This window comes from Enoplosus armatus, chromosome 7 (genome assembly GCF_043641665.1).
Source record: "Enoplosus armatus isolate fEnoArm2 chromosome 7, fEnoArm2.hap1, whole genome shotgun sequence".
Taxonomy (NCBI): Eukaryota; Metazoa; Chordata; class Actinopteri; order Centrarchiformes; family Enoplosidae; genus Enoplosus; species Enoplosus armatus.
The window spans coordinates 11,718,636-11,829,449 of NC_092186.1; the positions used below are offsets into that span (position 1 = coordinate 11,718,636).

At 43.0% G+C, this 110,814-nt stretch overlaps 1 protein-coding gene across 1 annotated transcript; it reads left to right on the top strand.

Moving 5' to 3' along the window:
* The first annotated feature begins 42,231 nt into the window (after positions 1 to 42,231).
* sema6bb (sema domain, transmembrane domain (TM), and cytoplasmic domain, (semaphorin) 6Bb) lies at positions 42,232 to 101,557 on the top strand. The gene is made up of 16 exons (XM_070908600.1): positions 42,232 to 42,346; positions 43,928 to 44,042; positions 49,640 to 49,700; positions 49,852 to 49,914; positions 58,804 to 58,902; positions 60,391 to 60,481; positions 61,001 to 61,120; positions 61,835 to 61,923; positions 62,764 to 62,981; positions 70,901 to 71,032; positions 71,680 to 71,829; positions 73,228 to 73,407; positions 75,655 to 75,795; positions 78,297 to 78,374; positions 81,632 to 81,690; positions 100,650 to 101,557. The coding sequence occupies exons 1-16, from the start codon at positions 42,238 to 42,240 to the stop codon at positions 101,555 to 101,557; spliced, it is 2,613 nt and encodes an 870-aa protein (XP_070764701.1). The 5' UTR covers positions 42,232 to 42,237.
* The last annotated feature ends 9,257 nt before the right edge of the window (positions 101,558 to 110,814 follow it).

The following is a 110,814-nucleotide window of genomic DNA, read 5'->3' on the forward strand; positions in this document are numbered from 1 at the left end:
CCAGCTCCACCAGGCAGCGAGCCAACCCAAAAACAGGAGCTAAGAGGTGATGCTCACCACGGGCCACCCTGGGCTGGGCAGAGGGGCAAAGCTGAGCCTCTGGCAAGCTTTAGGTATCACTCATTAGTATCCACGCACAAATTGACAAAGTGCAAGAAAGAAAGAGACAGAGAGAATGAGGAACCAATCAAGCCGAATAAAGTAACCAAAACACACAAACGTGCACACACGCTTCAGCACAGGCACGTGCGTACACACGGCTGGCAGTAAAAGCAGCTCAGCTAACAACCGTTCTCACTGAGGACTTGATATTTAGTTAGACTTAAGGCTTAGTAGTGCCTTTGTAAGTGGATGTAGTGATAAATCTTAAAGCAGAACACTCTCCCCGAGCCGTCGCTGTATTTTGGTGAACTAGTTCTCCTTCGTCTAAATGCCAGGGGACACAGACACACAGGGGAGACGAGTTATAGAAATAGCCTGCATGGGTTTTTGTTCATAAACACAACTCATGCCTTATGGAAACGTACTCTGTGTGTGTGTGTGTGTGTGTGTGTGTGTGTGTGTGTGTGTGTGTGTGTGGACCAGAGCTGTTTTTCAACCCCCCATGACAGCTTGCGTCAGCATGATTAACAGGAGAGCAATATTGATTTCGTCAAAGTGGTTTCAGAGGAAAAATGTTGTTATTTAGTCTGTGTATACATCAGGACATTTTGTTATTGTTGTCAGGCGACTCGGTAGCCTTGCTCAGGAAAGCTTATTCTTAAGGCTCAGCAAGTCTACGGCCAAGGCGCTAGTTTCTCTTCCAAGGCCTCCCGAGACTCAACCCTGAGGACCTGGACTAATTCTTCTGCATCACATTACCATTCTCATTAATGTGACTGATTATACGCTTGGAGAGAGTGGGCCACAGTCGTCAGCCAACCGGCCAAAGTGTTTACTGGCACACAAGTGTGAAAAATCAGAATGCCCACTCCTGTTGAGTCATTTGTGTCTTAGATCATTCTGACAGCTGCGCACAGACCTTTGACATCTCAGTCTCTGTCAGAAATGAATTTCCATCTTATTTAAATGGTGATTTAGTATGTGAGGCTGTGTTTGTGCTTGCACTCGCTGATGTGTCGTATCAATGTGTTTCTGGAACTCTGCAGTGTTGTTTCTATGCTCATGAAAGAGAGATTTTGCCGGAGTTAGAGTTAGCTTCATGTTGCTGATGGTTTTGATCACACCTTTAATTAACCTTGCTTGGCGTACAGTTGAAATGTGAAGAAGAACAGCTTCATGAAACTGAATGTACTGCAGAGACAATTTAAAAGTAAATTAAAATGTTTCAGAAAGGTTTTCATAGCAGGAAACAAGTAAGTAGAGGTTTTTATAAAAGCACTAGTGTTCCTGTGGCAAGTTGTTTTTAAAGTATTTAATGTTTCCTCTTGTGTTTATTGTTTGAGAGAGATCACAGCAACGCACAATTATAATAATAGCTCACTACAAAGTCAGACTAAGGAAAGAAAACTAGAAGATATGTGTAAACTAGAAAATGACTGTCTTGGTCTTCTCAGCGCACTAAGTGGTGTCCCTGAATGGGTGAAAAAAGTAATAACGCTTAATGTATAAGCCATTTTTGTGATAATTAGATGGTGTGCAGAGACTGCTTAAAATGCAGACAGACTTCAGAGCAAAGGAAAACACAAACCCCCAGAGCCATCACACTGTCCCGACTACCGCCATTATTTGTTTCATTACAACATAAATAGGCTGTTATTTCAGAAAAGTGTGCTTTCGTTAGCTCTGCTCAGAATAGCAAAACGGAAATTGTTCTGGGCTTGTATATTGCTGTGTTTTGGTGTATTTATAATCTGTATTCTCCTTAATATAGACCACCGCAACCTCCCACTGTTAGATATGTACTGTAGGCTTAATATAGAACAGAGATCCCATCTGCTTAATTCAGTCAATCTTTATTTAGTGCAGGGACACATTTAGGAGCAAGAGTCAAGTTTACAATTTAAAAACAAAGAGATCCTCCGGGCCCCACAATAAAGGAAAAGCAAAGGAATTAACCGAGTGCATTAAGACATTAGTGATAATAGTAGCAATAGTTTAATCATGCCCTAAATGAGTTCTCTCAAAAATCTGCTATTCCAGGAGAATAAAGCAAATGGCCCAGGATCCCCCTGTAATGTAATGGCGTGTGACAGCGTGGGAAAGGCAGACTGGCGCTTTAACTAGGCAATAATAAAGTCTCTGCTTTGGACGGCGGATGCCTTTTGTGAGAGAGAGACCTAGATACAGTCAGACCAGGCTTGACCCCTATAGTATCTGTAGACCTACACATCAAATACACTGACAAATCTCATGGGGAACCGATGGAAACTCAGAACGTAGAGAGAATATTTACAAGTATTGGGGTGAGTGAGTGAGGTGGTATGTATGGTACACTCCAAGTCACAAAAACAAATTATTGTGAGGTCTGAAATTGACTTGAATTGAAAATAACATATTTTTCTGTTTTCATGATGAAATGTCACTTTGATGAAAAATTGTAATGTTAATCTCTAGCAAGGCATCCCCATACTCTCTTATATTGGCCATGCTTGGGATTTTCTGGCCACGTCCTGATAGGATCAGAGAGTAAAGTTACATACAGTAACTCTATAACAGCAATAGAGAGATGCACAATTAACTTCTCCTCTATAATGAACTTAGCGTTGTGTTTTCTTCCACCTCCTGTCAATGCTGGATGTGCGTTATGGATTTTCATTGCACAAATTTAGCTCAACTTGAAAGAATCAGCCCCAATCCTGCACGCTGGCCGGAGTCATTGTGTTACTGACCCCCCCCCGACCTGACTGAAGCCCCCCGGCTATCAGAAACAATTACCTAGATTGTGTCAATAGAGTAAGTGGAGCAGGTGAAGGCATCAGTATCCCAGTGTAAGTCTCAGGTCAGTGACAGTGAATCAGGGGTAAATGGCCGTCGCTTACTACAGTGTGTGAGTTCAACTGGAAGAAGACCAGCACAGCCAGAGAAGCTGTGTGCCTCTCCACAGGGACCTTTGTACCCAAGCTGAGCAGAGTGGTGCTTTCAGAGGAAACAAAGCACAGTGTTTGTCTGTGTTTGTGTGTGTGTATATGAGTTTGTGTTTCTGTAGGGTTTTTCTATCCGACTGTCCAGCTGATCTGGAGTTGGTCCAAAGGCCATACTACAACAAGTTTCTCCTCTCCTCGTCCACTCTGTTCTCTCTGTGGGCGTCAGCTGGGGCACAAAAAGGAGAAGAGAGTCTGGGTCACTTCCAAAATTATTTCCATTGCCGCATAAGTGCCTTTGGAAGAATGTGATGTGGTACATGCCAGGAAAGGAAAGAAATAAAGGACCCTAGAGTGAGAGCTTGAAGTGGGCCAATCGAAGTTTGGTTGGAGGAAGACTGCGGTTGCCTCTTGCCAAGGCCCAGCAGGGCAAATTGAAGAATTTGGAGCAGCGGAGAGAACAGCATGAGGTGGAGAAGGAGAATAAGCTAGAATAAATGAGAGAGATTGCTGGGGTTTGGAGGAAGGTTGTCGCTACTCTCCCTCGCCAAGCCTGGGATATAGTGGAGCTTTTGAGTGGAGAGGCTGCAAGATCACAGCAGAAGAGAAGGAGATGAAGGCAGACAAGGAGAAAAGCTTGGAAACCTCCATTAAATTAAGATAAACCGCTGAAGAATTGAGAAGACAGCTAAATGAGTGGGCGTGAGGATGGAGAAAACAAGAGCTAAGGGGAAACTATGTTCCCCCTTCGCATGTTTGTAATTGTTTTGGCGTGTACATGTTCTCTCCCCCCTGTTGCTTTTGCAATTATCATCTTGAGACCAGGGGCGGTCTCCATGAAGTTACGGTGCTTGAGACACTTGGGTGGCTTGATGGAGTTTGGCACCTAGCGGCGCACAGACAGGGCCTAGAGACACCACTTAGTTAATTAACCAAAAAGACTAAAACTGATTCTCCAGGCTGATAAACGGGAATGAGGTGATTGTCTTCCCACCTCTCCTCTCCCCTCATGAGAGAGACTCCGGAGAGAAAAATCTTCCAGGTAGTTTCAGGCTGTTTGCTTTTCTTGTATAATAACAAAGGCTGGGAATCTTATCGGCCATGGGAGGACGGAGGGGAGGTACCAATTTCAGTATCATTTTGAAGTTTTTTTTTTGTTGCGGAAGGATGAGAAATCTGCCTTATCATAAGTCACTGCATTTACTTTATGTGCCGAAAGTCTTTGATACATGTTCAGCATATATTCATATTCATTTATGGGCATTTTTCTCCCTGCTGAGCATTTATAGGAGACTCCCTGCGGCCTGGGTCCGTCGTATTTCCACCTAAATAATGTAATTACATTGAGAAATATACCTGTGTGTACGCGTTGTTTCTTTCTACAGTATGTGTGTGTATGTATGTGTGTGTGTGAGGGTATTTTCATGCAGCAGGAGGAGAATGTTGATGAGCACGGGTAAATAAACGGTGTGGGAGCGTTGGCAGACAAAGCATGCTGGGTTCTTGTAAACCAGTGGTGGAAATGATTAACATCCGCACCGTCCCCAAACGAACCCCGACTGCTTCCCCACCGCCTCATTTGTTCTCACTGTCAGTCTGGGGGCCTCATTTTCACTCGGGAAGGAAGGCGGTGTGTAATTGTTTTAAAGGAAACACTTTGTCTCAATCTTTTTAACATTTTTCTATCTTAATTACTATCTTAATTTTTCATAGCAATTTCATCAAATTCATGTCTTCTCCTCTCCCCTTGTGCCAGGGTGCTTGCAAATTAGGAATATGATATGTCAAAAGATGTCTACCAGCTGTGATTTATCTGTCTCACCGTCGGTCTGTCTGACTGTCTTCTGCTCCTGTTCCCAGCAGTATTTTGCTGAGTATTTCCCAGCGTCCTGTGGTTTTGGGAGACAGATTATGCTCTGGCCACTGTGTGTGTGGGGTGACTGCTCTGTCACTGCTGACTCTAGCACACAACCTGCAGAGTGTGCAGACATCCTATGACCCCCCGCCCCTTCACCGCTGTACATGATTTGCCATCCCGGCCCAGCATATCGCCTGCACCCTGCGCCCTGACATTTTAGCTTTGCCCTCCTATTTGCCCTGTCCCTTCTCATTACGAAACCCCATCCATTGCTGTCACAATGGCTCTTTCAGACGGTCTAGCTTGTGCCCTTACTGCCGCTCTCTGGCTTCACTCTGTGTGCTCTCCCCTGTTTCTAATCACAGCCTGTACACTTTATATTGCCCCCCCCCTTTTTTTCTCCCCACTCTGCCCCTTCGCTCCTACACATTCATGCATCTTTGCCACGTTGACCCACAGTGTTCCGCTGTTACAAAAAATTTACTTTGCTCTCACTTCACGCTGAGATGTTCAGCTCCTGCCTGCGTGACTGTGGTCTGTGTTTGCCGATCTAAACATTTCCCTTCATTAGACTGGGTCTTGTTGCGGCTGCTCTGCAAATTGGCCTCATAGAAGAGCGGGCTGTGTTGTTCATTGAGCTGCCATGTCAGTAATAGTTGCCTGGCACCAGCCTTTGTTCCCCTCAGAGGTAATTGCTACCAAGGGGATTAAGTAATGATATGACAAGGGTGAGGGCATGGGCGTGCCATCTGTCATCCATCTCTAAGTGTATCAGCGCACCAAAAGGATCTGCTTTGAAGTGAGAAGCGTTACTCTCTTGACATTTCTTAAGTTAAGACCGTGGGGGCTTCGGTGTTAATCACCTGCAGTGAGACTGGGAATATAAATTGTATTCAGATCTGGTACAGTCAAACTATGCTGTAGTTGTGATGGTTTTGACTGTTGCAGGTGTGACTGTTGCTCCATCTTTTCTTTTCCTTGCATCTGCACTATCTTTCTTTTCTGTCACATCTGTCTTATTCTAAATGTCAGCGATGCAATTGGGCAGTAAATCTGTTTATCCCTGGCTTCAGCCGGCGTAGCAAAAATAAACCTTATTCTTGCTTTCACGACGAGGACGACTTTGAAAAAAAGAAGATGGAGATTACATCGAATGCAAATACAAACGTGCACAGAAACACAGCCACCACCTCCCACGGACAATGAGACCCGGCTTTCTCCTCTCACAAAGTTTTCTTCTTCTCCGGCTTTTCTCTCTCTTTCAGCTGTACATTAAAGTAGCATAAAACAGAGGACAAAGCGGGCCCTCAGTGTCTCGGCACTTGAATGGCTTGATTTCCATTCTCGTAGAGATGTAGTGTCTTGGCCTGCCAAGCGGTGTGTAGACAGATCATGGCCCGGCCCTTCGCTTATAAAGAAACCTACTGTACACAGTGTCGACTGATAATGAGATATACTCGGTATCCAACAGATCCGAGTCTTTTCACTTCTCCTCTGTCACTGTGGGCCGGCTCACTTTAGAGACCAGCTCTAAAAAACACTTTTAAAAGGTGCCATGCCTCTCTCTCTCTCTCTCTCTCTCTCTCTCTCTCTCTCTCTCATACACACCTCCAAAAAGGACATATATCTGCTTACCGCAGAGACCCCTCAGTGAATTATCTCTACACAGTGAGGCGAAAAAGAAAGAGACAAACACAGAAAGACTGTTTGACTATTTGACTCTCCTCCGATCTCATTTAACTCCATATTCCCCTTACAAACACATCCGAGCATCTGCTGATGGCATCTTGCCCTCTCAGTGGGACGCGAGAGAGGCTGGTAGAGGGTTCTTCACTATAGGACTCCTTTCTACTCACCAGGCACATATCACACACACACACACACACACTCCCCGCCACTTAAGTCCCAGTGCAATTTACAGTGGAAATGAAAACACTCCAATGGCAGAGAGTTTGACAGAGTGTGAATGCTTTTAGATATGGCCCCTTTTCTTTATTAAACACTACTCAGGTGAGACGCAGACATAAACACACCCTCATAGTGTTGAGTTTAGGGTGTTTATATTATCTGAATTTCCTCCTCTATTTCAGCATATTCATGGCTCGACAACTCATGCTTATATGTGCCTCGGCTCCATTAGCCACCCAGCTAGTTACTGAAAGCGAGCCATTATCAAGGAAAAACTGCTAACAATAGAAGATCTGTTGCGTGCGGGTTTATAGCCTAACCCAGAACTTTAATTGATTTTCATGTTTGCAGTTATGTAGACTCTTTCTGATTGAGTTATAGTAATTAGATTAGAGATAAGATCAGGCATTTACGGCACGTCTAACGCAGACAATTAGGAAGTCTCGACTCCGAAAACAAATTGACTGAAAGCAGCGAGATTGTAAAAGACATCACGTCTGTGAATCAAAAGCCGCACCGCCTCCCGATATGGTGCTAAATGGGGGCCTTTCCTCCAGGCCTTAGCAGTCCTAATCGACCTATCAAGCAGCACCTTGGGTCCAAATCTGCTCACTTAACTCGGCGACTGCCTTCTGCAGCTGCCTCCCAGCAGTCCATCGCATTTATGCCACTCTTTATGTTGAACTGCTCTGCATGCATATGAGCTGTTTTGATGCTGGGAGTCAAGCAAGCTTTTCTTTTTTTGTTTTTGCTTTGAAGCTTCTAGCTGCTCAAATGTTACCCTGATGCCACAGATAAGCTTTTTATGTAGACACCGTGTATGCTGCAGCATAGAAACAACAACACAGCTAGTGGAGTTGTTTACAACAAACTACTGCTGTTACTATTTGTACATGAAGCCTATGACTGCCTGTGGTAAAGCCACTAGTATAATAAAGTGGGATCACAGAGCTGGCGATGATCGGGTCAGATTCTGCTATGTGGGTTTGAGGATGGGGGATTGTGTTGTTTGGCCATCGTACAAGGATCAGAGGCGTGAGGACTGAAGCCAAAGAAATACCAGAGAACCTTTTAGAGAACTGCCAAAGGACGGGGAAACGGTTGCTTAACAAAGTTCCCTAACACGTGTTTTGTTTGGCCACACAGCCCTCCAATACATATGACTCCCATTTGTCCTGTTAACTTAATCTACCTCCTTCTCTTCCCCTCCTTCCATTTCTCTCCTTCTCTCTTGTACATAGTATCACACCCTAAGGGCAGAGTAGTTTCTGATTAAGGAAACTGAATCAACCTCAAACTGCCAGGGGTACAATAGGGAGCAGACGATATTACCAGGCTACAGGATGGCCCACCTTTTCCTGGCCTTCCTCTACACCACTAGGTTTTTTTGAGTAAGGTCGTGACTGAAATTTTAAGACTAAGGCAAAGCTTTTCCCCATCCTATCCGCTCCAAAAACAAAAACCCTTGAGTGAACATTTGCAAGCGTGTGAGCATCCAGTCATCTCTGAGGAGTTGGCCCCAGCAGATGGCTCTCCGTCTCACAGCCATCAGGAACATTTTATTTAGCTGTTTGTCACGCTGTAAGACATGGGAGACCTCAATCTCTCCTCTCTCCATCTACAGTGACCCGCCACGGCTCCAGCCGGAGAAGGCCTAATGGAAACTCTTTCATTGGTGCTGCAGTTTTTTTTTTTTGGGGGGGGGGGGCTGTCCGACTGTCATTCTGATGGAATATTGGATAAACAGAGATCAAAGGTCATGTTTACACAGCGAATTCTCCATTTCCTTCTTGTCATGTCAAACAGGAGATATATGGCAGCCAGGGAAGGAGAAGAAGGAAGCTTGACTTGACACGGCATCACATCGACTTTCACTCTTTTTCGGGTGCTTTCATTCAGCCCCCCTCCACTCCCTGCCTCCCCCTCTCTGTCTGCGTCTCACTTACATTTCACAAACATGCAGCGACAGGTCGACCTTGCAGTGTGACATTGGCTCAATTTGTCACCTGCTAACTACATGGTCTGTCATAAAATTTAAGCACACATACACCCAAGCTAAACTTAATATTAGCATTTAAATTGAGTAACCATCGGAGGGAGGGGGAGAAATCACAATATTTCTCGCCACACGCTTTTTCACTTTGGCTTCTCAAAGGCTTCTCTTGGCTATGGGAGAAGTACAATAACCAATAATGTCATTCCTCTGATATGATAAAGAGCTGTCATGATTGATTTCCATGCAGCCACGACTCTGTACCCTGAATTAATTTGGATCGGTCTTCGTCCTCCAATTCCGTTGCTCCTTTCCAGCTTTCTCTTTCTCACTTTGGCGCTGCACTGCTCCCAAAGCTCATTTAAAATACCTTAATGCTGTTGGCCATTGTCTGTGGTCTGCTGGTGGTGCTTTGGCACGGGCAGATGTTTGGATTCCGACCGCCTCTGAGATGAATGCTAAAAATGTGCAGGCGGTTTCAGGCAGGCGCTCAGCAGAGGTTTTGAGGAGTCAAAGTCGAGAGGGGAAACTTTTTCGTAGAGAAGTTTCAGCAAAGTATTTTTTCGACGCTGCAATCCTCAACTCGACTGAGCTCAGCACTGAAGATTACGGAGAATATCTATGAATTTTTTTTACCCTTTAATCCCTCTTTCGGGGGTTAAGAAGGGGAAGAGCTTTATCTTTGTGTGTGTGCATGTGAGTAAGTGCCGGAGGAAGAGAGTAAAGGGAAGAGAATAGTGGAGGTGATGGCGGAGATGATTGGCCAAAGTGCTCTGTATGAGTCACACAGATCAAGGTCACATCACTGATTCCCCCCGGCTGTTAGGGTGAGAGCGGGCGACCTCTGCTTCATTAACTCTGTAATTCGCTCGCAGCCCTCCCTCTGTGTGCATGTGCGGAGTGCGTCTGCTTGTGCTTGTGTTTGCGTGCATGTCGGGAGGCTGATGGAGGGTTGTTGTTAATAAGGGAGACAGCACCAGGACAGACATGAGAGAGGAGAGCAAAGTGAGCAAGAAAAAGTAAAAGTTTCTCCAGTCAGCTTCTTGATGCAGACCCCCCTCCTCCCTCCCCACTATCCTATTCCCTTCTTCCAAAGTGAAGAGGAGGGCTGCAGGCAGAACAAGCAGACAGGTCTTTGATCTCCAAGATGATGGTTCCCTCTCTCTCTCTCTCTCTCTCTCTCTCTCTCTCTCTCTCTCTCTCTGTCTATGTCTGCCTCGCTCTCTCTCTCTCTCTCTTTACAACCATACCACGTCCGTCACAGATATGAGCCTAATCACAGTCTAGCCGAGCAACGACACACCCAGCGCCTTTCTTTTCTTTCTTTACGTCTGTCTATCTGTCTGTCTGTCTTGTCACCATTTTTGCTACCGCTGCTCCGTCTCCTCCCGTCACCTCCTCCCTCCGTCTCCTTCATGCAGTGATTATGAGTGGAGTAAACACGAGTTGTCACACACTTCATCCCCGGCTCGTCTCGGCTCAACCGTAGAAATGATGCATCCCGTCGACACGCTCAGAAGCAAGCGTTGAGTGCGAGGGATGTCTGGCAGACAGGAGGAATCTTGGTAATAAATGAAGAGGATTTGGCATCTCTGAAAACAAAAGAGTTTGAAACCAATCAACCTGGACTTGCGTTTCAATGCAACTTTGTTTAATTGGATTAGACAGAATTTGTTTTAGAATTTGAGCCGAATAATCACATTAAAGAGTGGGACCTCGCTAACTGGCACTGAGTTACACGCTTTAATCACCATTCTCTTGGCAATTTAAAAGGCAGTGGCATGATTTAGTGAACTCCTAATTTGCCTATTGATTTGAATTTAATTTATCTCTCCCCAAATTCAGCCGGCCCCAGGAGACCGGTTAGCAGACAATATATTTACTGTAGTAATCGACTGTAAGTAAGCAAGCGTTTGGATGGCTCCACTACCAATGAGCTCCATTTCATGTGTGTGTCTGTGACAGAGAGAGAGAGAGGCTGTAAACAAACCGAGCAGAAAATGTCACTTGTCAAGATTACAGAGGGCTGGAGGCTATTTCGAAAAATAATGACTCCATAATTGTAACGGGTGGCACATTGACAAACTTGATTACAAAGACTCTTCCCCTGAATGAAGATGTCTCACACCACCTGTTACAGACATGAATTTACTTAAATATGTAGAGAGGAGATTAATGTAATGCTGTGCTGTAACTTTTTTCAACATCATGTCTTCAGTGTCCAGTAGTTGCTGTGATTTTGTGCACAGTTTGACAAACTGGTTTTGTACTGACAAAGGAAATTAATTATTGATTCTGAGCCATTTACTCGGAGATAACCAGGCAGAATAATTGAATGATATAAGTGCAACCAAAGGGAGAGCAGCCACCCAGAGCAGAGACTGGCAGCAGTGCTAAGTGCTCTACACATAGGTGCATTTTCATTGGTATTCTTCCCATTCACTGCAATAAAAACAGGTTAGCACTGTCAGGATTCAAGTGGGATAGCAGGGGATTATAGGGTAGGATGGTGTATTTTCCTCTTAGCTTTCTCTCTTTCTCTGTCACTGTGCATACCTCTCTCTACCTCTACCTCTCTCTACCTCTACTTCTCACTGCCCTCTCCTCTCTCTGTTCTTCTATATGCTGTGGGAGTGTTGTTTAGACCTTACAAAGCCCCTGATTAAGGGACTGTACTGTGGAACAGCAGATAGCTCTGTTTTTCTTATTTCTCCCTGGATGGAGAACAGACAGACAGATGGACGAACAGGCCGACAGGTAAAACACTAAGGGAAGGATAAAAATAAGGTATTGGAGATGACACAAGAGTAACTGGATGAGGTGTGCAGGGGAGATTTTTGGCTCACCTGCCAAGCAGTGGTGAGAAAATGCCTGAAAAATATTGCAGCAGCCCAAACGACCCATTCATTCATCCATTTTCTATACCTGCTTATCCTGCTCAGCTTCACATGTAGCCCACACAATTAGTAGAAATACTGTCACCTTATATTTCACGATTTCAAGTAAAGCACAAAGTATGTTGCTTTAATCCAAAGGTCGCATGTTGCAGGAATTAAGATGTCGCTATTTTATGTATATAGTTCATTTGTGATCGCAGATGTGGCTGAAGACTTTGGAATTTCATGTGTTCATGTGATCTAATTTTCTCTTCCATATCAACACAACCTCTTATAACAAATCTGTTATTTCTCATTTTATTCTTATTCGACTTTATTGAAGTTGTTTTTTTGCTTTTTCACCAACACTGTGTTTCATTTTAACTGTATATTATTGAGTTTGCCCCACTTAAAATTCGTTCACCAAACTTATTAAAAGGTGTTTGGGAAAAACAAGTTTTTACAAACGATATATCTTTACAAAAGTGAATCTTGCTCTAAGTCATCAAATGCATTCTTCTTAAATATGGAAAATGAAGCATTTGGAAACAAACTCATAATAACTAAATATTAGGAATAATTCAGGACCTCTAAAGCCTGCTAAACAAGCGGTGGAGCGTGTAATTCATAATTAAAATCACAAGAGCTTCTCAAAGCCTACGCAAACACCCAAACACTGTTAAAGGTTTCACATTTTAATATTAATTCCCAGCTGACTGTGGGCAAGTTAAAGAGGCATTTAACAATGTCTGACTTTTATCAATTAACTTTTTACTATCCAGAAAGTCGAGAAAGAGGAGGAGAAGTTTGCTGAGGGTTAGACTGTAGTCTCTTTAATACACAGCCATTGATTTGCTGAGATGTCATTTGCTCACAGTCAATTGGGAGTGCACGGCGGTCAGCAGGGATGAAGTCTGACAGCAGGAAAAGAAAAGCACATTTAAATGTTATTGCCTCTATCAGAGCCTTATTGATTAACTGTGTCTGCCAAAGAGTGAGTTTACTCGAACTTTGGCACTCTGAATCTGTGACTCTGCCTACATGATGCAGGACAGTAGATGTAGTTAGAGAAGGCGACCTGGTTTCAAGGCTAAGAGCAGGTGAAGTGACAGGTTGGGTAGTTAATATAACAGAGTGCAGTGCAAGGTCGGGGGGGAGGAGTAGTTATGTGGAGCACAGACTAGCTACTAGAGATGGAGGTAATGTATCAGACAGTGACATGCAGATCGGGAGCTAAGAAACAGGTAGATGTTCATTAGTAAGAGCGCACAGCGGTGTAACAGTCTTCATCAAACTTTCTCCACACACAGCTCACACACAACATCTCCAATTTAAAGTTAACGTAATGGAAAGAGGATAGAGAATAAAATCTCCAGAGAGGAGGCTGTGAGGTGGTGAAGGTGCTGATGTACCACAATCTCGTTTCACCTTCTCACAGATTAAGCCTATTCCGCCTCCTCCCTCCCTCTCTCTCTCTCTCTGTCTTTGTTCCTACGTCTCTCCCAGTGTGCAACCTTTTCACATCGACTCCCTCCTCCTTCATTTCTCTCTCTCTGCCTCTCTACATCATTCAGTCAAACTTGTGTTTTTTTTCTCTGAAATTTCCATACTCTGTCAAACTTTGGCAGAGGGCTTTTCCGTTCCCTCACAAACAGAAGATCAGGCCTCGTCCTCAGTCCAGTTAACTGGCAGCACATGAACAAAGCATTGTACAAACAGCTGCAATTGTACTTGAGAGCATGGTTTGGATATGGAGCACTTCTAACTGCATTACAGCTGTGTTCGTTTTCTTAAAATAACGTTTTGTGATTGCTGATAGATGACAGACAAAAGAGAGGATTGCTCTTAAAGAGGAATACATTTAAACAAGCAGTAACACATGTTTAACATCTGTACATGAGCTGGCAGGTACATTTCTTTAAAGAAAAACAATTCCTAAACCCATTGTGAGCCAATTTAAAAATCTTTTTTTATTTTTATTTGAACCTCTATAGTGGACCCCAAACTTTATAAAACCATGACGGACGCCTTCATAGGGAGTTTTAAGTATTTCATGAACCATACATTCAGCAGAAAAAGATTTGGTTGAACATTTGTGTATAAACCTATATATTTAGGGTGTTGTATTTCACCAATGGAAGTGAATGGAATTTAGTTTGTGGTGCTGCATTAAAAAGAAACAGTGGCTTTGTTACTCTGGACAATCCACATCCCCATCGGAACTACTTTCTACTGGAGAAATAGTCCCTGTTAAAATGTCGAGCGTGGACTGTCGAAACCAACCCCACTCACTGCCCTTTACCCACGATGTACCACAGTAATGTGAAAGTATTTCAAATGCAAAACAGGTGCTCTTCCTCTGTTAAAGTAACAAAAACGTATATATATATATATATATATATATATATATATATATATTGAGATATAAGTATAAGCTATAAGCTATATAAAGTAAGTAAGTATGTACAGTGCAGCAAGTAATGTACAAGTACTTAGTAAAGTAGTCAGAATGCACTCTAATCCCTTTGGTAACATTTCTGAGTAGAACTTTGATGCTGTTAAATTTCTTCAGTAACCCAAACAGCACTGTCTGTAATCTGGCAGATAAAAGACAAGTCGGAATCAAATTTCTATGAAAAATACCTTTAAACCACCACATTTCTTAGCAGGTTTTAAGATCCAGACAGGTGGGTGTGTTTAAAGCCTTAGGACTCACTCACTTGTATTTCCATTGTGCAACTTGCAGTTGATCACACAAAAGCACTGAAATGGATTTGGAAGAGTAATTTGACCCCTGTCAGATAGTATAGCCCTGGGCTGCGGTGCTTTACTAGCCAGTGTAGTTTACCTTAGAACAAAGTAAGCCGGGCCTAAGCCAGCTGGCAACATGATCCGCCCTGCAATGATTCCCAGGCATCTGGGGGTCACACACACGAACAAGTCTCTCAAAGGCGATGTCACATCGGAGGGGACCATTCCCTCAACATTGGCTAAAGAACAGAAACCTGATACACGCACGCACGCCAACACACACTCGCACTCTCACACCCTCCCAAGAGTGTGAAAGGGACAAGGCTGAGTTAAGCATACGGCCCCTGTGTGAGAGAGAGTGTGTTCAGTATCGATTAGTATTTGATCCCTGCCAGTCGCTCCTCTCCTGTGTCTCCCTGCAGGCTCCACGCTGACCTTCTCTGACTGTCTGTCTGGCTCCACACACACACACACACACACACACACACACACACACACACGCACACACAGACTGAGCACGAGCATTGCCTCTCGCCACGAGCGTGATAACTTACCCTTGATGGAGATGGTGTGAGACGGTGTGGGGGCGTCAGGGGCAGAAAAAACAAAAAAAAACAAAGGGAAAGAAATAAAAGAAGAATAAAGAAAAGGATTTGGCTTTGGGCATGTGATGGAAGACAAATGGAGTGACTCAATAGGTCCATTATGAGTTGGGGAGGGGTGACGGGTGAGAGATGGATGGCAAAGACGAGGCTTTGAGAGGATGTGAATAGACGTAGGGAAGCATAGTTAGATCAGGCAATCTGCTTAACCAGCTTACTGCTCCCGGCCCTGTTCCCCCACTCTCCATCCTCTCATACTTTCTGTGTGTAATCAGACGTACTTCGATAGCAGTTATTATCAAAACTGTGCCAAGTGTGCATTAGCAGTCTCCTCTAATATTGTTATTAAGCAAATTCTTCAGTCGTCTTACATTTCTATGCACCTCTATCTGTGACTCGGGGTCAGAGGATTGGAAGTAATCTGTAATATTTTCAGCTAGTCTCTATATTTCTGCACGATCCCTCCACTTCTGAACTTGCTTTTATCTCCAGCCCCGCTGTGCCCTTCTCCTTTTAATCTATGTTCATCTCTTGCTCTTCATTCCCCCTGTGTCCCCCTCTCCTCTCCTTCTCTCCTATGCATTTTCTAAGCCCTTTTCATCTTTACTTCCTCCCTTGGTCTCTATAACTGTTAAGTCATGTTTTATAGTTCTATTTGCTGGCTGGCCCAGCCGCTAGAATTGCTCCTTCCTACATGGACAACAGTTTCCAGGGTAACAGCGACGGGGGAGAGAGGGCCATAGAGTGCACTGTGGTGCAGTCAGTTTTATCACCAGAATGTTTTGGCCCATTTCTGATACACACCGCATGCGTTGCTGGCAACCTGAGATTTGGAGATGAAGATGTAGGACAGCAATGTTTCTCTCAGCCAAAACATTATTGCAGTTTTCAATTTATGTGATTTTCAGAATTATATAAGGGTTAGTTGCTGTGGCTTGTTGCGGAGCAGGTGATGCATTGTCCATTGTCAGAAGTAACCCTGGCAGCCATTCACCGGCATTTTCCTAATATCTCCATCTCTTCTTTTATTACCTTGGAAAGTCTTCCTCCTCTTGGGTGCTGGCACTGCAGATGTTTCTACTGCCTGCAGTATTGGACATTTTGTCAGTGGCAGAGTAGTGGAGAGGAGACAGACCATAATATGACTGTCAGTAATATTCTCACTTGTGCACAGAATTGCAACAAACTCTCACAGGCCTGCAAAACAACATTAAGAAAATATTCCTTCATCAAATCTTTACGTCACCTTTGGGATTGAGGAGAGAATCACAGGGCAAAGACGATCTATTCTCCTGTAATCCACGTTATTAGAGTTCTCCGAGCAACCTCGCAGATATACAGGAAAACAAACATCAATCAGCGCAATAAACCATGAAATCCTATGCTTTTCACTGACTTAAAAACAGCTAAATAGCCATAATCATATTTTCAGTCAGTTAGTTGTTGACTGAGTCAAAACTATGTATTTGGGGGGTATGTATTTTACAGTCTATATGTCACTTACTTTGAATAATTCAGAGATCTGAAATTTAAAGGAGCATATCTGTTTAAACTGAAAGTTCATCAAAGAAGCCACTGTTCACTGCAGTTTCATGTAAACAAGGCCCTCTTGCGATGAGCAATGTTTGGAATATACTTCACATAATAGAAAGTGAAAGGGAAAATAGACTGTTGATTGTTCAAAGTAATGAAAAAACACAACTAAAATACAGTGACTGTGCAAAACATTGTATTTTAATAAAATGGTTTTCACTCAGATTGTTGTATTATTGAGTTTTTAATTCAATTTTCTCCCATTTAAACCCCCCCCCCCCCTCCTCCCCCCCCCAATCAATTTCCAGATAAAAAAGAAAATAAACAGAAATAATTAGGCCATGCTTGATATGGAGTTGAAATCGTTGTCAGTTTTACAGTGACCCTCGGCTCCCGGAAGACTGTTTGTCCAAAGATAGACTCATACAAATGGACATCACCACTATAATCAGAGTGGATAATGTTTGATGGCCACCTTTCTGGTGCCAATAGATCCCTGTTTGTTATTCCTGCCCGCTGTAATGTCATCATGTTTCTATAAAAGGGGATGAGATGAGAGAGGGATAGTGTAACTCTTCAAGGCAGGCCTGGCCACTGTACCTAGTTTGCTCCAGAGGAGAGGCAGAAAAGAGGGGTGGGTGTGTGTGTGTGTGTGTGTGTGTGTGTGTGTGTGTGTGTGTGTGTGTGTGTGTGTGTAGGGTGGTTGGGGGATCGGGTGGGGTGGGGTGGGGTGGGGTTGTGCAGAGTGGTGCAGCGTGAGGCAACAGAGAGAGACAAAGAGGGAGCGCGGCTATATTTAGTCTGACCTGAGTGCCCGTGTGTAGAGGAGGCCAGGCAGAGAGACAGGTGCAGCGGCTGGTCATTATGGAGGAACACAAGAGCCTCACAGTCAGAGGCTGATAATGGGGCCTCATCTGACAACTACCTATAGCCCGATCTCATCTCCTAATTTTAGCTCTGATTCGAGACCAGTGGTCGGGACTTAGAGGTGTGCATGTCTGTGTGTGTGTGTGTGTGTGTGTGAAAGTGTGCAAATGTGTGCTGGGACTCCAAGAAAAACAGTGGGTGTGTAGGTGGGGATTGGACACTGGCTGAGCTGTCTCTAGGGAGACTGGCATCTGTTAGAAGACGACATACTGTGTTTGCAATGTTTGCTCAGGCGATGCAGCCAATCCCAGAAGTGATTCTGACCTGCAGGGTAATGTGTCTCAGCATTACACAAACATGAGCCGCCTGGCAGTTTGTCACATCTCTGTAACATCTGCTGGTCTGTGCAAGTATGAGCTACATGTGTCTTCTTTGTGTTTGCAACACCCATAAGCTGCTACTGATGTCACGCTTCAGCGACGCTGCTTTACAGTCAGACCAATATCTGAAAGTTGACATCAAAACAATTTAGCAGAGGTGTTTCAGTTTGGTTTTCTCTGTTTATGTCAGGAGATTGTAGAGGACACAGAACAAATATTGGCTGCCATGTATCAAGTGGAGTCCATCATATCTCTCTACCCTCTGCCTGTCTGTCTGAGAAGACCCAATACCCCGAGGGAGAGACTGAAAAAAAGAGGAACTAGTCAGAGTTTCAGAACCGTTCAACCTTGGACTGCTCTGTGGGACAAAAATGCTGTGTCACCAGACTAAACCTAAAAAAACATGACATTGCTTTAACTTTCTAAAGTTAAAGCAGTGCACCGACAAACTGTGTCTTCACCTAAGGTGGATTTCTTAAAGGAATAGTTTGTCTGTACGGTTAATATGAAGCTTGAGCCAGCAGCTGTTTAGCTTAGCGTAGCATGAAGACTGTAAACAGGGGGAAATGGCTAGCCTGGCTCTGCCCAAAGGTAACAAAATCCGCCTACCAGCACCTCTAAAGCTCACAAATTAACATGTTATATCTTTTTTGTTTAATCTGTACAAAAACCAAAGTGTGCACGTTTTAGTTTTACAGGGGGTGAATGTGTCTTTTTGGCCGTGCGCAGTGACTTCCTGGAGTCTTGTAGTGACCCTGAGGTTGCCAGGCAAGTCACTGAACCCGGTCAAGAAATAGTCCAGCACATGGCTCCTTATGACACCAGGACAGGTTGCTTTTACACTTCAGTTTTTTTACAGATCAAACAAACAAGATATAAGGTGTTAATTAGAGAGCTTTAGAGGTGATTTTATTTTCGTCTACCGGAGCCAGGCTAGCTGTTTGTGCTAACCTGATGCTGGCACTAGCTTAATACTTTCCACACTGAAATAGACAGTCTATTTCAAACTGAAATGGATTGCTATAACCTGACCAGTCATTTTCATTCTACTGTACTTAAAGTGAAATGAAAGATATAGTAAAACCAAGCTGAAAGGTACATTACAACTGTTCGTTTAACGGTCACTACTTCAGTTGTTCCATTAAGACCAACATGAATGGGAGTCAGTCAGGTTACAGGTTGGCATGTGTGGAGTGTGAAAACAGAACGACAGCCCCGCTCACTATGGTAATCCAAGGCAAGGCAGGAGAGCAGATAGCCCCTGATAATTACAACATATTGGCTCTGTCATAATGAAATAATACCACCTGCTCCAATTGCAAACACCCAATGGAGCAGAAGGAGAGGGTAAACTCCAACTTTGGCTCTTTCGACTTCACAGAGAAAGAGCAGTGTTTTTACAGCAGAATTTCTAAAATGAGTTTTTCATGCACTCGCTGGGTTGATTTGTGCATTTTTATGTTTCTATTTTGTTGCCAAACAGCGAATGAGTCAGTTGAAAATGCAGCATGTCATAGGAGATACCATTTTATCTGGCCCTGCCTGTTGGCTACAGATTGCTACAGATGAATAACTTTCCCTGTTTGATGTATGTGGCAGCGCTCCGAAAACTTGTCTTCGCGCTTGTGAGAGAGGAATTTGTTGCAATAGATTTGATTAAACTGCGCAAGTTGTGTTATGTTTGCTGTTGCTAAGTGAAACTTCATAATTGAGGCGCGGGGTTTACAGATGACCTTTAGTTGAGTCATAAATTGTCAGCTGGACCCTTCACCCCGGCCCCAGTCCGCCCTACATCTCATGGGGAACGCACCATTTAAACCATTAGAGTGTAATTTGAGAGGAAGGGGCAGGCTGTATGGGTGGGTGTTGGGGTTGGGAGGCGGTCAGTGATTTTTTTTTATCCGTCTTCTATTTCAGTTCAGAAAGCCAAGGTCACCGCCACTTGAGGGGTTCGAGTGAAAACACTTTGCATTCTGGGTAAAGAGAGCCAGAGAAAATGACGGGGGTCAGTGATGGCCCCTGGTTGATGAGAGAGAGCGAGGGGCGGGGGGGGGGGGGGGGGTGACATGAGGCGGTGAAGGAGACAGAAATAGAGAGAGAGAGGTAGGAGGCTGTGGTGGAGGAGTTTGGGGATGTGAAGGCTAGTAGAGGTCTAACCTGCCTGAGGCAAAGAAAGAGATGGAACAGGGCCAAGATGATAGAGAGGTGTGTCTGTAAGGGTTTGTAATTTAATCTCACTGAATTGGAAGTTGGAGTGCTTGGCAGCCAGGCCTGAGTGAGCAAAAAGGAAAAAAATAAATGAATAAATTCATGGAGTCAATTAAAACTGCTGTTAAAAATGTATAAAAGTGCATCTAGTTTAGGGCAACTCACATTTGTGCTTCTTTCCAACCCCTTTTTTTTGTCTTTTTTAACATATTGTGTGTGTGATTTGAGCTGAGGATGTATGAATATGTATGAGTTGAGCATTTTTTCTGAGTGTGTTTGCTTCCCATCACATTAGCTCAATCCGTTCCTTTTTTTCTGAGAAAGGGAGCTAAAACAAGAGATGCAGTAAAGACTGCAGGCAAGAGCGAGTATGAACGAGGAAGGATATGACAAAAGGCTGGTGTGAATAGCAAAAGGAATGAGGGTTGACGCTGAGAGCTGTGTGGTAAATCTCGAAACATCTCATGATCTAATTTAATAATAATGTATTTTAGCTTGTTAAAATAATCCTGAAGTTGAGCTGTGCATTATAAAACAGTTTTATAGGCAGGAGGAAAACAAGTAAATCCTTTAATTTGTTTGTGGGCAGCCAAAGTACACTATTAGAATTGCCTTAAATTAGATAAATAGATACATCTGTTGGTTCAACAGACATAAGAGACTAATTAATAGAGTGGAGCTCTGGAGTTTATTCAGTCTGTGCGTGCATGTATGTTTCTGTTTACTTTATTGATTTAAAGGCCCTACAGTCAAGGCAATCAAGGTTTTAAGTTTGCCATAGATTTTTTTATGTAAATCTTTCCACACACACAAGCCGAACTCCCTCCCCGCCTCGCACCTCTTTACGGATGCCTCCCCGGCGGCAGTGACTCAGGTTCTGTATCCGAACATGATGTGCCGTCCCAGTTTCTTTGCCTGCAGCCTCTCCTCAGCCACAGCCAGCACACCTCGCCACCCATTTATCAATCGGCATTAGGCTGTGGTAGGTAGGCAGACAGGTCAATCCACCTCCAGATGGGCCCATATTAAAGACAGCCGCTCCATCCATCTGAGCCCAAACTATCCGCCCTCTGTCAGGAGTTCACTCGCTCCACTTTAAGAACTCTCAACGGGGTCTGAAACACTTTCTGAACATTTCAGAAGTTAATACCGAAGAGAAGAAATTTGCAGTTGAGACACACGTGAGGATAAATAAATATATAAGCCTGTGATGCATTATTCCATCTCAAATCAATCACATTTTCTCTCACCATCATCGGCCTGCCTTTGCAGCCACCTCCTCTCTCTCTCTCTCCCTCTCTCTCTCTCTCTCTCTCTCTCTCTCTCTCTCTCTCTCCCTCTCTGTTTTCCCCGAGCCCATAAAAGTTGGAGCACTTTAATAAGAAGATGAAAAGGGGGAGAGGAAGTGTGTGATGTGATGGAGATGAGAAAGATGATGAAATGGAGATAGATTGGATGTGCATGGGAGCCACAGGTGACAGGTCTCATCCTCTCCTCCCTCTTGTCCAAAATCTTTCTGTTTTTTTTTTTTATCCTCTTTTGCAAATCCCACATCTCCACTCTGTCTCTCATTCCAGCCATTTTTCCCTCCTCACTGTCTCTTTTTCTCTCTTTCTCCCCGCCTGCTGCCGTCTCTTTCTCCCCACTCTTCCCTCCCTTCATATATATAGGACGTGCATGGTGTGGAGCAGCGTTTGGATAATTAGCAGTGGTTTATTAATTATGAATGAGAACGGGTTCTGTGGGAGCCAGTGAGTGGGCCTCTCGCAGAGGCTCATCAATTAAACAACAGAGTTTCCCAGCCTTTTGATTAAAGATAAAGAGGAAATAGGAGGATCAATAGAGACCTGTTAGAGACTGGCAGAACAGATGAACAAAATGCAAGGAAGGAAAGACTGAAAAAAGAGAGACAGACAGGAAAAACAGATGAGGGGAGGAAGGAGCCCCGCCGACGCACAACAGCTCCCCTGCTTTGAGGTTCATGTGACAGCCTTCAAAAGTGACTGGATGGGTCGAAAACGTGGGATGTGTGCGCATGAGACACTGGTGCGTGCGTCGGCGTGTGAACATTTCACGTGACATCGGCAGCACGGTGGGAAAGCCTCGCGATCCGTCTGCATCAATCGTTACTCTGCCCACACCGGCCAATGCTTGGACCGGCGCCAAGGTGCCAGCGCGCCGGAGTGCCAAACCCTGCTGTCTGTTCTCGCCCTCCTTTTTTCCTCGGCCTCCCTTCTCCCTCACCGCCCTCGCATGACTCTCCTCTGCCTTCTCTCTTTTGTTCTCTCTCTTTCCACCCCACGCTTTTCTCCTCTTTCCCGTCTGTTCCTCCTCATCTTTTCTCACCTCCCGCCTCCCACCCCTCTGCCACCGCTTCTTCTCTCTGCCGTCAGTTGTTCAACACTCCCCCCCGTCAGCAGGGTCTGGTGTCTCATTTTTGTTCCCCTGAAGAGATTCAGAGGTCTAACCCTCTTGCAAGTGTTTTCCATTAATTTATTTAGTGAAGAAGCTGGACTGGGCTCGAATCCTGTTGTTTTGGACGATGTTGCACATTCACCAGGACACCCCCATAAAACCAAAATATTACACACATACCTACTGTCTCTGTCTCTGAACATATGGGCCTCTCACACGGCCTCCCACATGTTCCCCCTCTCTGCAGCCTTGACGTTCAGGACAAGTGTGCAGTGGAAGGCCTTCTGATGAACGGCCTGTGCTGGTGCTGTTAATTGACGCCATGTCTGATTACACTTTTACACCACACACAGGAGGCGGCTAGGCTCCTGTCCAATTGGCTGTACCAGTGGGTGGAGGGTGCTGTCATGCTCATCACAAACACACACACACACACACACACACACACTCTAATGCGCGCACTCTCAGATTAAAAAACGCGCCGCCCGTCTCTCCGTCCAGGTGAAGCATGAAAGGAAATTAGGTTTCACCCACATTTTCAGTTCAAATACTTTCATTTGCTTTTGAAATTGACTTTCAAGCGCACATCAACCAGGGCTGGTTGTAAAGAAGTGTTGGACTAATTTATCGTGTGAGGCCGGTAGTTTTGCTGTTAGACTACTAGAGTAACGTAAAAAATAATGATTTCTAAATAATTTTCAGCCTGAAAGCTTATCCACCGTTCTGTAACAGCAATCGAGGACACCTGCTGACAAACAGACAAAAGGTACGGGTTAGAATGCATTAGACAAAATTGTTTTTCTGTGCAATCTTCACTCTGTCCTCTCTAAAGTGTCGTTGTAACTGTGATAAGATGTCTGCTGGAATTAAGCAAAAACACCTGAAGTGGTTCTGTGTAGTTTTTTTGGCATTTGGATCTATATTTTGGCCGATGTCTCTGTTCACTATATTCTCACAGGTGTTTTTGCTGTTTCTAATTTGCCAGGCAAGATGCCTATGGAGCCATCACCAATGTGATCAAATGTGCCACCAATGTCAGGTCTATTTGCTTGAATGCTAAACCATTCCACGTCTTGATCTACTCATCAGTGTCACTCACTTCTGTTTTGTGCCTTTGATGTGGATCAAATCAAAAAGAGTTAAAGCTGGAAAACAAAAATTCAAGCCTCCCTATACGCCCAACCTGTCTCCTCATCATGTTGCTTTTTTGCCACCTTTGATCACTATAAACAGCATCTGGTGCTTTTGGACTAACCAGATCCCCTCCCATTCACAGGAAGACCAGCTAATACAAAATGCATCCCAACATCTGGTCAGCTCCACGCTTTCAGCGGCGACTGCATATTAACGCCACAGGAAGCTAAAACCAAACATATTTTGGTATCACGTGAACACATGTTTTGTGCGTTTTGAGGTTCCAAGTGCGTCCTCTGCCCCCAAGGCAGCAGCTCCGTTCTCTTGGCATCCTCTTATGTAGCAACTAGCCAGGTTACATGGCATTACCCTCATTACTCAAACTCTCTTCAAAGCGGTTCAGCCATCATGGCTTGAGGATAAATGAGGCAGCCTCTCAGGCCTCTTTGGGGAGCTGAAGCTAAGCTTGACGAGTCAACCAGCCACCGCAGCAAACAGCAACTTCAGTTGCATCCTAACTTCCTTGTTTACTTGTGATTGGTTATGGATTTAGTGCTTAGTGTTTTGCTGTCTTCACAGGCGCACAGCCTCAGCTCACTAAAAATCAAAATCAAAGTGCTCTGACTCTTGGCTTTTTTTATGCCTTAAGAGAAAGGCTGTGTTTTCACATCCTCTGAGATAAGTTTTAATATATAATGAGAGCTCCCAACTTTTGTGTGGGTTTGCTTTCATTAGCTGCTACGATACTTTATGAGTGGATGCATTCACAGGGATACAAGGCCCGAGGCCGACATCAGCACTGGCCAGACGATGCTTTGTAACACTTAAAAAAAGAAAAAGCTGATGAGAGCTGAATATACAAGGGTTGAACTTATTCTGTTTTGACTTTGTGCTTGTTTTTACTGCTTCATAGAATACGAAGAGACATTTAAATCAGCCTGCTGTATGGAAGATGCAAAAATATCTTTATTAAGTCACTTGTGTGATGTAGCAATAAATGTAAAGGTTGAAAGCCCAAATTCCAAATTGAATCAATAAGGAAAACAAACACCAATAATATGCAAAGATCAAGTCATTTGAATATTAATATAAAATATGTAATATATCATAATGCTGTAGCTGTTCAGGTGGGTAAACTCTGTTCTGTAAAACAAAAATGATGATGAATAGCAAGCCATCTTGACAGTGTTGACATTTGAGGTACAGAGAGCCGGAGAGTCCAATATGAAAGAAGCTATGATAGTTATTAGCTGTGTTGCACGGTCCAGGTTTATTTACACTCCTCCGCCGGAGTATAAATTGCTAAACTATAAAAGAGATGTGTTTTTTCAACAGTCGTTAGACAAGAATCAATGGTAAAAATACATATTTTCATCCAGATTTATTAAGCTAATGAGTTTGCCAACTAGCAAGCTTGCTAACATTCAATAACCCTCAATAAGTCTTTTGTTAATCACATGATGAGATCAAAATGGCCAGGAAGAAGCTCGGAGAGATATTGTCGACTCGCGCTAGCATGTACCCGGACTGCTAGCTCGCCTGTTACAGTCGTTCACCAGGTACCCCTGTGTGTAGTTACTACACCACCAAGCCTCTAGCATCGCATATGTTGTGAAGACGAGCAGATTCATTTTGCTGGGCCACTTTGTGGTGTGACTGGGTCTTTATCCCTGAATATAATCTGGCAGACATTCATGAATATATTCAAAGAGACTCACACACAAACACACACATGTTGATTCTCCCATATTCACGGAGACTCTGCCGGAGTCAGTGTCTTGTTGCCATAGCGCCCGTTGGCATTGAGGGACGCAGCAAGGCTTGACTGTACAAGGAGGGAGAGAAATGAGTGCGAGGGGTGGATGTTGAGGTTAATGAACAACTATATAGCTAAATGTTTGGTTATTCAAACCTCTGTTGCTGCTTCCTTCATCCTTTTGTCCTTCCCTGCCTTCACTTGTTTTTATCTCTCTGACAGATTTCCCACAGCATGACTCATTCTGATTAGCACTCTGCAGCCATTTCCAAGCTCGCAGAGGCTTTGACATATAGCCTTAAACAGAGTCCTCTCTCCTCTCATCTGTGGTCACAAGTCTGTAATAATAGAAACGAGAGAAAAGGAAAGAGAAATGAAACAGCCATTACAGCCTCAAGACTCATAAAGCCAGCGGTTTAATTCAGGAGCACACAAATTGATGAACTGTGTCTGTCCTTTTGCAACGGTCTTTAAATTCCATTTAATGCCACTGTAATGGCTAATCGTTTGTGTCTCTCTGTGTTTGTGTGTGATTTTAAACAATAGCAGCTGCTGATGAGAGATGTGGGGAAAAAAAGAAGAGTTTTGGGAGCGTTATTCAGCCACCACTCGGGATGAGAGGCTCAGGTTGTGATGGCTATCCTTATCTTGTCATGAGCCAAACGGTTTGAGGGAGAGAGCACGGCATTACCACACTGCTGGCAAGGCTGCCTTCCCACTATCTTTCCATTTGTCTCCAGCCGTTCCAATCCAACTCTCTATTTTCATTTTTATCTCCCCGTGTCATCCCACTCTGACTCTAAAATTCATTTATGCGCTCCTCCTCTCTTGTGCTCTCAGCTTACCTCTCTCTGTCTTTCCTCTGACTTTGTTCACTCTCTCTATTTCCTTCTTACCTTCCTTCCCCATCCTCACCTCTCGATAAACATCAGTTCCCTCCCTTTCTTTTTTTCCCCTTTTCAATAAGGGTTTCCAGGCTTGACAGCTGTCCTTCAGCTGTATGTGGTGTTTCTACGGGCCATGCAGATGGAGGATGTTTGGCTAAGTAGGAGTTGGGTCCTGTGTAAACAGAGCTTCTGCATGTCTTCATCATGCAGCTTCATCAGTGCTTACATGCAGTTATAGCTCTAAAATGATTTGGTATCAAACATTCAAAAGATAATTCCTGTTTAATACAACTAAATTTTATAGTTTTGACCATGATTTCTACAAATTATGATGACATCATACCCATCAAGATAACTGCTACAATCTGGGAACATGGTGCCACAGCTAAAGTGTCTGATGGGCGATCACTTTTTCAGTGGAACGACTTAAAATTGACACACAATCCATTAATTTAGATTAACTTGAATGCAATGCAGTCTACCCTTAAACTACGCCGTAGAGCTGAAATGAAATTATGATGAATTATGATGAATTACTGTAAACAGTTTACTTCCAGGTTCAGTTTAGATTATCTGGTTAAACTGTTGTAAACTGTCACCTGACTGCTTGTTGCCCAGTTGGATATAATGCTTGATACGTGTCAATATTTGGTTACAGATACACATTGAATATTGCATTGTGTTTGTGTCAGAAATGCAATTTGCACTTCATATGAATGCAAGAACTTATATTCAGACATGTTATTGAATTTGAAAGGCGAGTCAAATTCTCACCTCCGGAGGCAAGCTAGGTCTTAATATGCCAGTGCTAGAATTAAATAATAAACAGCCTTCATGTTCTGAGGCTAGACTTCTTTGTTGATAGGACAACCAAGCCTGACATTGGCAAGGGAGTATTGAATAGTGTTGTTTCTCACATGGCCACAAAGAACAGTGAGAATGGGAGAGAGACAGAGAGAGAGAGAGAGAGAGAGAGAGAGAGAGAAAGCTGGGGTCCAAACAAAGTGGCCTCGGGGCATCTGTGCAGCCGTGAAACCCCACAGATCTGTCAATAAACAGGCAGGTTGTTGTTGCAGGATCAATCCAGGCCTGGAGCATTGCTTCACTTCTAATTGCCATGTGAACTGGCAGTACAGCACATGCTCTCTACGTTCATGTGTGCCAAAATCTTTATGGTACTTCTCACAGTGTTATCAACAGTGTGCTGCTGTACGTGACTTTATTTTTATTTTTTTGAATTGCATGAGGAATCATTAAGAACCACATACTACAGTACTAATTTTTCTATGATCCATCATAACTGAACAGCTGCCACTTTGGCCACTTTTTCTTCAGTGATTTTCTTTTCTGTCTTGCCACAGGAAGACAGTGTGGCAAAATATCAAGACATTAGCAGCAGAGCGAAATATTTTACAGCAGTTTAACAGCAGATAAATGATCAATGAAAACATAAATGTTAAATGTCACCTTATGGAGCTCCAAGCATATGTTCAGGCGGGAACAAGAACATGTGCAGCACAGATCAGCTGATCATCAGCTGCTGCTACCTGCTGTTCGCTGACCAGCTGAAAATGAATCCATACGTTATTCAATTTAAGCTAATTTGTTCGTTATCTGTTGCCATTATCACTGATATACATGATATATCAGGAATTTGCACCATCATGTAGTGTGCTGTGATGTGTGCAGCTAACACTAAACAACAATGGGATGACTTGGCTTCATTCACTCAGTTCCCACAGGGTGGTTTTGTTTTTGCCCAGTATGAGATGGCTCTCTGAGTGGGCAGGAAAGCTGCTTGAATGTAGCCATTAAAAACCAAATTCAACTTTCTTTTCCTCAATAATAAACTATGACAACACTGTCTCTAACTGAATTTGTGTCAATCACAATGAAACAGCAAGGATTTGAGTTTCTATACAAGTCTAACATGCAGACACACGCTGTGAAACGAGGATACCCGTTTCACCACTGACAAGAGCCACTGTAGTCCATAAAGAGGCGCAGCCCGAGGCCATGTTATGTTTCCGAGTTTGTTACTGTACTACAGCTTTTGGCGTGTCCACCTACACATAGTGAAAACATAATGTTTACCTTCTCTCAGGGCTGTTCAGAGTCACTCTGGAAAATGTAGGAAACTTCAGCAGAAGTAGACCAAGCTGGTTTTAAGGAAAGTGGGTACATGCAAATTGCTTCATCACAAAACAGCCCCTGGAACTCATTGAACATCACAGATTGAGGATATAAAACTCTGTAAGAGTATCCAAAGGAGGAATTTTCCTTTCGTGCAAAATTGAACAACAATTCCCCAAAGCATTCCCCTCTTATCTTTTTGGGGCAAACTTAAACTAGAGTATTTGTTTGTAGTGTTGGAGGAAAAATCTGAGTGAAATCAAGCCGGGCATTTTTCCTCAGCGCCTTGTTGTTTGTCCTCTTCTCAGTTTTTTTTAAATGGCATCCTCTGTCAACAGCCGCAGCAGGGGGTTAGTTTCCTGTCTGTTTGGCTCTGCGGCATTATACCCTGTTGCTCAAAAGCCCGGAGAAAGACCAATCAATGAACGAGCCACTTACCCTGTTATTCAGAGAACAAAATAATGTCTGTAGCTACCAATCTGCCGGACTGGAAGGAGCACAAAGAATCTGTGTACTATACCAGTGCTTTAATGGGGAGATGTGAGAGGGAGCTGATGGAGCTGTGTGTGTTTTTTTGTTATGTGGGATTTAAAAGGCCCAGATGAGCTGCTTCATTCCTCTCCACTGACTTCATGACAGGTAACACAGAGACAACAGCTCCACCTCCACCACAGCCTTTCAACCTTACATATACTTGAGCATGTATCGCACTCCAGCCTTCACGATCAATACTACGAATGTCCTCCATACCTTAGCTGAGCTGTTTTTCTCGTGTTGCGTGTCATGTAAGTAAGAGCTCAGCAACATATTGCTCTGCACTCATTGTTTCTTCGTCTCTGGTTTTATTGAATTAACTTGACAACCAGAGCCGGGGCCATTGACTTCCAAGGGAAATAGCTTTTATTGATTTGATCCGCTCCATGAGATGCCAGGTACTAAATGACATTGTTGAACATCCCCACGATCGTAGTAGACCGGGCGAGGAGGCTCGAGCTTGAGCTAGCTTTATGCATGTAGGAATTGATGTTACTGGGTGACTGAGCAGAGAAAACCCCCATTGAGATGTCATCTCTGAAGTGTGTCATGTGAATGCATTTATTTTTAAGTGCGACGCTGTGGATGGAGGGCCAGCCCCAGAGCCTTGTGGGGTAAAATAAAGAAAAGAAGCTGTTAACCATAACACATCTTCTTTGACCGTGTGCCTGGGTTATTCAGGTCGAGGAAGCAACATCTCTTTTAATTTGCGTCTCAGCCTTGCACCATTGTTTAATAAAGCTGAAAGGCCTCTTTTGTGCCTGCACTCTACACATGTGGAGCTATTGAATGGGCACGCTCTTCTCTCTAAATTGACTGCCCTCACCACTGCCCTCCATGTTCTCCTTCACTTCTAATTTCCCCTTTTCTGTCCCTCCTTCGCTCCACTCCCTCGTCATCTGTCTCACCATTGTTATCGCTGTCTGTGCTGAGATGACCACCTCCCTTCACTCCACCACCTCACGACTTATAACTGAGTGCTTGGGTAGAAATCTCCTTAGGAACCGCCTCTGTAAACACACAACCGCCATATCTCTCTCTCCGCACAACTCTCTCTCCTCTCGCCATCCTCCCTTCCTCTGCCGTCTCTCTGCCCTTCAGCTTTCGAAGCTCGTTCTTTAAAACTGTGAAACTCATCCAGCATCCTACAGCCACCCACCCTGATCCAGTCACCACAACCAAATCCACTTTAACACGGGCACAAACAGATCCCAAAGCCTCGTGGCGGAGGGAGGGGAGGGTGACAGGAGGAGGGGAACGAAGAGGGCAATGAAATGTCAGGCTGGTGGGTAAAAGTGAGAGATCTTCACCGAGCCCTTCTAAATAAACCATCCAGCCTTTAGTGTCTTAAATCCCATCAGTCTAACCCGGGGGGGGGGTGCATTAAAATGTAGGAGCAAAAAGAACGACATGATTTGCTGTGATGGGATGGAAGCTCGTGCAAGAGCAGGAGGAAATGGAGAGGAATGTGAGATAAATGCAATGAGGTAGAGGTGGAGAAATGGGGGGCTTGACAAGAGCGAAGACAGATTGGAGAGAATAGATGCAGATAGAAGCAGAGCGATGGAGACACAAGGAGTGAGAGCAAGAAAGATAGAGACATATATGGCTGAGCTGGCAGCCTCCTTCGCTGATTAACATGCCTCTCAGACACGGTGAGAGGGATCAAACTTGCACACAGCCAGGCCTGGGAGTTATGCCTGCAATGCAATGATAGTGTGTATATATATGCGTGCATGTGTATATGTCTGTTTGTTTGTTTTGAGTTTGGATCTACTGCTCGGCACACATGCAGGCCTGTGTCTTTGTTCACAGCTGCCTTGTGTGCACAGTTGTCAACTGGAGACTTCTGTTGATTGACACCGCAGTGTGTGTGTGTGTGTGTGTGTGTGTGTGGGTGTGTGTGTGTGTTTGTCTGTGTGCCACATGTGATGTGACATTCAAAGCAATGGGGAGAGATAAAGCAGAGACGGGAGACCAGAGTAACTGTAGCGTGTGAACTTGTATTGAAATTGATACATGTGGAATTTATCAGACTTAATTGGATGAGCAGCTGGCTGATTTGTGGCGAGAGAAGATAAAGTGGGAAAGGGGAAAGAAAAAAGGTGAGAGGAGCTGGTGAAAAGAAGAAAGACGGGCAGAGAGATGCACGTATGAGTCCAGGATGCTGACAATATACTGATTTTGAGTGTGAATGCAAGCGTGCATGCACATCTACAGCCAGGGTGCATGTGTTGGTGAGCGTCAGTGTGAAATCAAAGGCTGGCGACTTGGAGGTACACTTTTCTATCTTTGCCAGTGCCGGCCCTGCTCCGTCGGACTTCCGCTGGGAGAAGATACTGTGCCTCCCTGACTCTGTCGGGAAAGAGAAAATTGCTTTTAGATACTGTTTATGATGGGGGCGTTCGCAGTGGAGCGCTTGACAAGATGATTTTCCTGTGAAATTTGGCATTATAAATAAAAGGGAGGTACATATCATTTCTGAATGGTATAGCAATTCTGCACAGTGACTTATTTCACCATCAACTTTGCACTGAATATGTCAGTCTTGTCAGTAGAAACCAAGCGGTGGCTTCATTTGGCAGAGTTTAGTGCACTATGCAGGAAGGGAAGATAGAGGGAGAGAAGGTAAACACCATTAGCATGCAGAGATGTTGTTGTGAAGCCCAAAACGTATACAGACCTCTATGTACCTTCCATCTCTCTGTCCTCCTCTCCAGACGGCTCTTTTCTGCTATATAACAGAATCACTTAGATAGACAATGCCGTGCTGCCCTTTCACACGTTGTATTATCCCAAACTATCTGTGTAATGTACAATCTGACCTTGCAAATGCTTTGTTTAGGAGGGGTTAACTGCCAGCCTATTTCTTGGCTGGGTGAAGTGACTTCCTGAAGCCTCTGCTGGTTGCCTGCCAACCTAACAGTGACAACAAGACTCCTGGGAGGAACTGGTCTCGGCCAAGAAATAGTCCGGTGTAGGGACCAGATATGCATTTAAAGATGACGTGACACATTAGCACATTATGATTGGTTGTACGTTGGAAAGGGTATGGATGCCATGTGTTTGTGCCGCAGACTACCACATTTTGATTGTGGGATTGTTTGTGTGGAGAAAGAGATTAAAATGTATTGACCACCTTAAATGAGAGCATTAGTACACACATCTGCAATAAGGAACCATCTAGAAATGGGTGATACTGACAAAATCAAATGGGTTTTTTTTCTGATGAACACTGGTATCACTATCCTAAGAGCAATGGTTCACTCTGATATAAGTACATCACAGTTTTCCCTATTAGGGCTCATTATTTTCAGGCTTTATTTTCATAAAAAAGGGGAAAAACTGGATTCAAAATTGCTTTGCAGTTGAACCATTTATTGTTGTTTTTGGCTAATTTTCTTGATACCCTCTATTACCAGAATACATCAAACTAGAGGTAGTAGTACTATTGTGCAGAAAAGAGCAGTAAAGTCTGCAGAGTCTGTTTTCACTTTTAAATGCCCTCCACTTTCCCCCAAATGTTCTATTTTTGCCCGCCTCCCGACCTCATGGCCCCACTGACACTCACTTGTTGCCATTACAATAAATCCACCTCTCCTCCTGATTCACTAGCAAGAAGGGCAAACAGTCTCTGGATGGGAACATATTGCCTATCAAGTTACTCCTGAGTATTTATGCAAGATAATACATGTCCTTGGGGGAATTTTAGCCGAATAATCACATCAAGAAGGATTCTGTCATGCTGCAGAACCTTTTATTGCCATTAGCAAGGTTTCTGTATTATTTATAACCATGCTGGAGATTATCGCCTTGTGTGTTTTCCTTTACTGGCTTTATGGAGCCTCCAGCCAGTGATGGATGGAGTTGCTTTTAGCCTCCTGTCAGTCTCAGAGTGTATTTTCTTTTCATTTCTACAGCAGTGTAGCTGGGTTCCTCCTACATGGATGGTTTGAGTGTGATTTATGGCCTTGGCCCCTGATCCCTGCCCTGCTAATGATGGTTGTAAACTGGTGGGAAGCCAAAGGTCAGGCCTATCTCTGCTGTTGTGATGTGACATGATGTTTCTCCTTGGCTCGTGAAGCATGTTGAAGCTTAAAAGATGAAAGAAGCAAGCAGAAGTAACATGGAGGGTAGAGAAATAAAAGATATGCGCGGTACGGAGAATAGAAGATTTATCTGTGCGCTCTTTCTTGGAGAGTCTCTTCCTCCTGAAACACAGTCCTATAATTAACCTGCAGACGTTGTCAGACGGTGCTGCAAAATCTTTGTTCTACTCCTTCTAGATAGCGACTACAGCTCCTCTCTCTCTCTCCTGGCGTCTCAGCAGATGTAATTTTGAGGACTGTGAAGGTTAATGGTAGTGACACAACTCCGGGGAGAGCTCCAGTAATGCTCAAAGATATCCATTCATCAACAATAAGCTATTACAGGTATTACATTACTGCACTGTCATCCAGCGCTCTTTAGTCGGGCTACCTCTTGCACGTTAATGGGAACACATCCACTGCAAAGAGAAAGAGGCAGAGATTTTCTTATTCCAGCACCAACCTTTAAATCCCTTGAAATTATATATCCATTAGACACATGGTGCTGTGTAAAGAAGATACTGTACTAACCGATGTAAAGGGCATCACTGTCAGGTAGCAGAGACAGAAGACATGTTCTCATGGTCTGATTCTGATAAAAGAGGAGTGTTATAGAAATGTTTTGTCCTACTGCACATGCTGCACATATTTCCCACTACATAAATCCATGGCGTTTCTCAGCGCATGGGAAAATCAGTGTTCTGTGCTCAAAGGTCACTCTTCATTTTTCATTTACTGTGCACTCCCCCTCTTTTTCCCCCCGACCTTTTCTCTCTCTCTCTTTAAATATGTGCAATGTTATTGAGGCTCCAGGATTTCATGGTGATGCAAATATCTAGTAAACAGACCCTAGGTCACTCAAGTCCAAAAGTAAAGGGAAGAAATCATGTGCGCATTTCGCTCTGGTGGAGGGAATTCCTACATCGTTTTTACATTAGGCCTGAGAGATATAGTAGGGGAAGACTGTGGTTTAGCTTAAGTGAAGGCACAATGCCCAGAGGAGATGTATGTGTTAGTTGTTTTGTTGTGTGCATGTGTGTGTGTAAAGTGTATTGTGCATGTGCTTATGTATGTGTGCATCTATGTCAGGCAGTCAGGGAATAGGTTAACTGTCTGGGGTCAGCAGAGCAGATTTAAGGTGGTTTTCAGGAAAGCAAAGCAAAGAAATCTTTATTCGTATGGAACATTTTACTGCAGGGGAGATACAAAGCACAAACAAACAACGAGAACAATCAGAGGCAGTTTAAAACACTAACAAAACAAAACTAATCAAATGCACCAGGGAAAACAAATGTTTTCAGTCTGCTTTTTTACATTGGTAATGTTGGAGCACATCTAATCCAATCTGGCTGTAATAGTAGTATCCCAGCTGCCAGGAGCATAAAAACCAAAACCTGCTTTGTCAACTTCTGATTTTACACTTGGAACAACCAGAGGGCCTGTGCCAGATGATGAAGGAGGTCTGATAGGTGTGCATGTGGAGTAAGTAGGTCAGAGAGGTACTGACTGTGGAGCAAGGCCATGTAGGGCTTTATGGACAAGAGGTAAAACGTTGTAATCAACTAACTGGCAGCCAGGTGTGATGTGATCAACGACTGGCAGCTGCATTTTGAAAAGATGCAGTCAGCCCACAGTCTTTTTTGGTGGACCAGCAGGGAGGGTGGTTCACAACAATAACCAACCAGCCCAGTATCCCTTAAAATGTTATCCATATTGGACAATTCTACACCTCAACATTTAGGTCCAATGCCAATTTTCAGTGCCAACGCAGGAAGTAGCATGCACTTTATGTAGCAAGGTTGAAAGTAAGGGTGTAGAGTTCAGGGTGTCGGTTTGGCATGTAGCATGTTTGATCCGGCCACAGACCTGCAATTAAAAGAGTACTCCCCCTGATTTAGCATTACACTCCTATACATATGACAGACTCACGATGGAAAAAAAGGATTAACGTCTTTGCATCAGAACCAGAGATATGGTCTTTTTGTATTACACATATTCTCCCTACTTGTCAAAATCTGGGGCCTACATACCCCACAATGCAATTCGACCACCAACAGTTTGTTTCTGAGATTTGGGTGTGTTATCCTAGTAGCTGTTAATGTAGCCTCAAGCCGCCAGCCTCAAGCAGAGATTAGGAGCAGGCTGCAGAGGTCTGGTAAGCTCACTTCTGTCTAACTCCACACCCCCAGAATTTTTTTATTTTCAAACTTGTAGTCTTCAGCCCCAGCGGACATCACTTGAGGCAATTTAACAGATTTCACACAGCTCCCTCTGGAGCCACAAAAGGCTTTATACAACTTTTTTCACATATGCAGTAGTACTCCCCAAGACCTGTAAAGAGACTTTGATGTGTAAAATCAGTGGTGATCCCCTGTTAGACATTTTTATTAACAATAACCATGTTTTTTCATTAACCTTAACCAAGTGTTTTACTTGCCTCATAGTCCATTTGTCATAACCACTATCTCTCCCTGCAGATATTGAAAGCAAGATTTTTTTCCATTGGACGTCAATAATTAAATAATAATAATAAGATTGGCCTTGAACATAACTCTGGGTTTTGGAGAATTGTTCAATATTAACATTCTTTTTGTCTGGTGATAGGGTTGAACCAACACAAAACCAGTGCATGTACATTTTTCTGCATCTATTGAGAAGCCTTTTACTCTAGATATATTCTGAAGATGATAAAAGACAGGTTTTTTTGTATTGTTGATGTGGCTCTGGAACATAAGGTCATAATCAAGAATAACACCCAGATTTATGACCTTTGTGGTACTGTACTTCCAGGAAGAAAGAGGCTAATGAGAACACATATCCTGCCATAGAGGCTCAGGACTAAGGACAAGAATTTGGTTTTGTCTTTACTGGGTTGCAGGAAATTGTGGGACATCCAGTTCTTTAAGTCTTTAATTCATTCAACCAGTGACTTGAGAGGGTTTAGATCTCCAGGGGACAAGGGTGTGTACTGTATAACAGTGTGTCATCAGCATAATTCAAATGATGTGGCCTGGAGGCAACATGTACTGGCTGAAAAGCAATGGTCCAAGTATTGACCCCTGAGGGACTCAATTTTCCTACAAATAAAGAGATACATAAAAATGTTATCACTTCAGATAAGTTACAAACCAGGCAAGTACAGAGCCAGGAGGTCCTTCCCATTAGTTCATTCTTGGCTCAGTATGGAGATAGATCTGGCATTGCAAGTGTACTATTGGCTCTATGCTCTTCCTCTCTTCTATTTCTTTGTCTTTCTGTCTCTCTCATTCCCGACATTCTTTGGCTTCACTCTCTTGATGTCCGGTGTGACTCCCCCTCTCTGTTTGAATGCCTCACTTGTCTCTCTTTCACCTCTGTTTCTCTTCATCACTCCCTGTAGTGCATTATTTTTGTCATTTTCTTTGTCCTGCCTTGTCCTCTCCCCACTCTCCAACCTCCTTTTTTTATAGCCACTGTCTTCATTTCCATCTTTGCCTTAAATCCTCCCTCCCAGCCTTCTTTCTCGCATCTTATTCTTTATTCCCTTTCCTCCTCACATCCCTGCCGCGCACAGCATCCTATGTTATTGTTGATTGAAGGAGATCCAAGTGGCATCAGGCTATCACCTGTCATTGATTCTACACACTCAATAAAGCAGCCTCTCCTCTCTCACTAATATGACATTAGGCCAGTCTCTGAGAAATCTATGGGGTGTCTTTAAGTCCACATAAAGAAAATGGAACAATCATAAAATCCTCTACTGCTTACTTAATATACTTTCCCATGTACAGGCTCAGTCTCATGTACCCAACTCTGAAGGTCATCCCAGTGATGTGGAACAATAAAAGCTGAGCAAAGCGGAGCTCACCCTTGGGCATGAGGCAAAGGAGTATTTCTTTGAACATTAATTCCTCTTAAAAAGTTATTAAGTGTTTTAAGGATCAAGCTCAAAGTCTGTTGGTAGTTCGAGTGTGTCTCTCTTACAATAACAAAGGTTATTATAGCTTGAAACCCTTCAGGTTGTTGTTGGCTCCCCTCCAGTATTATCTCTTTTTACAGAGCTTTATTGGAAACTGTGAATTGAATTGAACTGAATTGAATCAAGACGAGGTTCTGGCTCTATGACGTCATCTTCTACTTCTTCTGCTACTATAGCTTATATCACTATCATACCACAAGGACAAACAATGCGTTAGAGAATATTTCAAACATCAGGCAGAACTCTTTGAGAATGTCTCTGAATCAAACTCTGCGTGACTATTATCAATCAAGAAAACCATGACAGCAGCTGCACTTCTCCACTGCATGTTTTAACCTGCATTAATTGATTGAATTGGCCACTTGGTGTTAACGCACCATTGACATGAAGTTGATATAGAAAACCTGTTAGCAAACATCTAATATTAACATTTATTTGGACATTTCATTTTCATATTTTTGGGCATCTGGTGAATTTTGGTGGCTTTTGAATATCTGGCTCTTATAGCTGCTAAATGCTAAATACTGTATTGATGAGAGTGGTGAGAGTGCACCACAACAGTAAAGTTGTGGACCAGAGTCAGACAGCTAATGAGCTGACTGAGGCTAAAACACTTACACATAAGTAATCATGCAATTCATTGTTAATATAAAAATAGTAATCAGTCCAGCTTTAATATGTGCAATAACTGCAAATTATATAGAAAACATTAATATTTTTGGTGAACATAAAAATATAATTTGCATTGTAAAATGACGATAAAAGGATTTGAGTGGAAATAGACCATGTTGGAATTCATTCTTCCACTGTGCAGGCTTTTTGAAGATGGCTGACCAGTGTGAAAAGGGATTATATCAGACTATTGCTTGAGTATTGTGTTCCACCAGTACTGATATCTTTGTATAATTCTTGACATCCGCTCTGTTAAATATTTTAATCATAAATACCCCAACCACCACAGTGTCCCCATTAATGCTGCTCCATTTCATTACCATTTTCCCTATATCTAGGACACGCATAATCTTGGTTTTCTTTCAGCCGTCCAATTTTCAGTGCAAGTACCTCACGGCTGTGTAATGAAAACACATTGAGAGCGTACACGTCAACAAGACTGGGGCTAAGGGAGAGCAAGAGAGAAACCAAGATGTAATGAGACGGTGAAAGGGAAAAGGTAGAGAGACTGGAGAGAGGAGAAAGCGAGAGCCATGGCAACCGTAATAAGAGACAAAAGCATATCAGAGCATATTAGCGACTTCATTTGATGATGAGGTGTTCTATTTGCATGCAAAGTATCCAAACTCCTGCAGCAGAGGGTCACTATCTCTGTATAAACAGCATCCAATTCCACATAGCAGGCATTCCTCACATCTCTTCTTCGCCATCAAACCACTTCCTCTTCTCTTTTAAGCCTCTGTTCTTTCGTCTGACTTGACTCTATCAGAACAGTATCAGTCCTCATTAGGGCTTTACTAAAGACACTAGACATCATTGATTGGCTGGTGATTTGTTATCTAAGTTATCTGAGTTGGCCACAGTGGAGATCATTGTGAGGTGGTGTTGATGGGGCCCAGGGAGACATAGCACCCCCCCCCCCCACCACCACCACCACTACCACCACTTTTTCGGCAACTAAATGATCTCTTAATGATTTTGTTTAGGAAATTACCTGCCTAAACACCCATAATCAAATTGATCTGGGGCTGTGGAAACGGACAAATTAACAAGTCTATGTAAATCCTTTTGAAGCGTGTGGAGCATGGTGGTGAGTTCAGGAGTCCTGTTTCATCAATAGTAAACAAAAGCCAGTTGGAGTGGATGGGGTTTTTAAAGCTCAGACTTAAGTTTCACTTGACCGGCTATTGTTTGCATTTTTTCCTCCACCGTTGTCACTTGCCATCTGTATTAATCTGGCACCCAAATAAGACTGTTGGAATGGTGCCTGAAATCAAGCTCAATCCCTGAATATGTTTGTCACAACACTGGAAACAATAGTCCCCACGGTGAAAGAACTGACACAATAATTTGCTACTGACAGTGTAGGTTTTAGCGTTTCTTAAACCCCACAATGTGCTGGCTTCAATATGACTTCAGTGACATCTACTGCCATTTCAATTTCGAACACAGAGTGCTACAGCACCCTGGGGTTGAATATTGTGGATTAGTGTCTTTCCTCCAAATGGCAAAATGTATATGTGACTTGCAGTATGCCTCGTTCAATGATAATGGCTTACTACTGTGCAGCTTGTGCCATGCAACGAGGCTTCTGAATGGACTCGGCTGCAGCCATTTGTCATAATTACATAGATGCGTTGGCTCTGAACCATTTGCACACACACACACACACACACACACACACACACCCACACACACTTGCCTTTATACTTGTGTATCTACTTATTCTGCTGTCCCATGAAATTGTATAGCCCAGGGTGTCTAATTATACTAATCGAATGCGTACCGCCTGACATTTATTCATACATTATTAATAGCAGAAACAATAGAATCTCTGATTGGATATACTGACTTCCTGACTTCTCATTTTCTCTCTCTCTTTCTCTTCATGTTTCTCACTTATCTCTCACCCCATCTCTCTCTCTCTCTCTCTCTCTCTCTCTCTCTCTCTCTCTCTCTCTATCCCATGACCTCCTTTCTTCTCCCGGTGACTCTTTCCCCTTCACCTCCTGTAATTTTGCTTGTGGGTGTTGAGTAATTAGCATGCCTCCCACTTTTATTCTGATGTCAGAGCAGGGAATTTGAGAAATGTCCCATAAAGATTATGTGTCCTGATAAGGTTATGTCTGGGACTCCATTAAAGAGATGGGCTGCACAATGGCAGTTTGTATCCTTCGGGGGAGAGAGAGAGAGAAAATGACTGAAAGAGGGAAACTGTTTTCATATTACTACATAGAGCACAGTATGGCGGCATTCTTCATTGCTGCATTTTATTCTGTTTTTATTTTCTGTTCCACTTTATTCTGTACTTCTTTCATTTTCATTTAAGATTAAGAGAAACCCATTCATTATTTAGCTTAATTACCATATTTTACTGCATTACTTATGAATTTACGCTATATGGCCTAAGGTCTGTTGAATCCCCTGTATACCTACCTTATTTCCAGTTCCAATGGAAATCTTAAAGTATGACTATAACTTTTTTTCTTACAAATAAAGCATTGAATTTATAATCAGTAAAACAGGCTTACTCGTTCTGGTATGACCAGTAGCCTCTGGTGGTTAAAGTTAGCAAACTTTAGATAGATATTGGTGTATAACTGGTATTACAGTCAGCTTCCAGACTTAATGACTCTTGTTATGTTATACTAGCCTGTGTTTTAGCATTTATCATTATCCCATAATGTTTTCCTTCCTGTTAATTGTGGCATCAGTGGTTGCTTTCCAGCAAAAGTTACATAATGTTGCAACAGCATACAATGATATTACACAATAGTGCTTCCAACTTTATGGCAACTTTGGGGGAAGGGGTTTCAACGTGACAATGACACTGTGCACAAAGCAAGGCCAATAAAGAAATGGCTTACGCAGTTTGGCATCGGGGAACTTCACTGGCCTGCGCAGAGCCCAGACCTCAACCTCCTCCAACACCCATAACTGCAACACCACCATCAATGCCCAAACTCAATTGTGCTCTTGTGGCTGAATGGGAACAAATCCCTGCAGACAGATTCCAAATTTTTGTGGAAAGTCTTCCCAGAAGAGTGGAGGCTGTTGCAGCAGCATATTAATGCCCATGGTTTTGAAATGACATGTTCAACAGTCATGCATTGGTGTAATGTCCGGGTGTCCACATACCTTTGGTTGTAGTGTATTTAATTTGATCTAGTCTTATTTATTGTATTATACTTCCTATTTCAGTTGTTTTTGTTTATTACAGCTGCTTTGATTTGATTATAGTTCATGTTTTATTAGCTAGCTTACAATATGCAACAAAATGTAATCTTTGCCAGTAAAGCTCTCAAACCCACAATGCAGTTCAGTTGACTTGAACTGAACTAAAGAAGACAGGAAGAGAGTGTAAGAGAGATAACACAGAAAAGAGGGGTGAACAGGGGATACCGTACGCTCAGCAACATGATTGGTTTTGCATTGTTTTACACATTGTGCCTCTGTGACCACAGTAAAATGCTAAGGAGTTTTGCATAAAGAAATTTGATCTTGAATAGTCAAATTCAAGATGTTACAATTGGGCCTGAAATGTTTTGTGTTTGCGGCAGTCGGGGTGGGAGGCCTCTCCACTTGATTTTCAAAGCAAATTGCTGGATGTTGTATTCAGCATTAAGGAAACTACAAGATGAAAGTCGAGCTGTGGGGTTTTATAAATTACAGAGTGTTTGAGAAATTTCTAGGAAGCACACAGTGCCATGCCAGGCTCGTATGGAGAGGGAAAAATTGATAGATGATTACAGATGAGTCAGAGCTCAAGATAATAACAACTTGAATAAAAGTGCCTGTTGGATGCACATTGAATTCCACCACACACATGCTACAGCAGCACAATTGCAGTAACAGCACGCAGAGGTAGCAGCCGGCCAGTCATGCTATCTGAGGTTTGTGGCTGAAGTCAATAGCATTTCTGAGAGCTTTTCCCCTGCGAGGCAGAGTGCTCGATGCATTTTTTTTAGATGGATCGTGGAGGGTAACTTAATTTGGGTATCATTTGTATTTCCACATGAATCACATCCGAGACCTGCGTGTGCCTCTGTGCCGTCCGATGAAAAATACCGACAGTTTAAGTCTGCCGTCAAAGAGATGATTTGCGTCGCTGGCAAGCATTTAATTTAAGTAAACCTCCACTTCTCTCCCTCTCTCGGCCTCTTTAATATCCTGGATAATGCTTGATGTCTGGAGCGTTATTGAGCCTTTCAGTCACTCTCTGCATATACAGATTTTCCATTCATCTATAGGCCATACATTACACTCTGTCTTGCAGAAGATTTTGCCCCTTTGCCTCATTTTTCTCAGATGTGTCACGGGCGGTGTGATGTTTGATGTGGTCATGTTGTGCCACAGTGATCTGGCTGCATTCAGAGCTGACTGGACACTTCTCCCTCAGTGGATGACTTAATCGCTCGCTCCGAGCAGCTATTTATCTCCCCTCACATCAGGGCGGAGAGAGGCTGTGGGAATACAAAGATGGAGCTTCAGTCAAAGAAACCATCCAGCCAGTTAGTTAGTTAGTCAGTGATTGAGTGAGTGAACGCTTCTCTGTCTGTGTATGTTTATGCAAGTCTCACTCCTCTGCCTCATTTAGCAGCCACTCACTCCCTTTTCTCCTTTGGTCTTTCAGTTTCTACAGACTCCACTGTTGTGTTGCCATGGCGATCGTGGCCCCTCCCTCCTTCTTCCTGCTGTGTTGGCTGCTCCGAACGGCCATCTCGGCGTTCCCAGAGGAACCGGGACCCCTCAACTTCATCCCCACTGAAGGTACTGACCTCCTAACTTTCTTGCCCTCTAGCCACCTACTCCCCCCACCCCCACTGTGTGCCTCTCTCCCAGGTCATGATGTATGAGGTGTGGGCCTGAACAGGCAGGGTGCTGAATTGGGGGGGGGGGGCATGGAGGACGCTTAGGGTCATGGTGTGGGCTGCGGCGGTCAGACAAGCTCTCACACGAAGGGTGTTGACTGGTGTCCAGGTCAGGAGGTGTGGGGTCGCACTCAGGAATGAGATCAGAGTGAAGGATGGGACTCTCACATTCATGACTTTCCCACACACACACACACACACACACACACACACACACACACACACACACACACTCAGAGCCTCAAGAGACGCAGCTCCTTACACACTCAGACTTCGAGTCTCCATATCAGCTTGGCAGTCTGTAGCTCAGACCAGACCCTGATTGATTGCAGTTCAGTAATATTGATAGATGGTTTCCCAGCTGAGCCCAGACCCTTCTCGACGTATCAATACGTAGATATTGTCAGGCTACTGAGAGCTACACTGGAGCGGCTGCATTAGACTCAGCAGTCGTGGCTTACAGCAGGTATAAGTTGTAGTAACAAATGCAGGCTCATCTGGATGGACAGACAAGACAAATAGAGGGAAGTGTGGAGGCGGACAGAGAGAGAAAAGATGGAGGACAGGGAGCGAGAAGGATGAATCACAGTGGGTCCCAGGACGGAGTGACATAGATACTCTAGGAAGAAATTACAGCATAGAAATAAAGCAGAAGCAGACGAGTTGAAAAAGAAGAGGAAGCAGATGAATGGATTATAGACTATATAAAGGAAGTAATGATGGAAGAGCAGAGAGAGGATGAAAGGATATCAGATGAAAATACTCTCTCATTCACCTCAGTCAAGGTCAAAGACAGATAGCCATGCTGGTTTTACACACAAATCCATCAGATTTATATGTAGCTGTTATTTCTGCTTCTGTCTTCACCTTTAGTTTTTCTCTGTGCAACATGATAAAAAGAACATGCTGAAAATGCCCCACCACCTCTATATTTCTCTCCCTTAAGCTTTTCCTTCCTCCACGTACAGAATTCCTCATCCTCTGAAACACTTTTTGAATATTTTGTTTTACCTTTTTGATGTTTTTTTAAATGTCACCTGTCTCTGTGTGTCTCTCTTTTTTGACTGATCTGAATCAGTTGGGAGAACATGTATTGCCAAACCTGTCAACAAAAAGCAGCATGTAAATGAACAATTCATCAAAAGTGAGTCCCAATCAGTCAGCAAACAAAAACTCATGAATATAATCGTGACATAGGAGGTATAGTTCAGACCTTTTTCATTTTCAGGAGATTATTTGTTTCTTGTATCTCTGCTTGTGCTCTGCTCTGTGTCTTTGTATGCTTAATGTAGCAGAAATGCTGCTGTTTCAAATGCAGGTCTCAAACTTTGTCTCCACATCACCATGAATATCTGTTACTACTGCTGAACTGTCAAAACAAACTTAACACAAAACCACTTTTATGTTGACTGCTTTTGTCAAAGATGGATGTCAGTGTGGGATCAGCCATTGTGTGTTTTTGTCTCTCACTCGCTGACAGTGGTGAGAAGACACCCAGTGTTTCTGGGCCGACCCCACCGAACGTGGCTGAGACAAGAGCCTCTCCACATCCAGAGGATCCTCCAAGTCAATCGGACGCTCTACATTGGAGCCAGGTACAACACACATCAGCCCACACACAGACATACTAATTAACTTATAGCATAAGCAGTTGATTTATAGCTTTATCTACAGTAAGAATTAGCTTCATTAGCTTCAAGACATCTGGGACCTGTGACATGTCTTTGATTGCTTGCATCACACACATATACAAGCACAAATATAGATCTGTCAGAGCCATTTTCAGCTTTAAAATCTGTTGGATGGCCTATTATCACCACATTTGTTGCCAAGCAACATTAGCCTTATTCAACAGAAATGATTTTAGGAGTTACAGTGTCTGAGCCTCAAACCTAAATGTACTTATAAAACATACCATCAGTATTGCTGTATAGAGCTAAGTGTTCCTTGTTGAATTTATTAATTATGGCAGGACTAAATGAAGATATCAGTTGGTTGGTCCAACACTTTGGTCAGTGTTTCAACATGCTAAAGAAAGAAAGAAAAACTGTGCTACTGGGGCTTGAGAACAACATGACTCATGACTGTTATTTATAATGCAAAAACAAGGCTCTTTGTGCAGTGTGACCATTGTTCTCTCCTCAGGTTTTTTGCATTCACCTTCTACTGTGCACAAAACAAATGGGAACAAAATCAAGGGTGAAGCCCTGGTCAGCTCAGAAAGTGACACCGCAAAGCTCTTCCACGCATCCTCACGAAATAGGCGTTGTCAGAGGCTTGTTTAAGTAGTTACTGTTTACAGGCCTAGTTGGTGAACTACTGTAGCTAGCAAGCTTACTGCATATATCCAAACAGCCATGAACACACTATCTCTAGTCAGTTACAATAGCTCTCCTAACAAGCTATCTAGATAGCTAACTGTCAGTTAGCCAGTGGGTCAAGTTCACACAGTTTATTCAAGTCTTTTTGTACCACCAACTCACACTTTATCACCCCTTTATTATTTAAACGTTAAAACTTCCAGGCATAATTTTGTTAGTTGCTATTCACAAATTCTATAATCTCTTAATCTATAATCTCTGGTTACTTGGTAAAATGAATGTGCTAGTTAGATCACAATCTGTTACAGTTGCTTAATTTTAAGGCAAATATTACCTAGTTTGGTCTCCATATGTTGGTGGTCCCCCATCAGTCTGGTGAATGTGCTGATCCTGGACAGACAGTAGCCCTGGTGGTCAGGAGGGCCAGATGAGGACGGCCCGCTCAGCAGCACCAGGTTTACACTGTAAAGCTACATGTGCTGCTCCCCTGGAGCCATTCAGGAGCCGACCTGAAACAGACTGAGCTAACAAAAAACATGCACATCAAGATTTACTGCCCGTGTTGTCAAAAAAATAATTTAGCTTGAAACATGCAAAAAAAAATGAGAGTTCCAACATATGGCGCTGGTTATTTGCTGTAGTTGCAGTCTGAAAGAAGAAGTGGTTTCCTATAAGAGACGCCACTGTGGTCCAGGAAATGACCCAGTCCCTGGCCTCCAGCTGGTCTAACCTCACTACTGAGAATTGGTAGTAAATACATCAAACTGTGTAACATGGTTCCAGCCATCCTGTCTGCACTGAGAGGGTCTATAAGCACACACATGCACACAGCCTGATAGTAAAACTGCCCACAGACAACTACGGCTGCCTACTGCAGTCTGCAGGTCTGCTTTAAAATATAACAAGAGCTGTGAAGCAGTCTGAGAGACGTTAATTTCAATTTACAGCTGCAGAAATTCTTACTGAACAGTAGAAGTAAACTGATATGACTGTCTCAGCCAACCGGATGATAATGAAACGCTAGACAGACAGGCAGAAAGATGAGACAGGCGGGGGGGGGTCGACGGCACCATGAGAGATTCAGAGAAAGAGCGTTTCAAGAGTATATTTACATATTTCTTGTAAGTGGCTAATAGTGTTTGCGGCTTCTAGGCAGAAAATGATCAGTCTAGAAAGAAACAGATCCATGTTCTTGTGTGAGCCGCAGCCAGCCCAGCAGGGAAGGCAGAGTTTTAAAATGTATAATATATAAATAAGTACCTGTGTGGTGGCAGGTATGGCTGCCAAAAGCTCGTACAGAGTGCATGGCCTGATAAGACGCCTCACTCATCCCCAAATCCTGTCACCATTAGCATAGCTGTTCCACAAACTGCAAGCACTGCTGAATCCCTGCCCCAAGCACCTGCTGAGAGCAGCTACCTCTCCCTGTCTTCTTCCCATCCTTGCTAAATGAAAGTAAACTATGTGTTTGGCTGGTGGCAGGTGGAGTAAAGCGCCTTGCTGTGTTAAGCCCCATTCAATTGCTGTCAAGATGAGCAGCTGTAGATCCTGTGGTCTTCAGCCCTCAAATCAGATCCAAAGGGCTAATCCACACAATATATAAACCAATTGAAGAGTGTTTACCTATTGACAAGATGACCAAAGGAACGAAGCCAACTCTTGATTAACTGTTCCAATTGTGATAAAGCGCAAGAGGTTTTTGCCATCTGGGTCTGTGCGTGTTTACGTTTTGCATTTGGTGGAAAAGGGAAAGTGTGTTGACTTGCCGCCAGGTTGGAAGTTGCTCTGTTTATTATCCCACAGACGCTGACCTCAGAGGTCACCGGAGGTCACAGCCAGGTCACAGCCAGGTCAAATGCCTCATGGCAGACGGACAGAGAGACGCTCAGTTGTGGCAAAGACCGGGAAGCTTGGGAGGTGAAGCTGCCAGGCTGTTCCGGTGTAGAGTGCCTAGCAGAGGCAGTTGAGCATGCAGACGAGGACAAGTGTGTGGGGAGAGACACAAATACACAGGGGAAGACACCCACATGGACACATACCATAGACACACTACAAACTAGTACTATAAAGTGTGCACTGTGGACTAATCCTCATTAGATACAGTTTGGCAGTTAGTGTGCAACAAGTTAATGGACTTTGCCAATCATACAAGATGAGTGCAGAAAGTCAACAACTTTGAACCTTCAATATATTTGAGGTCAAAAGGTCAAAGTAAACTAAATGAAGACAAAATGAACCACAAAGTGCAAACTACAGAGAAAATTAACGTGTGTGCAATCTTAAAATATCTTCTTAGGTTTTTGTTTTGTACAAAAGTCCAGAACCCAAAGACATTCAGTTTACTATCATAGAAGACTAGGAATACCAGAAAATGTATATATATTATATATAAAAATAATATATTTTCTTTTTGAATTATGATTACTTAATAAATATTATTTTGTATTGCTTGTACAGGAGTTCCAGGTTTCTATTGTATTTTCATTGGTACATTTCTTGCCTCAATTTTATTTTGTCTGTATGTTATCAATTATTAAGACGTAGTTGTCTAGGGTGTTTGTGATCCGTCTCCTTTTTTTGATTGGTTGTTGAAGCAGCCTTAGGCTCAGCTATACAGATGTTGTTTTGAAGCACTGTGAGTTTAATGCCTGAAGAAGATCTTTGACCAAAACTTTGCTCTCTCAATGAACTCAGTGGGTAGTACAGGATTTTACTATACCCACTTTTCAGTTTTGAGAGCACTACAAATTGACTTGTTAGAATTTAGTATGTAATATTGCACTGGGACACGGCTACTTACTCAGGAGGCACATATTTACAGACAAACTGGTACATGCAAACTCACAGGCAGACATGCCACTGAGTACTGCCCATTTCAGTGTCATCCAGTGGAGCAGCTTCTCCTGCACACTGTAAGAAGAAGAGCAGGAAAAATGAAAAGAAATATAGGAAAACTTGGAGGCTTAAGATGTCTTGACCTTGAGTCTGCTGTTGTTTGGGGAGAAAGTTCATGAGCCGGTCAAGTCAGAAATGTAGGAAATGTTGACAGTTTCTCTTGATTCCTTGTTGACTTTGTATTAGCCAGGTCAAAAAGGGTCCGAGGCATTTATGAAATAACAGCTCAGGCACGCGCACATCCTACACACACATACATAAGGCCAGACGAGGAGAAGGAAATAGGAGACTTTTGATTTGTAGGTTTTAGGGCTGGATTTGGCGCCTTTGTGAGTTATGAGTTGAGGCTGCGCTTACATCCTGCAACATAAAGAATAATGAAATCTTTACACAGTTCACATGTTAGTCCTTACCCTGAATCCTAACCTTCTACCACATGCAGTACACATTAAATCCACCAACATACGTATAAACAAACAAAAACATAGAGGCAATGGGCTTTGCATCATTCAAACAACCTGGAAGGCAAGAGAGGAGATGGAGAGAGGAAGAGAAGCAGCAGCCTAAATAATTCCCCCTCCTCTGCACTATCAGAGGCAACAGTGCTGGCTGCCAGCCACTCTGACTAGGAGGCCTGGTGCTATATTCATTATGTTAATGCTGAGACAACGCTGAAGCAGCCTGGATGAGATTATGCCTCACACTCCACTGTTTGGAGAACGCTTAAACTCTGACCTGTTAAGCAGGGACGCACCGAGCAAGTGTTTGGTGATTTCGCATTTCTTCGCCACTTAGTCGTTGTCCTGCTCTGCGAGGTTGAGCAAGAGTGGGAATCTTCTAACAGACCGACAGGAAGTGAGGATGAATTATTCAGGAGTGGAGCAACCTGATGGCCTACCTGTGCTCTCATCATGCACACATTCTCACAGCTCTCTCTGTCAGAAAAAACAGATGCAAACGCGCATTGATACACACTCTCAGGAGGTATGAATGCTCACATGAGCTCGTACATGGACGCATGCATGAGGAGCCCCTCCCTCCGTCAAAGAAAAAGGAGAAACGAGGAGAAAACGCAGCACAGATGGGAGGCAGAGCTGGATAAGAGATGGGATCGATACTGCTGCAATAACGCGGCTATGGCAGATTTACAGATTAGCCCATTCAGAGCCTGGCCCTTTGCTTAGATGAAGCCCAAGCTTCAGATTCATCCCAGCAGATACCGAGGCCTTGATCAATATGCCAACGTCAGCCTTTAGCTGCCTAGCCCAACTCTCATTTTGTTGAACATCCAAGGTTACTGAAGAATTATCAGCAGATTAAGAGCACAAGAAAGCGGCATTTGGAATACCATGCATACATGCATGGGGTTGGACCACGTGTAGGCAGCATGTGGGGGTGTGCAAGCATCAGTGTAACAACTTGATTAAATCATCCATTAATTCAATTTCAGGCTTTTGAATAAGACTGATAAGCTGAATTTGGGCCTAGGAGCAAATTCAATGCAGCAAGTCAAGTTTAATGAGCGGAGGCAAACGGCAAAGGGGAAATATGAGACATCATTACGCAGTCGGGTACCATTTTTCATATGTATTGGGAGAAAGGGAAGACATTGTAGAGCTGTTCCCTAATCTCTGAGGGTCTGATCAACTTTAAAGAATAGATGTCTCTAATATGTATGCATTACATCGCTGCACGAACCGAATTATTTAGTCGTAAAACCGTACAGATTCAATATATAGCAGAGATATTCATACTCAGAGTTTGTATTAAGTGTGTGGCTTGGATTTCATCCAAAATAAATCCTCTATCGACCTGCACTGTCCTTAGCTAGCAATAATATCTGTGCTGTACTTCTGCTGTGCAACTGGTATTCACTTGCACTTGCTCAGTGCTGTGTCTTGTCTTACCTTAAGCTTTGGATAGTGCTGTGTTGGCTGACTGCCACTCATACTCTATCTCTCTCTTTCTCTCTCCAGGGATGACCTTTTCCGCGTGGAGTTGGACATCGTTGCAGGAGACGAGATGTTCTACAGCAAGGTGAGCCCCTTCTGGACAGACACCGATAGCTTTTACAACCTTTAGGTGGATGTATTACTTGTCGTTAGACTGGGAAATGTCATTTTCTACTAAAGAGAAATGCAAATGTAGCTAACCAGTAGCGCGTGTGTGTGTGTTTTCTACTGTATAGAAAAGAACATGGGAGTCAAACAAGAATGACATCAGGATCTGCAGGATGAAGGGCAAGCATGAGGTGAGACAGTGTGTCTGTGTCGCCATCTTTTAAAAACAGATATATTCTCTGTCTTTCTCTCTGACTCTCTCATAATATCGTAAAAACAGCACATTAAACCTGCATTAATAGGTTTTTTGGCCACACGGGGGCAGTTCAACTACCTGTAAACACAACATTGACATGTTATCACCTTATAAAGTTGATATGGCAGAAACACATCCAGCAGACATGGAGCAACATTTGCATTCATTTTGAATTGTGTTTCTGGCCACCAAGTTCAATATTCACTCTCCTTTTAGCTCTGTTTTTGGTCTCTACCAACTCCTGAGTGTAATATCTGGCTCTTTAGCTGCTAAATGCTAAAGCTAAATGCTAAACTACGTTGATCAGCTAGTTTCTGGTCTGGGCAGGTAGTGTACAGTGGGTTTATCAGAGATGTTTTTTTGCTTAAAATAGCTGCCTGCTGTGGATGAAAATTAGGTGGTTGGGAATGAACCAAAACAGTAAAGTTGCTTACCAGAAAACCAAAACAATGAGCTAAAAAATGTTAAAATGCTCCATATAGCTGCAGAGTTGAGTCATAATTGTCTTTGGGTTTTTCACTTTGAGCAACACCTTTCATACACAAGAAGCCATTTGACCTATCGTTAATATAAATATATTAATTATAGCTGCTTTAAAGAGCATCATAATTGATAATGACAAAACATCACTTTTACTTTAAAAAGACATTGAACAGTTTGAACAATTCTTTCAATTAAGATTTTATTGATGGTAAAAGGTTAAAACGAGCAAATCAGATCAAATAATTAATGATACAAAACTCAGGCTGAAAAACTGACTTCAAAATACCATTTGTATCACAATTGTATTGATTTTTAAGTTACTTCAGCATTTAATTGGAATTTTCTCTCCATTAATTTTCACTTTTTTTGCTGGGAGCATTGTTTGAGTTGTTTTTCAAGGTAGTCAGCAGTGTCTCGTAGCAGCCTGAATGTTCTGGATGCACAGGGGCATAAAATCTGGGTAAAACCCCAAAACAATTAGAGATTATATAGAATTACGGATCAATTGTATTGGATGACAGTTTCTCAGGGAAATATGTTGAACTCATTTTATATTTTGTATTACACTATCCCTCTTTCTTACTCACATTATTATGGCATGTTTTACCTTTCTGCCTGGAGCTTTGGTTTCATTGTGCCCGTCATCTGACTGTCATGCCTGCTGGCACAGCCTCAAGAAGAGGGGGGCTTTCAACCGCTTATTATCTCATTGTCCCTGCTCATCTAACCCATCACACACACACACATCGATCAAAAGAACAGAGCCACTCCTATCTATACACCACTTGTTCCACCATCATGAGTTAGGAATGCGGTTTGTGCCCTCAGAAAATGCAGGTGGGCGTTGGGAAACCGAGGCGGTGAGGAAGAGATGGGGTGAAACGTCCCAGCAGCCACCAGCCGCCCACGCCTGAATACCTCTTATATCTCCAACACACACGTCCCTAGCTGCTGTCTGCCACACATAAACAGCCCATATTCAGTGTGTGTGTGTGTGTGTGTGTGTGTGTGTGTGTGTGTGTGTAGTGGTGATGGTTGGCGGGGAGGGGGGGAAACATGGGCTCTGTCCCCTCCAGGCAGAGAAAAAAATGACTTATTTAACACAGTGAGAGAACACCTGACATTAAATCTGTGTGAGACAGTGCCAGACAGAAACACAATGGAGAATAGAGGGACAGAGACAAAAAGCTAGGCTGAGAGGAGGAGGAGAGGGAGACAGAAAGGTGAGAGAGAAGAGGCGGGTAGATAAAGGAGGAGAGGAGAGGAGACGAGAGGAAATGAGGAGAGGAAAGTAGAGGAGAGGAGAGGGGGGGTGTGCGGGTCCCTGTTGGCCGGCCCTGAGGAGAGCAGTGGGGCTGACTGAGATATGAAAGGTCTCCTTGCCCCTAATGACTGTGCTGCCTGGTAAGGCTGTGAGTCACACGGCAATGTGAGGAAGATAAGACCACTGCCAGGTCCTCTCAGTCAGCTCTCTGGGCTGAGACACATATGAATGGATGTGCTTGTTTGTGCATATGCATGTCCACACAAGCACAGTCACACACACACGATTACACACTTACTCGGGTACAGCCGATACGGATTTCTAAAAGCCAATACAGATGTTTTTAAGTCACTGTAGTCAGTGTTTTTTACTAAATTGGGACTAAAATGCAATTATTGTCATTACAAATAACAGCTGCTGTATGAAAAAGTCTGAACTACACATATCTGGCAGTATAATGTAATCCTGTACAACAACAGCAACAACAACACAAACTATATTCTCAAAAGTGACTGTAGAGTCATTTCACACATCTCACGTCAGTGTTTCTAACCAAATGCCGTTGTGTTGAATGCATTTCCTTTCTCTTAAAACATTTCTATTTATACTTTTCTTTTGGAAACATCGAAACCTGCATTGTTTACATTCATGTTTGCTAGCTTGCTGTCCTCTTCTTTCCTGCATGTTGCTGGTGCGTTGCTACTTTTCTTACACACATTACGGCCACCTGTCGATCATTGGAGTTGGTCATTGGCAGGAATGTGTACACCGTCAAAAGACTTAGTTTGAGATATAGTTTGATGTTATGATAACTAAAGATATGAATTTTATATCACAATATCAATATATCATGTGTTGTCTAGCTACAGTGTTTCCTGCAGGGCTTTTGTATTGAAAAGCATTAGTTTGTTTTTGTCTGTTTTGCTCATCATGTTGGAGGTCGAGCTGACTGAATACTTAACAAAGGAACAATCTTTTTCTCTAATGCATGCACACACACGACATGGAGGCTCTTACATACATGTGGGTGGGATCACCAGCTCTCATGTACATTATATACACTGTACATTCATACATATTCATGATTTGATGAGTGTCATTTTTTTAATCTGCTCTCTCTGTTTCTCTCTCCTCCACATACATGAACACAATTAAAAAGAGAACAAATCGCAACAAACACAACTGTCAAGCAGTCATTTTTCTGTGTGTCCCCCCCCCCTCCTTTCTCTCCTCCACTTCACCTCCTGAAAACGTCCTGTTCTGCTTGGGGGATGGTTGTGTCAGATGTGACACATTCACCACCACCTAATTGGTTTTGTAATTAAATGTTTCTGCTTGGTTGATCACAAAGGACATAGTATTCTCACTAATTAGGCTGAAAATTCAATATCCTAATTCTTTTGCCTTTTTTCTTCCCCCGTGTTGACCAAACGATTGTTGATGAATGCAACAGTCGGCCCCGCTGTCACTCACTCTGCATATTCCCGTCATATTTTCCTTTGTCCTTTGCTTTGCGCTGTCTCTTTATCTCCACTGCATTTGCCCTTTTCATGTCTTTCTCTGTCATCCCCTCCCTTCTTTCACTCCTTCCCTTTCTCCTCTTATGAAAGCATAAAAAAAATGCAAGAGATAGAGGGTGAGACGTTCCCCAGAGTTGGCTCTGTGCCAACACGCCAGGCCATGGCAGCGTGGCATGCACATGCAAACAAAGGCAATTCCATATAGAGCGCTTTTAAAGAGCGACTGGGCATCGTTATAAGCAGCACTTAGCAAGATTGTTTGATCAATAATTCGTTGATCGTGCTCTCTAAGGAGCTCTGGGTTTTCAATCGTCCAACCCAAATGCCTTTTCTGGGTTGGACAGGCAGAAGATTCAGTTTCACAGCCTTTTCTTTTTTGGCTCCTGAATTAATCAATTTGAAATGCCACATGTGGAGTCACTTTCATTCCTTGTAGTTGTGGTCCTTTTTTATCTCACCAATGCTTGTTTCTTGTTTTTCCAAAGTTTTTGCTATTTCAAATGGGGTTTTTTTTTTTAACCGAAGTTCATTCGACTTCAACCTTTATTGTATCTTTTGTATCACAGGCCATTGTTATATTCCCCCAAAAATACTTTTGAGACAATCACTGAACTCAAGACCATCAAATATGGAGAACAGAAGGCTCTGCACACTTTGTTCCAAAGCAACAATGTAATGATGAAGCAGAGAACTCCACATGTTTGAGCAGTATTTATTTTCCCTTATTTTGGCCTTCTGTATTGATTTATCCTCAGTTTTTGTGATATGCTGTAATTGTTGGGCATACTATGTGTTTGGACGTAGGGATCTACAGCATGTGTGCTCTCATGACAAAGCACATATCTGATGCCATTACAAGCTTTTCTCAAAGAATTTGCTCTGATGAAGGTTCAGTGACTAAAAGCTGGCTTTATCATACAATCCTTGCCGAAGTGTGCTGAGCCTTCTTTTCTTATAGTCCCCAAAAAGCCCAAATTCTCTCACAGGCAAAGCAAACAATATCACATGTCAAGTGACAATTTGTCACCATTTCCTCAGCAGGTTGTCAGGCAGAGCTGTCCAGGGGTGATTCAGGTTAAGTGTTGTGGTCAAGGATTGAATGGTGGTGTGTGTGTGTGTGTGTGTGTGTGTGTGTGTGTGAATGTCTGGTGTGTGTATTTGTTCACCAGGGAGTGGAGCACCGCTGACCCCACGATCTGTAGGTCTTGCTGCAGGTCGGCTTCACCGCTGAGGCTGCCACATGGCTGACTGGCTTGGAAAAGCTCAGTCTTTTTCTCTTTTCCTTCCCTTCTGTCTCTCTTTCCTTTACTCTCTCCCTGTGTCTCTTCATTTTTTCCTCCTATCTCTATTATCTCACTTCCCCTCCCTCTCTCCCTCCCTCTGGTGTCTGATGTTTGTTTGTGGCCTGTGGTGTGTTCAGTCAGAATTACCATCAAACAGGGAAGAAGGGTTGCAGAGGGACGCGGATTAGCTTTAACATGCTGAGTAAGACCGCAGCACTCAGAACAGCACATTGCTGCTAATTTGGTACCGCTGTTAATTTATCCTCCGCCCACATGTACACAAACACACACACACACACACACACACTTCTTGTCATGGAGAGTCACTGTTTTCAGTCAAAATTGTGCGTCAGGGAATTTTTCTGGAAATGACAAGCCTATTGTTAATGAATGGAGAAGAGGGCTCGCCAAACCTTTGTGTGTGTGTGTGTATTGTGTACACAGTAAATGTGTATGCATGTGAGAGTGTGTGGGAGAGTTCTGGCTCAATGGCGGCTCTTGGCACAGCAATGCTCTCTTCTCCCTGGTCGCTAACATCAGGAGTTCAGCCAGGCATGTAATGGAAACTTTGGAGATTTAGAGGAGCAGCTTGCTAAATACGACCCCCTGATGTACTGCCTTAGATGGCTTCTATGGTACGAACATTACTAAAGCAGGTCATCATGATAACTTTTATGAGAGTATGGTGGTATATCTTTATTTTTTGTGTGGAAGATTTTATGATAAACCTGTTTTGTATTTCGGTTAGACCAAACACGGTAATGCTTGATTGTAGCCGGAGGTAAAAACCCATGTTCGTTTAGGTTTTTAGAGAAAGCCTCATCATTAGAGCAAACACTGAGCTCAGGCAAATGAAAAGGTTGTTTATCATCGCTGACTAAAGGTTGAGTTCCGGACAATAGATGGAAAGCAGATGCAGAAGGTGGAGCCTCCTCGGCTTTAATGGTGTCTGACTGTTGCAGGTTGTTTGGAGCAGATGTGTTATAGCAACAGAGAACCTGTTGTCGATCCTCTGACTGTGTGTGTGTGTGTGTGTGTGTGTGTGTGTGTGTGATCACTTGCATTTATATGTCTATGAATGCTTTTGGAGTGTCTAAGGAAAATGTCTGTGAGAATCTAAGAGGCGAGGAATGCACTCAACATCTGCAGAGTAGAACTAGCCTGGCTGACATCTGCCTTAAGAGCAACAGACTGATTAAAAACCTGCTGCCTGTGTATCGTCTAGTTTATTACTCTCTCTCTCACACACACACACACACACATACACACACACACACACACACACACATACTTGTGCACCATCCCACCCTGTCTTTCCACACTCTTTCTTGCTCTTCTTGAAATCTCCCCTCCATTCACAACTACGTCCATATTTGCACTCAGACGCGTGCTCCTGTGTAATTCATCTGTGCTGCAGATTAATTTTTCAGCGCCCAGGCAGCTCTGCCGCTGTCAGTAAGAGGAGCAGGAGGAGGAGGTGGAAGAAGAGGAGGAGGGGGGCTGCAGTCGTCTGGGTCTCTGGGAAGGCTTGCCAGCCAGCACAGGTGGCGTTTTGTCTGGATTCTGCCCAGAGAGCGAGGGAGCAGGGAGAGGGGAGGAGGCAGAGGGGAGAAGAAGGAGGCACCAGGATGTACAGCATTTGGATTTATATATAATTGTTTAATTCAGTGATTCACTGCTTGATCCTTTGTAATTGGTTTATTTTTTTATTGTGGAAAGCGTAGTAAAACCCTAATCCTGCCTACTGAATCGGGCTTTGAATAAAGAAAGGCCCATACCTGAAAGTGCCAAATTGCTTCCCGGAATAGATGAATGTGGGTTAATGAACAGCATGTATGCAGCAGGGGATGAATTTTGACGAAGTCTGTAAAGTGCAAACGGCAATCAAAATTCAATAGCTGAAATGTAACGAAGGATCCAACACTTTTTTTTTATCCTGTTGTCATGAAATGTTTCATTTTATGTGTACAGGCACTGCCAAATGCGTACATTTGTGCAGTGGTTTGGCTCCACTAAGTATCTATCCCCTCTCTGAGATGCTGGCAGTGGGACTGGGTTGTTATTAAGAGTGCTTCATCTGGCTTTGTGATTACAGCTCTGACCAAGCTGACAGACTGCAACCCCACCGACAAACAGCATGCAAATGATTCTCGCACATGAGCATGCATCTGTGCTGTGATACACACACACAGATATATATGCACCAGGCACACATGAACACATGGTGTATGTGGGGGAGTGACACACACACACACACACACACACTGTCACAGCCGCTCCTCAATTTGTCACACAGTGCTGCGCCATTAGAAATTTACACCTCACACTTGACACACCCCCTGCACCCCAACACACACTCTTTACACTCACACATGAAAACACTTCCTTCTTTCCTGTTTTTTTGCTGTTGAAAAACGAGAACCCTGCAGGGAGTGAAGTGGGAAGGTGGAGGGGTAGAAGGGTGTAGGGTGGAGCATCTGGAATAACACTCACCCGCCTCTCATATCACTGCTTCCCCTCTGATCTCTTCCACATTCACTCACACACACACAAACACACACATACATACACGCACAGACAGTCATTTGACATACCCGCTATCACCACCACCACTTCTGCTCCAGTTCTGCTTTCTCCTTCTCTTCCCGATGACATCACTGCAGGTGGGGGTCTTGAAGTAGACCCCCATCTGGTGTTTGTGTGTGTGTGTGTGTGTGTGTGGCAGAGCTGGTGCCATCCTGGCTGGGACACTAGTAGTTTGGGGAGGGGGGTTGCTGGCTGCTGTCCACCAGTGATCTACTGTACATCACCACTCACTCTTCACACACACACACACACACACACACACACACACACACACACAGGTGGAGGACTCGGTCCTGCAAAGGCAAACTGCTGTCGGTGCTTTTTGGCTTTTAAGGGCCATGAATGGAATTTAGGTTTAATACCCATGGAAAAATGTCAATTCCTGCACATGTAGATTAATTTATGTGTTGACAGGGAGACAGTGGTTCCCAAGCTAGAGATCAGGACCCCCTCAAGTGGTCCTAAGATACATCTGAGGGGTCACAAGATAATAAAAGAAAGAATGATATATTTTCTGTTATATATGTAAGTTTGTAATGTTTATATTTTTCCAACTTTTCTATATATTTTTCTTCTTGTGAAATACGGAATACATTTTCCTCTTCCTGCTGTCAAATCCAACAAATCAAACAACCTGAAAAGAAAAACAACTCTTTAATTGAACTGCTCACAATTCATGTCCACATTAAGGCCAGAACCTGTGGTGAGAGTTCAATAGTAGATATTGCTTCATTTTAAAGCCAGAAATATATAAAATATATAAACCAACAAAGGTTTTATGTACAAATTGTCCATATTCTTTTTTGTCTTAATGTCTAATTTATTTTATTACGTTGCATCTCTATCTCAATCTGATGTATATGTTGCAATTGCGAGTGCGTGAAAACTAGTTAGCTAATGAATAAATACAGTAGATACTGTAGCTAAAAGTAATGAATAAACAGTTCAGATAGATAGATAGCTAAAGGTATTGGCTAAGTGGTTGAAATAGTTAAAAATAATGGAAGCAGCATTGTGTGATTCACACAGCAGTGTAAAGCGTTAATCAGAGGTTACATGTCTTTAGTCATTTCTACTATAAACACGCTGACACACTATACTTTTGTCGAGGCAGGAGATTAACTTGAAAGTCATTTTTCTCAGTTTCACTACACCACCATTTATTACATCCTGGCACTGTGGGGGAAAAGCAGCTATTAAGTCATGTGGTGCTCACACGACTTCTCATTTCAAAGAACACGCATAGAAGAATGAAACTGTGACTCGGTTTTATTTAGTCATTAAGCAGGCTTCGTGTAGTTTGACGCCTCACAGTGGAGAAATTAGCCTTAAATCTGTGGCTTGTTTTAAAATCTTGGAGCTGGTTTGGATTATCGTCTGTCAGTCAACAGCAGCTCTGTGTGTTTGCGTGTGTGTGTGTGTGTGTGCATATGAAGAGGGTAGACACTTAAAGTCTCTGCAGGCTACGTTCAGACTGTATCAATATGATTGACAGCGTTAATGGTGTGATAATTCCACACATCAGGCAACTGAAAAGCTTCATTTCACAGAGCGGTTTGGATAATCAGTCTCTGAAAAATAAACTCAGTTTTTCCTCTATTCGCTCCGTCATTTTGCCTTTCTTCTCTTCAGTTTTACCCCTCCTGCATATTAAGCTCTCCCACTCTTTTTTCTCTCCTTTCCTGCAGGATGAATGCCGTAATTTCATGAAGGTGCTGCTCAGCAGACAAGGAGGCCTGTTTGTGTGTGGGACCAACGCCTTCAACCCGCTATGTGCTAACTACACTGTAAGTAAAGACTGATCACTCCTACTATTCCAGCTGTACCTGTCCCAAACCTGTCATGACGTCAAGATAAAGTCATTATGATTGGTTTGATGTCGTTGAGAAATGCCTCATCTATTTTTTCCAAACAGAGGCCTCGCTTTCAAAACAATTAGCACGCCTGTTCAGGTGAAAAACAGCTTGATTAGAGTTGTTTGTTCAGCACTCGAGGCGGTGTTGCTTTCCTCCCCAGGACTTATTTATCCTTGTTGTCTGGCAGTTCTGAGATACAACAGTTGTTATTTCTCGGTGGTTAAACTTTGTGGTCTGCCGAGCTTGTTATCATTGAGAGTCAGAGACGGATAATCAAGAAGAACACAAAGAAGCCGAGACGAGGAAGAGGAGGGTATTCAGAGAGTCAGGGTGGAGACGTGACTTGTTTGCCCGGTTGTATTTCTTGTGCTAATGGTTAAGAAAGAAAAGCAATTCCCCAGTTGGAGGCAGAATTTAAGAGACACCAGGGTTCAAGTGTAAGTCTTGACTGACAATTCGACACAGTGCACTCTGAATATTTCCTCCTCTGTGTCCAAAATATGTTTGTCAAGAGTCTGATGCTTCGTATTCAACTCGCCTGAGTCCTCCACCATCCACCTGAAGCCGCTCCACTTCCCAACCAATCCCTGTCTCGCTCAATTACAGTAACGATTTCAAACCCGTGGAAGAAAAACTACACATAAATATTAATCATGGGCTCGGCTGATTTCACATCATTCTGCAGGAATATTAGATGAGGGATGAAGACAGTTGGGTTGGAGAAAGTGAGGGAAAGGAAGAAAATAAAAAACTTTCACTATCAAAGGCTTTTTCAGATAAGTGTTATTTTCAGTCTCTCACATTTCAAACAGTTGAACACTGAGACGTACCTGGCCCATTATCTGTCAGCCACTAATGACATTCTACAACAGTGTATAACGCACCTGTCTCTGCCTGATAGGCTGTCTGTTTCTCTGGGGACTAGTTAGCGATGCTAGCTACTGTTTTATTTATAGCTGGTTTTTAATGAAATGACACCTATAAATTATTTCAGTTTCAGCCGTGGATGAGAATTATAGACTGTGCTGTTGAAATAGTGTGCTTTTGGCTGAATGCGTGTGTTTGTGAATTAAATGTGTGTGTAACAGAGAGAGATTTTACTATATATACATGTATGTTTGTGAGTAAGAGATTGAAATTTGTGCACGACTTTATGTGGGTGTATGGACCCCTATGTATCTGTGTGTGTGTGTGAGTTTCTGTTTTATTTATGCATGAGAATGTGGCTCTCTTGTTGTTGCTGCTGCGCCTAATTGCCACCAGTGAATCATTAGTTTGCACTTATGGTAACACTCCCTAATTGCCATTGTCTTTGTTGTTTGTTTTCATGATGCTGCTGTAGATTCATTCATATTGTTTGCTGATTGATGTGTTCATCTGTGCGTGTGTGTGTGTGTATATGTGTGTGTGTTGTAACAGGGAGACACTCTAGAGATGGTAGGAGACACGGTCAGCGGGATGGCGAGATGCCCCTATGACCCCAAACACGCCAATGTGGCTCTGTTTGCAGGTAAGACACACCTTTTGTTTTAGCCTTTACCTCCTCCCCTGCACGTGGATCACACAGCACAATTTAGTTTTTGTAATTGTAGTGATCACAGCGATAAATATCCTTGAAGAATATTCCTCCATGAAAGAGATTTTTTTTGAGCAATTGTGATTCTTCAGTTTTATTCATCTCCTCTGTTTACTTCATTGGTTTTAAACACTATAATCAAATCAACAGTGTTCTGTGGCTGAAACTGTAGGGAGCCATTACTGTTCAGCCATCATCCCATTATCTGGTATTAGCTAGAAGTAAAAATAAAAAAAATAAGTAAAAATGATTTTTACTTGGGAAGTGCAATTATGTTACTAAAATTACAGTGTTGAGTGGTCAGTCATGTCATGTTTATGATACAGGACTTTCTTAATGCACTAACGTTCATTCCCGCTTTATTGTTTGCAGTTTGGTAGGCAGTCCAACTCACTAGTGATTCTGTGTGTGTGTGTGTGTGTGTGTGTGTGTGTGTGTGTGTGTGTGTTTCAGAGGGGAATCTGTTTACAGCCACAGTGACAGACTTCCTGGCCATTGATGCAGTGATCTATCGTAGCCTTGGGGACAGTCCCGCTCTGCGCACCGTCAAGCACGACTCCAAGTGGTTCAGAGGTACCTACAGACATGTGCACACTGTGTATGTGTGTTTCTGTATGCTCGTTAATTTGTGTTTTTGAGTGTGTGTGTAGGTGCATGGCCACAATTTTTCCAAGTACATCTTTTTTGTCAGCATCGTCTCTGCCGTTGATGTTTTGAGTGCGCATTCCGCGTCACTCAGCAGCATGCAGGATCAATACACATGTCAGTAGCAGAGGGCCGAGTCAGCAGCCTGCCAGCTCCGCGTTCAGGTCACTGGACACGAAGCTGTCAAACTCACTGCTCCCTGACAGAGTTTGGACCATCCACGTCAGGGTCGAACCTAATGATGACAATGGGACAGTGAAAAAATACACAACATCAGACACACAGGTTGTAGCCGGTCCCGGGTGTAATAGCGCCGGATGCATAGCGTGAAACCGAGTTCTCAGAAACATCAGGGAGTCATAATGCGCTTATTGTTTGGTGTGAAATCCCCTTTCACCATGTAATGAAATTAAGCATGGCCTGTGCCTCTTTCTCACTGCCCTCATGTTACCTCGGTGTCGTGGGAGTGAATGATACATTTGCAAATGGAGACGCTGTATGTTATGTGCTTTCTCATGGCCCATCTACAGTATATTTCATTAAACCTTCTCTCTCCACACACCTCTCCCATATACTTTCCCCCTTCTTCTTCTCTCTCTCTCTCTCTCGCTCACACTTTTTCCTCTTTCTCTCACAATATAGAGCCGTATTTTGTCAGTGCTGTGGAGTGGGGTCCTCACATCTACTTCTTCTTCAGAGAGATAGCCATGGAGTTCAATTACCTGGAGAAGGTATAGAAGTCATTCTGGTGAAAAACATATCTTCCTTTTTTTCTGAACTCTCAGTATTCACACAGAGGAGCTGCTGGTCCATTCAGAGCATCTTAAAAGGACTGCGGAGGAATATGTGAATGTTTCGTTAAAATGCAACACCATGAAAGCAGATGCCGGTCCAATATCTCTCTGCTGCTATTATTTGGATGTCAATATTAAGTATTTTCCCACAGCTACACTGACCTTTCTTCCTCGTATTTGTTTGTCTGCATATCTAATCTGACAAATCACAGTCTGAGCAAACAACTATTAACCTGAGAGAAGCTATTTTTTTTTTCATAGCCACTCTGTATATTTCCTGTCCTTACCAGAGCTGGGGATACATCTTTATGAAAACATGTCAGCATCAGGAAACCCTCTGATGAATTAGCAATTCACATTTTGGGAAGAAGTGCTTGCACAAGGTCTCAGGCTTTGACATGTTTACAAAGAGCAGAGTAAATGGATACTTAAACAGAATCACCGTTGTGTGGATGAAGGTGTTCAAAGAAGCAATTTTGAGATGCACTGACATTGTAATGAATAATTGATATTAAATGTACCATTATAAAACAATGATCTGTCAAAACAGAGTTTCCACATTGCAAATAGCATGCTAATAGTATGCAAATGACTCTGTAGCGATCACCCTGGAGTTGAAAAGAGCTTTTAAATATGCCTTTTTGAATATGAAACTCAAAGCTTAGGAAATATATCCCAACTCCCCAGCTTATCATTGGAGTTATAAGTGAGTTGTGCTTATACAGATATGCCTGTCAGTATACCTACATCTGCTTCTCTGTGCTTGACTACTCGCAGGTGGTGGTGTCGCGTGTGGCGCGGGTGTGCAAACGCGATCAGGGCGGGTCTCAGCGCGTCTTGGAGAAGCAGTGGACGTCGTTCCTGAAGGCCCGTCTGAACTGCTCCGTCCCCGGTGACTCCCACTTCTACTTCAACCTGCTCCACTCCACCAGCCCCATCATCAGGATGCACGGCAGGGACATAATCCTGGGGGTGTTCTCCACACCTGCTAACAGGTACAGCATTGACATACTAACATATACCTGTAAACAGGCTAAAAAAAACACAACAAAATGTGCCTTTCTTTCTAAGAAAAAATGTGCACACAAGGACAAACACTCAAGATCGGTGCTCCCCAACCTTTTTTGTCAGCTGTACCCCCAAAGCCCTGTCAGATGAATCACCCCTTCATCAACACCACCATCTATTTCAACCATTTATCCATTACTTGTTACTGTTTATCCATTAGTTTGAGCTAACTATTTTTTTCCCATTACCTTTAGCTAATTTACTTAACTCATTATTTTTGGCTAACTAATAATGGACAATTTAAATTTTTTCTATACATTAATTTTAGCTACAGTATATTTCACCATTACTTTTAGCCAAATGTTTCAAGCTTGCTGACTAATTTGCGCACACGTTCCAGCTGACTCAATTTCTCTTTTTTTCAAATCACTACTACTTAAATTACTACTACTTATTACTACTCCATAATCGTTCCACATAGCCCCAAGCAAGTGTGGACCCTGGTAGAGAATCTCTGCTCTAGATCAATACTCAACCTGTCTGCCTTCGAATAACAAGCTTTCTTTGTGTGTATGTGTGTGAATACATGTGTGACTTTGTGGGCTGAAGTGGAGGGACATCAATCCATGTCCTCTCTGGAAAGAGAAAAGGGGATTCAATCATACTGAGAGTGTTTTTCTAAGAAACACACAGACATAGAGATACGTCTTGACATACTTCCCACTGAGACTGAGATAGACACCCAGTGTGAAGCAGCACTCGTGGCTCACCTTAAATATTTAGTGGACCACCATAGTTTGTTCCTTCACCTATGAAGTCGGAAAGAGCAAGGCTTCCTACAGGCCGAGCAAAGCCCCAGAGAAATGAAAGAGGCTGTGTGGAGGCACAGAGGTCAAGATTGTGGGGTACAGAGTAATTTAAGACACATGGAATGCTTTCATTGAGGACAAAAGGGTGATTTGTTGAAAAAAGGTGAGAGGAGAGGCGAGGAGAGATGCTGCCTGTTAAATGGGGGATTATTGGTATTTGCAGAGCCAAAGACAACACAAACAGCAAGATAAATTGAAAAACAGGGAGAAGGAAGGAATATGACAACAATATTTATGTGAGCTACACATACAGCATACTCCTGATCCTTCTGATGCACGAAACATAAATTTGCTTCTACATTAGAAAGACATTAATGTTCTCAAGTGACTCAATCTAGTGTTGAGTCTAAAATTTTCCCAAAACAAGTGTGAAAACTGCCAGTGCAATGACATAATTCCCCTTGCTGCAAGTGAGAATAAACAAAACAGTTTCCTTGAGTCCTATGTCTCTTTTCTGGTACAGTCAGCGTAATCTACTTATTGTGCTTTGTTGAAGACACTAAATGCTGTTTTTTTTTAGCTATTAGTGAGAAAAACATGATCTATACAGTATTGCTACAGTATATTGCAGTCTAAGTGGCTCAAATCATTGGCAAGTATTCAGTAAGCTTTTTCTGTGATGGCCTACTCACCCTACACTATCTGAATGGCCCTGATATCACTTAGTGTGTCTGGGAGTGTAAACCTGTTGAAGCAAACACATAGAAATACTTGCTTGCTATTTGACTCTGGTCTGAAATCAATACCATCTCCAGCTCAAATGCAGCCAGCAGCATAACTATCAACTGTCAGTGGTCCCAGTACATAGGCTTTAGCCCACCCAAATACATTGTCAGCCCACCCAAAAATATTCTGTAACCCAATTGTGTGTGCGTATTGTGCAATCTGTCCTGAAGTTTAAGTGCTGTTGAATCACAAGGCAACCTCTTGTCCTGTCTACTCCGCAACCTTGGTTATGTTACCATGGCAGCATGCATTTTCATTGTCTGACCGGCCTATGTAGGTAGCTAGCTCCACCTACATTGTTTGCAGATCAATGAAAATGCAGTATGGAGCCCATTGCCATCGGATTAGTTGTCGATGGAGAGGAAGAGGCCTCATGGTGGCGCTATAATTAACTGCCAAAAAGTGAAAACTTAGAATTTTTGGCACAGCCAAACCCTGAGTTTAATTGACTTTGAGCCACGTATCCAACTCACCTTGCTCTACTGAAAAGCCTTAAAAGACCATACATTTTCTTTGCTGATTTGCATAATCTGAAAAACAGTAATGTGATTTTTTTGGATTTCGACTGTATCAACAACAAATTTATACTTGTAGAATTTGTATTATTCTTACATTATTGTCAACATCAGTAGTGTCACTAGTGTTGAAACCGGTGCATCCACTCACAAGGATGCGGCAGAGTAACGAGCCAGCCAATCACAGCACCGTGGAGTGGGACTTAACATAAAACGATAATGTTAGGGGAAAGGATGTTGACCAGTCTGAGTCTGACTGTTTGTTTTCACACAAAGTAAAGTTAACATTAGTTAGGTACCTTTTTTTACTTTGAGAATATGCTACTTCAGAATTTGCATTGTTGTCCACATCAACTGCAGTAGTGGGTATTTCCGAAATCCCAACAAAAGTTTGTTAGCTAGGTAGCTAGCTAACATTGACTTCAAGCCAAAATGAGCTATTTAGCTAGCTAGCAAAGCAAAATGTGATGAAAAGGCAATCTAGTTTGAGAGACTAAGCCCACCCGAAGGTGAAGTCCACCCCTGTCCGAGTATAATACCATCTCTATTTCTTAGGACAGAAAAATAAAGCTACCAGCTGCAGGATGTTGTTTCAAAGCAGTGGTCTGCTGACCTCCCAGTAAGAGACAGGACAGAAAGAGGGGAAGAAAAACTTGAGAGACAATGAGCAAGTAAATAAGCGAAAGGAGAGAAGACACAGAGGAGAATGAAGAGGGAGATAGTGAACAAGAGGGGGAGAGATGGATTAGAAACTCAAGGACGAGGAAGTCAATAATGGACAACACGTGCATCCCTCGCTCTCTGAGATCTAAAACTGTTTCATCAGCTGCATCTTATCTGTGTGTTTGGAAGGGGCTACGCTGCGAGAAGAGGCCACTGCCTGCACAGACAGATGGATGCTTCACACACACACAGACATACACACTCTCTCCCACTCTCATACACAAACACATAGTTGCACAAACACACTTACAATGGTTGCCAGATAACAGCATTTACAGCATGCCACAGAGGAGAACCAGCTGAACACACACACCCCTGCCTGGGTAAACTGCCACCGGGTCCTATTTTAAATAACTGCCAGCCAAGAGAGACAGAGAGAGAGAGAGAGAGAGAGAGAGAGGGAGGTTTAGATGGATGGATAAGGACATGTGTGATGGAGTAAAATGAACACAAAGAGAAAGAGAGAATGTGTGAGGTGAGCTGCAAAACTCCCACTGGCCCCGTGTGGCCCACTGCTCCACACTGGCTAAGTGCTTGCCAGACAAATTGCTTTGGCTGGCAGGGTGCAGTGAAAACAGCATGAAGCGGGACCTGAGAGTGGGGGAATAGCTATTCTTTCCTGCCATTTGGCCCTATGCAGCATATATGGCACTGTAGTATGGGAATGACGAGATGAAGTCAAGGTTTTACTGGGGCCCACCGGAGTCTCCCCTGGACAAGTTACTCATCTCTTCATGTGCCTGTGCTCATTTTACAGCCACATACCAACTCCTCAACTGTTATGGAGTTGCATTTGTGGGATCCTTCAGTCTCTGCTTCCAGAGTATAAAATCGCCTCCAGTTGTCATTTCCTTTGTGCATCCACCTCTGAAGCCCCAGGCCCTTCCTCTCGAAGAGGGATGAAAGAAGAGCTTGGATTTCCTACTGAGCACCTCCTGCACTCACGCTCCTGATGCTCAAGAGGTCAAGGAGGCGTAGGGAGCAACAGCAAACTCAAAAGAGGGGCAATACGAATATGAGACCATTGGGGAAAAGAAGGGAAACAAAGAGTACTTTCTGCTTTATTTAGCAGCTCAAATAAATTGGTATGTGTGAAAAGAACAGTAGCAAGATGTCAAATGGAAGGCTTACCGTCATCATGCTGCACTGGACTGGTACTGAAAACAAACAATTCTCATTATTTCTTAGCTATTGTTTTGGCAGCTGAAAATGTCTATTGCTGCTGGAGCAGACTGACGTGGGCTCATTAGGCTTAATGGAGCCGCACAGGAATGCAAGGAAAACATCCCATGCAAAGTAAAGTAAATCTAGTGCATCCTGAGAGTGGGAGGCCATGTTTGGTTTTGGTTGTAAAGACTCCCACGTGACAGGGTCAGACAGCAGAATGTCCCGCTGGGAAAACACAGCAGAGGAGGGGAAATCAGGAGGACAAGGAGCAGGTGGAGAACAGGTTTACGGTGCCAGGAGAAGCGTGACACAGGGGAGGATGCACAGATGTGCAAGCTAGTCCCCCCGGGCCTCCACAAGTAGAGAAGGTAGGGGAGTACATAGTTAGGTATCTAGCTAGAGCTTGAGAAATGGGTATGGGAAAGCACCATGTAGTTGACAGCAGAGCCATGTTGCAAGGAAAATACAGAGCTGTTACAGAGGTGTTCACTCGTCCACATGGGCCAGGATAATCAGATTAGGGAGAGAAGAGAAAACCCACAGGGACCAGATGTGGAAAGGTCAAGGAAAAATATGAATAATTAGGTTGCTTGAATACAAAAAAGGAGATCAGGTGAGAGGGTTTTGGTAGAATAAATGAAAGAAAAAGTATGACTTAATATTAAAAATGAAGATAAAGGGTAGACGTTCAGGAGGTGTGAAGGGTCTCCTAATTAAGTTCTAAATTGAGCGGGTTTAATTTGAAACTTTTCATGCTATTGTTTTAATCGTAGTCTAAATATCTGTGCCATGTTTCTGCACATTGGTCAGTTCTAAAGGGCTCCCATATGATTGATCAGTTTGTGTCATGTGATAGGCTCTCTGTGTTATTTTTCATATCATGGAAATTTCTTAATAGATACAAATATGTATATTCTTTATATCACCCAATTTTGGCCTCTCTGATGCCCCCTAGGGGTTTACTTTAAAGGACAAGCTTGACATTTTGGGAAATGCACTTATTTGCCTTTGATGATAAGTTGTGTTTTTTTTTTTCGCTGGCTGCCTGGCAACAGCATGACGAGACTCAAGCAAGTCACTGCTTCTGGCCAAGAAATAGTAAGGCACATAATCCCCTGAAAAACTGCAACTTGTTGTTTTTACACTTCCGTTTTTGTACAGTTTTCAACAAGAATATCATGTTCAGTTAATTACGGAGCTTTAGAGGTGCTGGTGGGTGGATTTGTTTTACATTTGGACAGAGCCAGTCTAACTGTTTCCCCTGACTGTTATCCAGTCTTTAGGCTAGGCTAAGCTAGCCGTCTCCTGGCTCCAGCTTTTTATTTACAGTACAGACATGAGAGTGGTATTGATTTTCTCATGTACCTCTTGGCAAGAAAGCTGATAAGCGTATTTTCCCAAAATGTCAAACTATTCCTTTAATGCCAATGGAGCCTTGCTCTACTCAACAAACAAAATACAATTTGGGTTGATTAAACTAAAGGTCATTGGTTTAGTGCGAGGCCACGCCCATTGCACAGTTATTCCATCGGGGCGGCCAAAATGTTTATCTGATTCTACTGAAAAAAGTTAACAAGGTAAGTTAATGTGAAAGCCCTCTGGCTTCATACAGAGTTTGGTGGAAATCAAGTCATGTCAATCAATGAAGTGAAAAAACACAAAAGCCTTGAAGGAAACTGTTTACATTATGTTTTATTTCTTTAATTTTCTAAGAACATAAGAGACATACTGTAAATTGTCCAATTGGCAAGTTTATACTATACATGGAATCAGACTAAGTGAGTGGGATTTCCGTCCTTTATATTTATAAACATTTGAACAGAAATGACAAAAACCCCATGCGATTAATTGATACCATATTTCACAAGGTCTGTATTTTTGATACTTATGAGTGTGGAAAATGTCAAATCTCTGCAATTTATTAGAGTTAAACCCCTAATTAAAGGATTGACATTGAAACTTCCCCAGAGTCCCACCTTCTTTCTCCTCTTCCTCGTCTGCCACTACAAGGCATCATGTGTCCAGAGGGCCGCGTTATTCCAAGCTGTCAGTGAGCTTGTTAAACAGTGAGGAAGTACTTCTCTACTTCTCTTCTCTACCACTCCACAGCATTCCCCTCAAACGGAGACATCCTATGCATCTAGCCTGGACAGCCTGTCAGTCAACACCCGTCAAGGAGACAGAGTGAAGGCAGGACAAATGCCTGTGGACAGAGATGGAGAGGGACAGGCAAAAATTTAAAGTAAACAAAGGAAAGTAGTGAGAGGAACCTAGAAAATTATGGAAAATGAAATCTGTGTACAATAAAACACCACACCAGGACTAAGAAACAAAAGCAGGAGAGACTATTACTACCAGTGAAAATAAGAATAATTAAGAGAATTTGGAAAGAAAAACAGCCGAGGCCTTTTGGCTTACTTCTGTTAGACACACAGTCCTGCACGGAGCAAACGCAGTGACCTGCAGTGAGAGAGAAAGAGAGACCTGGGGGGGGGGGCGGAGGGGTGGGAGAAGGTAGAGAAAGGAAGCCAAGCTGGCACCAGTGCAGAGCTGGCAGACATGTCACACATAACATCTGGTGCCTGTGGTCCTGAGAGAGATGCAGTATCGTCCACGGATACGCCTGCAGCTCTGCCACACTGGCCGGGGTTGAGTCACATCCCTGCCTATGAATGATAAGTACTGAGGGAGACGGCGTGACCCGATCAAATGGCACATCAGGAGAGCACGGCTCCCTGCTGCAACCAAAATCCAGCCTTCGGGCGCTGCATCCCAAACAAACCCTTTCAAAGGGACACTCAACAGAAACGCCGCCGCAGAATCACGGGGGCAGACCCTCACATCACCAGCTGGACGTTTGTTTTTTAAGACAGAAAGAGAGAGAGAAGGCAAGAAAAGGACGGGCTGTGTGTGGGATTTATGTAGCAGCAGGTTGCAGGTGACTCAGTGTCTCAGGTTTTTTTCAATGCGTGTGTATCGCTAAGGTATTAGCACTTAGTCACAAGCTCTCGCACCACGCACACCATTAGTCACTGACGAGGACACATTGAGAGCAGAGAGTTGAGTCTCTCAGAGCAGGAAGCATGGGATGTTTTTTAAAAACTCATTTCTTATCTCATCCTGACACTGCTCTCTTTATTTCTCTGCCTCTGTAGTGCTTTCTTTAGCCAAAACACAAGAATGTAGCATCAGGCTCAGTGAAGAGTCTAACTTTGTGTGAATGTTTCTCTATTTGTTGGTTGTGTCTGTGTGTATTAGTGTGTGGGCGGGCTACGGACACTTCTTCGAGCAGATGTTCTGCTCCCCATTGCAGGGTTCATGAGTAGTTAAGCAGCCTCCGAGGTGCACCGGGCTTTGTACTGGAATGTGTTATTGGGTTACGAGAACCTTTTTTGAAAGGCAGAATATTCAGTGACTCATTTCCTTTTTCGTTTTATATTCCAGGAATTCCAGCCAAGATCTTTTCATGGGTCTAATCTAGCTATTGCATCCACTGCGTATCTGTTCTTCGCCCAAGGAAGTTGACAGCGTCTATCTTATCCTGTCTTCCTTTCTGTCTCAGTAACAATTTCCTTTGTGTTCAAGCATTGAATGTCAAAATATGAACAGCCGCAAATCCAATTTGCTGTCTTCGCTGTGTGCCTGTCCCTTTCTCACACTCACAATTGGCTTTCTATATTTTAACTTCTTTCCTTTTTCACGTTTCACAGTCCATTTTTCAGTCTAGGTATTATCTACCTTATCTTTTCCTTTCCCGTCACTTATTCTTTCTGCACCCCTGTCGTAAGGAAAGCCCACTTGACGCAGGACTGTCAGTCGTTTTGTATCACTTCAAAGTGTTTTATCAATTGACAGTCTCTGTCTCAATCAGCCTCTGTCTCACCCTCTCTGTCTCTGTCTCTCTAGTATCCCGGGTTCGGCGGTGTGTGCCTTCGACATGGAGCAGCTGGCTTCGGTGTTTGATGGGAGGTTCAAGGAGCAGAAATCACCCGAGTCTATTTGGACGCCCGTTCTAGATGAAGTCATCCCGAAGCCAAGGTGCAGATGGCTGTAATCAATTTATGCACCTGTGTTCAGGTTGTTACCAGAGAACTGTAAGAAGAAAACAGTATTATGAACAATCTGTATTCAATTCAGGCATAATGCTGTTCTATGAAGGTGTGTTTTGCAGATCACAGTTCATAGCTAGAGTTTGATCTCATAACAAAAGGAAATACACGCCATTCAAGCAACAATACATTTATTGTTTCACCACTCATGTAGATGCTGTTCATCTACATTTTAGTTACAAGGTGAAGCAAGACTGATTATACACACATGTAATGGAGAAAGCAGGAAGATGCAGCCTGGAGAAACTTTATTCAGTAAAGTGAAAGTCACGTGGAGGTGAGAAATTCATTTTTCACAAGGATACAACTTCTTCTCTGCCAATCTAAAGACATGTCTTGACCTCATGCAACTATCCATCACTTGCCAAATACTTCAAGTATGAGGTTCTTACGGCTAAATCAAATCAGCCTCTTTTTGAAAAAGGGGTATGTGTCTGAATGGGAGACACTCAGACTGTCTGGACTGCTTAATTATATAACTATGTCTTTACTGAGGCCTGAAGTAGTCAGAAATAAGTATGCCGCTTTGCCTCTGCACCGTCTGCTAAACATGTGCTGAAAACTTTCTGTCTGCAGACCCGGTGGCTGTGCTGTTCAGGGTTCCAGGTTTAATTCTTCAAACTCGTTCCCTGATGAGATGCTCAACTTCGTCAAGACCCATCCTCTGATGGATGAAGCCGTCCCATCGCTCGGGCAAAGACCCTGGATAGTCAGAACCATGGTCAGGTGAGACTGAACTCAGACAAGAAGTCAAACGCAATCCCTGTCTTCTTGAAATAATGTTTATATATTACTAATTTGCAGCAGCAGATGTGTTTTGAAATAGTGGCACTTGAGTTACGTCATTCATTTGTTTTTCCTACAATACAATAGTTACTTATAGCAACTAAAGCATGATAAAGATTTTTCATGGTTATGTTTAGTTACTCAAAGCACTTCCTTAAGGTTAGGGAAAGAGATGGTCTTGGTTGAATATTGAAAAAGTCAAAAGTAACTTGAAGCACAAAAACAGGGTGTGTTTACTTTATCAGCATTTAAGGGAAACCATGATCTTTGACCAAAGCGCCTTTGTTGCCTAAACCGAAACAAGATGAAAACCCTGGACTCCTCCTCTCCTGTGCTTTGTATGCCAGTCATTCACCCTGACCACCTCCATATGACTTCTGTTAGGTACTAAAACTTTGACTTCCTACACTCAAAACAAGGTTACCACTGAACATAATCCAGGCGGCAATTACGTTTCCCTCAAGACATATTTGGCAAAACAAATTGGTAGTTTATAAACATAATTTCTGTACAGAAAAAGAAGGTTGCTGGGAAGTCTGCTAATATGCTAAATGTGCTTTTTTTAGAAACTTAATTTGATGAGTTTAGTGAACTTTCACCAGTACATTCATTCAAGTCACAAGACTTCCAGTCTTAAGAACTTTCACTTTATTAGTTCTGAGAGGGTCAACTCCTGTGAGATGTTGGAGGGTTGCAAACATACAAAGATATATGTACACAAACACACACACAGTCTGTCTGTTGAAGTTATCATGGTCGGGTGTTGAAGTCTGTGGTAGCAGACAAGCAGCTGTAGCACATCAAGTCTCACATAAATGCATGCATGCCTCTCTCTATATCTCTCTCTCTCCACTATCTCCCATACGGAGTCTCGCTGCCGACCAGCCACCAGGGTGTTATGGGGACTGGATGTATGTGGAATATTAAACACCCGGCACAACATAGCTTCTATTCTCGTCTATTGAATCATACACACAGGACTGTGTGTAGTTCAGCAACACTCTGCTATTGTTCCAAGGCGAGCCCATTTACTTGACTGATATTATTAATGACTGAACGTCTGGTGTAATTAGTTTATTATGCAAATTTGATGAGCAGTCTCTTCTCTGTGGAATTCATTTCATTTTGCAGTGACTCAAGAGAAAATGGCATATTATGATTTAAATTCACAAGAGTCCGTATTTTACACCTAAACCAATCAGCTGTAATGCACTTAAATCATAAACTTGCCTCCAGGATCTACTTGACTGTGCTTTTAGCTTTCATGGAAGAAAAGTACTGAATGAGCCGCACAGCTCTGTGGCATTAATGCAGCGCTCTGTCTCTCCTGCTGTGCAGGTACCAGCTGAATAAGATTGTGGTGGATACAGAAGCCGGGCCTTATAGGAACCGGACCGTCCTGTTCCTCGGGTCGAGCAGAGGGACCATCCTCAAGTTCCTCATCATGCCCAACCAGGACAACACCGTCACCAACAGCAACATCTTCCTGGAGGAACTGGAGGGATTCAACCCTGATAAGTAAGACGTTAAAGCTAACAAAAAGGAAATAGATATATAGTTTGAACTGTTGAGAATAGTTTGACATTTTTGGAAATATATAATAATTTGGAAATAAATAAATTTCCCCAAATGTTGAACTGAACCTTTACGGCACACGCCTCTAGAGTTAGAGAGCTTGAGGTAAAATAACTCAGGACACACAGCAGGGGAGGTAAGGAAAGGGTTAAATGACATCTGGGGTTGATGCATACACAGCGAGGGGAGCTGGTGGTGAGATACGCCTAGAAAAAGAATCGCGAGAAAAAAAACAAAAAACATGACATGTCCTCGAAACATGCCGTGTCCTGAATTATGCAGAAACCCTCACCTATTCTGCGAGAGATACACATAATTGTGCAGGGGCTGAGACGTTGCAACCCCATGCAGAGAATACAAATAGGGCAAACAGAAAAGAACAGGATTAGAGGGTAATATTCATTATCAGAGAATCTGAACATCTTCTAATGAGGTTGAAACATACTGTAGAACGGCATTAGTGGAAAAATAATGAAATGATGATAAAATCACATTATCCTTAATCTTGACAAAAATGACATACTGTCAGGAAAAATGACCCCTTATCTTCAGTCTGAAGCTAAATTATATTTAATATCTGGATCTCGACAAAAGATTGGAGTGGCTTGGGCTTCTTGTCCCTCTCTAATTAGCATTTTGCATGAGGCAGGCAGCTTTGAGGATTCATTGGATGCCCACCACTACATAATGAACACTGGGTACAATTCCTTTTCAATCTTCATTTTTGCTTTTGTTCTTTGTTTGAGATGCAGTGGTGGATGGCTGCAGGGTGGGGTGGGGGGGTGGGGGGTGGGGGGGGTTGTCACACAGATGCAGGCAGATTTGGCTGGTGATTATCTTCCACCAAGGCTAATTAGAGGCATTTAATAAAGAAAGGGCATGTTTTTAAACACTAGCTTTCCGCTGTGGTAATTGTGCTACCTGATATGTATATAAACCATTTTTTCTGCAATAAGGAGAAACAAAAGAATTATTTCTATCTGGAAACACTCCCTACAGTGAATCCGGAGTCCAGTCTACTTGTGCTGTTTCACTTCTTATTCAGTCATAAACTTCCTTCGTTTCCCAACCCCTCCAAAATATCCACAACAATGTGTGTCTCAGCTTATTTGTTCTGCTTCAGACTTGACAAAATGAGGGAGAGTGATGGCGAGTGAAAGGAGGGGACTGTGTGATGAATGAGCTGGTGTGGACTGCGGCCAGTGTGTGAGGGATAATTTGGTGTGCATGGTGAGCCCACCAGGGGGTCAGTGACAGTCCAGCTTTCACAGCAGGCACCCAGCTAATCAGGAGACAGAGCACAGACAGGTATTTCTTTTTATGCTCCAGGCCAGCCCCAACCTCACCTTACATACACAGACAAAGTGATGCCTTGTGCCCTGTAATAAACCCCGGGGTACGCAGAAGCAGGGCCAACACACACTCATCTCTTAAGAAGTCAGCGCAGATAGAAATCACTGGTTTGTGATTGGCTGGTTGCCATAATGAATCAGGAAATGGCCTGAATGGAGCCTGCGTTGTCTCCTATTTTCTCCCCATCTGATCTTGGTCCTATCTCTCGTATTTGCTTTTCATAAGCCTCTCGTCTCTGTTGCTTTGCCTTTTTCCTGCATTTGTTGGTTGCTTATTCAGCCCCCCTCCCCCTTTCCCCGCCTTTCGTGATATTGGTTGTGAAGAATGACTCACAGCTTGGCCTTAGCAGAATGATAGATTCTTCCTAATGACTGTGGGTCCGCCGCGATGTTATTACCATAAACCATCCAGATACAACTGATGCATGAGTGCACATGTGCATAAAAAGGTATAAATCCGCTGCACGGCGGCAGGTTGGTGCCGGCTATCGTAGCTCTAAGTGCCAATTAGAAGCGATTCAGCTCCTGGCTGCTGCTTTTTGATGGCCGGCCGACCTCTCGAACCTCTACAATCAGCACAGCGCATATTCGGGTTGACACTGTAACATCTGGCCACACGGATGGCCTCTCATCACTTTCACTTTTATTATGGCTTTTATTTATAGAACTGTTTGTCTTTGGTTGTGTTTTACATTGAGTCATGAATGTTTTTTTCCTGCTGTAAAGCTCAGAGTGAGGTCAGAGGTTTAATGTGCAGTCTCGGTCTGGTAATTGAAATTGCCTAATGCATTTCTTTTGTGCGTGTCTGCCTGTTTGTGTATTTGTGGGTGTGTTGCAGGTGTGCTGAAGACTCTCTGCAGGCCAGGCAGCTGTTGTCTCTAACTCTGGACCGGGCGAGCCACACTCTGCTCCTCGCCTTCCCCTCCTGTGTGGTCAGAGTGCCAGTGGCACGATGCCAGCTCTACTCCCGGTGCATGAAGTAAGTCTGCACCCAATACTGTGCGTTACAGGAACATAAAAGGGGCAGCGGGGCAGCATAACAAGAAGTTAGGTGACCATCTGGCCTTCACAAGTGTCCTTGAGCAAGACACTGTGAACCCCTGCAGCTCCCGAGTTGCTGCTCTGTAGTTGACCTGAATTTTCCTGCAATAGTAACTGCACTACAACTTAATAACAACTGTCACTGTGTCCTTGAGCAAAGTGATAATCTGTTAACGGCTGTATAATACTGAAATAGGCAAAATGCAATAAAATGTGCCAGTAAATTGGAAGGAAATCTAATAAAATCTGTTAGTGTAATATATCATCATTAAAAATAATGCTGTGTTATTGCTGTAGCCTGCAACTTTATCATGGATGTGCCATATTTTTAACAGATAACAATAACATACTACAGTAAATAAATGATAATGAAGCTCACGAGAATGGTGTGCATGTAACAAATCCATACAATAGTTACAGTATAAGGTCTAATCAGTAGTTAATGTGGTAATGTGATATTTCATTAATCATTTTCTTACAGAGAGATTATATTTCATCACTTCATCCAGCAGTTATGAGATTATCAGCAGCTCCAGTGAAGTTGCTCATGTGGTTATTCTGGCAGCTCAACATTATGAATGTGTTTAACTGAATGTGCAGCAGGGCATTTCTGAGAAAGAGCGAGTACCCCGACTCCACTAATCCTACATAATTAAACACAAAAATGCATATATTCAAAGTAATGATATTTCACCTGCATACACCCACACAAGCGCCGTAATGCAGACTCACTCTCCTCTCCCTCGCTGGCACACTTACCGAGTCTTGATGCCTGTGGCTGTGGCCCGTTGAGGTCCACTGACACACTAACACAAACCGGTAGACACACCAGCACATCAGGCGAGCAGTGTGCTCACTGAACCAGGTGAGTCATACAGGCGTGTAATCCAGAGCACATTAAGAGACGCTCACATGCTTTTCGGAGGTGTGTGTTTGGTGTGTGAGCGTTTATGTGTTTAGATGAAGGACTGAGAGTTAATGTTCTGTATGTGAGTATGTTCAAGGTTTCTTAGTCACGCCTCAGCAGCTTTAGGTCTGGTTTTTAACCTTTTAAGAGTGTCAATCTGCATGGTTGGCTTTTTTTTTTTTCTTTTTTTTTTTACATAAATCTTATAGTAGTAATTCATCATTTGACAGTGAAGGGTCTGCTTTCCAATGCAAACAGTTGCAGGCTGACCTTTTAACCTAATTTAACCCCATATACAGGTCATTAAAAAGTCATGTTGTGCAGTTAACCGCTGAGCAATCCCACAGTATGTCATTAAAGGACCATATCTGAGCTTTTACATGTTATCTGTCAACAACAATTAACCCTTTTTATGCTCTTGACATCCCTGCCAACCACTTTCCAAAATATAACACTGGTTTTTCGATATATTCCCAGCCTTTTAGGCGAACAGTAATTTCTATTCATGACACAAATTCGGTTTAAAAATTAATTTACAGAGACTTGAATTTGTCTTGAGATTGGTAATCCTTCAGAGTGCAACATCTCATTGGCTTTGTGGTTTTTTGTCTTTCAGAATGACATCATTGTGTAGCAGTGTCGTTGTGAGCATTTCATTTCAAAAGCTCTCCTTGTTGCTGCAGTCAAGGACATTCTGACATCTAATATTTAAGAGATGGACTTGAAATGTGTTTCATTCATGCTTCATGAATGAGACACCAAACCCTGGAGACAAACCACAAGCAACACAGACACCGTGAAACTGTAACTGTAATGAAAATTTCTTGATGCTGCTGGACAGATAGCTCTCAAATCCCAGAATGTCTCAATTTCCATGAACTAGTTTCAGGAAAAAAAAAATCTTAGATCTTAAGTGCACTTTTAAGCTTTTTCCTGAGCTTTTAACTGCATCTCCATCTTCTGAAGACTGTGAGATGTTGTAAGTAACTAGTAAGTTGACCTTTTTTTTTTTTGTCCAACTGTTATTTCCAAAGTCAAGAATTCATTTCCCCACTTAATTTCTTGGAATTACTTTAATCCACTAACAAGACTAACAAAGAAGAAATCTGCCTCTGCTCTCAACTGCATTTCCACCTTGCCCAATATTGTAACTTTGACAAAGAAAGAGATGGCAAAATATTCACTGTGATGAATAACACCATCAAGCAAGTTTCAAGTCTTAAGAAGTTGGAAAGGAAAAACTTTCTGGGAAGTAGGAAATGAATCTAAAAACTCTAAGATGTGCAAAAATAATCAATATGAGATATGATGAGATATCCTGACTTTTAGCTCCTAGTATGAGCCAACTAAATGCCAATTCCAATAATCGAAAAAGATATTCCTTAAAGTAATCAGTAAGAAAATAATAAGTAAGTTGCAGCATGTACTTCCCTTTAAGTTGTAGTCAAGATCAAGCAAATCAGTATTAAACATTTAAGCTATATGTATTTTAAGTGAAAAGAGAAATTAAGTGAATTTCCGTGTCTCTGCAGGAACTGTATCGCCTCCAGGGACCCTTACTGTGGCTGGACCAGAGGAAGTACCTGCTCTTTCCTCAGACCTGGCACCAGGTATGACACCTCTCCATTCGTATACACATCATCACAGTATACAGTACTCGCCCTGCATCACCATACTGACACTCTGCCTGTCTGGTTTATTCTTTGTCTGTCTTTTTTATTTTGTTTTGTTTTGATTTGATTTATTTCTACTTGTATCAGCCCTCTCAAGGCTATTTTTCTGACAGCACACCGTGCAGACCACCCATAGAGTCGTCCCATGTATTATTTATCTGGTCTGGAAGTCCTTGCTTCTATCTGCGACTATTTGAGCCTCTGAGTAACATCTGTGCCCTCTAAGTAGCCGGTCTCACAGTCTGCTCTGTGTACACTTATTGATTCAAGATGTCTGCTGCTGCTGTTAAACAATACTATGGTTTTTCTCTCTCCTTGTTATCAAGTGGTGGCCATATACATATAAGAGTTTTGCGTTTGTTTTTCTGTTTCCGTGTTATGCACATGCACACAGACAACGCCTTGTCTCGATATGTATGAATGTGTGTATCCACCTGGATGTCTGGGTGTGTGTGTGTGGATGTGAGAGTATGTGTGTCTGTTTGTGTGACCTCTCTTTCCTCCTGCTACTGAAATGCGGCGGTCTGTCTTGACAGCTCACCTCCAGTCGTGGCTGCCTCCCTCCAGTGAAATCGAATCTCTCTTTAGTCAGGCTGCTTATTGAGTTAGGGCTTCAAAACACAGGTGTAGTGCCAGCAGAACAGACAACATGGGCCTTAAAGACCACCTCCGGCTGCCTGCTTATACTATTAAAGGCCTCTGTGTTGGTCCTGATTAGATTTACCAAGGGCGGTCAACTTGGCAATCGATTTTGCATTGAGTTACTGTGGATTTCCTCTTTGTGGACTAATGCAACCTCTCTTTGCAAACTGACGCCAGAGGAGAGCACAGCAGTTAGCATTATATAACATTAGATTGTAATTTGGGCAGTTTCTGAGCAAAAGAAGTTTTGCATTTTTTATGGAAGTAGTTGTTGTGTTTGTTTGCTGGGAGAAAAAAAAGGTTTTGTGTTTGGTTTTATTGTTGTGCGTGCAAGTGTTTTCTTACTTTAAGCTAACTATTTAAACCATTTATCCATTCATTTTAGCTAACTCTTTCAACTGTTTATCCATTACATCCATGCAATCATTTCAACCTAGGGTGACCGTATTTTCAAACCCCCAAACCGGAAAACACTTAAGTTCACGCGCACATGCAACCAGTTCCCCTGGTTGGGAATCATTGCTGTAAACACTGTCCACTCAACATGAATAAACATATGGTCTTTATCAGTTTCTCTCCTATAAGTCTTTAAATATAAAGCACAATGTACCTGGGAGAATGTGCTGGAAATAAAAACACTGTAAAAAAGCATGCACGCACACACAGACCCACAGGCAAAACTAATGTATACAAAGCAAATGACCCACTGTCCGTGAGAGGCAGCCAACTGAACACAAACCATTATTCTTTATTAAGATGACAACCGTTGTAGGTTCACAGTGCACTTGGACTCATTTGTCACCGGGATTTCTAGGCATTAAAAGCACGAATGTTGGCTGCGCTGCTGCCTGAGCCTTTAGCTAATTGCAGAGTACTGACTTCTCTGTCACTTGTCCCAATGAGCTTTTCTTCATCGTCCCCGAATAGTTTGTGCTCTGATTCTTCAAAGGTTGTTTGTAGGCCAAATAGTGATCCAGTTTACCAGCACTATTCGTGGGAGCATGTAGAAGCATGTAGAACTAGAAGTGTTTTTGACTGACTGATTAAATGTAAAGACCTTCTTTTGTAATGTAAATTGTAAGATGTTGTAGATGGCCGGCATTCAGAACACTATTGATGCCCGAAGTCTTGTAACTTTAAATAAGCTCCCATTTCTCTAAATGTTCCTTAAATTATCACATAGACTTTGACCAAGTCACTGACTCGAAAGCGAAAAAAGCAAAATATGAAAATGTCGAACTATTTGTTTAGTATTTTTTTGGTGTAAATCTAGATGTTAGGGTGGAAAGTCAGTCTTGGCCAGGATGAATAGCTTTTAAGGCACAAAATTATTATTATATAAATTGTCTCTCAGTGTGTGTGTGTGTGTGTGTGTGTGTGTGTGTGTGTGTGTCTACAGTTTTCTCACTTCAGATAACCAACACTGAACCTTGTGTGGGTCTAGTTTGTTTAGAAATGAATTATAAAGTGTTTTATATCATGTAATTACTGAATGTAATATATAAATTATCATGTGCTTTATCAAAATTAGAAGCTAATATTTATTCATTTATTCAGTATGAGAATGTGTCCGTATGTAGTTTCTCCTTAGCAGAGGTCGTTTTTGCATCTTTCACAGTTTTGTGTTATTGCACAGCCATATTTCACTTAGTTACAGGTATTTCCACTCACATGTCCTTCATGTGCTCACACACGTACACACACACACACACACACACACACACACACACACACACACACATACTCCTGTCCTTTGCAACTTGGTGCTGTTTTCCCTGATATGAGCCATGACTGAGAGCAGTTGTGTTTTTCTCTGTGAGCACCTGGTCTGTGTGCTGTTCTCATTTCCTCTCTGCTTCCTCACCTCATCATATGTTATTGTCCTTTGAGTTTTCCAGTTCTCCCCAGTCGCCCGAATGGGAAATTAGTTTTAAAGCACGGGGATTGAGTTGTAGAAATATGATATATTGTAGTTTCTCTGGAATTATAGAATATGAGTACAGTTTTGTTGAGCATTTACTTTCATGATGAATTCATTTTTCGTGAAGGTATAATAGATTTTTCATAAAACTGAGATGGTGATCTTATGATATATTTTTTAAGAACCTCCCTACCTTAACCTCCATAATAATGACTAAAACAGATTATCTAGGAAAGACATGGAGTTTGTATTTACACCACAATTATTGAATTAAAGTATGCCGACCTAGAAATATTTGCAATTCAGTGCATTAATTATCTTAATTAATGACCCTGTGGGCATAAGTGGTTATCTCTAAGTTATAATGATGATTATTGCGGGATAATGGGCAGCTCAAGGGCCTCTTGAGTTGTTTTGCTGTTTTAATGAATTTTTTTTTGTCACAAAATAAAAACTTCTACAAGTAGATTTCTACAATCGATGTGTTAAAGGCGCTCCCTCGTAGCTCGTCCTCTGCTGTAACATTGAGATAGTTTTCCTCTATCAGAGTGGATCTGTGCTGCGTGTCAGTGGCCGAGTCGCTGTGCCTCTGTGTCTTCTGATTAATGACTGTGTCTCTTCTCCTCTGCAGACTGCCGTTCGAGCAAGATGTTGAACAGGGAAACGTGGCCCACTTGGGTGACTGTGACGGTAAGAGGAGTGATTCTCAGTGTGTGTGTGTTTGCCCACAAGTGTTAAAGCTAATAGCTCTCTTGTCTTTGCCCAGATCCTTATATAACTGGTATATCTTCAGGGTAAACAACAGTACAGTAAAAAGAGAGGAAGAGCCTGGTAGTTTAAGTTTATACAGAGGAAATCCACAAATAAACACAGAGACAAGTCCCAATCCACCTCAGTGCTCTGTAGTGTCTCACTTCTCCCAAGGGTAACCACCAAGATCCAACACGAAGACGGTCTGCTAGTCTCATTTTGTCTCAGAGCTGGCGAGAAAATCCCAGTGTATGTTTTAGCTAACTTTGTTCTTCTCGCTGTTTACTCTGTCCTTACTTGTATGCTATCTTTGCTTTGGTCTGGCAGGTTTTGTTGCATATACATGTGGTTAATTATAATCAACTCCAGCTTGAATCTCCCTTGATGTTTCCTCTTTTTTTTCCTCTCTCTCCATATCATTATGAAAATAGAAGTGGTACACAGCAAAGTGAAATCTCTATTCTAGATACACAGAGGTTTTGGATACTCCCTCGACACCCCCTCTCTTTGATCTGAGCGCTAATTCCAATGCGTGCAAATTAATCCTGTGCTTCTGAAAGTTCCCCGAGTTCATGTGCCATGCTCCCTGAGAAAAGAACAGATAAATATTGCATAATCGGAACCCGCGTACAGCTCTAATCCTGTTTCAGATGGGCGCTCTGTTTGATGCTGCTCTCTCACTTCAGGTCCTCTGACCGCCAAACCACAGGGGACGGCCTCTGTAGCTGATGGCTGATGCTCACTCTATGCATGGTGAAGTTAAGCTAGTTATTTGTCTTCATCGAGCCCATGTGTAGCTGCTTAAAGAACATGTGGTGGACCTTATTAAAGCCTGTTGGTCTTGCTCCTAAACAGAAACCCGTGATCTTCCAAATGGTTTATTATATTTAAAACAGCTCATGTTGTGCATGTATCCTGCGTTTGATTCCTGTAAGTTAGTATAGCAACATAAACCAGATGAAAAAACTGAGAAATGTCTTTTCCACGAGGGAACTCCACAGCAAATACATACTGTTGTGCAGGAAGCTTGTAATTAAAAGTGCAACTTCTATGATCATTACTCTACTTCTGTACTACACCAGCGAGTGAGAGTTGAACATAATTGCTCTTGCTCAGTGCTAATGGAGTGTTTTACGAGCTCTAGTCTCGGATCCTCTTCTTGTACTTGTTATATCTTGACCTCTGGTGCAAGGTCCCGGGGTCAGAGGAAGTAATGACACTGATACTGAAGGTGGAGAATGCTTTTCCCACTCGCTGCACGCTGTTGATCATCACAGCACTTTGTGGGTTTTTTTGCTGAATGGATTGTAAGAGCAGAGCTCCCGTGATTTAATGCTACATTTCCGGAAAAGTTGGGGGACTCGAGAGAGATTTCTAAAGAAATCAAAGCAGCCAAATAAGTAAATGTAATGTACATGTAATGACTGAATGAAGTGAATTGAAGTGTCATGCTATCTGGTCATGAGATTATTATAAGACACCTTTACAAAACATCAATGTTCACAGTGCAGCAGGAAACAGATTCCAGCTGTGTTGGTCACAAATCAGCCCAAGTAATCAATATTAATCCTTACATTTGATTTTCTTCTTGAACACCCATAAATGCACATAGTAACTTGCCAATTTGAATGTCTTATATTCAAACACTGTTTCAGGTCACTGTGAGTCATTCTTATCCATCAGCTCATCAGCTCTTTTATGTCACTACACAAAACATCAAACAATTCCAATACAAAGGACATGAAAAAGAACAAAAAACAAATTGTTACTCAGTTCCCCCCAGATCAAATTCAATTTTCTTCTCCCAAAGCAGCATGCCGACCCATTTCTACATGAAGAGACAGTGTACCAGCTCTTATTTGAGCACAAATAGTAATAGTTTTCCTTAAATTACATCACCCAAAAACTATTTTCAGTATCATTTTTATTTTTTATTTAATTGAATTACTTTCACAATAAGTACACAACTTTGGTTTACACCAGACCTTTTTACCTTGTCATGTTTAACCATGTGAAACACATTCTGCCTTAGAGGTGCGCAAACAATCTTCTCTAACTAGTTTGAGCCGATCCCCAAAACACTGAAACATGATGATGCAACATGAAAGTGTCTTTCTTTAGACTTGACAAAGGTCCTTCCAGAGCAACAAAAGACATGAACAGAACTGCTTTACAAGCTGTGTAGTTTTGGTTAAATCCGGCCACAAATATGAATATCATTTTTCACATGTGCACACATCAAATTAATCAGTTACACAGAGATGAAGGTGTGTGCAGTGCCCTGATGGCGGCTCCTCTGGGACCGGTGTCAGATAGAGATGCACTGTCCTGCTCCCTGGCCCTGCCTTGGAGGAATATCTGAGCTCCTGATCCCGTCATGAAATACGCCCGAGCTGAACTCTGTTGACAGAGGTGAGCTCTGTTGTCTCTGGATGAACGAGAGCTGCTGGGTTGGCATGGCAGGAGTGTGAGGCAGCATCTATCTGATGGCTGCCACCAACACTGAGACAGCGCTCTGTCTCAGATATTGTGATGAACTCGGTGCCGCGGCCTATCTTTTCATCATATCGCTTTCTTTATTTGACACTTTCATTGTCTCTGATATGGATGCTTTCCTCTGTGTTTCCTGTTCCTAGTTAACGCTGAGTCCATCTTTCTTTGTCTTCCTGTAAGACAAAGATTCTTTCTGCCATCTGCAAACGCAATATTCAGTCAGAGGAAGACAGAGAGGCGCAGCTTCAATGAGCTTGTTATGACAAACTGTCACTGACACCGTTAAGACTTTGAAAACTGCCTCTCTATATGTGTCTGTCAGCATCTTCCTCTGTGCTTCTCTTCATGTGCCTTATTCTTCATGTACACAGGACACATACTGTACATCTAAACACCAACACAAACTCTTCAGGGACTTGGATTGGTGGAATAGACAGTAGACTTTTGAATACTGAATATTTCACATCTCATTCCACCTCAGTATCTTGACCCAGCAGATGGCAGGTGAGATATGGTCTGGCCTATCTATCTTCCTTTAGGGAAATTCAGCAATCTCATTTTCACTCTCCCTTTGCTTACTTCTTCCACGAAGAGGAGTCTCTTTCTGCAGCTGCATGTCAAACTAGATTTTCCCTCTCTGGCCTCAAGTCACGATCAAAGTTCACACACACGTCTTCAACAGTCAATAACCACAAAAAATATATTAGATTATTATAAAATTATGGTTTGGAAAGAGGTAGTCTCGCATAGCCAGATCTCCACACTTTGCAGACAGGTCTGGTTCAACCCATCGTCGTTCTATAGTAAGGGAAAAAAACACTCTGGCTTGTTTGTTTTTCTTTAAACCAATCACAATCGTCTTGGGCGCAGGATGCAGTGACGATGCACTTGCAAAATAGTGTCTAGGGGGGCCCTGGCATTAAAATGGTTAAATCCCAGCTAAAGATAACGCCACATAAAATAGTAATTTAAATGACATATGTAGACTATGTTATACAACTTTTACTGTTGAATAAGACAAACATAACTTGATCATCTGTGTCCTAGAGGTGAAGCCTACCGATATTTTAGTTCTGGAGGACCTCACAGGACCCATTAAAACCACAGTAACGCGCAGTTAGTAAAAGGGGAGGATCCCAGCAGCCTACATCCGGTGAGTCAGACTAAGTATGAGGTAACAGGTAAGGTTAAAGGGTCACTTCAGTGGCTCCCAACCTGGGGGTCGGGGTGACTCAGTGGGTCACAAGATGAATCTGAGGGGTCCAGAGATTATGATTACATTATATGACAGGAAATAAGGAAAGACCTTGGAAAATGCTTTTCACAGTTTGTGATAAGCATTTAGATATGAAATAAATAGATCCTTTTTTTGCATCGGAGCCTCTTTTTTTATTTTGTTGGGTGGGTTTTGGCAAAAATCTGACACATATCTGAAAACCTTGCCAAATAAAACCGATGCTGTATGGATAGATGAGAAACAAGTTGTTAGTTAGCTGGTTATATTCAGTTTTTCAAGGGGAAACTATGCTAGCTCTGGCTTTGAAGCTTGTCTGAAAAAGAACAAGCCATTTATTGTGCCATAGTCTTTGCTCCTCTGCTGCTCCGGTGCCTCTCCTCTCCCTCATGCTTCATCTCTCTCCAGTCCCAGTCAGTGCTACACTGATTTCAGAGCAGCCTTGTCGTCAGACCTCAAAGGGAGATGGATGGACGGCCTTACTTAGAGCCCAGCTAACTGCCTCCCCTTTCTCCTTAGCCAGAGAGAAGCAGTTGCTGGAGGGAGAATCGATTTTCATCTCTCCTCAGCCCGATGGCAGCCGAATAGATATCAAGGGTGATTCTGCAAGGGGAAAGGGATTGGGCTGAGGAGAGCGAGGATGGGGGAGGGGAGGCTGGGTAAATCAGATCCAGGAGTAGAGAGCAGAGCAAAAAAGAGATTGAGAGATCACAGGAAGAAGCCAAACTTTGAGGATGGAAAGGGTGAAACGGTTCAGGGGATCAGAAGTGTGGAGTCATAAGGGTGAATAATAAAAGAAGCAGAGTGATGGAAGAGAGGACGGAGAGAGCGAGGTCAGGCGAGGAAAGAAAGGAGAGGTGGTGGGGGTAATCACATAGGAAACGGCGAGGGTGAGGGTGGATGAAAGCTTTGAAAAATGGAGGGAGGTGCAGGGAAGGGAGAGGAGCAGCTGTTTTCATGGGTGCTATGCCGAGCCGGTGTGACAAATGGACTGAGAGTGCCACCGGCGTCTCCTGTGTCACGGCGCTGTCACTGGCCTTCTCAGTGGGCTTGTGGCCAGGCTGTAACTCTGTCGAGGTGATGTACACCGCCTGCCTCATATCCTCTTAATCTTCTCTTTTCTTATATCACAGAGCTGCTGCCCTTCTCCTTACTTCACGCTAGAATCTGCATCTTTATTTTGTATCATTCAGTTTTTAGTAATGTCGTCATGAAAGTCGATGAAATGAGCAAAATGTTGCAAAACAAATGTCTTTCTACAATGTCAGACGACCACAGTGGCAGATCAGTTTCATTATTGGAAACTATATGAGGAAGTCAAGTGTAGCTTTGGGTATGCCATGTGGTTATGCATGGCTGTCTCTGCATTTATTAGAAAACAAGAAGATCACACAGAAAACACACACACACACACACACACCAAATATTATTATGTGCCGACATGCCGTTCCTCTAAACCTGCTCTGATCAAAGCGGAGTTTGGAAGCACGTCTAATTGAGACGATGTGTTGTGGGTGGGACACTCTGATGAAAGAGATGAGGTCAGAGAAATAACTGGGTTCAATTATGTGCGTGTGTGTAAGTGTGTGTGTGTGTGTGTGTGTGTGTCTAATGTAGGTCTGTTAGCCTATAGCCTCTACTTTCTCTGAGGCGCTAAGCAAGCTAACTTTGTTGCTGTTTGGTAATTTGGTGGGTCCAAACAAACACACTTGGGCCGAGGGGGGTGAAGTGACGCAGCTCTTCTGGCATGAAACTGCGCATTTCCACCTGCTAAGACCACATTTTATTGCAAACACATGCACAAACAGTCATCTTTAAGACTTTAGTATCATCGGCGCAAACACAGCTCACACAGGAAAAAAACTTTCATGTATGATCAAAAGACCATTCTCAGTGCAATTTTTCACTGCTTTTAGGATGAACTCTTCACTTGATTTAACACCTGTAGCCGTCAAACAGAAGCTGGAATAATGTTTATTCTGTCTGCAGTCTGTATTTTGAGCAATATGATGTAATGCCTGTATTTACACTGAAGTCAAACAGTGTGGGTACATTCATCAATTATTCAACTATTTCCCACAGAACTAGGATTTAACACAATAGATACTCAAACTTCTCAGACTAATAGACTATAACAAACACAGACTTCATGTTCATACTGTTCGGTAAGATTATTAGGGGTATAAAAACAGTTTCCTTATCAATGATCTTTGGACATTCTTTACTCCAAGCACCATTTTTATCTGGAAAAAGAGTTTCGTTCTCTAAGCTTGTCGAACTGTGTTGATTGCAATGAAGGAAAACTGTACGTCACCCAGTATATTCCTACAAAAACAGGCTGTGGCTGCACAGACATCACTTGATAGGAGAAGAAGTCATTTTTGATTTTAGTGTCTTCAGGGGAATTGTTGATAATAATGCCAGACTTATGTTTTAAAAAGGGACATAATTTGCCCTTGGAACCACATTAAGAGTGCTGAATAAACACATTTGGGCTGCTGTGTACATGTAATTTGGGATTCTCTGCCTCTTGAAGACGTTTCCTGGCCCATTATGAAACCGACGGACGTGATTGGCCATCAGTGGAACTTGTAATGAATCGCACTAATAAAGTATCAATTTCTGCTTCAGCCTCTTTTTTCAGTTTTGGACTGCGATTGCGCCTCCGGTCTCTAAAGTTGCATTATTTGGTCATGCCCACTTGTGCCCAGAATTTGAGCTGGCAGTTCTGCTTACAGGAAAATAGAGCCATTAATGTCTGTGTGTGCGCAGTCGTGTGTGCCCTCTAAATTAGTAGGCTCTCCACCGTGGACAACTCAGCCAGCGTGACAAACTGCAGCTGGATTTATGCTGGATTCAGTTTTAATGATGTTTGAGCAGCACACTCTCTGCTGACAGAGATCCCCTAACTAACTCTGAGTTGGGTTGGGGTGGCGGGGGGTTGTGTGTGAGTTTGTGCATGTGCATGAGTGTGTGAGGTGAGCATGTGTGGACGTGCATGTGACAGGTAATATAAACCATTTCTGTAAACAGCCTAATGAGTCAGATTTGGTTCAGGCGTCGACAGACACTATAGGATGTCAGATCCACTTACGGCAGGTTATCTCGACGTGTCGATTGGCTGGCTTCAGTTTTTCCAGGTTGTGACCCTTGCTGAAAGGCGGATCAGTTACAGCATAAACGTGGGATAAACGGTCTGTCAAAGCTCCAACTTCTCTTTTTTAATTTGCCGTGAGGGTCTCTTAAAACAAGAGATTCTTACATCCAAATCATGTTGTTGTGACCCTGCATCAGCCTCAGACGCCTGAACCTCCCAGCAGCACTGAGCTAAGCTCTCCTTCATTTTATTTTGTTGTTTGCAGGCCTTTTGGGGGAACGAGTCAAATTGTGTTTGCACAGACAGCTCATCAGCTAAAGTCAACTCTGTTAAACCAGCCATCAAATAGGAGTAGGGGGTGACATGTAGAGGTGTGTGTGTGTGTGTGTGTGTGTGTGTGTGTGTGTGTGTGTGTGTGTGTGGTGCTGTTGCTACAGGAGACACATCCTGCTTCATCACACTCCCTCATTGTTCCAACTCAACACTTTTCTCAAATATCTGTTTCCTCCCTGTTGATAAGAAACAAGAAGAGGCTTTCCAGCAAGTGCACGCAGCCCAAACACTCACCAACACACACGAGCGTTCACACTCTCACAAACACATTTGCCACCCGTTTTTGCTGTGAACTCACTCAGCCGTAATGACACAGCTAGTGTTTGCCACAGTGTGGCTACAGATGGAAGCAATTATGACGCTGTGAAAATATTTCCCAAAGAAAGGCAGTGTTTTGACTGGCGGAGCAGCGGGATGCAATCACTCAGTAATTGAGGTCCACTGAAACATCAATGGGACGAAAGGCAGATTGGAGATTCCTTGTTGTGGCGTCATGTTAGAGCGGATGACGATCACCGCAGAACTCTGGTGGCTGCGATGTTGTGAGGAGCTTTGTGCAGGAAAGAAAATTTGTTGCCAAATTTACGGCCGTGGTCTCATCTGATTCCATTCTAATTGGTGCGGTTTGGAATGGGGCCTCAGTTGAGGCTTAGGAGGGGGAACCCATAAAGCCGACACAGTTCTTTGTATTTACATGGCAGCTAGTTAAAGCACAGGGTCTTACGTCTGCTGATGATAAATGCGTTGCCCTGTAGCTTGAACCCCAACAGAGAGACAGAGACAGGAAACGAGAAAGAAAGAGAGGGAAGCATTCGCCACAAGTAGTTCATTTTTCTGTTTGATGTGGTCTCCTCTTTCAGACGGAGAGAAGGCTCCGTAACCTTGACGCCACAGTCGTCCTTTCTCCTCTCCTAACTCCCTCTGCTGTCACTCCTGCAAGTCAGACACCAAGGGCAAAGAGGGAGGGAGACGGAGAATAGACAAGCAGAGATAGAGGAAGTGTGGTGTGTAGCTGTGCATCCCCAGACGCCAGACTGTGCTCTAACTCACACATCTCTCCCACCCCGAGGAGCTTCTGAGAGGCTTGAAGAACAGAGCTGATCCCCTCTGTGAATACTGAGGCTCGGCTGATGAAACATGAGGACCAGTGCACCTTATAACAATTGACGTGTGTGTGTGTGTATTTGTGCATAGCAGCAAAAAATAAGGGAAGTGGAGTACTGTATGGCGTGTGTGCAGTTTTCGGTGTAGAGATGGGGAATTATTTTAGCGAGCTCTAAGAAGATAAGAATAGCAGCCTCAGCCTCTGGAAAGCTTGGCGAGGTGCGAGGACTCCTGAAGGGCTTCAGCTTCTTTCATCTGACTTCCTCCTCAGAGTCCTCACATCTCCTTCCCAACAGCGGGAGCCTCAGAGAGAGCCTTGAAAAACACAGGGGGGGCCCACTGACCCCTCAGCGAGCCACAGGTTCTCCCCGATAGATGTGTTTGTGTGTGTGTGCATAGGGTTGCCATCTTCCAACGAGTGCTTGAAGTGAGATTTTGGGTGGTGAGGGTTGTACACATAAAGCTTACAGTTACAGAACCGATATCAGTAAGACTCATCGTTTTTTTGTTTTTTACTGATTTACAACACACAAAACTTTAAGAGAAGCCCATCAGTTTAAATCAATATTCATCCTGATTTTATGTACACACACATCCAAAAGTTGTTTCATGTTGCAAGAGGCCACTGATCACTGCCGTTCACAGTAGACAAGGTCCTTTAGTGACTTTGACAGCTCAGAAAATGCTTCAGGTAATAGAAATTTAAGAGAAAAAATGAGTAGACTCAATGCAAATGAGCTGCTCATTATGAGTCCCTCTGAGTAATTAACAAAATTATAAAGTTTTTAAATAAGATAAATAAATACAGACAGATTCCAGGTCGTAGAAAATTGATGTCACATATTTTCACGAACCAATCAGGATTCAATAACATTTGAATCAAAATGTGATGACAGTTGTTGGGTTTGTCATAAATATTTAATGTTATGGAGAAATACAAAAGTTTTGCAACCAAGTGTTTAAGGGCTTTAATGACTGACATTAGTGCTACTGCTTTTTTTGGATTAATCAAAAGGCCATGACCTTCATAACCTGTAATTGTAGGGCACAAATAAAACTGATTGCAAAGATTTCATCAAATAGTACGTCTTGACAAAATTGGAACTTCATTTTATGAAATGGTCACTGATTAGTAGAAGCAGACAAAATCCAGTTTCATATTCAACTAAAATTATACTAAAATTGTGGTTATATTTAAGCATGTACTGCTTTTACAGGTAAAATTATGCATGCAGGACTTATAATGGAGTATAACCCGAAAGCGGGAGCACTGTCAAGACCAGGATGTCTGTCTGTGTGTGTGTACACGATTAGATTAATGTGTGATCCAGATGCCAGCCTCAAAAAGAAGGGGTGCACGTGTGTGTGTGTGTGTTAAAAAGATGGAAAATGACAGATCGGCACATTAAACATTGTGTGAGGGGGAGGGGAGCTGGACATGTTCACCACCAGCTGAAGCCACTGGCTCTTTTCACTATCTGCAAAATTCAACACCAGACATGGCGTTTGAGGAATTTGGCTGAACTTGCACACACACACACACGCACACACACACACACACACACACACACACACACACACACACACACACACACACAAGGGGAGAGAGAGAGAGAGAGAGAGAGAGAGAGAGAGAGAGAGAGAAAGAGAGCTGATGAAGAATAAGGTCCTCGGGCAGGTCTGTGGTCAGTGCTGAGTAATAGTTGCCCAACAAAGTGCATGCAGGACCTGGAGGCGCTGTGTGATGCCTCAACAGAGAGTCCTGCAGCGTGACATCCAGAGTACTGTAACTACTCTCCACTCACACCACTGGGGATTGTTTTTGTGTCCATCATTCAGACAGAAATCGACCACGGTGAGTTCCCCTAACTCCCTGCATCAAACAACACTTTTCCTCCTTTCTGAAACACATCAATAATTCTACTGCGCTTTTTTCACACTCCCTCTCTCTCTGTTTCACTCAGTCACACTCTGTCTCAATCTCCGTCTTTCACTTCATTTATGTTTCTCTTCCCTCCAACGCTTCCTCCCTGCTCTTTCTGTCTTTGCCACTTCTCTCAGCCTCTGTTTCTCTGTTTACGTCTTTCCTCTCAAGCCCACTCTCTCAGTCTGTCCTCTGTTAGCCTCTTCCTATCTCTTTCACCCGCAGGTTTGTTGCAGCGCCTCTGTATTGATTACCTTAAACTCCAGGTCAGCTGACAGGCGCCGTGATTCTGAGCGATCATTCAGCCCAGGCTGTGTCCTGGCGGCACGTCCACCTGCGAGGCCTTGGCCTGTGTCATGGCGGAGACATTTCATTAAAGACGGCCCGTAAATTAACAGAGCAGGCGGGTAGCTGAACGAATGGGGCAAGGGTAGTTTCAATCAGCCACCCAGATGGCGTGCAGCCCCCGACATGAGGCCTGATGGTTTAATCATTCTGTTAAATCTTCAGAAATTTGTATCAGGAACGAGTCCAACACTTCAGCGCAGGCAGGGGATGTGGACATAAAAACAAATTGGCATGTGTTTTCAGCTGGTGGGCGTAAAGTATAGCACCATACATAGCTCTGATGTGATATATGGATGTAGCATGTGAGAAAGATTAAGTTGAAATTGCCTGGTTCATGATTTGGGAATGAGAGATATGAGCCCTCTGGGCACAAAGTTTGACTAATGCTATGCGGACCTGCTTTCCAATTTATTGCCTGCGACATGTTTGTGAATATTTATTATTGCTCTCCACAGTTTGCTTTTTGGCTTTGCACCTAAAATGAGAATATCAATTACCAAACGAAAGCACAGCCAACCCCGTAACCCGTAAATTACAGGATATATAGAGGAAAATAATAAAGACTACATCCTACTGAGAAACCCACATATGTACGTATACACACACGCGCTCTCATGCACACAAAAGTCCCTGGAAAACAATTTATTTCACCACAGTGTCCGCCACAGCCCAGTTGCTTTGCTTGGATTGGATGCAGCTGAAACTGCTAACAGACTCGCCCTTGTTAAGCTGCCTCTCGCCAAAGGTTGACCAGATTGGGAAAACAAGGTCTCCTGATATAATTGAATCCACAAATTCAATGAGGAACATTCCTGACAGCAACACGTGTGCATGGGCTTTGAAAAAACATTTATGGGGAACAAAACAAAAAAGTCCCATAGCTTTTGATTACACGGCAGCACTCCCCCAAAGCAACTCTGGACTGACCTCATTTACCCCAAGCAGAGATCTTTCTATAAACATGACAAGGGAGAAAGAAGCCAAGATGAGGAGAGGCAAGAGTTAAAAGTTAAGATACAGTGGGGAAGAGGGGAATGTAAAGGCAGCAAGAGAGTCGTGCAGGTATGTAATTATGCAGTCATCATCGCAAACCTTGACTCTGAGCCAGCCGAAAGCCTGATCTGCCCTCGCTAATAGACCCAGCTGAAGACCTGAATCTATTAACAGCAGGTTTTTTTGGTGGAGATTTTATGGAATTTTAATTGCAAACACATGGCTGGTGCGCATAAATGTTTTAACATATTGATTAGACAGGCACGTCTGACTGGCCCTCAGGAGCTGAGGTTGGGTTGTTTTATATATATATATATATATATATATTCCCTTTTTTAACTAGGGAGTCGTGCAGAGCTCTCCAGCAGCTTTCCTCAGCCGAGCTCTGAAAACGCTGTCAGGGAGGGACTGTAAATGGTTTTACAATCATCCCGAGAGTAAACACGGTTTACGAGCAAGCAAGGTTTAGTCCGAGTAAGGAGCTCTGCAACGTTCCTGCAGTTTCTTTCCATCCTCGAACACAACATTGGTGTTAGCTTCGCAGCTCACAACATGAGGTGTACTGTGTGTGAAAAAGAGAGAGAGGGATGCAGTAGTGGAAGTAGAGGGTGAGATATATAGTGTATCTGCTGAAAGAGAAGTAATGGGGATGGTAAAAAAAAAAAACAGCGGGAAGGAGGAAGACTTGCTAAAGAACAAGAAACAAAACAGAGCCTGCAGTCTTTCACAGAGGAAAAGGAGAGGAGGATAATGAGCAAAATCACTGAGCCATGGGTGCAGGCGGTGCACGCAGTCACTTATTAACACACACACATATTCATACATCTATGCACACTTATTCACACTACGGCGCACATGCTTGTGCCACGTGCATCACTGCCGTCACCGTGCGCACAAACACATTAACATGCAGAGAAATGGGGGATTCTGGAGATGAAAGCCCCTCAGATCAGCGGCTGTACGCTGACACAGTCGTAACCTATCAAGCTCAGAAGTGTGTGCTCGTGGCATCGACAGGTCCACCGGGATGCTGTGAAGTCTCTTTGTTCTGTTTTGATGTGCTGCGTTTCTAATACATGTATTCCAACTCTCAAACTGCATAAAAGTTCCCATGCCAGGTTTTTGATTAAGGAACTTATAGAACTGTAGGAAGCTTAAATAGTTCCCAAATCAATTTGTTACCACCTAAAATAGCAGTAACACCTCCAGACAGTCATCAAAACCCATGCAGAAAGTGAGCAGGGGGGACAGGCTTCTTCATATCATTTTGTGTTCCAGTGATTATTACGTACGCTTTGGTTTTACCTCTAAATAAAGTGGTTTAGAATATTGATGCCCAACCTTTGTGGCTTAATAGCCAAGCGGTGCATACTCACATCCCTTCATCACAAGTTGCATATATCTATGAGTTTAGAGGCATGGACAGGTAAAACTCTCCAATAGTTCGCTAGAAGAAACAACAGACTTGAGACAAATCAGAAAGAAATGGACTACTTTGGGTGGTAGACATACATTTTTCCTCTTAACTTGTTAAATATCCCTTGACTCGGATTCATCTTGCGATCCCTTGAGAGGTCGCGACCCCCAGATTGGGAACCATAGGTTTAGATTCTGTGGCTGATCGTCTGAATGCTTGAGTTTCTTGCCAGACTCCATCGTAGTGAAGCTCCAGTGTTCCCAGATTTCGGTAATTACTTTGATGAGTGCATTACTATCATATCCAATAGAAATGATGGGCAAAACCATGAAAATTAGACCCAAGTTGTTATAAAACGTGATTACTCTTTGGATGTGTGTTTCTAATCAACATCAACATCACTGATGCTTGGTGAAAAGTCATCCTCCTCCCCTTCGTCTGACTCCTCGTCTTTATCTCACACACACATGTTCTCAAGGCCATTGTCGAAAGCACCGCCAAGCTGCGAGCATGGGCCGAGGAGATACACAGAGTCGTCTGCCAGTGCTCTAATCAAGGGAAATGTTTAACAACTGGCAAGGAGCTAGCAGGGCTTTTCATTAATTTCCTTTCCTCACCGGCTGAATGGAGGGAGGGAGAAATGAGAGCGGAAGACATGAGGGAAAACTTAGAGGCAGCCACAAAACTCACTCCGATTAACATGACCACAGCTGTCCCGATCGCCGTGTAACGGAAGCATCACTTTGTCGCGCCGACATTAAATTTGATCGTGCGGGAACGACCTTGATTTGAAAGCGTGCGAGCGAAAGTTTCTTTGCTTCTCGTTTTAAATTTTTAAGCCATTACTCCCATCATGCCGCCACCCCTGGTGATCAAAGGAGTGGTGGGTAAGAGAGGGAGAGATATGGAGAGAGGATTAACAGCTAACAAGAGGATTGGAGGGAGGGAAGGAAGATACAGGGTGTGAAGGAACGGATGACTGTGGGTTAGAGACAAAGGAAATCGAATACCAAAGAAAAATTGAATCTATGTGCGAGCTCCTTTGTGCTTTGAATGTGACAGTTAACTGACGCTATATATATATATATATATATATATATATATATATATATATATATTGTGTAGTGTGTTATATGTTGTACACAAATATCAGTGTTGCTTTCAACAACAGTCTTTCCAACCATCCATTTTTGGTACAAACTAGGTCTCTTCCCTCCTCCCTCCTCTCTCCTCCTCTCTCTCCTCTTCACCTCTTTAATCCTCACTTATGCCTTCCTGTCCTCTCTACTCTTTTCTTCAGCCGTCTCCTCCTCTCATCTTCTCACTGCTTTTGTTTCAACTGTCCTCCTCTCTTGTCTCAAGTCCTTTTCTCTCCTCACTTCTCCTCCCTATTCCTCAACCTATATAAAATCCCTCTCCTCTCCTCCTCTCCTCCCCTCCCCTCCCCTCTCCTCTCCTCTCCTCTCCTCTCCTCTCCTTTCCTCTCCTCTCCTCTCCTCTCCTCATCTCCTCTGCTCTCTTCTCATTGTTACTCTGTAATTGGAGCTGGAAACCTCAAGACAAGCGGCTCAGTGTGCGTCAGGCTGACAGGCAGGCCCGTTGGCTTCTATTAAGCTTTAATAAGTGAGCAGGATTGGAAGAGGAGGGGAGAGTTGAGGGGAGGAGAGAGTGTGCAAGCTGTTGCTTCTACTGTCACCTCTCGGTAGGATGCAGGAAAACCTGCCTGCTGCCACACAAGAACACACACACACACACACACTACGAAATCTATCACTCTGTTCATTTTCATTTTCTAAAGATGAACCACTACATGTTGTGCATCCAAGAAAGTCAGAAATTATGAAATAACTAACATAACTGAGTGTCCATGTCAAAGAGAGAGAGAGAGTTAAGGAAGCATATTGAGTGTAAGAGGGCCAGTCTTGTTCTACAGCTAAAACGCCTATACACACACACACACACACACACACACACACACACACAGAAAGCCATACTAATACACACACACACACTTGTCAAGACCTCTCCTCTTGCGTGGAGATGACAGCGGTATTATTGCACCGTGCAGAATTTAATCTGAAGTGCCACACAGCAACTCTGGACCACAGTTGAGGTAAATGCTAGAGAAATATCTACAACCCTGCCGCTGAGTTCAGCAAGAACAGTTCCAGATGTGACGTGTGTGAGAGAGGAGATTTGTGGTTTTACCCCGTTATGTTGCTGCCTTGTTCTGAGTTTTCTGCGGTTGCAGCGCTGCATTTCTGTTTACAAAGTCATCAAGGCTGCGGTTTATTGAAAAAAAAAATGAATCAATTCATTACCTGACTTTTCAAACTCCTCCGGCGTGTGTGTGTGTGTTTGTGGACACTGTAAATGAACATGCTGGTAACCTCCAAATGCCTTTCTTTGTGTCGCATCTGCTGCCTCCAAGACCAGCCTTTTTACTGAGGAGAGCAGCGATAATGTAATTGAAACTGGCAGCCTTTCCAAATTGAATATTGAACTGAAACTTGAAAATAAATACAGCGAGAATCAGGTCTATGTTTAGGCTGCTGCAACAAAGATGCCAACAATGTGTTCAAGGGGAAAAGAACTCCCAATGAACAAATGCCAAATTCAATGTAAACGAAGAAGAACATGAGTGCTTAAATGAATACACAACAAGTAAAGCGCCGACCGCGCAGGTTAGCCTATGTAACCACGAGCGGGCTGCAAGACAGCACGAAGTGTGGAAGGATATGTCGCAAGATCCGAATCATGAGCTGCCATCTGTGTTCAGAGCAATTTTGAGATATTGAGCAATCACATTTTTACTTCACGTCGGGCAAAAACAAACCTCCTAAATAAACCTTAATACTCGATTTAAAATGCATAACTCAAGCCACACGCGAGGATGTACTTCAGGAGATTGTTAAATCAAAAAAAACTTCTCAACAAGCCCTCTTTAGATCAAAACATGAGATGAATTACATATATTATTCCAAGATTAATATTCAGAAGCAGCGATGAACCAATGGAAGAGGAAGAGCAAAGAAAGAAAAACAAATGTAAAGGAAATGAGGAAAGAGGAGGTTGTGGCATCAAGCAAACAAAGAAATTAAACACAAATATGCTTTAAGACCGAACACATTCCCTCTGATGAAATGTGAAATGGAAGGATTTGTCCGATGGTGAACTGAACTGGACTGTGCATGTCGCATAATTAGCAGGCTGTAACTAAGGCCTGTGTCCACGTGCATCACTGTGCTTATTGGTGTGGTGATAAAAGACTAATTAGTGCTGAAAAGGACATTGATTGACCAGCAGGGCTGCAAACTTGTTGAGAGTATGGACTCGCATCGATAGTGTCAAGGATCTATTGTCCAGGCTTTAACGTGGAATTGTCAGTGACAAGGGGGTCGATGAATAGTTGGATATAATTCTGCTCATTTGTTACCTGGACTCTTTAGAGTGCAGTTTTACTCTGGCAATGGACCAACTATCTGAATGAATAAAAGAAAAATACAGACAAGGTTCCTCTCCCCTTTATATTAAACCTTTTTGTTTGGTCATTATTGAGTCGATGCCATATTCAACCTTCAGATCAGGTTTAAGCCACTCCACCACTTTGCTCCAGACTGAAGTATCGCAACAATGGAGAATAAAACTTTGTACAGACATTCGCTGTCGCTGGATGAGGAACATTGGGTTTGGATCCCCTGACTTTTCCTCTAGCGCCACCATGAGGTTGACATTTGTGGTTTAAATATTGGATGGATTTCCATGAAATTTGGTACACACATTCATATTCCCCTCAGGATGAATTGTAACTGTAATGTTTATTTAGCCACATGTCACAATGTTAATTTGTCCAACACTTTCAAATGCCAGCAAAGCTATTTATAATTATATGAATAATTCCCATCAGCTCAATAACTCTCAACAGCTGTACTTTATGCTGAGTGCTAATTAGCAAATATTGGCATGGTAACAGGCTAAACTAAAATGGCAAACCTGCTAAATATTACTGTACCTGCTACCTGTTATCAATGAGAGCATGTTAGCATTTAGCTCAAAGCTCCACTGTGCCTAAGTGCAGCCTCATAGAGCAGCTAGTAGTCTATTGTCTTGTTACCACATTTGAGATTCTTTCTTTTTTTTCTCTTTGTACATTGTGAGGTCATTGTACTTGTGTTTTTGGAAAGGCTTTGGGCCAAGGCCACCTAGAGAAATTAGTGTGCTTTTTATTTCTTTTCTTTGAGATCTATTTCTAGCAAAGCACAGTTGCCAGCATCTCCTCAGAGAAGGAAATAGTGAAAACGAAGCCTGAGGTTTTATTTAGTAGCCGTGTTATTGTTTTTGGAAAGAGGGGTTACTGTAGAGAGCTTTGAAAATGGGATTTATTTTTTGTGCTCAACAAACACAAACCAGCTTTGAGCTCTATCCTGTTGGGACAGAAATGCCGCAATCTCCGAAATTTCCATGAAACTAGATAGATGATAGATTGATGATAGATGGGTAAGAGTAGAAATGTTTTTTTTTTGGTGAACTGTCCCTTTAATGTGTACAAGAGCACAGCAGTTCAGCAGCTCACAGGGTTTTCGCTGCCATCTCCGAGCTTAATGTCAATGTGTAGAGTAACACTTTAGTATGCCAAGCCACAGACCACATTAATTAACCAGGCTGTATTTGCACCACAACCAGCTCCATTTGTCCCCATTAAAAATGAATTTGTCAGTCAATAAAAGCATGTTTGTTTAAAGAAAACTGCTGCTGTTCTCTCTATGTTCATTCTTTCTCCCTTTCTTTGTCCTGCTCCTTTTTCTCTGCTGTGTATAAGTGAGTAAGTGGCTCCCAATGTCTATTAATGACATCCATTTATTTTCTGTGCGAAAGGATTTATTTCACCGTCCTTGTGGAGACAGTCCTCCCTCTGCCGCTATTGGTGTTGTAATTTAACAACTATTACTCTGTTTGTCTAAGGCCCCAAATGTTCGAGTTCGCTTTAGGCAACCTCTCTCTCTCTCTCTCTCTCTCTCTCTCTCTCTCTCTGTAACACCCTCCTCTTTCCTTTCCTTCTTCTGCTTTTCTCCAATCTGCTTCCCTTGGCACAATTTCTTTTGTATTCGTTGGTGTTGGTCCCAGGAGCTCACACAGCAAAGAACAACTTTTCTTCTGGCATTTTCCTAATTGATCCGTGGCAGCCAGCACTGTGGTCTAGCTGTACTGATATCTTCAATTATTCATAAACAGTTCTCTCAGAGGGAGTTCATCTCATGTTCTTATACAAAAGAAATACAGAAATTTGTGGTCTTGTCTGCTGATATGGTACCCTTTATCTATAAACACGACGCATTATGTTCATCCTTGCAAAGACTTTGGCGTATAGATGCAACAAGGGAAAAAAGCACATTTAATTGAGCAAAAAGGAGTATTTTTTTTTATAAATTCAGAGCTTAGAAAAGACATTCAGGTGCTTCAGGTCTTTACTGTTTGTACAATAGACAAAATGCTGAACAGAGAAGTATCCAGAGATGTTTTATTTAAGCCTAACTGACAATTAGATGTACTGTTTTTAATCAAAATACAATAGTGTATACGACACAAACATCAAGATGGGAACAGAGTTTCTCGGTATAAAGCATGAAAACTTTAAACCATCACTCACCATTAATGTCAGACTTGGCATCTCTCCCCATAAAGCTAATGTTGTGAAACATGTTAGGGTTGAGAGCCATTCTCAATCAGGAAGACAGTTATTACAGCTATTAAAATCACCATCCACTTTACGTAATGAAGGCAATTAGCCAGAGCTACCTTGGCTGAAAAGCATATGACCATTCCCACCCACAGAGGGGAGAGAGAAAATAGGCCATTTTGTCTGGCTGTTTGTTAACGCCCACATGTTAAATACAGGAAATACTGATGCTATTAACATGGTTCCACCAGTTGACTGATTGTATCTCTCTCTTTGTAGGAATCCTGCTCCAAGAGAGTTTCATGGAGGAGCCTGATGGCCTGGTGTCTGTAAACCTGCTGGTGGTGTCTGCTGTTTCAGCTTTCGCAACAGGAGCCATCCTCTCTGGCCTCACTGTCTGCTGGATCATGAGTCACCGCCACCGCCACTCTCGAGGCTCTGGGTCCAACGGCGGCCGCCGCAAAAGTGACAAAGAGCAGAGCATGCTGGGACAGGGCCGCAGCGGGTCAGTAATGAGCGTGACAAGAACCAGCGGCGGTGAGAGGCGTCGTTCACAGGCAGACAATCCCTTTGTCACGCCCAACGGTTGGCCTAAAGGAGAGATGGACCCAGGCTTGCTGCCCACCCCAGAGCAGACCCCGCTGCAGCAGAAACGGGCCATGCGTCTCCCAGACACCGACTGGGACCAGAGCCAGACCTTCCTCACCGCTGTGGGGACACCCTGCCCCAACAACTCTGTCATCTACTTGAGCTCCAAGTTCCTGCATGGAGGTGGAGGGGGTGGAGGGATGGTCCGGATAGAGGACCCAGGGGAGGTAGTTCTGCCCCCGCACACAGAGCGCCAGCGCTACCTGATCCTAGCCACCCAGAGAGGGGAGCACGGTGGCAGTCGTCCCAGCGGCACCCTGAGGAACTCAGCGGGAGATTACATCTACCCCGCCACGCCGCAGGACTCCCCCGACCGGCGGAGGGTGGTTTCCGCTCCCACTCCCCACATGGACTATGGGGAGCCTCGCTGGAGTCACGAGGCACTCAACTACAACAGCAACAATGGAGCGCCCTATCACCCCCAGCGTCAGGGTCTCATCAGGCCAGATATGCACGGGCCTCGAGGGCTGGGAGAACTGGCTGACTTCAGCCATCTTCTAGGGAAGAACATGGGAGAGCGCACCCCCAGTGGCCAGTGAGGCAAAGTACGTGAGCCCTGGCACCAAGCTCTCTCTGAACACCCATTCCCTCCAACAGCAGACTGGAATAAATCAACCCTTCAGACTCACTGTCCCGGTCCAACCTTACCCTGTCTGTCCTCTCTCACTGTCATTCAATGTTCTGACGTCATTCAGCTGACTGAAGAGAGAGACAGAGAGAAAAGAAACAAAGAGAGAGTTGAAAAAGAGGAGAAAACTCTCCTCATGTCTCGCAACCCTCTGCTCTTAATCTGAGGTGCACCCCTCTGCTCTGTAAGTGGTACGACCCGCAGAGCTTGACTTTGACACCACAGGACGAACAGTGAGGTAAAGAGAGGGGTGCAAAGGAAAGGGAATCTTCTCAACATGTGGGGATTAAACAAAAAAAAAGACAATTTCGCTTGCAGCGCCAAATGTGAAACGTCTCCCTCCACCATTTTGTTCACCGTTTTGACACCATGGATCTTCTTTGAGTGTGAAATTTTGTTTCTGCTTTTGTTTTTTTGTGCCAGTGGCATCCAGCAGACAACAATGTGCTTTACTATGGATTTCAGATGAGACTAAAGCTGTTGTAGCCGTGCCAGAGGGCAGTGACTCTCAATGAATCATGCAGTGTGTGTATGTGATTGTGTGAATGTGAGTGGCCACAACAACCCCAACAAGTGTCCTGTCTTAACTGTGAAGTATAACTATATAATGAAGTTTCTGTAAGGAGGAGTTAACATTATTTTACCCTTTTTTTATAAACATTCACAGAGAGACAAATGGTATGTCCCTGAAGCTCTATGAGTTTAGCAATCAGAGGTTTTGATGGTTGACCAGTGGCTAGTGAAGGGTTGAGACTCCCTCATTTTTGTGATCCCCAGTACCTCAGAAGCAGTACTGAACACAGCCATCAGGAAGTGAAAGAAAGCAATAATAAGCCAGAAACACATAAGGACGAAGGTAAAGCCAATTTAATTTGATATTTTATAATATCACTCTTTTAGTTTAGGGATATGAGAAGGAGCTGGGCACTGGGAAAAGGAACAATATTGCCCCTCCATTCTTCCCTCCCTAGCTGCCTCTCAGTATGGTTGGGTCTCTCTGACCTGACCTGAGGCCCCCCTGGGCTCCGCAGTCCATTTGAAGGAGGGAATGTGAGCTGTGGCTGTCTGGACGTCTGACTGGGGCTGTGAGGCCCGGCCGCTTGGGAGCTCCATTCAGCCTCTTCTGCCCGACACTGAGCCTCTTTGTGCCCCAGAAGCAGGAGGAGACTGCGGCAACAAATAGCCGTTAAGAGTCAGGGCCCTAGCCCGGCACCACAGCCTAGCAGAATATCAATGAGGAGGACAGCAGCTCCATCCGTCATGTGAGATGTACCAACCAGGACCGGGCATCTCTTATGCTTAACCCACTCTGGTGATTCACTGGTTTGCTGGGGCAGGGAGGAGCTGAGGGCTGAGGCTGTGGCTGAGGCCAGGGTTGGGGCACTGCTAACAGTCACAATGGTCATCCCTTGTGGCTTTATCCCTTTCTGTCTTTCAGTGTGTTTCACAACAAAAGCGGGATAAAGAAAACAGATGGGCATGGGTATACATGGGTGTGGAGTTTCACTCCGTTGTCTGATCTTTTTCTGTTTGTCTGTTCTCATCCGTTCTTGATTCAAATGTAGATCCAGAGATAGCTTTAGTTCATCTGGGTCATGGTGTGGTAGAGGTGCTGTTTTCGTGTGTGTCCGTCTGTCAGCTTGTGTGTGTGAGTCTCTTTGGATTTGTGTCCTTGAATGCGTTACTCATATTGAGTGCAAAAAAACTGCTTTGATCAGTTTTACTCTCATTCTCACCCTTCTCCTTTTTTTCATCCCTGTTCCTGTCTCTATTGAGCCATTAATATTGTGGAGCAGCCCTTTGCTTGACATTCAAAAATCCGTGCTAACAGTGTCGGAGCCCTACGTGGGAGAGGTGTATGCTATACAAGATACTGAAACCATTATACTTTACTCAAAGAAGTGCAGCTCAAATGGAGAACCTGTGCTCTGCTCAGTTGAACACTCGGGCTGGGCATTGTTTGAAATGTTTTGATCCTGGTGCCGATATGACACCTTTCAGTTTTTGCGTCTGTAATTAAAAAACATGGTTTAAATATACTTTTTGCTTTATAGCATCTTTTAGCTTATTGTTTTGGTTTTCAGGCCCGCAACTTAATTGGTTTGGTTCACTCTCAACGCTCTGATCATTGTTTTCAACCTCAGCTAGAAGCTGTTTTGAGCAATAATGCTGAAGTACACTACTTGGTCAGCACCAAAAGCCACACAGACAGAGTTAGCAACTAGCTGGTGAACATAGTGGATCATTTAGCAAAAATACTAAGGTTGGGTAATTGGGTTTAGAAATGTTTCGATACTATGGCCAATACAATAGCAAACAATACTTTTATCGATACCTTACTTACTCGATACCTTAAAGTCTTACCTTACTGAAATAATTAATGTTTTTCTACAACACATTTTCATTCAACAACAAACGCCAAAGTAATGACGTTGTGTAAACACAAGCAAACGTACAAGAAATAAGTTAACAAGGTTGTAAATCTGACCAAATATTCATACCAGCTCAGTGCTACGGACACATCTCGGTTGGTACTAAAACAGTATCGAGGTTCAATAACCAGCCCTAAAACATAATACACAGCCAGAGATGGAGGTGCTGCATGAGACAAGCCAGTGAAAGAGATTTATGAAAGCAAGGACAGAGGAGGAGGTCGGGCGGGCGAACATGATGTTGCTGCATTACCGCCTCACCACATTAGTACAGTGTATTCTTTACACATTCCACCCTGAAACAGGTCATTAGTATTGAGGATACGGAGCCCTCCACCAGCCCGGCAGTTCATCCCTCCGTCTCCATCTCTGCTGTGACCTGAGTGCTGCTTGTCTCTGTGAATGTGTGTGAACAAGGTCTCTCTCTCTCTATTGGCTGGCCTACCCAGCCAGCCGTGTCCCCGCTCTGCATCTCCTCCGGTGTTTCACTAAACATGCTTGATTAGGCAAAGTACATTCCCGGCCCTCTAATGGCCTGATGAGCCCTTGAGAAGATTACTACAGACACATCAGCCCTGAGAGGGAGGTGCACGTACAACCAGCCCTTTACCCCTCCACTAACCACCAGCCGCACACACACACAATCACATGCATACACACAAATGTTGTCGGCCCTTTAACCAAATTCAGGATGCAATTGAATTAAGATCAGAAATAGAGCTCAGGCTTGAAATAGGCCGACACTGACGGGTTCGAGGAAAGGTACTGTACATGATGTTATCTTACTGACTGCATAACTCGATTACCTTGGTTCAACATTACAGAGCAGCTAAAGAATTTAGGTGAAACCTCATGGAAGTCAGCCTGTTTATTAAAGCCATCATCCTCCCTCTTCTTTACATACTTCATGCCATTCCTATTCCTCCTCTTTCAACAGCTGCACTTTCTCTTCTTCTTTCAAGTCCCTTTTTATTGTCAACAGACTCACGCTATCTCTCTGCACACGCACACACATCTCTATCTAATGTAAGCCTGTGCTTTCGTCCCGTTTCTCGCTACTAAAGGTTAGCTGGTTAATTTAATGAGTCGGTGACAGAAATCACAGTAATTCACAAAATCCTTAATGTGTTACAAATTTTTTTTAGACTTTTTTTTTTTCAAAGCCTCTCATGCGGGAAATTGCTTTCCTGTGCTTAGAAATTATTTTGTTTGGATTTTTTTTTCCCTTAAATGCATTGCCTCCAGTCCTACACATTCTCCCTCTTTATCTCCACCCTGCGCATATCCACAAACACATGAAATTCCCACCCAGCCCTCGTGACCCACTGTCTGTTTTTCTTGTTTATCATGTTGTGTCTGTGTGCTTGTTAAAGAGACCACGCCTTTGTGTGTTGGGGTTGTTGGTGGCCCCAGTGATGCCCCCCAGCCAATAACTGCCATCTTGCCCTGCAGTGCTCCACTGTACTGTATGTGCTCTATGCCCTAAGAACGAGTCCAGAAACTGAGGCTAACTTGTATTAAATCCACCGTCGCACTTGGGAGTAGTGACGTGAAACTGCTCCCTTCCAAGCCAACATACAAGAGGAAAAAGCACAAAAACAAGGCGAAAACAAAATCAACATTTGCATTTTTGTAAAGCTGTAGATGTATTTAGTCAGCATTGATCATTTTTGTCATGTTTGTTTTTTTCTATAGTTTGTTTCTGTGGTAGATATTTGGTTTGCAATTATATGGAATATTATTGTATATGATTTCAATTTCAATTCTCTGTTGTGCCGGATTTGATGATGACAATGAAGACGAACCTGATGACTATCATGATTATTATTATTATATTGACAGACAATGAAGCAGTACTGTGAGCAGCACTGAGGTGTCCTGTTTGGATGCTTAATCTGAAAGGAAATGGTGGAAGAAGAAGAGGAGGAGGAGGAAGAGGAAGAGTGAATGAACTCATACAGGCTGAAGTTCAAAAAGAGATTCTACTTGTCTCCTGCGGAGTGGAGCCTCCTGCTACTGTGAAGGACCCTGCCGTCCCGTGGCTCTCGCCAGAGGCTGGCCCCCCCCCCGTTGCCCCGGGGTCCTCGGAGCCCTCGCGGCATGCTGTCATCAGATGGCAACACATGTCCCTACTACGTGTACATAACCTTGATGCTTACATGTAATTTAAGTGCAGTAGCTGCATGACGACACAGCCTCTGTGTGTGTACAGAAGTAGCGACGTGTGAATTTGTACAGTACATGCAAGTGTGTGTGCTTGTGTCCGCGAAGAAATCTGTCTGTCGTCACGCAAAAAGCAACACGTGCATGCACCCTCCGACAACTGCACTGTACACACATACACTGCACACACATACACTAAACACGCACACACAAACACACTCCAGCAGTTGTTCACCATTCTCCACATTGTCCTGAGCTCTGCCTGTCACTCCGCATGGAGACTTTGCTCTATGTCAACTTTCTTATTCTAATAAACCACTCAGACATTGACCTCTACAGTGTCATCATTGACTATAGTGTGTTGGACTTCCTCAACTGATTTGTTATTATTTATTTATAATCTCATAATAACCTAAAACCCAAACCTGTAACACACTGATTAATGCAATGTGAAATTTTCAAAGTAGAGTTTCAACTCTACTTACTAATTCGGCTTCATTTTGTCTGGTTAACAGGGAAAGTTTATTCATTTTGTTTTTGACATCTCTGGTTCCCTAACTTTAAAGTTGAGCTAAAAAAAGAAAAAAAAAGTTAGCTTAGTTAGCTCTAGGCTCCTCAGTCAGGCTAACAAACGGACTACACTGAATAGCAACATATCCGGTCAAAGCCTTCGAAATAAATGGATTTGGAAAATGGAAAAACACTACTCAATAAAATGTGATGATGTGATTATATTGAGATGTCAGCTGAAGTGAAAACAAGAGGTGAAAAAAACAAGTTATATTTTGGCTGCTCAATGAAAACCATATAGCCTATCGTCATATTTGGTTATTTTTATGTGTTCCGATAAACTGAAGCTCAACATACTAATTTATTGTTGGAAAAAAATCTCCTGTCACAGGCTAAAAATATTTAATTAATTAAAAAGGAATTGCCACAAAGCTAAAAACAAGGCTGACAGTGAGACTGAGATACATGGTTTTCATATACAGTGTACTGAACTCGAAGCTGCACATTGTGCAGGTACTGAGTGTAGTACCATCAGTTTTCATTAGAGGGAGCTATTGCTCTGTAAGATACATTATGACTGTTGCAATAAATGCCTGGAGCAAGACTTCTGCATATTCAGTAAAACAAAAAACATAAAACAATAATAAAAATGTGTAAATCAGTGAGAGGAATTGTCATTTACCTGTCAGTTCATATTGCTTGGTGTAGACAGACATTTACATCACTCTTACTGTACTGTTGCTCCTCTCCTCCACCTCTCCCCCGTCCTCCCCACCCAGCTCTTCATCTCTCAGGGGAGCCTATCAGGCCATTTCACATCTGTTCAGTGGTGGAGGACCGTGAGGACCTGTCAGGGGCTCTCATTCGCTGATGTTTTATGGGACTGAAGCCCTCCAGTGCTGCAGTATTTGAGTGATAGGAATGGAGGAGGAGGAGGAGCGAGGTGGATGGTGATTGCGTCCGACCCTGTGTGCAATTCCTCAGGAGCATTTGTGGCATTCTTGTTCACTCTCCTCTACAGATTTAAGGTGACTGCATGTGCCAGCTCTGGGATAATTTACAGCTTGTTTACACCCGGCCCATGTCGCATCAGATCTGTGGAAAAGTCTCTCTATCTATCTATCTATAGATATCTATCTATCTATCTATCTCTTCCTTCCTCCCTGTCCTTTTTTCCTGTAGTCACACACACACACACACACACACACACACACACACACACACACACACACACACACACACACACACACAACACCACACACACTCATTATGAAGAATCTGATTAATGAAGAGGCTGAAACAGTGCCAGTGGGTACTCTCCTTGATTTGACTCTCTAGTCCACAGCTGAGCTCCACGTACTGCCAGCTGTCATCCATCTCCATATTTGGACTCCAAATACCTACCTTTTCTCAAAAACTAGCAATGCATTTTCCATACTTCTTGTAGGTATACAACAACTAGTCGTATTTAGGTATTACCACAAACATTTAGTATGTGTCAGAGGCCTGGTTGTTGGTTGTTGTTGGTTGTTGTTATATTGACATCAGGGAGTGTGAGGCAATCAGCGCAATAATATTGTGCAAATGAAGGGTTTTATTTACTCAAACGTCAATGCCCAAACCATTAACAAACCACTTTAACTTGGCTATGAAGACATTTAACAGTTAATAGGGCAAAGTGATGCAGCTCTTTCTAGCCTCCTATGAATTGAGATTTAAATCAGAAATTGAGAAACAGGCATTAACACACTAACTGAAACATTTTTACTTGTCTGGCCTGACAGCAAACACTGATGAAAGCTGAAACACGTTGGCCACACAATAAAGTTTTCTTCTTCACACCACAAGTGCTGCTGGACTTTTGACCTCTTCAGACTTCTTTCCTTCTCCATTTCTCCATGCATGTTCACCTGTCACCTTTAGCCTGTTAACTTGCTAACATTCGCTAATTAGCACAAAACACAAAGTACAGCCGAGGCTGATGTAAATGTCATTAGTTTTGTACGTTTTTGGTAGTAGACAAAGATAGTGGCGCTAGATGAAGAGTGAGGAATCATCAAAGTGATCAGAATTTATTACCATTGCCATCCCTAGACCGATACAGCTATAGCTGAATAGTTGGTTCTGACCAGTTACCACACCTACAGTATATAGGTAAGTTAATACCAAGGCAGAAAGATCTCAACTCATTACTAATAACAAATAAAGTCAGTATGATATTTATGAAACAACATAACTTGTAAATGACTACTGTGAACATCATCTCAAGACAAAACAGAGGTAACATTAAGTGGTTTGGGGAAGCACAACTTACCTGTGTACCTGAGAGACGTGACAGTTATGTGGATGAGACAAAGCTGAAGACAATGAATCCAACAAAATACTACAATGATATTTGATCAGTGTCTTTTCTGCCGTTGTTTCTATCTATGTATAACGTGACACGCTGCTCATTAGTCAGACAATATTTCTTACACAATAACTATCATCACTCATAAAACCAAGACCAATAATTATTAGTATCAGAACAGTGTTTTATGCGTTGTTTCCAGATGGTGACTCTGATTCAACATCTTCACTAAACACAGACTTATTGACTCTAATGGGCCCATCATCTGTAACATATGCAGTGTGCAGCCAGTTCTTCCACAAAACTGAAAAAAGAAAGATATTGCAGGTGCAACAACAATCTGTACCACTAGGGGGCAGTATAAGCTGCTGAAAAAAACAGTTGAGCTGAAAGCACTCAAATCTATAAGAGTAAATTTAATTATTCCATTTCTGTCCTTTTATCTCCTCCGGCTTTTATTCTCAGGAGGCTCAGTGGAAGATCAAATCAAACCTATTTAAAGCGTACTGCGTATTTTTCAAGAGTATTTCAGTAATGTTAATGTTTTAAATATTTTCACTAAATGTCTGGAATGTAATAACAGATTGAGAATTATGCAGGTAAGTGAGAAGAGACAAGCACAGCAATAAGAGGCAGATAATGAAATAAGAACCACAAGGGATAAAATGTATGAGATGGGGCTGTGTTGACAGACAAGTCCATCAAATCTAATTTGGCTGTTGGAGTGGGAGCAGAGGGCCCCCAGGTGGACATACTGTATGGTGAGAGGCACAAAGCAGAAGGTGTGACTCATTATTGCTTAGATTAAAAAGGGGAACTTTTTCTATGGAAGACAGCAATACAGGCAGGCATATAGAAATGTTGAGCTTTATGCATGAATGCTGTTGTACCAGTCAGAGACTTTGTTTTGAATCATATGTCAGCATGTTACAGATTAACTGGTGGCACCTTGTCTGTACATGTGTTGAGGTTTGTATATGAGGACACCAAATGTAATTGTAAAGGCTCAGTTAGCTTGTCCACATGGAGGTCACAATGAAGACAGCTACTAAACGTGTGTATGTTAGTCTGCTGAAGGACAATGTGTTGGAGAAATGTCTCTGGAAGTTAAATTAATGCTGAAGGTCAAATATCTATCGTATTTTTTCTTTAGGTGTTGATCAATGCGAGCTTTCGTTTATTTTCTATCCAACAACCTCGCATTTAGAGTTACAAGAGGAAAGTAGACTATTTCAGTTCACTGCAGTAAGATAGTTACCCTCAGCTGACCACATATTTAAATCACTTTATTGGAACTACTCAACTATGTATGAACTCAGAAAACCACTGTTTATTTGGAAGACTGCAGTGTAGCTGTCAGGAGTGCTTTGCAAAGCCTACTACTACTTCCTTTACATCTCTGATTTCTAACTGGAGTTTGATAGCCGCACATTATGTGCAGTAACCCCAGCAGTCATACATGCACATCTGTGTGTCGCAGAGAGCGCGTAGGGCCTAATTACAGTCAGCGGCATGTGTGGCTGTGTAGGTGTAATTGGAAAATCAGCAGGGTTTGTAAGTAAATGTGTAGACCTAATTGGCATGTCAGCAGGGTGTACAGCTGCACCCAGTGCCAACAGTGCAGGCGTGACATAACACATCCACATGAACACAAACACCACTGAGGTCTTGATTATTTGTGTTTTTGTCTCTGCAGTTCTCCGCAACACGGCA

Excerpts from the sequence above, each read along its gene's own strand:
- sema6bb (XM_070908600.1), top strand. The coding sequence starts at position 42,238 with ATGGCGATCGTGGCCCCTCCCTCCTTCTTCCTGCTGTGTTGGCTGCTC. Across the intron at positions 49,701-49,851 it reads ACGAGATGTTCTACAGCAAG|AAAAGAACATGGGAGTCAAA; the intron begins GTGAGCCCCTTC and ends TCTACTGTATAG. Across the intron at positions 71,830-73,227 it reads ATAGTCAGAACCATGGTCAG|GTACCAGCTGAATAAGATTG; the intron begins GTGAGACTGAAC and ends CCTGCTGTGCAG.